Source organism: Capra hircus, chromosome 13, assembly GCF_001704415.2.
Source record: "Capra hircus breed San Clemente chromosome 13, ASM170441v1, whole genome shotgun sequence".
NCBI lineage: Eukaryota > Metazoa > Chordata > Mammalia > Artiodactyla > Bovidae > Capra > Capra hircus.
The window spans coordinates 41,464,602-41,606,885 of NC_030820.1; the positions used below are offsets into that span (position 1 = coordinate 41,464,602).

Below are 142,284 nucleotides of genomic sequence, written 5' to 3' on the forward strand. Positions count from 1 at the left end.
TAATGTGATTGAGAGCTGGGTGATGCCAGGTGTGCTGTGCATGTGCTGTCAATGCCAGGGCCCTTCGTCCTGGAACCAACCCCCACCCCACCCCCCCGCCCAGTGCCATGTGCTGGTGATGCAGCTCCTGGGTGCCAACCATCAGGAGGTGTGAGGCAGGGGAAATTCCAGGGCTGTGGCATCTTTTTGTAATAAAGTGGAGATTTAGGATGAAAAAGAAAAATAATACACAGACTGATGATAAAAAAATAAGAAAATGCACCTAGGTTTGTCCCAGTTGATACATATGTGCGCATTCACACCGTTTGCCCATTTTCTGTCTGAATCTCTGTGCTTTTCTCATTACTGCAAAGTATGTACTCACAGAAGTTTCTACAATCTCGCTTTGACAGAAGTACTCTTTGACATATTTAATGGACCTGGACCTGGGCCGCACAATCTGTAAAAAACACGACGAAGACATCGACAACTGCCCCTTGCAAGAAGGCCCTGAAGGGAAAAAGGTTTGAGAGTAAAATCAACCCAAAGCATCACAAATCTTCAGAGAATGAAAAAGAATGTCCAGGAGGGTGTGTGAGGAGGCTTAGAAGGCATCAGTGTTGACCCTTGGACAGAATGCAGGGTCCAGGCCCTTCCCCGCCAGGTCCCAGGGCTCCCCCTGCACAGAGATGCTCCCAGCTCAGCAGCAAGCTGGGCCCTGTGCTCACAGCCTGGCTGGCCCACCAGAGACCCCCACAGACCGCCTTGGGCCCTCACCTCCAGGATGGAGGCGCCCCAGCCTCCAGCTTCCTATGAACTTGGGTCCAGGCAGATGCAGTTCTCCCTGTGGGCCTCTCCTTCCTCTGCTCCGATCCTTCTGGATGGGAGGATTGATTCGTTTGCTGGTCGCTTCCACCCTCCTCCTGGTCTCCTGGGCGGCAAAGACAAGACTCAGTCAACCAGTCCTTGTGTCCTCACCCCGTGGGCTGGCGTCTGGTCGGTTGGACTGAGACCTTGGATATGGGCCTCCGTGGGGCTGCGGTCTCTCTGGACCCAGCCTTGGAGCTGCCTCCCCTGGGTGGGTTTGCAGCCACTGCTGGATGAGTGGGTGGCACCTGAACCATCTCCTGGGCAGGCTGCGGGCTCCCCAGGAGCTCACTGGGCAGAGCCCTTCAGGCATCGCATGCCCTGGGGGAGAGGACCCTGAGGGGCAGGTTGTGGTACCGCCAGGCACCCTCTCAGGAGCTCCCAGCCTTGACCATGCAGAGCTGAGCTCCAGAGCCCAGCCCCAGGCTACTGTTTGATTCTGCTTTTCTTTTCTCTTTAGTTTTTAATGTACCTTGAGCTCCTGTTAAGTCCTTCCTGCACCCTCATTATTATATTGTTCTTATTTTATGTCTTACATAGAATTTTTTTTTTCAGGTGAACTGCACTTTCATTGTGGACTCACGGCCCTCTTTTACCCAGTTCACCCTCCTGAGCAGCACCTGCCAGCAGATATAGGGGAATGAGCTCCGGACTCCCACGGCAGGTCCTCTTCCCCTGAAGAGTGAGAGTCTAGAGTCCTAGGTCTGCATGGCACCAGGGCAATTAAAGGCATCTCAGAGCACGTTCTGGGTCCCTGTCAGTTTTTCCTTCTCTCTGATGATATATTTCCATGGATGCTGTTGTCAATGTTGAGTGATGGAGAATTTATCACTGGTCTCACCTTGGTTGCAGGAGCAGGTACTGAGTTAATCAAACTCCTCTACTCACGGAAGGCTGCCCTTATTGGTGCTACAGGGCCCTGGGGATTGGTGTTGCATATTCATTCATTCATATATGCTTCACTTGCCTATCGCCTGTCCCTTCATGCACGCTTCCATCCACCCATTTATTCATCCTTCCATTCACCTACCCACTCATCTGTTCACTAATCCAGCCATCCTTCCGTGCATCTATCCAGTCATGCACTCATCCATCCTTGCATCATCCATGTTTTCATCCATCCATCCATCCTTCCTTCCTTCCATTATCCATTCTTCCATTCTTTTTTCTATTCATGTTCCAATCTCTCCACCCTCCATCCATTCCACTCGAAAAGAATCCAGGCAGTTCTGCAGGTGACAGCCAGTTGTGTCCTTTCCATGTCCATCTCTGAGGCCAGACTCACAGTGGATGGTCCTTCTGGGTTGGGGTGGGGGGAGGATGCCCAGGCACAGGGGTGGGAAGTGGGTGACTAAAATGATGGAAGGCTCTGTCCTCTGTGGAGCCCCATAGGGCACCTGCCCCGGAGCTCAGTGATGGATGAGAATGTCTTCTCAGGGTCTCTGGGAACGGCTCAGAAGACGGCAGCTCCAGTCCCCCCGTCCCCTCCCACTCCCTGACCCTTGTGTTTCCCCTTTGGAGCTCAGCCTGTCTTCCAAGGCTGTCAACATGGATCACTAGCCCTGGGACGGCCCTGGGGTGACAGAACTCCTCACAAGCACGTCTCTCGCCCTGGGTCCTGGTGGGGGCTGCCCTGGAGGGTCCGAGGGTATGGGGGCCCAACTGGGACAGAGAGGTCATGGGATGCTGTCTGGAGGACAACTTTAGGAGGGGCTGAGGGGTCTTCCCTCTGCCTTTTGTGTTTGGGGATCTGATTTTCTTGTCTGTGGTCATTAGCTTGTCTCTTTCCTGGCCAATTGGTTCCCCTGAAGGGTCATCAGCCCTGGTGAGACTGCTTTTCCCAAGACTACCAAGGACAACTCTACCAGCCACATCACAAAGACAGTGGCCGGCTCCGCTTTGGCTCCTTGTCCAGCCTGTGTGTAGGTCCTTAGCCTCCTCACGGGCTGGCAGGGGCATGCACACATTGACAGGGTAAGTCTGTGGTCAGCTAAGCCAGCCTGTTGCCCACCCTTGGCTCAGAGCCCTTGGGATGGGCCCAAAACTGTGGCCCATCCGCTGAGCTGAAGCTCATGGTCACAGGCTCTGAGAGGGCCTGCGGAGGGGACTGGTAAATTTCATGCCCACCACTGTTGTCATCAGTGAAACCACATTAGCAGGGTTTGGGTGATGACTTACTTCCTTGGGTCAGTCACAACCATGGCCTGTCCCATGTCACTGTGTCCTGGAGGGACCTCTCCAGATTCAGCCTAGTCTGAAATCAATAGGGAGGGAAAATATACAGAGTACAAGCACACAGTAGAAAAATGGATGCGTTAAAAATCCTTGATTTCCATGAAACCCAGAATGTTCTCTCGGATTATCTGGTTTGGAGAAGCAGGGCCCTTTGGGTTATATGTGCTGAGCTCCTTGTTAATCCATTTCATCATGGGGAAAGGGATGCAGAGGCAGCAGGAAAGGATGAGAAGAGAAACTTGGATGCTTCAAGGACAGAGTACAAGTACCTGTAGAACTGCCAACCTACAAACCCTAGAAGAGAAAAGTAAAAAGAGAGAAATATTATAAGAAATAATGAAGATACATTTTCCAGAATTAAAGGAAGACACAATGAAAAGATTTTTTTATCAGTTAGCTCTAGCTGCAAAAGAAGCACCCTCAAACTATCACACATTGTAGGAAGCATTCATCCTTCCTGACAAGTATGCCAAACAGGGGGACCGTCTCTGATTACATTCAGGGCCACCCAGGATTAAACTTTTCTGTGTCCTATTCTTCGCAACCCCATGAATTGTAGCCCACCAGGCTCCCCTGTCCATGGGATTTCCCAGGTCAAAATACTGGCGTGAAAGGAAAGAATGCTAAAGTAGGCTGCCATTTCCTTCTCCAGGGGATTCCCGACCCAGGGATCAAGCTTATGTCTCCTGCTTGCCAGGTGGATCCTTTATCACTGAGCCACCTGGGAAGCAAACTCTTCTAGGTAATATTAACATGCTGATGGTGCATGTGTGTATACGCACGTGCTTGTGAAATTCAAAGGATTATGAGAGTGTTAGGGGGCATAGGATTTGGTTCTTTTACAAAGTAGACAACAGTAACCACTTCTTTCTACAAAATATCCAAACCCCGGAAACGTTGCTTCAGTTGGGTGAATTTTAGTGCGCTAGTCAGCTCCTGGCACAGGAACACTGCCTGACAACCAGCCCCTTCCCCTCACCTTGACCTCACCTTGATCTCAGCAGTGAGCTGTAGCAGGAGTCCATAATTAGGTCAGGGTCTGAGACTGGCCGAGAGTCATGCCTGTGTGGCTTTCCTTTAGGTCAGCACAGCTGGGCTCACCCTGGGGTGGAGTCTACATATTCTGGGGTCCAGACCAGGTGCCTCACCCTAGAAGACTAGGGTCTCCCAGGGCCCCCTCACCTTGGGAGACCACCAGAGAGCAGGCGGAATCTTCACATCTCATCCTGATGCTGTCAACCCTGCCTCCACTGCATAAGCAGACAGCAGCCACATGCCAGCCCACCACTGCAGGAGGCTGAGTGGTCAGGGCAAAGGGTGCAAATGAGCTGGTCTTAATCTTGGTGAAGGGACAAGGACCATAGTGATGCTTCTCTGTGCAAGTCTTGGTACCATTACCTGGAGCAAACAACCCAGGTCCGAGGGTTGCATGTGTGGTGATGGACATCTGTCCTTCCCCAAAGTAGGAAATCCAGCAGAACTGGGCATGTCAGGGGCACAGACATCAGTGACTAAGTGCTGAGGAGAGGTAGGGATGAGAAACACAGCGTCCAGGGTGAGGTCACAGGACAGCTGAGGAGCACGTGTGAGAGACCTATGACACTCCGGCTCCCGGTCTGGGTGATGGATGCGTGGGTGTCCAGCGTGTTGTACCAATGTCAGGAGTGCCATGAACTGAGACAGATGACGTTTAAGCTGGCTCTGGGCAGCTAGGGTTCATAAGAAAGACAAGCCAAGAGAAACCTCAAATGCACCCTGGTGTCAGAGAAAAGTCCAGCATGTGCTTAGAACTTGGTAGTTGATTGGACAAGGGCTGAGGGTTTGGGTTACTCCATCAGCCCAGCCTCTGAGGACCTAGGGGTGGGGGGACTCCACCCCCATCCACTGAAGACCCTTGACATGGGCTCCAAATTTGCTGGGCTGGGTCTTGGATTTTGCCCTTTATGACCCCCGCCCAGCCTGAGGGGCTCAGTCGGGCCTTGGGTGCCTCCCAACCTGCTTGGGCTTCCCTCCTGAGGGCCCTTGCTCACCCGAGTCCCTGGGTTGTGGGAACCGTGACGCACAGGAGAAGACCTGTCTCCTTTATACTCTTGGCCATGACAGAACAGGGAGGGGGCCCAGGTGTCCCAGGAGGGAGGGACACGGAGGCCCAAGGAAGAGGCTTTGTGGTCTCTGGTGCTTAATCTGCCCCCAGAGTGGGGTCTTCCCAGGCTCAGACCTTGAGCTATGGTGCCTGAGGCCTCCTGAGCCCAGGGGCGGAGGGGCAGGTGTGGCTGACTCCCTCAGGGTGACAGATTGTCAGCCCTCAGGTCCTGCTCCTTCTTGGTCTTCTGCTGTGAGCACAGGAATTGCACTCTGGTCTAACCATCATACCCCTGCTAAGCTTATCTACTCTCTTTTTCTTCCTAATTATTGAAGAATACATAAAAATATATTCTTTGACCATTATAATTATTAAATTATAATTCAATATAATTTTGATTATATATAACATTATATAAATTATATGCATATTTATATAATTGTATTTATTATAATTATATTATATAATTATATTTCTATTTATATATTTATTATAATTATATTACTTATATAATATAATATATAAATATAATACAATTATATAATGTATAGTATACAATTAACTCATCTATAATATAGAACACTTGAAACATTGTAAAGAAAAACCAGAAATGAGTGTTTTTCCACCAAAGCAAAAGCATTGCTCATCGACTCCTCAAATATTCACACATTCTCCATGCCTAGCCTGGCTCTGGTGGAGACGTGTTGGGTGACAGGAAGGATTCCCTGCTCTTAGAAAGTCCATTTTATTTCTCATGGGGAGAGATGGGCCATCAAGATATTCACGGGTAACTAACTGTAGGTTATGATGGATGACATGGAAGAACAAAGAGGGTGGTGAAAATGAAAACAGGAGCCAGGAGAGGCACATGAGACTTGGGGGGAGTCTGTATGGAGACTGGCAGGGGGATAAGCCAGGATGAGGGGCTAGTGGAGGTGAGGGAGGGACGCCCGGACCCCGAGAGGGAGCTGTGCCCCGCGGGGCAGGCAAGGCACTGGCCTCAGACTTGGTGTAATGGGAGAGCCTCCCAGGGCCAAGGGTGAAGAGGCGGCACCCACAACTGAAGGGTGATCAAGACTCTCCTAGAAGGTTAATAACAAGATTCTCTGCTTTTTTTAAACAACATATTTTTTATTTAGGAAGAAGTGAATCATATTTAGTGTTCTGCATCTTGTGCACCACTTTTTCAATAAGCATTTTCCAGCACTGTTGACAATTCTTTAAATACAGTTTTTAAGTTACTGTAACAGAGGGTGAAAAAGTTGGCTTAAAACTCAGCATTCAGAAAACTAAGATCATGGCATCCAATCTCATTACTTCATGGCAAATAAATGGGGAAACAATGGAAACAGTGACAGACTTTATTTTGGGGGGGCTCCAAAATCACTGCAGATGGTGACTGCAGCCATGAAATTAAAAGACGCTTGCTCCTCAGAAGAAAAGCTATGACCAACCTAAACAGCGTATTAAAAAGCAGAGACATTACTTTGCCAACAAATGTCCATCTAGTCAAAGCTATGGTTTTTCCAGTAGTCGTGTATGGCTGTGAGAGTTGGTCTATGCTTTTGAACTGTGGAGCTGGAGAAGACGCTTGAGTCCCTTGGACTGCAAGGAGATCCAACCAGTCCATCCTAAAGGAAATCAGTGCTGAATATTCATTGGAAGGACTGATGCTGAAGCTGAAACTCCAATACTTTGGCCACCTAGTGCAAAGAACTGACTCATTTGAAAAGACCCTGATGCTGGGAAAGATTGAGGGCAGGAGGAAAAGGGGACAACTGAGGATGAGATGGTTGGATGGCATCACCTACTCGATGGCCATGAATTTGAGTAAGCTCTGGAAGTTGGTGAAGGACAGGGAAGCCTGGGATGCTGCAGTCCATGGGGTCACAAAGAGTTGGACATGACTGAGAGACTGAACTGAACTGAAGAGGCTCCTTTTATTCAAATCATAATGCATTTGTATCCCTAGTGGCTCAGATGGTAAAGAATCTGCCTGCAATGAAGGAGACCCAGGTTTGGTCCCTATGTTGGGAAGATCCCCTGGAGAAGGAAATGGCAACCCACTCCAGTATTCTTGCCTGGAGAATCCCACGGACAGAGGAGCCTCTTGGGCTACAGTTCATGGGCTCAAAATCTTGGACACGACTAAGCGACTAACACATATATTTACTAAAGGTGGGAAACTCTTAAAATACCCCTGGTACTTTTAATATGTAGCAAAATTTAAAAATCATGGATGCATTAGAGTTGACCTCAGAACAACACTGGCTTAAAGTAGGTAGGTACACTTATAAATGGAAATTTTTAAAAAAAATGCATATGTGGACTGTAAACAAATTTCAACCATAGGCTATTAGTAGCTAAGTTTTGGGCAATCAGATGGTCTATGTGGATTTTTGACTGTACTGGGGGTAGGTGCCCCTCACCCCTGCATTGCTCAAGAGTCAACTGTACCAATAAGTGACCAGCAATAGGCCTTTCCCTGGTGACTCAGCTGGTAAAGAATCTGCCTGCAATGCGGAAGACCTGGGTTCAATCCCTGGGTTAGGAAGACACCCTGGAGAAGAGAATCACTACCCATTCCAGTATTCTGGCCTGGAGAATTCCATGGACCTGTATAGTCCATGGGTTTGCAGAGTCAGACATGACTGAGTACCTTTCACTTTCTTTCACTAAATTTAAATTCATGTAATGCTTTGCATTGATTCTCTCTCTGGTCTTTTATTATGCAGAAATACTTGCATAATTTCACAAAGATGTTGGAAAGGTGCCCAGCAGAGGGGGTCAGAGGCCAGTCGCTTAGGAAGCCGAGGTCACAGCGTGCTCGGCCTTCCACTCTGAGGGCAAAAGCAGGAGGGGCTCACGGGCCATGTGAACCGCGGGACCAGGGACCAGGGGCCAGCAGGGGCGAGGCGCCCTCTGAGACAGGGTCACAGGTGTGGAATTACATCACAAAGTGGGACTGCCCCCTGGGGCATGGAGGTCGCAGGTGACCACAGACCAGAGAGCAGGAGCAAGGAGGCCCCAGACTAGGGCGCTGATACAGCTGAGAGTGCTGGGTTCATAGGAGAACTCTGGGCTGGAACTAGGTCAGAGTCCAACTCCCTAGGACGGGGATCCGGCCGGAAAGGGAGCCAGAGTAGGAAATCTCAGCGCTGCCACACCCTTTACTGCCACCTCTTACAAGCCAGAGATGCAGAAACAGGAGTGGGCCGTGAGGCACACAGGGTAGGTGCGGACCAGGGACTCTAAGTGAGCTCCCTGGAGGAGCCACCCAAGAGGAGCAGGGCAGCAGGCCGGTGGGGACTCTGACCTGGCTTCTCATGGGTGGGGCTCCTTGGAGGAGAGGGCTAGTCCCACCAGCTGACCCTGATGCTTCTGTCTTGATCCAAGCTGATTCTCTCTGGGTAAGATCTCTGGAAACTGTCGTGCCAGCAGCGGCCACGCCATACCACTCGCAGCTCCATCCCTGGGAGGACAGAGACATTCATCTGTGTCCCCAGAAGAAGGGACCATGACCAGACTCTGGGGGACCTACCAGCTCTGGCTTGCCCTCCTGGTGGCCCTGGTGGCCCTGGTGGCCCTGGGGGGCAGCACGCTTGTATACAAGGACACGGACAAGGTCTTGTGGGCATTAAGGAACGTCAGCAGCTCGAGTGGCAACATGAAGCAGTGCCTGTGGTTCGCCATGCAGGAGTACAACAAGGACAGCAGGGACAAATTCTTCTTCCAGGTGGTCAAGGTGTGGCAGGTGCAGATGCAGGTAAGGGCGCTTCCTCCCAGTTTGCATACTTGCTTCTGCTTGCCCCTGGCAGCACAGACCGAAACCAGAATGAGAGGGAGGGTGCGTGAGCAGCACTGGGACCCAGTGATGCTGAGCCCCACGGCCAGCTCCCTTTCTTAAGTGCATGACGGCTGTCCTAGGGGCCCCAACCTATGAACTCGGTTGGACCCCAAATGGCAAATCACACATCTGTGATCCGTGTTTGGTAAGGCTGGGAAACAACTGAGCACCATGAATATTTTTACAACAATGCTACCCTGAATGACATTCAGTCTCCCCATATCCCGTGGAATGTGGGTTGACATGGAATAGGAAGGCTCATCAAGTGCCTCCTCCCAGATGCCTTCATTCTCTCAGTCCTACATCTTTCTAGCAGCAGTGGTTCTGTCCATGGAATCCCTCCTGACAGGGCCTCAGGTGACCCAGTGCTGGGAGTCGTCGATCACCTGATATCCACGTGGGGGACGCTCCATCCCCACCTGCTGCCCAAGCAGGGGTCCTTGGTGTTGGAATTCGGCTGACTTCTAGCCTCAGTCGGGTGTTTGGGGTGTGGCTGGAGTCTAAGTGCACAGGAGATTTGCAAGGATGTGTTGCAGAGACATTCAGCAGACAGGCCGTTGTGACAGGCTTACCCCAGGTGTTGGACTCCAGGCTCTCTGGTGGCAGGAGCAGGGCCAGTCTACACGTGACCCTGTCTCCAGGAACACGTGTGCCATCAGCCCAGTGTCCCCAACACACGGTGCTGATGACTGCACGCTCCCTCAGGGGCACTGCCATCACCCTTCAAAGTAAAGTCTCCTGGGTCCTGTGACTTCCGCACAGGAAGAAAAGCCCTTCACGGTTTTCTCCTTTAGGACCCAAGTAGCTTGGGCAACAAGCAGTACCAGATGCTGTAGATGAGGCTGAAATGGAGACAAATGATCACAGCCTTTAGGAAGCCAGGGGACCAATTAGAAGACAAACTGCGAGACTTCCCTGGCCGTCCAGTGGTTAAGACTGAGTTTCCCTGCTTTAGGGGGCATAGGTTTGATCTCTGGTTGGGGAACTAGGACCCCACATGCTGCACAGTGTGAACAAAAATAAATTAATTAATTAAATAAAGAGCTGTCTTTCACTGGAAATCAGGTTCTACTCTCAGCCAAGACATGTTGATCAAAGAGAGTTAGTGGCTCATTCGTTTCTGACTCTCTGTGATCCCGCGGACTCTAGCCCTCCAGGCTCCTCTGACCATGGGATTCTCCAGGCAAGAATACTGGAGTGGGTTGCCATTTCCTCCTCGAGGGGATCTTCCCAACCCAGGGATTAAACCAAGGTTTCCTGCATTACAGGCAGACTCTTTACTATCTGAGCCACCAGGGAAGCCAAAGACGATGAAAAAAAATTAAAAAGAAAACAAAACCCTGAGCCTAGCTGGAGAGCTGGGATGCCGCCTTTCGCACGTTGCTTATGGGGCTTCCTTAGAGAGTTGGTGAGTCCCCTCCTGCACCAGCCACATCCTCACCAATTAAGTGAGGATCTCTGGGTGGGACCTGCATCCCCTGCATAGTCATGACTGAGCCTTGCCTCCCCAAGGAAAGATGAAGGTGACGCCCAAGGGCAGACGGGCTACAGGGAAAGGAGGCTGGTGGGCGGTGGGTTTTTTTGCGGGTTTCTCAGAAGCAGCTTCTAGCACTAGTGTTTCAGTGAAGTGGTTTATTTGAGAGGCCATCCAGGAAGCACCTGGTGGTCAGAGGGGATTGAGAGGGGGCAGGGAAGTGGCCAGTGCAGGGGAGTCGCTGAGCACATTGACTGTTGAGGGCGTCTGGACTCCGTGTCCCTTGGGCCCTAAGGAGATGGTGCAACACCTGAGCAGGGCTGGGCCACCTGCAGGAGGGCAGCTGGGCTCCTCTCCCACCAGCGCTCGCCCGTCACTGGCTGGGAGCTGTTCCCAGGGCCCTTGGCTCCGTCTGGCAGCAGGGAGCCCTGGGAAGCAGCAGAGTAGGTGGGTGCCTGGGCCCCCGCCAACGGTCTCTGCTACAGGAGGTGAGCAGGGAGAGTTTAGGGGTGCGGGGACGGGGAGAGAAGAAGTTTTACTCCTAGCCCTAAGGAACCGTGTGAGCGGCCAGATGGGTGGGCTGTGACCAGGCCAGGCTGGGCCTCCCAGACTGTGGGCGAGATGTTCAGGCTGTCTTAGGAAGACTGAAAGCCAGAGGGGCATCAGGTCAGGGAGTTCTTGGGATCCCCGTGACCAGATGTGGTCTTTCAATCTGCCATTCTGGTTTCCTCACTTCCGGAAAGGGGCGTGTGCATTCAGGTCCCCACTTCCTTGGAATCAGGTCGTCCTCTGCCTTCCTGTGGCCGGAGGAGCTGAGGCCAGGACTGCAGGGGGAGAGCGTGTTCCACGTCCGAAGCCTCTGTCTCAGTCCTGGGTCGGCCGTCAGCTGGCCAACCAGCTTCTCCCATGACAGCCCAGTCTCCCCGTTAGCTCTCTGGAACAAAACTAAGACATCACTTGTTTTCGTTGTTGTTCAGTCGCTAAGTCACGTCTGATTCTTTGCAACCCCATGGACTGCAGCATGCCAGGCTTCCCTGTCCTTCACTATCTCCCAGAGTCTGCTCAAATGCATGTCCATTGAGTCAGTGGTGCCATCCAACCATCTCATCTTCTGTCATCCCTTTCTCCTCCCGTCTTCAATCTTTCCCAGCCTCAGGGTATTTTCCAATGAGTCTGCTCTTTGCATTAGGTGGCCAAAATATTGGAGTTTCAGCTTCAGCATCAGTCCTCCAGTGAATATTCAGGGTTGATTTCCTTTAGGATGGACTGGTAGGATCTCCTTGCTTAAGGCTGGAGAGGCAGTGTGGGAAAGCCTGGTAGCGAAAGTTGAATCCAGGGGAACCTGGACCCAAGCTGCAGACACACTCCTGTCTCTTGCTGTCTTCTTCCTCTTTGCTTAATTTTGCTTCTCCTGGTCATCAGAATCACCTGGAGGCTTGTTCAGACACTGAATGTGCATACCCCACCCCCTCAGCAGTTTCTGATTCAGTGGTTCAAAACCTGCATTTCCATCCACTTCCCTCGTGATGCTAATGCTGTTGATCCGGGGACCCCACCTACAAAGGTCTGGGGCACCTCTGTTGAAGGACAGCCCTTATCTACTCCTGCTCTCACTCTAAGAGCTGATGGGAGAAGTATTTTCTGCATGGCGGGCTTGGCCGTCTCTAAACCCTGCTGTAATCTTTTAAAACCAGATGGGAGCAGATTTATTAATAAATTGACATAGAGCAGCCTTCACCTCACCCATTCATGAATTCTGTCAACCGCTCCTGTTCTGCTTCCTAAGTACTCAGAGAATAGGAAGACAAACCTCGCTACACGAGGCCCTGGGGTGGGCTTATGGGTCTTGGGTAGGGGAACCTCAATGGGCAGGGGATCTCAGGTGACAAAACCTGAAGGGTGTGGGCGTGTGTTTGTGTGTGTAATGGGAAGGGGCTCAAGGAGGGGATCCCATGTGGCTGAGGGTCCTGTTCCCATGGGGCCCAGGTGAACTGGTAACACCCCGGGCGCAGGAGCCGGTTGTTCTGAAGTAGAAGGTCTTGCCTTCAGGAAGGCCCCACGCTGGATGGAGCCTCCGCCCCAGGGAATCTGGCTCCAGGTAGGGGTATCTTTGTGTGGTGGCTCCACAGGCCACCTCCTAAAGATATGTTTGGAGCGGGGAGGAGGAGATAAGGAGAGGGAATGAAAGGAAGAGCAGTTTTTTCAGGCTTTGGTAAAAACATTAAAAAGGAGAAGAAGGCTTTTTTGAACAAAATTGCATGACTGTTAATCAACAGGTCACGGATCGTCTGGAATACTTTATTGATGCTGAAATCTCCCGCACCAACTGCAGAAAGCTTCCAAACGGTAACAAGAATTGTGTGGTTAAGAACACCTCCAAACTGGAAAAGGTAGGGGACACACCAACTGTCTGCGGTGGTCTTGGCTACTCTGAGCCCCAGGCAGAACTTGTGGTACCCAGACCTTGTCTTTGAGTGGTCGGCACCACTCCCAGGGCAGAGCCCCAAAGTGGTCAGTCCTGCGGCCCTCGTAGCAGACGGTGCAGGACAGCAGACTGTGGAGGAAACCTCATCCTCGGGACAGGGTGCTGTCAAGATCACTCTCAGTGTAAGGACTCCATCCCTCTGGGTTCCTGGTGCAGGGAAACTTGTTCACAGACATTCACTGGGAATTCACCCTCTTGGACCTGGAGGTACCACTCTGCTGTGGCCTGACCCGAGGTTGCCCATCCTTGTGAAAGCACAAAGGGAAGTCCATTCGTTCACTCAGCTGCTCATCAAAGCTTACCTGGCCCCAGGTGCTATGCTGAGTGCTGGAAATTAAGCAATGACCAGGTCAGGCATGTCCCCAGCCTCCCAGGCTCAGCCATGGGAAGAGCCCCAGGCTCGAAGCAGAGGGCTGATGTGGCCCAGGGGCTTTTGGCCTCAAGCCTGTATTTCTGACTGGGGTGGGAGTATCCAGGGTTAACCTGAGGGCTTCCTCTGATGTTGGTGAAGCCCCCCGGGCTCTTTCCCCCTCTCACCTCTCTGAAGAGGTGAGCCCCTTCCTTCACACCCATGGTCCTTCACATGAGGTATGTCAGAATCACCTGGCAGCCTTGACACACCTGGATGGCAGGGTTCCCCCTGCAGAATCAGACAGTAGGTCTGGAGAGGAATCTAAGAACTGGCGTTGCTAATGAGCTCCTGCAGTGGGGGGTCCTTGGGACCGTGCTCAGAACTGCTGTGGCATGCAGTCACAGCGGGAAACACAAAAGTCCGTTGACCAGAACCTAAAACTTCCTCTGTGGGCTTACTGTGAACAAATCCATCACTTCCAGTAGAGCAGAGGCTCCTCAGGACAAATATTCAAGCAGGGAGCATGTGGGATACCATCTGATCTTTTATTTTAGTTTTGTGTATCTTTTCCTGGTAGTAGAAATATCATGGGCTAAAGTTTATATTTTCTACTGTGTGCATTGAGCATAAAGGAGAGCTGTTACTTTTTACCTGTTTGTAGAAAATATTAAAGAATTAATAAAAATTAATTAGGAAACTTGTCTCCAGGAAGCTCTTTTATTCTTTGTAAAGTTTCCATGGCCCATCTCCATTTTAGAACAAAGAAACCTTTGTTCCTTTTTTTCCAAGTGTTTGGAATAATGCTGAAGAGGAGTCATGCTGGGTGGTGTCTCATTCCTGGAGGATTTAATGGGATTCTTTTCAGTATTTATGCCTTATTAGTAAATACTATATCAGGTGCTGATTTCCAAAGTTCTTCCAACTCCCTCTTTACCAAGAGTAATTTTTTTTAATTAAGGATGTTTTCTTCTATTAATTATTCTTTCAACATCTACCAAGTATATCGAATAATTTTTCTTCTTTGACCCATTACTAAAATAAATTCAAATAATAGATCCCCTAATATTGAGTCATCCTTACGTGTCTGGAATAGGAAGTACGTGTCTTTCTCGGTTGTTCTATAACTGAGTGTTGTGGTTGGCTCATCTGCACTGAGAGTGGTGGCAGGCACACAGGTCAGGGTGTGCAGACTTTCTGGGCAAAGCCACATCTTTGGCAGGGTTTCTGGACAACTGGACCTGGACACGGCAGGGGACCGTCCTTGTGGATGGTCAGCTGACCCGATCAGCTTTGTGGAGCCTGCTGTGGACACACACATCTGGCATCATCCTCTCCTTTATGGCAAATTTCTAGTTCTGTCTGACTGCAAGGGTGCAATTCCTGAAGGTCACCCCGTGGAGGTGCTTGTGCATGTGGGTGGCTAGTCTCCGGTCACTGCTTTGTTGTTGACAGGATGGCCTCTTTTTCTTATCACTCCCTTTGTGGGAGCCATCCTGCCGGGTCCACGCTGGAAAGGAGCAGTAGCGTGGGTGGGGTCTGCCCTCGTCTCCTAGAATATAGAGGGCTTAGTGAAGTGAAGTCACTCAGTCGTGTCCGATTTTGTGACCCCGTGGACTGTGGTCTACCGTTGCTCCTCTTCCATGGGATTTTCCAGGCAAGAGTACTGGAGTGGGGTGCCGTTCCCTTCTCCTGGGGATCTTCCCGACCCAGGGATCAAACCCAGGTCTCCCTAATTGCAGGCAGACACTTTACCGTCTGAGCCACCAAGGAAGCCTGGTGGCTTAGTGTGCCACTTTTTGCTTATGAATTTTGCTTTTCTATATATCAATATTAAGTACATTCAAACTCCCCAAAGAATGACTTGGAGTGTGGGGTACACACACACACATGCGCACGTGCGCACACCCACACACACACACACACAGATTCCATTCCCAAACCTACTGAATCAGAATGTCCAGGTACAGACACTGTATACACTTCATGTCAAGGGAACTCTGAAAAGCACTGCACAAGGGCCAGCAATTGTTCTATATGCTGCCTTTAATTTGCTATCCTTTTTAAAGGATATTATATTCTATTTTACTAGGTAAGTCTGAGTTAGTTTATTTCTTCGTTGTGTTTTGGCTTCAGGGTTTCTCCGGTCTGGTGTAACAAGAACAGGGGCTTTTCAACTTTTTTCTGCAATTGCTACTGCTAAGTCGCTTCAGTCGTGTCCGACTCTGTGTGACCCCATAGATGGCAGCCCACCAGGCTCCCCCGTCCCTGGGATTCTCTAGGCAAGAACACTGGGGTGTGTTGCCATTTCCTTCTCCAGTGCATGAAAGTGAAAAGTGAAAGTGAAGTCTCTCAGTCGTGCCCGACCCTTAGCGACCCCATGGACTGCAGCCCACCAGGCTACTCCGTCCATGGGATTTTCCAGGCAAGAGTACTGGAGCAGGGTGCCATGCAATTAGATCAGTTTAAAAACCAAAAGAACTTTGGATTCCCAAGGTTTGATGTAATTTGCCCATAAATCATCTTGACTTGGTATCTTGTGGGTTTGAGGGAATGGAGACCCCATAATCCTCCTTTGTGTGTGTCAGAATTCAGCCAAAACCTAACGTCCTTCTCTCTGACACTGTTTGTTCCTCACTCCTGAAATGCCCCTGTGTTTCCAGTCAGTTATTGAAGATGGCCATTGCTGTTTTTCTAGGATGTCTACCTGCCCGTCCATCTGCCTAAGCCTCTTTCCACCCATTTGTCCATCTATTACCCACATATAGAAGTTTTCATTTGTCATTTCAATGACATTTTGAAAGGGAGAATAAGGAGCTTTGGAATAAAATTTGTTAGGTCCTAGAATCCTCTACATTGCTCTTACCTGATGTATTTGTTGTCAGAGCAAAAGGCATTATTTGATTATTAAGATGACACATATTAGTTTATACCTGGCGCAGAACTACCATATTTACATTATAGAAAATATTAATATTTTATTTTATAAAAATAAAATCAAATTTATGTCTGATCTCCCACCAAAAATACGATGATTAGTATTTGCTCTCTATCCATGGATGGGATGGAGACAAACACTCCTCCATGTAACTTCTGGTGGCTACAAGGGTCTGCAGCCTCCAGCTGGCAAATTCTGTGGGGTGTTCCTTGACAGGTGACGGCCCGTCTTCTGGCCTGTTCCTACGCTGGCACCTAGCTGCAAAGCTGGCACCTAGCTCCTGAACTGGCACCCAGTAATGGAACCGCTTTTTGTCTTGCTCTTGGCACACTACTGACTTTTGCTGTGGTGGTGGTCTTTTCCAGAGACAAATGTGCACCTTCTGGGTGGGCGCACTCCCATGGCACGGCTATTTCACGGTGATGAAGAAGCAGTGTGTGGACGTCTAGAGGCTCTGGAGCCCCGCCACCACCCCTCCCTTTGCAAAGAAGTGATGGCCCGTGAGCCGGTACCAACACGCTCCCCTCACACGTGCGTCCCTGCTTGCCGTTCTACTTTCTAGTTTCTTACTATGTGGTATTAAAAGGTGGGCAAGACCCATGCCTCCTTCCTGGCCTCACAGGAGGCCACTTGCCTTTGGCTGACGTGATGGCATGCCACTAGGAATAAGGAACGTTTGTCCCTGAGCACAAAGGGTGGAGTGAGGGCTGATTCCATTTTCCACTGCACACTTGGGAAGGAATCACTTGTTGATTGGATAACACCCCTCACACACACACATGCAGACATACACACACAGAGGGCTGAATACAGTGGGTGCTAACTCACAGGTTCCTTCTGGGAGCCTCATCTGGCTTCAGACTCCTCCCTCCCTGGGTCCTGAGTGGGTGGGTCACCAGGGGGCTGGGAAACCCCCTGGCAGAAGCATCAGTCCTCTCCTGCAGGGTCTCTGAGAATTGGGAGAATTTGTTCTTCTGTTTATGTAAGTGTCAACAGTGGTCACAGATCGAGACAGGTAATAAAGAGGGCAATAAAGATTCAGGGGAAGCTGAAGTTCTCGTGTGTCTGGGGTGCATGTGTGCACACATGTGTGCACGAGTGTGCATATGTGTGCAGGTTATACAATGTGTGCAGGTATGTATTGGTGTGGGTGTGCAGCTGTGTATGTGCAAAGAGACAGAGAGGACGTGGGGGTCTGTGAAAGAAGTATAGGGATGATAGTAGGAGATAAAACTCCCTCAAAGAAAGCAGTCATTAAAAAGGTGCGGCTGGGCTTCGCTGGTGGCTCAGTGATACAGAGTCCACCTGCCAATGCAGGAGGCACAGGTTTGATCCCTGACCTGGGAAGATCCCACCTGCCATGGAGCAACTAAGCTTATGCACCACAGCTACTGAGCCTGCGCTCCTGAGCCCGGGAGCTACAACTACCGAGTCCACGTGACTCAACTACTGAGGCCTGCACGCCCCAGAGCCCGTGCTCCGCCAGAAGAGAAGTCACCACCATGCGAAGGCCATGCACAGCAGCTAGAAAGTAGCCCTGGCTTGCCTCAGCTAGAGAAAAGCCTGCGCAGCAATGAAGACCCAGTTCAGTTCAGTTCATTTCAGTCACTCAGTCGTGTCCAACTCTTTGTGACCCCATGAATCGCAGCACACCAGGCCTCCCTGTCCATCACCATCTCCCGGAGTTCACTCAGCCTCACGTCCATCAAGTCCGTGATGCCCTCCAGCCATCTCATCCTCGGTTGTCCCCTTCTCCTCCTGCCCCCAATCCCTCCCAGCATCAGAGTCTTTTCCAGTGAGTCAACTCTTTGCATGAGGTGGCCAAAGTACTGGAGCTTCAGCTTTAGCATCATTCCTTCCAAAGAAATCCCAGGGTTGATCTCCTTCAGAATGGACTGGTTGGATCTCCTTGCAGTCCAAGGGACTCTCAAGAGTTTTCTCCAACACCACAGTTCAAAAGCATCAATTCTTCAGCACTCAGCCTTCTTCACAGTCCAACTCTCACATCCATACATGACCACTGGAAAAACCATAGCCTTGACTAGACGGACCTTAGTCGGCAAAGTAATGTCTCTGCTTTTGAATATGCTATCTAGGTTGGTCATAACTTTTCTTCCAAGGAGTAAGTGTCTTTTAATTTCATGGCTGCAGTCACCATCTGCAGTGATTTTGGAGCCCCCCAAAAATAAAGTCTGACACTGTTTCCACTGTTTCCCCATCTATTTCCCATGGAGTGATGGGACCGGATGCCATGATCTTCGTTTTCTGAATGTTGAGCTTTAAGCCAACATTTTCACTCTCCTCTTTCACTTTCATCAAGAGGCTTTTTAATTCCTCTTCACTTTCTGCCATAAGGGTGGTGTCATCTGCATATCTGAGGTTATTGATATTTTTCCCGGCAGTCTTGATTCCAGCTTATGCTTCTTCCAGTCCAGCGTTTCTCATGATGTACTCTGCATATAAGATAAATAACCAGGGTGACAATATACAGCCTTGATGTAATCCTTTTCTTATTCGGAACCTGTCTGTAGTTCCATGTTCAGTTCTAACTGTTGCTTCCTGACCTGCATATAGGTTTCTCAAGAGGCAGGTGAGGTGGTTTGTTATTCCCATCTCTTTCAGAATTTTCCACAGTTTATTGTGATCCACACAGTCAAAGGCTTTGGCATAGTCAATAAAGCAGAAATAGATGTTTTTCTGGAAATCTCTTGCTTTTTCCATGATCCAGCGGATGTTGGCAATTTGATCTCTGGGTGCTCTGCCTTTTCTAAAACCAGCTTGAACATCAGGGAGTTCACGGTTCACGTATTACTGAAGCCTGGCTTGGAGAATTTTGAGCCTTACTTTACTAGCATGTGAGATGAGTGCAATTGTGCAGTAGTTTGAGCATTCTTTGTCATTGCCTTTCTTTGGAATTGGAATGAAACCTGACCTTTTCCAGTCCTGTGGCCACTGCTGAGTTTTCCAAATTTGCTGGCATATTGAGTGCAGCACTTTCACAGCATCATCTTTCAGGATTTGAAACAGCTCAACTGGAATTCCATCACCTCCACTCGCTTTGCTCGTAGTGATGCTTTCTAAGGCCCACTTGACTTCACATTCCAAGATGTCTGGCTCTAGATTAGTGATCACATCATCATGATTATCTGGGTCATGAAGGTCTTTTTTGTACAGTTCTTCCGTGTATTCTTGCCACGTCTTCTTAATATCTTCTGCTTCCGTTAGGTCCATACCATTTCTGTCCTTTATCGAACCCATCTTTGCATGAAATGTTCCCTTGGGATCTCTAATTTTCTTGAAGAGATCTCTAGTCTTCCCATTCTTTTCTTTTCCTCTGTTTCTTTGCATTGATTGCTGAAGGCTTTCTTATCTCTTCTTGCTGTTCTTTGGAACTCTGCATTCAGATGCTTATATCTTTCCTTTTCTCCTTGGCTTTTAGCCTCTCTTCTTTTCACAGCTATTTGTAAGGCCTCCCCAGACAGCCGTTTTGCTTTTTTGCATTTCTTTTCCATGGGGATGATCTTGATCCCTGTCTCCTGTACAATGTCACGAACCTCATTCCATAGTTCATCAGGCACTCTATCTATCAGATCTAGGCCCTTAAATCTATTTCTCACTTCCACTGTATAATCATAAGGGATTTGATTTAGGTCATACCTGAATGGTCTAGCGGTTTTCCCTACTTTCTTCAATTTGAGTCCGAATTTGGTAATAAAGAGTTCATGATCTGAGCCACAGTCAGCTCCTGGTCTTGTTTTTGTTGACTGTATAGAGCTTCTTCATCTTTGGCTGCAGAGAATATAATCAATCTGATTTCGGTGTTGACCATCTGGTGATGTCCACGTGTAGAGTCTTCTCTTGCGTTGTTCGAAGAAGGTGTTTTCTATGACCAGTGCATTTTCTTGGCAAAACTCTATTAGTCTGTGCCCTGCTTAATTCCGCATTCCAAGGCCAAATTTGCCTGTTACTCCAGGCATTTCTTGACTTCCTACTTTTGCATTCCAGTCCCCTATAATGAAAAGAACATCTTTTTTGGGTGTTAGTTCTAAAAGTTCTGACAGAATGTGGTCCACTGAAGAAGGGAATGACAAGCCACTTCAGTATTCTTGCCTTGAGAACCCCATGAACAGTATGAAAAGGCAAAATGGTAGGATATCAAAAAAGGAACTCCCCAGGTCATTAGGTGCCCAATATGCTGCTGGAGATCAGTGGAGAAATAACTCCAGAAAGAATGAAGGGATGGAGCCAAAGCAAAAACAATACCCAGTTGTGGATGTGACTGGTGATAGAAGCAAGATCCGATGCTGTAAAGAGCAATATTGCATAGGATCCTGGAATGTCAGGTCCATAAATCAAGCAAATTAGAAGTGGTCAAACAAGAGATGGCAAGGGTGAACGTCGACATTCTAGGAATCAGCGAACTAAAATGGACTGGAATGGGTGAATTTAACTCAGATGACCATTATATCTACTACTGTGGGCAGGAATCCCTTAGAAGAAATGGAGTAGCCATCATGGTCAACAAAAGAGTCGGAAATGCAGTACTTGGATGCAATCTCAAAAACGACAGAATGATCTCTGTTCATCTCCAAGGCAAACCATTCAGTATCACAGTAATCCAAGTCTATGCCCCAACCAGTAACTCTGAAGAAGCTGAAATTGAACGGTTTTATGAAGACCTACAAGACCTTTTAGAACTAACACCCAGTGAAGACCCAGCCCAGTGATAAATAACTCGGTGTGTCTGCGGGAGGATTCTCTGATGGATAGAGTTTTAGCAGCAGCAGCAGCGGGAGGATTCTCTGAGGGATACAGTTTTTAGTTTCGCAGGGTGAAAACCTTGTGGAGATCAGGGGCACAACAGCGTGGATATACTCAGTGCTACCGAATGTCCGTTTGAAAATGGTTAAGACGGGAGATTGTATATAGATATATTTACCACAATTAAAATGTTTTTAAGTAACTAGCCTGTTTAAAGGTGGCGTTGGGTACAAATCGGGATGACAACTGTGTTCCCAAAGGTCAGGGTTTCTCCTCAGGGTCTGGCGGGTGATGGGGAAGCAGCGTTGCTGCCCTGATAGAAGGAGGCCACGAGACCCCCAGGCCATTGCTTTCCTCTCGGTTCCTCTGAACTGAGGCCTCAAGCGGGAACATGGAGGTCTTGGTTGGGACCATCACGCTACCCGAGGTGACACCAGGCACTTACCAGGCAGAGCCCTTGCCTGTCCTTCCGCTGTCCCTTCCCCCGACCCCCATCAGTCCCCACGGTCTCTCTTCCAGGCCCAGCCTTGCGCCCCCCCCTTTCCTCAGACAGCCCCTGCTCTGCCCCCCTCCCCACCAGGAGCCTCCCCCAACCAAGGGCCCAGGATTTAGACCTGAAACAGGCTCTACATCAACCTAATACTCATACCCTGATTGAAAACTACTCTTTCTCACCAGCCAGGGGGCTCCATCTAAAAGTGCCCCCTGACACCCCAGTGGGACGTCCCCCAGAGGAGCAGCAGAGCCCCCACCCAGCCCGGGTGCCCAGGTCAGCCCACAGCCACCTGCCTGTTCCCCCGGATCCAGAGGAACACGTGGGTGCCCTAGGAAGGGCCTTTTGGGACCAGCCCCTTGGGATGGCCCTGCCTTCAGGCCTGTTGGGTGGGAACCACGGGAATCCAGTGTTCACTGCAGGCCTGGGGACAGTGTGGGGCCAGCCAGACATTCCAGGGCAGGGCAACCACCACTGGGGTGCTACAGGTGTGCCTTGCTGAGAGATGCCTCATACAGGCCTATTTCTAAGTGTGTGTTAACTAACAAGAAAATTTAATCTAACCTCATCTCTTTCCAACCTGCCCCTCCAAGGCTCTTCGTTTTCTCTCTCTTCACATGAAAAATGATGCCAAGCAGGCCTCGCTTTTCCTTGCTGGGTTTCATGTCATTTCTGTAAGATGTTCCTGGAGTTTCTTTCTCTCTCTCTCTCTCTCTCACACACACACACACACACGTACTTACTTCCACTGAGGGGGAGAGGAGGGAAAGAGCCCCCAAGATCTGATCTGCAGCCTCTACTTCATCCTGCTGAAGCCCCCCTGCATCCTGAACTTTGTTCTGGGACCCCGGAGCATGGGGTCCCAGGAAGTCATGGAGATGAGGGCCCAACCAGGCAGCCCAGGTGGACTCGGAGGCTGCCCATTCTCAAGACCTGTCCAGAGCTCAAAGGGGGTTGAGGTCTTTCCACCCAGTGACCAGTCATGGCCATTCTAACTGCGAACAAGGAATCCATTCAGCCCAGGCCTGTGTGGAGCTGGGAAGGAGCCAGAGCTCTCAGGACATGTAGGCACCCCAGGGACCACTTGGGCTGCAGTGGCAGGGGATGCCGGGCTTGCAGCCTGGGAAATGGCCCGGGGGGGCTGTGGGGAGAATGCGGCCCAGTGTTGGTCTCAGGGACATGAGCGCTGCACCAGCTCTGCCGAGTCCCCTGTGGCACCTTTATCCCTGAGGCACTGCAGGTCTGTTTGCCTTGAGCCGGGCTGCCTGGGGACTGCCTGGCTCTGGGGTCCTGCTTGACTGGGAAGCCATGTGGGTACACAGACTCAGCTTCCATATGCCTCTTGGGAGAGTCCCCCTTTCTACTTGGTTGGTACGTGTAGACTTGGTGGGTGCATTTCTAGGGTCTCCAATGGAGTCAGAGACAAAGGGTGAAGACCCAGACACTGGAAGCGTGTGGAACAGCCACCACTGTCCACCCTGTGCAGGGGGCTGGGTGGGAGGGCCACATGCAAGCTCTGGGATGGACCCATACAAGGGCGCCTCACTCCAACCCCGGGATCAAAATACAAGGCCATTTTGTTTTACGGGATAAAGATTTGGGTCCTCTCTCGAGATGGATGGACATGGCCAGGGCAGAGGAGGGGCAAGCAGGAGGAGGGTGCTGCAGCCAGAGGGGAGGCCCAGAGAGTGAGATGGCCCTTCTGTGGCTGAGGGTCCCTGGCCAGCCTGGCTGCTTTCCTTGGTGAAGCCCACCCCCCTCAGGTCCACCATGGGGGTGCCCAGATTCCCTGGAGACCTTGGACAGAAGCAGGCCACCATCTGCCTTCAGGCATCCGCGGTCTCAGCCAGGGCCACCCCACGAGAGTCATCACGAAATAGACCGGACGGGACACTCACTTCCTCCCACAGTCTCTGTCCCCATCACCAGGTTTCTCCTGGACGTGTGGCACCAGGTCAATGCAGCCGTCGATGTCACCCAGGGCCAGCCAGAGGCTCCTCAACTCCTCCCCGAGGAGCCATCTTCTGTGGACTGACCAGAGTGGAAGGACAGGTGACTTGAAGGGCCTGGATGGCCACTCTCCAGCCCAGTGATGATGCCAGTGGGCACCAGACATGCCCTTGTGTGCCCACTTTGTCTACAGTGCCCAGGGCATTTTTAAAACTTCCTTCCTGCTATTCCCCACCCATGGTTTGGCCGCACAGGTGGCATGCCCACACTGGGGTGCTCCCCACCCCCAGCTTTCAGCACTCACACACCATGTCCCCACCCTCGGTGGGACCGACCCCTATGATGGACAGCCTCCCCACTCCTGGCTGCACACAGGTTCAGCCTTTGACAGGAAAGGATGGAAGCTCAGGAAGCCACGGCAAACAGAGGTGGGGGTGCCCAGGGCAAGTGGGCACCTGGAGCTCACGATCAGGCGTGGCCAGGGGAGGCCCTCTCACCACAGTGTTTTACTGACCCTACGAGCAGAGCCTGGCTACCTGGGGACCAGTCCCAGCTAATGGCCTCCATTCTCAGACATAAATGTGTCTGAGCACAAGTAAATGAGTCCCGAGTCCTGGCTGGCCCACAGAGCCCCCCAGTCAGGGGAGTGAAGCCAGGAGCAGGGTTGGCTGTGTGACCACCTCCCAGACACCAGCACCCCTGAGCTAGGGTCTCTGTGGGGGCTGGGGTGTAGCCACAGGCCAGCTCGGAAGATGAAGTTCTTATCTCAACACTGTTGCCGTCTAGATCAGTCCTTCCTGTATAACTGGGTCCTGGGGCTGCTTGCCTTCACCTTGGAGGACCGCATGCCCACCTCTGTGAGCGGGTCCATGGAGACAAGGGATGGGCTGGGTCAGCTGCTCTGCACATCCCGGCCGGAGAGCCTGACCGTTCCAGCTCAGCTTTCAGGGCTGGGACACTTGGATCTGCGGGTCTCTGCTGAGGCTGGGTTGGACGGTGGCCTTGGGGACAGTGGGCAGTAGAGGCCTGAGCCTTATCTCTGCAGGTTCCTCCCACTTCTTACTGTCAATCGCATCCCATCCACAGTTGAAAAGCATTATTTCAAAGGTCACCTTTGTCCTTGAGCTGACACAGATTGACTGTTTCCACTTCTAAGTAGGTCAGGGATAAGACAGACTGCAAGGCACTTCCCCAGAGAACAGAGAGCCCTGGGAATAGAGGGTGGGAGGGCTTGGGTTGAGGAGCCCCCAGCTCTTATCTGAACACCAGGAGCCTGCAGGGTACAGCCTTCCACCCCCGCAAAAAGGAATGTGACTCTGGGGACTGACTTAGGAAAAGAATTATCAGTGGCAATGACCTGCTCTCCGGCCCCACGTGGTGCCCCACCATGGATACTGCAGGGACGGGCCCCTGAGCTGTCTGACTTGGTGGGCTCAGCCTGAGGTGTACACATGCCCAGGGCCCTGCTTCCAGAACTCTGTCTCAGAACAGCACCCAGCCCCCCACAGAGAAAGCCCTTCTGCAATCACTGTCTCCCCTTCAGCTTGTCTGTGCAAAAAACAAGAAGGTGGGACTGTGCCCATTGCCAAGATGGAGAGCTTGCTGTGTAAAGGACTTAGCCTCACCCTCTCAGTGTCACAGCAAACTTCACCCACGAGAGAGGCCCAGGGCCAGGGCAAGGCTACAGAGCAGAGGATTGCTCCAAAGTGCTGGGGGCTGGACCCCATCCTCCCTTCAGACAAAAGGAGATTTGTGATAAAGTGAGGGTGATTTTTGTAGGATCTCGCCCAATTAGGCCACCCTTGGGGCAAGACTAAACAAAAGGCATTGCTGAAAAGAAGAGTCACCAGATGAGACGAACCAAGCTGGAATTATGTATGACAGCCTGGTGAAGGGCAATGGGCAACCTTCCCAAACTAGGACTGGAGCCCGATGTCCGACCTAGCAGATGTCAAGAAGAGGTGGCAAGAATACACAGAAGAACTGCATAAAAAAGAGCTTCACGACCCAGATCACGTTGGTGTGATCACTCACCTAGAGTCAGACATCCTGGAATGTGAAGTCAAGTGGGCCTTAGGAAGCATCACTATGAACAAAGCTAGTGGAGGTGATGGGATGGCAGTTGAGCTATTTGAAATCCTAAAAGATGATGCTGTGAAAGTGCTGCACTCAATATGTCAGTAAATTTGGAAATCTCAGCAGTGGCCACAGGACTGGAAAAGGTCAGTTTTCATTCCAATCCCTAAGAAAGGCAATGACAAAGAATGCTCAAATTACCGCACAATTGCACTCATCTCACACGCTAGTAAAGTAACGCTCAAAATTCTCCAAGCCAGGCTTCAGCAATACATGAACCATGAGCTTCCAGATCTTCAAGCTGGATTTAGAAAAGGCAGAGGAACCAGAGATCAAATTGCCAACATCTGTCGGATCATCAAAAAAGCAAGAGATTTCCAGAAAAACATCTATTTCTGCTTTATTGACTATGCCAAAGACTTTGACTGTGTGGATCACAATAAACTGCGAAAAATTCTGAAAGAGATGGGAATACCAGACCACCTAACCTGCCTCTTGAGAAACCTATATGCAGGTCAGGAAGCAACAGTTAAAACTGGACATGAAACAACAGACCAGTTCCAAATAGGAAAAGGAGTACGTCAAGGCTGTATATTGTCACCCTGCTTATTTAAATTATATGCAGAGTACATCAAGAGAAACGCTGGGCTGGATGAAGCACAAGCTAGAATCAAGATTACTGGGAGAAATATCAATAACTTCAGCTATGCAGATGACACCACCCTTATGGCAGAAAGTAAAGAACTAAAGAGCCTCTTGATGAAAGTGAAAGAGGAGAGTGAAAAAGTTGGCTTAAAGCTCAACATTCAGAAAACTAAATCATGGCATCTGGTCCCATCACTTCATGGCAAATAAATGGGGAAACAGTGGAAACAGTGGCTGACTTTATTTTGGGGGGGCTCCAAAATCACTGCAGATGGTGATTGCAGCCATGAAATTAAAAGACACTTACTGCTTGGAAGGAAAGTTATGACCAACCTAGAGAGATATTAAAAATATCTATCTAGATATTAAATATCTAGATATTAAATATTAAATATTTAATATCTAGATATTAAAAAGCAGAGACATTACTTTTTCAGCAAAGGTCCATCTAGTCAAGGCTATGGTTTTTCCAGTAGTCATGTATGGATGTGAGAGTTGGACTAAAAGAAAGCTGAGTGCCAAAGAATTGATGCTTTTGAACTGTGGTGTTGGAGAATACTCTTGAGAGTCTCTTGGACTGCAAGGAAATCCAACCAGTCCATCCTAAAGATCAGTCCTGGGTGTTCATTGGAAGGACTGATGTTGAAGCGGAAACTCCAATACTTTGGCCACCTGATGTGAAGAGCTGACTCACTGGAGAAGAGTCAGCTGGGAAAGATTGAGGGCAGAAGGAGAAGGGGACGACAGAGGATGAGATGGTTGGATGGCATCACCGGCTCAATGGACATGAGTTTGGGTGAACTCCAGGAGTTGGTGATGGATAGGGAGGCCTGGCGTGCTGCAGCTCATGGGGTCGCAAAGAGTTGGACACGACTGAGCGACTGAACTGAACTGAACTGTCCAGCCCTGGGCAGTGTCTCCTGTGTGTCTCGCTCAGCCTCTGCCTTGGCAAGCAGCCAGCAAATGTGATTAGGGAGGAAGGTTATTTGGCCTTTTTCCTCCCAGGCTCTTTGCTTTTGAGGCTGAGTTGGAGTTTGGGCCTCAACAGCACAGCCTTTCATGGTGGCCTCTGTCTGGCTGAGAGCTCACCCTCCCCACCTCCAAGCAGACCCTCAGTCCTGCAGGTGGCCAATGGCTTTAGGTGGGTGGTGGAGAACTTTCTGGGGAGTGGTTCAGAGTGGAGGGACAGAGGCCTAGAGAAAGAAAGACTAAATCTCCAAATAACTTATTTCAGTAACGTTCTCTGGCCCTATAGCCCAAGTGAGTCCAGAGATCCTGCTTAAGAGGGCTCACCCACATTGATCCAGGTGGGAGAGGATCTCCCAGGTTTATACAAGAGCTGGAAAGACTCAGTCATCCATAGGAAGAAGTGGAGAAGGTCCTGATGTTTGGAAACATGGAGTGAGATGGGCTGAGGCCCTCAGCGAAACCCTCCAGCCTCCCCCGGCCCGCAGGCCTCAGACTGGGACCAGTGTCAGTATGAGCCCCAGAAACACAGCCTCTGATGCAGGTTGTAAAGCTCCCTCCTCACCAAGGACCCACCAGGCATCCCTCCCCTCCACCCGAGCCCAGCCTGTACTGTGCTGTGCTAAGTCGCTTCAGTCGTGTCCAACTCGTTTCTATCCTATGGACTATAGCCCACGAGATTCTCCACACAGGCAAGAATACTAGAAGGGGTTGCCATGCCCTCCTCCAGGGAATATTCCCAACCCAGGGATTGAACCTGCGCCTCATGTCTCCTGCTTTGGCAGGTGAGCTCTTTACCACTAGCACCACCTGGGAAGCCCCAAGCCCAGCCTAGGACCTCGAAAATGGTCTGTGCTGACAACGCTGGTGAAGATGCTGTTTTGTAAACAGTTGTGTTTTTTCTCATTTCAATGCAAGCCTGCTCTTTGGAGCCAAAAGTCCAGGATAGGGGCAGTCTATCAAAGCAGAAGAATTAGGTAATAACTGTTCTATTCCAGACAAGAAAAACCAGGGTGCCCATGCTCTATTGTGCACATAGACAAAAATGTCTGTAGGACAAATTCCTGGATTCAGATGTGTTGGGGACTGTGTAACTTTTAAATGTTTGGCAGAGATTGCTAAATCACTGTGAACAAGGACTGTTGGATCCCCATGTACCAACGCTGATGAAGGTGGCTTATCAACTAGACACTATCATTGCATTCAACCTTTTTCCAAAGAGTAAGGGAATGGTGATACTTCATTGATCTGGGTTAATCTGAATTTCTGTTAAAGATGCTAAGCATGTTTTCAAGTGTGTTTTAGAGATATTTATACTTCTTTTTCTGTGTTTTCTCCAAGTTTCCTATTAGATTCTTGTATTTTTAAAGATTACTTCCCAAAACTCCTTGATATGATGAAAATTGAGATGTTCTGCATCATACTTGTCAAGTTCTTACCACTTGTTTCCCTTCATGCCCATTAAAATTTCAGTTCAGTTCAGTCGCTCAGTCGTGTCCAACTCTTTGAGGCCCCTGTGAACTGCAGCACACCAGGCCTCCCTGTCTATCACCAACTCCCGGAGTCTACCCAAACCCATGTCCATTGAGCCGGTGATGCCATCCAACCATTTCATCCTCTGTCGTCCCCTTCTCCTGCCATCAATCTTTCCCAGCATCAGAGTCTTTCCAAGGAGTCAGATCTTCACATCATGTGGCCAAAGTATTGGAGTTTCAGCTTTAACATCAGTCCTTCCAATGAACAGCCAGGACTGATCTCCTTTAGGATGGACTGGTTGGATCTCCTTGCAGTCCAAGGGGCTCTCAAATGGTGATCATCAAAAACAGAGGTCATAACCAGTGCTGGCATATATGTAGTAAAATTGGAACCCCCAGACACTGCCCGTGGGAGTGCAAAATGCTGTAGCCATTTTGGGAAATCATCTAGTAGGTTCTCAGAAAGTAAATATAGCGTTCAGGTAACTCAGTAACTCAGTGTATATCCAAGAGAAATAATAGCATCAGTTCAGTTCAGTTCAGTCACTCAGTCGTGTCCGACTCTTTGCGACCCCATGAACCGCAGCACGCCAGGCCTCCCTGTCTATCACCAACTCCCAGAGTTCACTCAGACTCACGTCCATCGAGTCAGTGATGCCATCCAGCCATCTCATCCTCTGTCGTCTCCTTTTCCTCCTGCCCCCAATCCCTCCCAGCATCAGAGTCTTTTCCAATGAGTCAATAAAAGCATATGTCCACACAAAAGCCTGAATAAGGATGTTTGGAGCAATACTAGTCATAATAGCCAAGAAGCAGACACAACCCTCATGTCCACTCATTGGGGAGTGGATAGATATAACACAGTACGCACATATGCAGGGAAATGTTATTCAGTGATAAAAAGGAATGAAGCAGCAATTCTTGCTATAACAAGGATGAAACTTGAAAATATGCTAAGACAAAGCCATGCACTACAAGACTATACAGAATATGAATCCATTTATAGGAAATGCCAGAAGAGACAAATCTGAAAAGTAGATGAGAGATTGCCTAGGGTTGAAGGAGGCAGGGAACCTGGCTGGTACTGGTTTAGGCTTTCTGGGAAAGCTGATTATGGTTTTGGATGTAAAACTCTTGAAGACACAAAAAGCCATTGAATCACACACTTAAATGGTTGGATTGTATGCTGTGAGAATTATATTTTAGTAAAGTTGTTTAAGGTAGTCCCTGATGGCTCAGTGGTAAAGAATCTGCCTGGTAATGCAAGAGACATGGGTTCCATCCTTGGGTTGGGATGATCACCTGGAGAAGGGAAATGCTACCCACTCTAGTATTCTTGCCTAGAGAATCCCATGGTGGCTGCAGTCCATGGGGTCACAAAGAGTCAGTCATGACCAAGCAACTGAACAGCAACCACGAAAGGTGCTTAAAAAACCACATTGCCCCCGAGCGGCGAGCCTGCCTCTTAGCTGCCCACTGGCTGCACCCCCTGAGGCAAGCAGGGTGAGGAGCACCAGTGGGTGGTCCATGAATCCTGATTCCCATAGTCAGGGCAGAATGAGATGCTTCATACTTGGCAATAGCTTCTGGAACAATCAGTATCTGCCATGGCCTATGACCCCAAAGCAAATGAGTGAGTCCTGTGCAGGGGTGCGGGGGAGGGGGAGTGGGGCCATGCTGAGAGGATACAAACCCCTCCCCTCTCTGTCGCTGGAAGCCCAAGGACCAGCCAAGAACTCAGTCCTGCGGGTCCACATCCATCACAGTGTCAACACCTCAAACCCTTGCCCTTTGACTTTCACAAGGCCACCTGGGTAGGCTCCAGCAGGTTCCCAGGGATTATGGGCTCCCCCTGCCCCTTGCTGAGCAAGGTGCCAGGGGAAGATGGATCAACCAGGGCGTCTGGAGAGAGACTTCAGCCCAGATCACTGTTTTCAAACAATTCATGTGGTCAAGTTGGGGAAATGGACTCCTTTTGGACCATACCATCTGCTCAAATCATCTTAGCCCCACCGAACTAAGACAACTGAGGAAATTGTCTTTGTGCTTTGCATTTTGAAAGAGCTTTTCCCATAAAAGAGAACTTAGCCCTTTGCCAATTATCTTCCAAATAATTTATTGTGTTCCCATTCACCTGGTGACTTTGTGCCAAGGAATCTGTGTGAGCAGGTGATGTGTGAGCCTGCATGTGTGAGTGTGTATTGTACAAAATGTGTGGGTCAATTGATTGTTCTCCATCTGGCTTCTGTGTTTCCTACAACCTTAGAAGTTCAGTTCAGTTCAGCCGTTCAGTCGTGTCTGACTGTTTGTGGCCCCATGGATTGCAGCATCCCAGGCTTCCCTGTCCTTCACCAACTTCCAGAGCTTACTCAAATTCATGTCCATTGAGTCGGTAATGTCATCCAACCATCTCATCCTCTGTTGTCCCCTTCTCTTCCTGCCCTCAATCTTTCCCAGCATCAAGGTCTTTTCAAAGAGTCAGTTCTTCAGATCAGGTGGCCAAAGTATTGGAGTTTCAGCTTCAGCATCAGTACTTCCAGTGAATATTCAGCACTGATTTCCTTTAGGATGGACTGGTTGGATCTCCTTGCAGTCCAAGGGATTCTCAAGAGTCTTCTCCAACTCCACCGTTCAAAAGCATCAGTTCTTCAGTGCTCAGCTTTCTTTTTAGTCCAACTCTCACATGACTACTGGAAAAACCATAGCTTTGACTAAACGGACGTTTTTTGGCAAAGCAACCTCTCTGCTTTTTAATATGCTGTCTAGGTTGATCATAGCTTTTCTTCCAAGGAACAAGCGTCTTTTAATTTCATGGCTGCAGTCACTATCTGCAGTGATTTGGGAGCCCCCCCAAATTAAGTCTGTCACTGTTTCTGCATATAAGTTATATGTACTCTGCATATAAATTAAATAAGCAAGGTGACAATATACAGCCTTGATGTACTCTTTCCCGATTTGGAACCAGTCTGTTGTTCCATGTCCAGTTCTAACTTTTGCTTCTTGACCTGCATACAGATTTCTCAGGAGGCAGGTCAGGTGATCTGGTATTCCCATCTCTTTCAGAATTTTCTACAGTTGTGATCCAGACAGTCAAAGGCTTTGGCATAATCAGTAAAACAGAAGTAGATGTTTTTCTGGAACTCTCTTGCTTTTTCGATGATCCAGTGGATGTTGGCAATTTGATCTCTGGTTCCTCTGCCGTTTTTAAATCCAGCTTGAACACCCAGGAGTGCACTGTTCACTTACTGTTGAAGCCTGGCTTGGAGAACTTGGGGCATTACTTTGCTAACACGTGAGATGAGCTTAGTAAGGGCTCCTGAATTCCAGCCCAGGATTCCATCTCAGACATCTGACCCTTCAGCAGGTAACTTTCAGGTCTCACAGGCCCTGTCTGGATCTCATCTTACAGGTCTCAGGTGTGATCCTCGTTGGGCTGTATGTTATCCTGGAAAGAGAAAGAGTGATTTCCCAGTGTCTGAGTTCGTGAAAGTCCCTCACCACGGCTGAACCAGGCCCCTGTGCTGAGCGAGACGGAGTCGTGACCGTCAGGGGAGCCTGACTCGGGAGAAGAAGCACGCACAGGGGAGGAACCTGGACCAAGGGAGCCCTTCTGGGACAGGCCTGGAGATGCGGAGAGAAGGCTGCCATCTGTCCCTCCCACAGAGGGTCACACACCCGTGGCCATCGCCAGCCTTCGGCTTCGTGTCCTCGTCACTAGCCCTGGGCTCCCCTCCTGAGCGAGGAGGCCCAGGGCCCCTGAGCCCAGCTGTTTGGTGCCTCCTCCTGCCTCTAAGACCAAGGGGTCCCACAATGGGACTCTGACAGAGACTCGCTGGAGGTGGCTTCACTTCCAGCTGCCCATCCAAAGCACAGAGATTTAGAAAGTCCAGAGGCATGGGACAGGATGGGAACTCAGTGCTGGCAGCAGATGCTGTGGGCTCCCCAGTGAGTCTATAGGCTTGAAGGCAGAGGGTCCCTCATCAGAGGGGCTGGTCACTTGGGCCGCATCAGTGGGGCAGGGCTTAGGTCACAAAGGGGCCACAGAGGTGATCACTGGCAGGGAGGGCAGCTGGGGGGCAGAAGCACCCAACCTTGGCCCCAACAAACACCTCGAGTGGGCACATGGCTGGGAACTGAGTGGGCTGGAAACGAGCTGGCCACAGGCGAGAGCCACCGTGCTCAGGTCTTGAGGAGGGAGAGAGGCTGCCTGCGGCCGGCGGCCAGCTCAGGGCTTGGCCACAGCATTGTGGAAAGGGCCTTGGTGCTCAGGTGGGTCTGGGGGTAGCCCTGGTGGGCAGGAGATGGCCCTGGGCGGCTAGCCCATGTGCCCAGGCACATGGAGCAGGAGAGTCACTCCTCCCCATCGTGTGTCACGTCAAAGCTGCCGTGGAGCAGAGGCAGGGCGGGAAGGGATAGGTTACTGCCAGCCGGGAGGGTGGGCAGGAGAACCCGGTGTCCATGTGTGTCAGCCTCCCCACAGGTCAGTCTCTGGGAGGCACAGGTTTGGCTGGTGATTCCTGGCAGAGGGCACGTGGCAATCCCAGATGGGATTAGCAGCTGAACTAAGACCCTGGGAGTATTTGATGCTGGGTGTCTATATCTAAACCCCAGGAGTCTCTTGGTTTAGACACTACATCCTCTGTTCAGCCCAGACACTCTGTCCTTACTTCTCTGGGCAAACGCACCCCATGGATCCAGCTTTGGCTCAGGCTGCTAGCTCCTGGTCTGCCCCCTACACCTGAACTGCTGCATCAGCCTTGAGAGCTACGTCCTGTGGGTCCTTGTCGGCTGGAGGGCTTCCTCTAAAGCAAAGGTGCTTCACAAGTGGCATGCCATCCCTTGTACATGTAGGCGAGACTGAGCCGGACAGCCCTGGGCTAAAGCAGACTCTCAGTCCTGGGACTCTTGCCTCCTGAGTGTAAAGGGCATCTCCACGGGGCTCGGAAAGATGGGGACACAGCAAGTGCAGGGCCTTCCACGGGCTGGAGAGACTCACCCCCACTTAGCAGCCAGGTCCCGGCACAGACAGGTCCTAGGCAGCTATCAGGAAGATCAAGGGTGTGTGTGTGTGTGTGTGTGTGTGTGTGTGTGTGTGTGTGTGTGTGTGTGTGTGTGTGTACACACAGAGGTGTGTGTGTCCTTCCAAAAAGGAAGCATCCGTGGTGGGCAAATGGACTGAATTAGACCTCTCGCAGGTGGCTTCTTTTTGGGCAGATGATGTTAACAGCTGTTCACTTTCCACCTGCAGCAGCGCTGGGAGGGGCCGGTGTGGAGGCAGCAGGGTCCGCTAAGCCTCGGCAGGACGGGAGGGACTCGGCCTGAACCTCTGGTTGAGGAGCCATGGCCAGGATCTGCCCCGGCCTGCTGCTTTGGATGACCATGGCGGCCCTCGCGTCCAGAGGTATCCAAGCCTGGGGTTCGAAGAAGGTGACGAGGGAATTCCAAGACATCTCAGCATCCTACGTGTATGTGCAGCAGGCACTGTGGTTTGCCATGAAGGAGTACAACGAGGCCAGCAAGGACACATATGTCTACAAGGTGATGAACATTCTGAGGTCCCAGGAGCAGGTTAGTGGCTCTCGCTCCCCATCCTTTGTCCCCATGCCCACCTTGGTGGGAGGGCCATTGTCAGCTGAGAGCAGCTGAGAGATACCTGGAGCCAAAATTTATAAACTTTAATTTAGGGGTTTGGGGAAGAAAGTTAATTAAGTTTTCTCTTTTATAATTCTGGGGGTAAAACATAATATATCCATTCAAATAACTTAAAAGTAGTTATAGTCGCATCAGAAAACATAGGTAAGAGCACAGAGGGGCTCTTAAAGGGGCCACGTTTGGGACAGTGTGAGCAGATATCATCCACCCGAGTGTTGACGAGGATGCGTTGTAACACAGTGAACAAGCAAACAAACTCCACACCCAGCTTTCATTGTAAGTAGGAACCAAGGCAGAAGGGAAGATTCCTCTTTACAAAAAAATGGCTACTTAGAAATGCGAAAGAATAGGAAACTAGAAAGTCACCTTTTGCAACCACCATGGTGATAACAAACTCAGGCAAAGATCAGTGATGAATCTGCCATCCAAGATGGAGAGAAGTAAGGGGAAGGGGCCATAGCTACAGGGACTGCTTGTTAATTAATTACAACCAGAACACACGGGACAAACTGACACCACGTGCCTCTGATGGGACATCACTGCAAGGACATGGCACCACTTGTATACCGTGTTCCCACCCCAAATGTGTGAAGTGTTCATGAGGGACAATTAGACAAGTCCATGTTACGGGGTGCTGCTTCCCAGGTGATGTTCGTGGTAAAGAACCCCTCTGCCAATGCAGGAGACATAAAAGACGCGAGTTCAATCCCTGGGTCAGGAAGATCCCCTGGAGGAGGGCATGGCAACCCATTCCAGTATTCTTGCCTGGAGAACCCGCATGGACAGAGGAGCCTGGCGGGCTACAGTCCATGGGGTCACAAAGAATCGGACACAACTGAACTGGCTGAGCACACACACAAGCATATTACGGGGCATTCTCTAAGACCGCTTCAAAATATCAGTGCTGTAGATTTCAAGGAAAATAATACTGATGAACCTATTTGCAGGGCAGGAATAAAGACACAGACGTCGAGAATGCACTTGTGGACAGAGAGAGGGAAGGAGAGGGTGGGACAGATTGAGAGAGTGGCGCTGATGTATACACACTGCCATGTGTAACGTAGATAGCTAGTGGGAAGGCGCTATATGGCACAGGGAGCTCAGCGTGGAGCTCTGTGACAACAGAGGGGTGGGATGGGGCGTCAGAGGGAGGTCCAAGAGGGAGGGGATATATGTACACATATAGCCAGTTCACGCTGCTGTGCATCTTGTTGTACAGCAGAACCTAACGCAACATTGCAAAGCAATTATACTCCAATTTAAAAATTGATAAAAATTTAAATATCAGTGCTGTGAAAAATGGGGGTAGAGCAGGAAATGGTTCTCATGAAAGGAAATTTAGGAAGCATGATGATAAAGGCAAGATGTGTTTCTGTGTTGTCTCTTGGATTTAAAATAATACCAGGGACTTCCCTGGTGGTTCAGTGGCTAAGACTCCATACTCCCACTGCAGGGAACCTGGGTTCATATCCTGGTCAGGGTACTAGATTTCACATGCCACAACCAAGACCTGGTACAGCTAAATAAACAAACAAACAATAAAATAAGGCCATAAAGGATGCTCTTAGGGCAGCTGGAGGTTGGAATATGGACTGTGTCTTGGAGGAACCAGCACTGTGTTTCCTGAGAAAGAGTGTTGTCCTGCTGTCTATGCAGGAGCCCAAGGTGGGGTTGTTGGGGTGCAGGAAGCAGTAGTCACAGGCGCAGAAGGTGATGTGCCATGGATGACGCTGGCCTGACCCACACCTCTCCTCCACTCACCCCATCTTCCCTCCAACCTGTACTACCCACCTTCCAGCCACCACCAACCTGCCTCCTTTTCCAGCTTCCTTACATGGGCAGAAGTTTCACTCAGTGTCCTGACCCCCTAAGAGGTTGGGACACCTGACACCTCATCCATCTGCACAGGCTGTGGGTCCTGGGCTCCCTCTGGTTCTCTCTGTGGCCCCAGTTGTGTGCTTTGTGTTTTTAGGAAGCAACACCTGGGCCAGGATGTGCATTCACCAATGGGTGGCTGAATTAAAACCCCACATCCCTAGGGGCTCAGATTTAATAGCTGCTCTTAATGAAGTTCCTGCCTTTCCTGGGACTAGTCCATTTTTCTTAATCTGTGCTCTGTGTTTATATAAATAGAAATAGATGGCTCTGATTTATAGGCTGATATTTAATCTCCTGGGCTTCTCTGGTAGCTCAGTCAGTAAGAATCCTCCTGCAATGCAAGAGGCCAGGGTTGGATCCCTAGGTTGGGGATCCCTGGAGGAGGGCACGCAACCCATTCCAGTATACTTGTCTGGAGAATCCCCATGAACAGTGGAGCCTGGTGGGCTACAGTCCATAGGGTCGCAAAGAGTCAGACACAACTTAGTGACTAAACCACCATTTAATAATAAAATAAACCAAAGACCCACATATCTCAAGACTTACATATCATTTCATACTGTTCACTGGTTCTTTTCATGAATGTCCATTTTATTTCTTAGTTCACTGTCAGCTCTAGAATTCAGGTAAGGATACAAAAATATCAAGTGGAAACAGGTTAAAAAAGAGGCTAGGAGAGAGGTGTTTTAAATTCACTTGAAAACATATTGAAGAGAGGAGTAAGGAAGAATATACTTTCCCCAAACAAAAGCGAACAGAAAAATACTGGGTGACAATTCAGATGAAACTTAACAAAATACCCACAGGCCCTGTAGATGGAAAATTGGTCTTTTCCACTGAATGACTTAACTTAAAACTATGAAGATATTTATCAGCAGTTGTCACTCACAGCCTGCAGCCAAATCTGGCCCATGGCCCTTCTTAGTACATCCCATGAGATATGAATGAATATAAGAAACAAAAGGAGACTATTTTGTGACATATGAAAATTATACTGAAACTTATGTCCATAAATACAATTTTATTAGGACACTGCCAGGCACACTTTTTGAATGCCGTCTGGGCTGTATCTGTGCTGCAAAGCCTGGAATATTTCCTCTCTGGCCCTTAAAGAAAAAGCGTGTAGCTACATGCTCCAGTTCACAGAGGAGGAAACAGGCAGAGAGAAATTTAGAAACCTGCCCAGGGTCACACAGCTACTAAGAGAAGAGCCAAGATTTAAACCCAGGCTGTCTTCTCTTAATCCACTGATGCTACTGCCTCTGAATGATGCCAGCTGGGCCAAAGATACGACAGTGCAGCCAGCCAGGAGGGCACAGTGTCACAGGAGGCCAACGGAGTCAGAGAGGCCTGGCCATGGCGGGAGTGAGGGGCTGAATCCACAGCTGGACTCTCATTTGCCTCCCTTTCCTGGGCAATCAGGGGCAAAGGTGGGGCCGGGGGTCTGTCAGTGGTTGTTGAGGATGATTTAGGGAAGTCTGTTTTTTTGGTAATTTTCACTTGGAAATTTACTCAAATACAAAGCACTCATTCTTAACTGAGCATAGATTTTGCTCTTCAGGGCATTTTTGGCCATAGCCTGAGATGTTTCTGATCATCACAACTGAAGAGGCTGCTACTGAGATTTGAGGAATGGAGTCCAGTAATGTGGGTCATCATGCCTCAGGCATAGCAGGGCCCCCACAGCCAAGAAATTCAAATGCCAACAGCCCCAAAGTGCCAACAGCCCCAAATGCCAACAGCACTGGAAAACTTGATATCCAGTCCTGAAAAATGTGCTTGGGGTACATTTGGAAGTAGTTTTGAAAGTGACCACTGATTTCTTTACATACCCCGCAGACATCAATCCTGGTGGGCACCCCTGCAGGTGTCCTTTCACACACTTAGTGCATAGCTGAAAATTTTAAAGTATGTTTTATACTCGTGAAACCGTACTTAGATTTCTGCCTACACCCATTTTGTTCAATGCCCAGGTGACTTTTCCAGAATTTCCAAAATGGTTACTCTGTTTTCTGAATTATCTCTTATTCTTGTGCACTCAGGTACAGAATCTAACTAACCTGGTCATTCTCTTTAAATATTCTTTCCTTAACGTCTTATAAACTTTGTTTTCCTTTTCAGATTGTTTCTATGTTCTGGCTATCGTACATAGTGCTGCAATGGAACACTGGGGTACATGTGTCTTTCTGAATGATGGTTTTCTCAGGGTATATGCCCAGGAGTAGGATTTCTGGATCATATGGGAACTCTATGCTTAGTTTTTTAAAGGCATCTCCATACTAATCTCCATAGTGGTTGTATCAACTTACATTCTCACCAATAGTGTAGAGCGGTCCCCTTTTCTCCACACCCTTTCTAGGACTTTTGTTTGTAGATTTTTTGATGATGGCTGTTCTGACCTGTGTGAGATGATACTTCATTGTAGTTTTGATTTGCATTTCTCTAATGAATAGTAAGGTCGAGCATATTTTCATTCTTCAATCATGAGAGTGGACATTTACCGTTGCTCATCTGGGTTTCTCTGTTAGGCCTCCTTGAGTACAGGGCTATGGTGGGCTCTGGACAGGGTGGGGGCGGTGAGGGGAGATGCCTGGAAAGTCAGGGATTTGGGAGGGTGTATGACATGGAATAAGGTGTAGATAACTAAAACTGCCAAAGGGAAGCAATATATTCTAAGTGGATTTCACTGAAAATGTTGATTCTTTCCCAAGCTCCAGTGAACAAACCATTAGTTTTCCCAGGAAAATGGTCTTTACGAAATAGATTCCTTGATTTATCTCAATGAGAGCTGTCATTGCTTTAAGATTAAAAATCATAATGAAAAAAATTGAGAAACAGAGAGACAGAGAGAACAAGGTAAGGACCACTTCTGCGTTACCCCAAAACTCTGTTAAAAGAAACTATAGGAGGGAGGGATGTGGGGAGACATCCTTTGCCCCAAGCAGTCAATGACATGTTTGTTTGTCAGAAATGACAACTGATACCACATATTCTTTGATGATCTCTAACTTGAAATGATTCACGGACAGGTCACAGATAGTTTGGATTACCTTCTTGAAGTCGAAATTGAACGGACAAAGTGCAAGAAAACTTCAGGGAGAACTGAAAACTGTTTAGCACAAGAGGATCCCCAAATGCAGAAGGTAGGTGCTGAGACAGCCTTCAGCAATCTTGAATTATCTTGCTTGAAATCACTCATTAGCCTCCAGATTCTTCTTATCTCTTATCTTCTTCTTATCTTTGCCCTTACAGGGCTCATGCAGCTCTTAGAGATTCTCCATTTCAGATCTCCTATAGGTTTTGAACTTATCTGTTTTCTTTATTGAGTCTTAAAAAGGAAGAAAGGGTAACTATCTGATCTCCTTGGGGAAAAGTTTTAAAACCTGATATTATCTTAAATAGTTATAGGCCTGGTTCACGGGAGGTAGGAAATTTAAAAATTTTCCAAAGTATTAAGTAGCTGAAAATCAACTACAGAAGAAAGAAACAAAATCAGCTATAACTACCCTTATGGAAAATTAACTGCTGTCAACTTATTGTTATATTTCCTAGTTTTTTCTATATTTTATATTTGTGTTTTTGTGTAGTAGGGAATTGCACTGCATACTGTTCCATAATTTAAATTTTTACTAAATAATAAAGTCTAAGAATTTCTGAAACTGTATAGTTATTTGAGGGCAGTATCACAGCAGACAGAGACTGCAGCCTTGAAATTAAAAGATGCTTTCTTCTTGGGAGAAAAGCGATGACAAACTTAGCGTATTAAAAAGCAGATCACTCTGCTGACAAAGGTCCGTCTAGTCAAAGCTATGGTTTTTCCAGTAGTCATGTACAGATTTGAGAGCTGGATCATAAAGAAGGCCGAAAAAAATGATGCTTTCAAACTGTGGTACTGCAGAAGACTCTTGAGAGTCCCTTGAACTGCAAGGAGATCCAACCAGTCCATCCTAAAGGAAATCAATTCTGACTATTCATTGGAAGGACTGATGCTGAAGCTGAAGATCCAATACTTTGACTGCCTGAAGTGAAGAGCTGACTTATTGGAAAAGACCTTGACACTGGGAAAGATTGAAGGGGGGAGGAGAAGGGGATGACAGAGGATGATGATTGGATGGCATCACCGACTCAATGGACATGAGTCTGAGCAAGCTCTGGGAGATAGTGAAGGACAGAGAAGCCTAGGACGCTGCAGTCTATGGGGTCACAAAGAGTCGGGCACAAATTAGAGACTGAACAACTGGAACAACTAATGTGTTCCCCAACACTGCCAGAAACCAGCTCAATTCATCCTGATCCCCCGCAACCTGGATGCCCTGCCAGTCTGGACTCAGTTCCTCCATGGCCAGTTTGGGTTCCTGGTTGCTTGGTCCTTTGTCCCCCTCAACCTGACCCCTTAGTCTTTGTTTCTTACACAACTTCAGTTCTACTGAGTGCCACGTTGATGTAATGGAGGTTTTCTCACTTTACATTTTTATTCTGATTGAATAAAGATTTTAGGCAAGAAGAGGGACAGAGTGATCTCACCTAGGTCAGAAGCTGGGAGCACCGCTCTTTCTGCAGGCCCTGTGTCTCCTCCCAGCTCCCCAGCTGCAAGCTTTTCCTGGTGGGACCTGGCCAGATTCTGATCCCCTTTCCAAAGCCAGTAGGACCTCGAGTATTGGTTCTGCCTCCCATGGGAAGGACCTGCTGGGTCTCCAGGGGCTGCAGGAAGTCTGCGTGGGTGGTGGTGGTGGGGGGGAGTCTAGAGCTGGACTGGAGGATTTCTCCAGGCTACTTCATCCTGGGCTCCAATACTTGCTCTCTTGGAGCAAATGGAGCCCTGACTGTGATGCCCTCATATCGCAGGAACATGAACCAAAGTGGCACTCATCTCAGTTGCAAACCTGTCTCCTCAGCCATCAGGTCAACTGTTCAGGGGCCTGTAGGGACATGACTGGCCCCTCCTTAAGCCAAATCTTGACACCCGGAAATAGGAGGTTGTGGTTTTCTTTTTTTAAATTTTTCTTGCTTATGAGTTATTATGCTTTTTATCTCTCCCAGGCATTTTATTGCACCTTTATTGTGGCATCCAAGCCCTGGAAATTTGAACTCAAGATGCTAAAGAAAGAATGCAGTCCTATCTAATGGTCAGCTAGCCACTCTGCCGCTCTCGTGTGCATTTCAAGAAGTGAAGATACTTGTAAAACACTTAAATAAGACATCTGACCTCTCGACTTCCCTTTTGTAGCCTGCTTTCTTTTTGTGCATTCTCCAGGCACGAAGGCTATGGATGCGGTGCTGGTAGGGTAGTATCTTCCGCTTAGTCAGTGCATTCACCTGCGGGGACAGTCTGCTCCCAGTGAATGGAAGAGAATGTGAACCTGTTACCATATTTCACCAAGCTCTGGGCACAAATTACTTTCCACTGACAGCTCTTTGTGTGGAACTAACAGGAAGCCCCACTCCTCCATTGCTTCAGGTGGGGAGTTTCTGCAAGGCCCTGAGGATGCATTGAGAATGTCTGTCCACGGATTTCCACGGAAAGCTCCCTCCCAGGGCTGCAGAAGGCACAGCGTCTTGCTTCAGACGCAGTTTTAACCCCTCCCGATCCAGCCTGGGAGGTAGTTGGGTGACTGGGAGACTTGTGTTTTGCTTTCGGTTCTGAATCGAGGCAGGGAAATGCGAGTGATGGTGCAGGAAGAGAAAGCTGCGTTTGGGCATGTGCCTGCACATGTGTGTGCGTACTCGTGTGTGTGCTCTCAGAGTGGGGCTATGATCTAATGCCTTATGACTGATCACCTACCCTCGGTGCTTCAAGCAGCTTATCTGTTTCACTGTGGCGTCTGTGGGTCAGGGGTCTGGGGTGGTTTGGTTGGTGTCACCGCTCCTGAGGTCACTCTCAGGCTCTCACGGCACTGCCCTGGTCTGAAGGTGAGCCTGGCTCTGGGGAGCCCGCTCCCCAGGCGGCTTGCCCTTGTGGCTACTGGCTGGTGTTGGCTGTGGGCACGTGGTCTCTGCTGTCCTCTGTGGGGGTCTGTCTGCACAGCTGCTGTGTGCTGGGTGAGGCGGACATCTTCCCCCAGACAGAGTGTCCAAAAGTCCAGGTTGGAAGCTATGGCACTCTTGGTGGCCCAGCGTCGGAGGAAATATACGTCACCTCTCTGGGTTGTTGGCCACTTTGATTAACTTCAGTTCAGTGCGGGAGAGAGGGCTGCAAGGTGTGGCGACCGGGAGATGCCAATCAGGGGAGGCTCCCGCCGTGTGTGCGTGTGTGTGTGTGTGTGTGTGTGTGTGTGTGTGTGTCTGTTTGTCTGTCTCTCTGTCTGTGTATCTGTGCATAGGGCTGGGCTGAGATGGTGAAGTGAATTAACAAACGAAAAAGAAGCACTTTCCAGAACATAGTGGTGGACACGACAGCCCTGGAGGGCAGGTCAGGGCCAGCCAGGTAAGTGTGAGCAAGCACACAGGAGCAAGCGGGTACCTACCTGACTGCTGGATGAATCTCCTGGGACTTCTCCTGCAGAACCCGCGGTGGGCGCTTGTGTGGGGCAGACTGGCTGGTGGGGGATCTGAAGCTCCTGAGAGGAGCCTGCAGCCATTGCAGGGCTTGGGAGAGAAACACCTCAGTTCTTTTTTTTAGTAAAGTACAGTGTAACTGACATACAACACTGTTAGTTCCAAGTGTAGAACTTACAGTGATGTAATACTTCTCTACGTTACAAAGTGATAGCCACCATAACTCTAGTTACCATCTGTTATCCTCCAAAGGTGTTAACAACATTATTGACTGTGTTGCCATGCTGGACGGTTCAGCTTCGTGACTCATTCATACCTAGAAGGTTGTCCCTCTTCATCTGTCATACCCATTTCACTGCTCGTCAGCATATGTCATTAGGATTTGGGGGCGGAAAAAGAAAGACTCACAAACGCATTTCCCAGCAGAACATGTTGCTTTCAGGGCTGACTACAGCAAGAGGAACCCAGAGTCCAAATCCCAGGGTGACTCTAGGCCCCTGGGGGTCTGGGGACCGGAAGGGGAGATGCAGCCTGGAGAGCAGACTGAGGCCAAGGAGGCCCCACAGCTGGTCCTGCCCATCACTTGACAGCCCCACCCCCACCTCTGTTTCCATGGGTGAGGTCCAGGGAATCTGCAGAGGTAAGGTCTCCACTTGCTTGTTCCTTTGTGTTCAATACTTATTTATTCTACCCTGAATATTCATTGGAAGGACTGGTGCTGAGCCTGATGCTCCAATATTTTGGCCACCTGATGCAGAGAGCTGACTCATTGGAAAAGACCCTAATGCTGGGGAAGATTGAGGGCAGGAAGAGAAGGGAGGCAACAGAGGATGAGATGGTTGGATGGCATCACCGATTCAGTGGAGATGAGTTTGAGCAAACTCCGGGAGACAGGTCAGGGAAGCGTGGCATGCTGCAGTCCATGGGGTGACAAAGATTCGGACACGACACTGAGCTACTGAACTACAGCAAGGGCTCTGCCTGGACCCTGACACCTGGGAAAGCTGAGGAAAGTGTTGAAATGTTTCCTGGCAGATGAGAAAGTGGCCACAGAGCAAAGCACAGGATCCGGAGGTAGCGCGTTGGCCACTGACGCTGTATTTCCCTCCATGGCCCTCTCAGGGCCCGGCCGTCAGCCTTGGTGATGGCGCCTCGGGCCAGCAGGTTAGCAGCTGGGAAGGCAGAGACCACGCTATAGTCTTGTTTCTGAGCTGTGGGTGAGGCTTGGGGCCCAGCGACCTCGCCTCTACTGGGGGGATGGGGTTGTTGCCCAGGGAGGGACAGCTGGGCCAGAAACCCACTCCCATGATTCCTCAGCACACAGATTCCAGAAAGAGGAAGGGGCCAGGTCGTGCCATCCCAGGCGAGGTGCACAGGGCCAGGGAGGTAGCTCCTCCCTCCACGACGGGTCCCTCCATCTAGGGCTCACGAAGCCAAGCACCCCCAGAGGTCCTCCCTTCTGGACAAGTGGGCCCAGTGGGGCCAGGCAAAGCCAGGCCTTGCAGCCACCTGTGGAGGCAGGACCACTTACACAGCCCCACTCCCATGGCTGACAGCAGCAGCGTCATCCAGGCGGAAACACCAAAGCCCTCAGTACTTATAGTGGGAATTTCTAATAATGTACTTTCACAGCCTTGAGAAATTTCATAGAAATAGCATCTGGAAAAATAGCATATATCAAGAAACTGTGTTGATGATTATTTTCCATGTTTTTCTTAAAATAATAGCCTGTTACAGGCCCCAAGGCCAGACGCAGAAGGGAGTATGACTGGGATCATGAAAGCATGGACCTTGGAATACTGGGTCAGCGTCAGGCATGAACACTGCCTATGCACTTGCTAATTGTTTCCAAAAATTTCCCAGAAGGGAACGGCCCAGGGTAAAAACAAGATCTGGACTATGTCAATGTAGTGTCTTAGGAAAGAGAGATCAAAGAAAGTCTGTAGTCAGCAATCAGGAATAAAAGCTGGATTCCGAGTGGACTCTGCACCTCAGTCCCATAGAGGCAGCAGGCCCCCTGACACTGCAACAGACTTCATGTTCTGTTTTCTATCTCGTTGCTCGCTCCCAGACCTTTAGGGCAACAAGCACCCCCTGCCACTGCCCCAAGGGGTGAGCTCATGAAGGGCCGGCAGCTTCCCCACTTTGGAGCAACCCCAGGGAGACCCTTCCCAGGAGCTGCTTGAGGGGAACAGTGAGGTCGATTCCTTGGAAACATGATGGGGTCACAGTGCCTAAAGGACCCTGAAAGCTTTCTTTGATGGAAGAGCCAGGAGTCAGGAAAGGCCTTGGAAGGAGCAGAAGGAGCGGTCGGGGCGGGAAGGGTCACAGACAGCGGGGTCTGTGACCAGGTAGCAGGGGGACAAGCACACAGCTGTGCCTACGCTGAGCGGTGCCCGCCAACAGTGAGGATGCCTGCAGCCGGGCTCCCCTAGGCCCTGCCTGAGTCCCGGGCTGGAAAGCCAGCCAGACCTGGGTGGAGGACCCTTACATGCTGAAGAGTTCTCACACTGCAAGACTGGCCCCTTCCCCAAGAAAGTCTGCCACACACATGGGAGCAGGTAACACGGGGCTTTCCCTGGGGCTCAGCGGGAAAGATTTTGTCTGCCGTGCCAGGAGCCACGGGTGACACGGGTTTGATCCCTGGGTCAGGAAGATCCCCTGAAGGAGGGCGTGGCAACCCACTCTAGGATTCCTGCCTGGTGAATCCCAAGGACAGAGGAGCCTGGTGGGCTACAGTCCATGGGGTCACAAAGAGTTAGACACAATTGAAATGACTGAGCACGCATGTTCACTCAGGCCACATAGGGAGGAAGGGAGGGAGGGAGAAGGACCACACAACTGCTACCTAGAGTCCCAAGGCAACCACAGGCTTCTCCAGCAAACCTACCTCTGAAGGGCTGCCTGGAGCAGGGATGCTGAAGCCAGAGGCACAGCCCAGATGCACCTGTGCAGACTGTTCCACCTGTGGTGGCTCGGGTGTGTGAAGGGGAGAGACCCATCCTCAGGCCCAGCCGGCTGCCCTGCTAGAAGGACAGCCCCAGCTGCCCAGCCCTCATCCTCTGGAACCAGGCTGCACAAGGCTGCTTGCAGTGCTGATGTTTAATGACTAGTTCTACGGGATGACATGGACAAGAGGTGTGTCCACATGGCCTGGGTGTGACACCCAGACAGGTGCTCAACCAGAGAACAGAACCAGAGCTGCTCGGACACCGAAGGGACACGGCAGGGTGGCAGGGATGCCCCCCAGGTGGGGGTGTGGTCTCACTCAGCGGAGCCCTCCAAGCAGGTGTCGTTCAGGACTTTAGACTTTGTTCTCCATGGGTCAGCGGCGATCATAAAGTGTCCGTCTGTGGGAACAAGCACAGGGACAGAGTGTGGGGAGGCAGCCTCGGGAAGCTGGTATCTCCAGCTCTAAAGCTGCATCCACCCTACCTGCCTGCCCCAGGTGGCCCCCGGGAGCAGCCCCAAGCTCATCCTAGATGTTCCCGACCTGGGACCCTCTGCTGACCCTAGAGGCACCTGGGTCACTCTGCCCTGCCAGGCCTGTGATCTCCAGGGCCTCCTCCCCCCGACACTAGGATGTCCCACATGATCCATGCCCCCAGTGTCCCACCGGGTCCTCTGACCTGACCCAGGCTTGTTCAGGGGCGAGGCTCACCCACCTGGTCACCTGGAGCAGGAGCAGCAGGGTAGGGCCTAGGAGGGAGAGCAGGGGACTCAGCCTCCATCCATCCAGCTCTGGGCAGGAGGACCACTCAGCCACAGAGATGCTGCCCCTCCCTCACATACTCCTTCTCCTGAAGGCGGGGCGGGGCGGGGGTGACAACCAGGGAGGGGACATCTCACCTTCCACCCAGGGACCCGGACCATGTGGTCAGGAACAGTCTAACCCCAGGGGGACCTGGGATGCAGCAGCAGATATGGGACCAGTGAGCAGACAGGCCAGGGGCATATGAGTGACCAGTGACCCCTGGGCTGGCCTGCCTGGCTGGCCTCCATCCTGCAGACGACCCCTCAGTGTCCTTTGGAATGCCGTCACCATCACTGCCCACACCGCCTGCCCTGATGCAGTGTCCATGGCCCTGTAACCTGAGGGTGGCTGGTGTGTCTTACATTGTTCACGTCTGGAGTTGCTTGAAAAGGACAGTTGTCGATGTCTTCGTCAAATTTCCCACACCTGGTTCAGGTGAACTCCAGCTCCATGGAGAACACCAGGCCGACGTCCACCTGGATTTGGACAGACACTGAAGTGGACATAGCCCTCCTGCCCCCCTTACGTGCCTGGCAGGTAGATCCACACAGTGGAGGCAGGACAGGGGTCTTTGCAGGAGGGGCTTGACTGCCAGTTTACTGGATAAATCTGGGCTGAGAAATGGATATCCCCTTTTGCACCCTGTTGTGACTACTTTCACCTGTCCTACAGCGAGCAAGGAGCCCCATGGAGCTGCAGTATGCTCTCACACACACATGCACACTCAGGCACACACAAGCACACACAGGACTGGGAGTGCTCCTTCTGAAGAATGTTCTTGGCGTTTTCGTCTGCAGGCCACGTGAAAACCACACACCCCTGGTTACATTCTGCACAGATTCCATTGCTAGGAGAACGTTTTAGGATGAAGAAGGCCATCTGGGATGAGTATAAATCACACTGGATCACTGAAACACGGACATCACCGTATGTAAATTAGATGACCAGGGCATGTTCGCTGTATGCAGCAGGGCGCCCAAAGCTGGGGCTCTGGGACTACCCAGAGGGAGGGGGTGGGGAGCGAGGTGGCGGGGGTCACGAAGAGGGAGATACATGTATACCTGTGGCTGATTCATGTTGATGTAAGATAAGGACCATCACAATATTATAAAGTAACTATCCTCCAATTAAAATAAATACATTAACTTTAAAAAATCACACTGGATCCATATAGACGGAGGCCCAGAAGGAGCCCACAGCACATGGACTCTGAGGAGAGGCTGTGAGCTCCCAGAGGCCCCTCAGAACCAGGGGGCCATGGCTCCTGACGCTCCAGGCGCTTTCCCCCTCCTGCTATTCCTACATCTCTGTCTCTCTCTGTGTGTTTTGTAAATTAACCTTTTTTAATGTTATTTCCTTGAAATCTTTTCTGAATCTCTTTAGTATTTTCTGTCTGCCTCTTTAAAAAAAAAAAAAAAAAAGGTAAGTAGCCTTATCCCCTTACAGTCTATATTTTGGTCATTCTTCTTTAAACAAGCTCAAATATAATGAAAACTGAAAATACATTTTACATGTGGATAGACTGATGGAGATTTAAAACACTCCCAAGTTATTTCTTTTCTAAAAACTGAAACTAACACAACAGGTTGTATTTCCCTCTATTTTATGGGCTTCAGATGATGATCGAGACCCCTTGTTAAGCACCCCCCCACCCCTGCCAGACCCTCATTAACAGCAGGTGTGTACCAGCAGCAGGGGAGGGTACCTACAGGATCCTTCCACGATCGCAGTACACGCACCACTTTGTAGGCGTTCCTGCCCTGGTTCGTCAGGTTGTACATGTGCAAGGCATACTCCATGGTGGCAGGGAGGTAGTTCTTCAAGAGTCTCTCTTCATCATCTCCCTCTTTCTCTGCAGGACCCCAGATGTGACTCCCCAGGGGCTGGGGACCTAAGAGAAGCAGGAGCAGGGTCCAGGGCCGAGCCCACTTGCACCTCCACTGCCAGCCCAAAATGGCTGCTGCCCCCAGCCACCCAGGCTTCACCCTTCCCCGTCTCCGGCTCCCACCCGGCCTCCCTGGGCATTGGTCCAGTCTACCTGCTCCAGGACATACTCCTCCCCTGGTCCGCCCCTCTGGTCTGACACTCTGTCCCTTCCCTCTCATGACCCTGCCTCCTCCATCCCAAGCTGATAACATTGCCTCCTGTCCAGGAGAGAGAGCGAGACCCAGGCAGGGTGGATTGGGAAGGACCAACCGTGGAGAAAGGTCTGCTGCTGCTGAACTCCAGCCTCACGCCCATCTTGGCATCTCATGAGGGTCAGAGGCTTATGGGGTACCCCAGACTTGGATGCTGAATCAAGGGCACAGTTGCAAGGAGTGTGAGTAGAAGGCGGTCCTGGGACGCAGCAGCAGGTGAGGGTTGGAGAGACCAAGACGGACAGAGCCAAAGAGGATGAGTGGCCAGGAGTCAGCTCTGTGGGTGACAGAAGGTGGTCTGCAATGGCTGGGAAGGACTCTAAAAGGCCTGCCTGAGAATCACTGGCCTGGAACGTGGGGGCTTTGGCTCTGTGGGAACAGGCTTCCCTGGGCTTCTACTTTCTTGGTGCTCCTCCCCGCTGCAGGCAGACTGGCCTCGTGACAGAGACACGAGGAAGAAAGGAGGTGATGACAGCGGCCATCGGCCACAGGCCAGGGAAGGGCACCCGTGGTAGCAGCCTCCAAGAGGAGTGGGGGTTGGCAAAACTGGGCATTGGACTGGGAATCAAATGCCAGGGGAGTCAGTGACAGAGGAGGGAGCTAGGGGATCCGAAAGACATCACATCATCAGTGCCTGGTCATTTTATCATGAACACAGCCAGGTACGAGTGCTACCAGTGACGGAGCTCTGACAAAGGGGTGAGGAGGGGTGTGAAGAAGCCACGTCCAGGTCCGTGACACCCCCATGGGCTCATCAGGACAGCCACGTGCAGACCCCAGCAGTGATTTCAGCCCCATAATTATCAAGGATCCCCGAGTGTCGTCCAGGGAGAAGGCCAGCAAGAGAGGGTGGGGCACAAGACTCGCGCAGGGGGTTGCTGGGAGCCCTGGATGGAAATGAAGGACAGATCCCTCCTCCAGCCTGTCCACCTGGGTCACCCCAACGCCCTCCCCTCACTCCCTGGGGACCAGATGGATCCCCCTCCCCACCCCACACGGAGTGGGCTCCCCCCATGCGGGAGCTGCTGCCACTGTCTCTTCTGGACCTCAGAACCATGGGGGTAGCCAAGCCAGGTTCCTGCTCACGTTAGGACACGCATGCAGACCTGTCCCCGCTAAGTGTAGAAATCCACAAAAGCCTCTTCCTGCGGAACAATTTCCCCACTTCCATCACTAGTCAAATGGCATCTTGAAGAAAGTCCACGGCACTGGTCCAGCTCACAACAGGATGGAGTGCTGTGGCCGCCATAGCGACTGAGCCTTGGGATGGGCAAAAGAAACCTCGTCTATCACGAGCTCTAATGCTCCAAAGGATAAAGATAATGTGGTATGAATACACATGGAATACTACTCAGCCGTGAAAAAGGACCCGGTTCTTCTAACGCAGCAATGTCGACAGACATAGAGAATATTATGCTGAGAGACATAAGTGAGAGAAAAAGAGACATGCTCTGTGCCAACCTACATGTGGAACCCCCAATATTAATTCAAACAAATCTGTATGAAAAACAGAAACAGATTCACTGATACGGGAAGAAACTAGTGGTTACCAGTGCAGAGAAGAAGGAGGAGGGGCAAATTAGAGGTAAGGGATTAAGACAGACGAAGCACACACAGTATACAACAGATAAGCTACAAAGACTATGGAATAACACAGGGAAATACATTCGTTTTCTTGTAATAACTTTGAGTGGAGTACTCTTGATGAGGGTGAAAGAGGAGAGTGAAAAAGCTGGCTTAAAATTCAACATTCAAAAAAACTAAGATCATGGCATCTAGTCCCATCACTTTCTGGCAAATAGATGGGTAAAAAGTGGAAATAGTATCCGATTTTATTTTCGTGGGCTCCAAAATCATTGCAGACAATGACTACAACCATGAAATTAAAAGATGCTTGCTTCTTGGAAGGAGAGCTTTGACAAATCCAGACAGCATACTAAAAAGCAGAGACATCGCTTTGCTGACAAATGTTCCATATGAACAAAGCTATGGTTTTTTCAGTAGTCATGTACAGATGTGAGAGTTGGATCATAAAGAAGGCTGAGCACCAGAGAACTGATGCTTTCAAACTGTAGTGCTGGAGAAGAATCTTGAGAGTCCCTTGGACAGTAAGGAGATCAAACCAGTCCAACCTAAGGGAAATCAACCCTGAATATTCATTGGAAGGACTGATGCTGAAGCTGAAGCTCCAATACTTTGGCCACCATTGGAAAAGACCCTGATGCTAGGAAAGACTGAGGGCAGGACGAGAAAGGGGAGACAGAGGATGAGATGATTGGATGGCATCACCAATTCATTGGACATGAGTTTGAATAAATGTGAAGAACAGGTAAGCCTGGCTGGTTGCACTCCATAGGGTTGCAAAGAGCTGGACATGACTTAGTGACTGAACAACAACAATAGCAACAATGTACATACACCTCTGTGTGTGTGTGTTAGTTGCTCAGTCCTGTCCCACTGCTAATATTAAATCAACTATAATTCAATAAAAAATGTATAGAAAAACTGTCACCCTAAAATTCCTTGTAATAGCTGTAATTAGAAACTTTTCAATTCTTAGGCATTGACTAAATAAGAGAATGAGTTTTGAGTGTTAGGAAGACACCAGCTCTGAGACTGTCTGTGCCAGGGGCAGGAAGGGGACAGGCTGGCAGGATCAAAGCCTCTCCTCTCCTCACACAGGTACCACCTACTCATGGAGGCTGGACTTGTGGAAACCCACTTTTTTCTCTGTCCCTAGGCAAGGTAGTTTGACCCTTCCCTGATCAGTGTGGCCCCCAGAAGCCAGTCTCAAGCCCGCAGCCCCCAGCCCACAAGTGCCTGACTGCTCGATGTGACTCTGCTCCAACCACTCCTGGGGGACTTTGAACGGGGCTACCTAGTCAGGTCAGCACCATCCCCTGGGAGCCAGCTAAGATCCTCAAGGGTCAGGATCCCAGGGATGGACAAGGCCCAGGGTCTGGGGCGTCCACAGGCCTCCACGGGTGCTGGGCCCCTCTGGAATTCTCAAGTAGCTGTGGACGGAGCCTAAATGTCTGTTGCAGAGGCACAGGGCCGAAGTCTTGTCTGGAAAGAGTGTGCTGTGTTGTGGTCCCAGGGCTGCTTTGTGCCCCAGCTGGAGGCAGTGAGGGTCTCTTCTGTGAAATGGCCCCTCCCTGCTCACAGGGAGTTGTGTGTCCCTGAGCTGTGACCGTGAGGCCTCCAGAGGGCGCCAGCATTCCCTGAGGACACAGCTCAGCTCCTGAGCACATGAGCTTCCCTGCTCTCTGCTTCCCCCTCATCCCTCCCCCTCCTCTGGGGACAGCCCCCAACAAAGGGGACAGTGACAAAGGGGACAGCGAGGGCCCGCTGAGTGTCGTGGCCACCCCGCCTGGGACACCTCTGACGGAAGGTGTCTCCATCAGCTGGCCAGGCGCCAGGCTGAGAACCCAGGAGCTGAGGGGTCCTGTCAAGGGAGACTCAGGGATTCTGCGGGAAGCTCCTGGGTCCAGGACCTGCAAACCCTGCCCCCACCCCACCCCGGCACCCGCCCAGGGGCCTGGGAGCCTGTGTTCCAGAACCCGAGGGCACTGGGGGCCACAGGGATGGGGACACATCTGCACCTGAAAGACCCCAGCCCTCTGCTGCTTTCTTGGTGGGAAGACACTTCACCTCCGGGCAGGCCGCCTGCCGTCACCCACAGCCTGACTCCGGGACACTCATCCTCTTTGGTTCCATCCCTCCTTGTGTCTCTGACCCTCACCAACTGCTGTGTCCCGGGACCTCCTTCCACTCACTCTCCTTGCAACTGTGCCCTTGATTCAGCATCCAAGTCTGGGGCACTCCGTAAGTCCCTGATCCCCCTGAGATGCCAAGGGGGGTGTGGGCTTCCTCCACGGTTGGTCCTTCCCAACCCACCCTGCCTGGGTCTCACTCTCTCTCCTGGACAGGAGGCAATGTTATCAGCTCGGGATGGAGGAGGCAGGGTCATGAGAGGGAAGGAACAGGGTGTCAGACCGAGGGGCGGACCAGGGGAGGAGTATGTCCTGGAGCAGATAGATGGGACCTGTGCCCAGGGAGGCCGGGTGGGAGCCGGAGACGGGAAGGGTGAAGCCTGGGTGCAGCAGTCATGATGGGCCGACAGCGGAGGTACAGGTGGGCTCAGCCCTGGACCCTGCTCCTGCTTCTCTTAGGTCTACAGCTCCTGGTGACTCATGGCTGGCGTCCCCAAGGGAACGAGAATAGTAAAAACAGAGATATCTTGAGGCTTTACTTTCCTGCCGTCGTGGAGTATGCCTTACATATGTACAACCTGAAGAGCCAGGATAGGAATGCCTACAAAGTGGTGCGTGTACTGCGGTCGTGGCCGGAGTGGGTAGGTACCATATTTTCCCCACTGCTGGCCTCATCCGCTGTTACTCGGGTCGGGAGAGGGTGTCATCAGAGGATTTCAATCATCATTTGACAACCATAAAATAGAGGGAAATACAGCCTATTGGGTTAGTTTCAGTTTTTATTGAAAAAAGATAATAATAATGGGAATTTTTCAAACTCTGGGAGGTGTGTTTTCAGTTTTGTCATTTTTCACCTTGTTTTATGAAGAATAAGCAAAATATGAAGTATGAGGGGATGAAACTATTTATTTTTTTAAAAAAAAAGAGCCAGACAGAAAACCCTGGATTAGAGATTTAGAATCGACTTCATGGAAATAACATTAAACTAGGCTCATTTAGGAAAATCAGAGAGAGAGAGAGAAGGGAAAGCAGCTGGAGGCCCCTCGTCCTGAGGAGCCTCTGGGCATTCAGGGCCTCTCCTCTGACCCCATGTGCTCCGGGCTCCTCCTCCGTGGATTGAGCATGATTTACACTCTTCCCAGACCAAGTTCTAAATCCTAAAATGTTCTCATGGCAATGGAATCTGCAGAACACGACCAGGGGTGCAATTTTCACATGCACTGCAGACAGAAAGGCCAAGAGCATTCTGCAGAAGGAGCAATTCCAGTCCTGTGTGTGGCCACGTGCGGATGCGTACCTGTGCTTTGTGTGAGCGCCTGGGTGGGGGGAACACGCTGGGGCAACACCCCCTCTGCACCTCTGGACTGAGTGACAGAAGGAAGGCAGAGGGCTCTCCACACGGCCCCAGCTTCCCTCCAGGGACAGGAGCGGCTCCCGCCTGGCCCTGCTGCCCCGCTGCCCCCAGCTGGGTCTCTGCCTGCAGTCTCTGGCCTGGAGTGCAAGACTGACTCAGTGTTGAGAATAAAGGCCAGGCTAGAGTCGGGGGGCACTGCGAGGCCTAAAGTCCAGGCAGTGGAGAAGACAGATCACTTTGTGAGAGGGAGGATGCTTCTTGGAGTCATTGTCCCAGTCCTGTGAATGTGCCTGCGTGCTTGTGTCCTTGTGTCTGTGTGTGTTGATATGTGCGTGTGTTTGTCTGTGTGCATGTGTGTGGATGTGTGTTTGCGTGTGTGTGTGTGTGAGTGTGTGGATGTGTGTCTGTGTGTGTGGATGTGGATGTGTGTGTGAGTGTGTGTCTGTGTGTATGTATGCATGGATATGTGTGGCTGTGTGTATGGATATGCATGTGTCTGTGTGTGGATGTGTGAGTATGGATGTGTGTGGATACGTGTGTATGAGAGGAGAAAGCATCCACTTCACATTCTGAACAGAGAGAAGAAAAAGGCCTGGTGTTCTCCATGGAGCTGCAGTTTGCCCGAACCAGGTGTGGGAAATTTGACGAAGACATCGACAACTGTCCTTTTCAAGCAACTCCAGACGTGAACAATGTAAGACACACCAGCCACCCTCAGGTTACAGGGCCATGGACACTGCATCAGGGCAGGCGGTGTGGGCAGTGATGACGACGGCATTCCAAAGGACACTGAGGGGTTGTCTACAGGATGGAGGCCAGCCAGGCAGGCCAGCCCAGGGGTCACTGGTCACTCGTATGCCCCTGGCCTGTCTGCTCACTGGTCCCATATCTGCTGCTGCATCCCAGGTCCCCCTGGGGTTAGACTGTTCCTGACCATGTGGTCCATGTGGTCCAGGCCCCTGGGTGGAAGGTGAGATGTCCCCTCCCTGGTCGTCACCCCCACCCCACCCCGCCTTCGGGAGGAGTGTGTGAGGGAGGAGCAGCATCTCCGTGGCCGAGTGGTCCTCCTGCCCAGAGCTGGATGGATAGAAGCTGAGCCCCCCTGCCCTCCCTCTCAGGCCCTACCCTGCTGCTCCTGCCCCAGGTGACAAGCGGGTGGATAAGACTGATACACCCCTGGATAAGACTGATACAGGTCAGAGGCCCTGCTGGGACACTGGGGGCATGGGTCGTGTGGGACATCCTGGTGTCATGGGGAGGAGTCCCTGGAGATCACAGGTCTCGCAGGGCAGAGTGACCTGCCCACCCAAGAAGGTAGGGTTTGCTGGATGCCAGATTTATGGCTGGAGACGCCAGCGTCACAAGTCCCTCCCCCCTACTCTGTCCCTGTGCTTGTTCCCACAGACCATCACCTGCTTCTTCACTGTCGACGCTGAACCCTGGAAGACAGAGTTCCAACTCCTGAACGACACCTGCTTGGAGGGCTCCGCTGTGTGAGACCACACCCCAGCCTGGGGGGCACCCCTGCCGCCCTGTCGTGTCCCTTCAGTGTCCAAGCGGCTCTGGTTCTGTTCTCTGGATGAGCACCTGTCTGGGTGTCGCACCCGGGCCATACGGACACGCCTCCCTGTTCATGTCACCCCATAGAACTGCTCATTAAACGTCAGTATTGCAAGCAGCCTTGTGCAGCCTGGTTCCAGAGTGTGGGGGCTGGGCAACTGGGGCCGTCCTCCCCGCAGGGCAACTGGCTGAGCCCTGGGGATGCGTGTCTCCCCCTTAGACACGTGAGCCAGCTGCCGGTGGCACAACCTAGGAGCACAGGTGTGTCTGAGCTGTGTCTCAGTCTCATGGGATGAGCATGATCCTTAGAGGGATGTTGGCATGGCCAGACAGGCAACCCTCAGTGCAGGGTGGACCAGACAGGGTCTTGGGCCCCTCAGCACATGCCCAGGGGCTTGCTCATACACATCCACTGATCTGGGAAGCTACAGGAGGGGGGAATGTAGGAGGGGCTCCAGCCTCCACTCAGATGGGCCCACCTACCACAAGCTGCAGTGTCTCCTGGAGCCTCTTAAAAATATGCAGCTTCCCAGGGTCTCTGGACCTTTGGAGCAGCAGGTGCGTTTCCTCTATGCCCAGGGCCCCTGGGACACTCAGAGCTGAGAATGGCTGCTGATGCTGTGGAGACTCTGGAAGGGTCTCCCAGAACAGGACTAAGCAGGCCCGTCTGTCAGGGGAGAAGCAGGAGCAGGGTCCAGGGCTGAGCCCACCTGTACCTCCGCTGTCGGCCCATCATGGCTGCTGCACCCAGGCGCCCAGGCTTCACCCTTCCCGTCTCCGGCTCCCACCCGGCCTCCCTGGGCACGGGTCCTGTCTATCTGCTCCAGGACATACTCCTCCCCTGGTCTGCCCCTCTAGTCTGACACCCTGTTCCTTCCCTCTCATGACCCTGCCTCCTCCATCCCGAGCTGATATCATTGCCTCCTGTCCAGGAGAGAGAGCGAGACCCAGGCAGGGTGGGTTGGGAAGGACCAGCCATGGAGGAAGCCCAGCCACATGCCCCCCTTGGCATCTCAGGGGGATCAGAGACTTATGGAGTGCCCCAGACTTGGATGCTGAATCAAGGGCACAGTTGCAAGGAGAGTGAGTGGAAGGAGGTCTCGGGACACAGCAGTTGGTGAGGGTCAGAGACACAAGGAGGGACGGAACCAAAGAGGATGAGTGGCCCGGAGTCAGGCTGTGGGTGACGGCAGGCAGCCTGCCCGGAGGTGAAGTGTCTTCCCACCGAGAAAGCAGCAGAGGGCTGGGGTCTTTCAGGTGCAGATGTGCCCCCATCCCCGTGGCCCCCAGCGCCCTCGGGTTCTGGAACACAGGCTCCCAGGCCCCTGGGCGGGTGCCGGGGTGGGATGGGGGCAGGGTTTGCAGGTCCTGGACCCAGGAGCTTCCCGCAGAATCCCTGAGTCTCCCTTGACAGGACCCCTCAGCTCCTGGGTTCTCAGCCTGGCGCCTGGCCAGCTGATGGAGACACCCTCCGTCAGAGGTGTCCCAGGTGGGGTGGCCACGACACTCAGCGGGCCCTCGCTGTCCCCTTTGTCACTGTCCCCTTTGTTGGGGGCTGTCCCCAGAGGAGGGGGAGGGGTGAAGGGGAAGCAGAGAGCAGGGAAGCCCATGTGCTCAGGAGCTGAGCTGTGTCCTCAGGGAACTGGCTCCCTCTGGGGGCCTCGCGGTCACAGCTCAGTTTAGTTCAGTCCTATCGACTGACTCTTTGCAACCCCATGGACTGCAGTATGCCAGGCCTCCCTGTCCATCACCAACTCTGGGAGCGAACTCAAATTCATGTCCATCAAGTCGATGATGCCATCCAGCCATCTCATCCTCTGTCTTCCCCTTCTCCTCCTACCTTCAATCTTTCCCAGCATCAGGATTTTTTTCCAATGAGGCAGTTCTTTGCATCAGGTAGCCAAAGTATTGGGGTATCAGCTTCAGCATCAGTCCTTCCGACACATATTCAGGACTGATTTCCTTTAGGATGGACTGGTTGGATCTCCTTGCAGTCCAAGAGACTCTCAAGAGTCCTCTCCAACTCCTCAGTTCAAAAGCGTCAATTCTTTGGTGCTCAGCTCTCTTTTTAGTCCAACTCTCACATCCACACATGACTACTGGAAAAACATAGCTTTGACTAGATGGACCTTTCTTGGCAAAGTAATGTCTCTGCTTTTTAATATGGTGTCTAGGTTGGTCACAGCTTTTCTTCTAAGGAGTAAGCATCTTTTAGTTTCATGGCTGCAGTGATTTTGGAACCCCTAAAATAAAGTCTGTCACTGTTTCCACTGTTTCCCCCTCTATTTGCCATGGAGTTATGGGACCAGATGCCATGATCTTCATTTTTTGAATGTTGAGTTTTAAGTCATCTTTTTCACTCTCCTCTCACTTTCATCAAGAGGCTCTGTAGTTCTTCACTTTCTGCCATAAGGGTGGTGTCATCTGCATATCTGAGGTTAATGATATTTCTCATGGCAATCTTGATTCCAGTTTGTGCTTCATCCAGCGAATGATATACTCTGAAGAGAAGTTAAATAAGAAGGGTGACAATATACAGCCTTGACATACTTCTTTCCCAATTTGGAACTACTCCATTGTTCCATATCCAGTCTAACTGTTGTTTCTTGACCTGCCTATAAGATTTCTCAGGAGACAGGTAAGGTGGTCTGGTATTCCCATCTCTTGAAGAATTTTCCACAGTTTGTTGTGACCCACACAGTCCAAGGCTTTGGGGTAGTCAGTGAGGCAGAAGTAGATGTTTTCCTGGAACTTTCTTGCTTTTTCTATGATCCAATGGATGTTGGAAATTTGATCTCTGGTTCCTCTGCCTTTTCTAAAACCAGCTTGAACATCTGGAAGTTCTCATTTCATGTGCTGTTGAAGCCTAGCTTGGAGAATTTTGAGCATTACTTTGCTAGTGTGTGAGATGAGTGCAATTGTGTGGTAGTTTAAGCATTCTTTGGCATAGCATTTCTTTGAGATTAGAGTAAAAACTGACCTTTTCCAGTCCTGTGGCCTCTGCTGAGTTCTCCAAATTTGCTGGCATATTGAATGTAGCACTTTAACAGCATCACCTCTTAGGACTTGAAATAGCTCAACTGGAATTTCATCATCTCCAAGCTTTGTTCATAGTGATGCTTCCTAAAGCCCACTTGACTTCTCATTCCAGGATGTCTGGCTTTAGGTGAGTGATCACACCATCGTGGTTTTCTGGGCCATGAGTATCTTTTTTGTATAGTTCTGTGTATTGTTGCCACCTCTTCTTAATATCTTCTGCTTCTGTTAGGTCCATAACATTTCTGTCCTTTATTGTGCCCATCTTTGCATGAAATTTTCCCTTGGTGTCTCTAATTTTCTTGAAGAACTCTCTAGTCTTACCCATTCTGATGTTTTCCTCTGTTTCTTTGCACTGATCTCTTAGAAGGCTTTCTTATCTCTCTTTACTGTTCTTTGGAACTCTGCATTCAGATGGGCATATCTTTCCTTTTCTCCTTTGCCTTTCACTTCTCTTCTTTTCTCAGCTATTTGTAAGGCCTTCTCAGACAACCATTTTGCCTTTTTGCATTTCTTCTTGGAGATAGTTTTGATCACTGCCTCCTGTACAATGCTACGAACCTCTGTCCATAGCTCTTCAGGCATGCTATCTGTCAGATCTAATCCCTTGAATCTCTGCAGGTGGATTCTTTAGTAGCTGAGACACCAGGGAAGCCAGACCTTAGCTCAGTGGCGCACAACTCCCTGTGAGCAAGGAGGGGCCGTTTCACAGAAGAGATCCTCACTGACTCCAGCTGGGGCACAAAGTAGCCCTGGGACCATGACACAGTGCACTCTTTCCAGACAAGACTTTGGCCCTGTGCTCCCACAACAGACATTTAGGCTCCGTCCACAGCTACTTGAGAACTTCAGAGGGGCCCAGCACCCATGGAGGCCTGTGGTCGCCCTGGACCCTGGGCCTTGCCCATCCCTGGGATCCTGACCCTGTAGGTCTGGGCAAGCCCAGAGAAGGTGCATCTTAGCCGGCTCCCAGTGGAAGGTGCCGACTTTGTCTCTGGACCACACTCTGGGTGGCCCAGTTCAGAGTCCCCTGGGAGTAGATGGAGCAAAGTCACATTGAGCAGTCAGGCACTTGTGTAGGCTGGAGCTGCGGGCTTGAGACTGGTTTCTGGGGGCCACACTGATCAAGGAAGAGTCAGAATATACCACGCCTGGGGACAGAGAAAAAAGTGGGTTTTCAGAAGCCTGGCCTCCGTGAGCAGATGGCGCCTGAGTGGAGAGAGGAAGAGGTGGGGTCTTTGCAGGGGGTGGGAGCTCTGAACTCCACCCAGGGCCTCTCTCTCCTCAGGGTGTGCACATTCACAAGACTGCTTACAGCTCATCCCCTCACCCCAAGATGTCGTTGCCTAGTTTCTGTACAGGTGAGCACCTCAGCCTCTTCAAAGAAAGAGAGTCCTTGTGATCATTCTTTTTGCTTTTTGCCAGCTGCATGGCTTTCAGGATGCTAGCTCCCTGACCAATGATAGAATCTGAGCCCTTGGCAATGAAAGCACAGAGTCCTAACCAGTGAGCCAGCAGGAAATTCCCTCTGACTTTGCTTTTCAAGCAGATTCCATAGTCACTGTTCCCTGATCTCCAAGCACAGCACTCAGTCCTACCCGGAAGATGTCCTTTTGCCATTTAGTATTTGCAACAGTGAAGTAAGGCCATGTAATCAAGTATGAGAAGCAACCAGATCTACGGGGAAAACTCCCAAGAGGTCGTGTCGCTGGGCCGTCTTTCAACCTCAAAACAGAGGGAAGTTGCACCAAGATGGATGAACCAAGAGGAAATTATGGTGACAGAAGGCAGACAGAGGGCAACACGAGGTGTGCTTCTACTTTCGTGAGGAAACCAAAGTAGACAGACTCACAGAGGTGCAAAGTGGAGCAGAGCCTCCCAGGGCTGGAAGGAGGGGAGCGGAGGAGGCTGTCAGAGGACACACGTTTCAGTTACAAGATGGATCATTTCTGGACATGTGCTGTTCACCTCAGGGCCTGGAGACACTGCCACAGATGTGCATCTGGGCTGAGAGGGTAGAGGTGGAGTGCTTTCCATACCAGAAATGAGCAGCATTTAAAAATGAAGGTACAGGAGGGCGCTTTGGGAGCCGGTCTTCTGTTCGTGTCCTGGAATGTGCAAGCTTTCTCACACGGATCCCAAACTCCAAACTCTTAAGTGTAGACATTGGATGTGTGTGGCTTCTGTCTCTCAATCAAATTTTCACAAAGTCATGAAATCAAAAACTCCACAACAGGCTGTCCCTTTTCTCGGATGGCTGTAAGTTCACTGAAACTGCGAAGAGAACATCAGTGTGCTTTTTCGCCCAAGAATGAGTGTTCAGGAATGGAGTTGGGATGGATTTGGCAGCAATTTTAGCAACATCTCAGTGGATTTGAGGGGGAAGAGCCTGTGGAGACATGTATGAATAGAGTCCTGATATACCTAGATAGGTAAAGAGTCCAGGAATGCCCACAGCTGCCACTCAGAGTTTGTCATCGGAGAAGCCTGAAAAACAGGGGCCTGTCTTGTCACGTCCTGAAGGCAAGCAGCCACGTGCATTTGGAGCGGGTGTCCACAGACACCCTTACCTTCACACGGGTTGGAACCCCATGCCCAGCGTGCGTCCTCACCATGCAGTCCAGGGGAGAACGGGTTGAGTTGGCCACAGCTGGCTCAGGTCACGGCATGTGGACACAACTGGACCTGACAAGTGGTGCAGAGCCCCTGGATCCGTAGTGGTCTGGGGGAGGCCCCCTTCATAGACTGAGAGCAACAGGCACCATTGAGACCAGAACCCAGAAAAAGAGGGTGAATGTGGACCTTAGGCTGAGAGGACCCGAGATGTAGGCGCAGACAGGGCCGGGGCCTGGGAAACCCAGACGGTGTGCCATCCTGGCGGGGTCCCTCGGTCTCCGATCATAGCTCTGTGCCCAGCCCCGCCTGCACCCGGACTGGACTGACTGCCTTTTCTCTCAAGACGCTATGCATCCTTCTTGTCTGGACGAGATGTCCCTCTTTTACAAAGCTGCCCTGATGCCCTGTGGAAGAACTCTGTCTCCCCAGGTGGGATCGTAGGTGCCAGGTGGCCCCGTTTCCCGGGAGACACAGGGCTTCTGTCATGCCCATGTTCATGCTGCTGGCACCCAGCTCCCCCAGGGGTCTCACAGGGAGCCCCCTGCAAGTGCTCCCTGCAGTGAGACTGAACCCATGAAGCCTACCCTCCTATCTCAGAGGCATTGATTTTAATGGTCAGATAGTGAGAACAAGGGCCAGGACCAACCCCCAGCCCTTCTCTGGAGAGCTGGGGTGAGCAGTCGGTCATCTCTACACAGGATGGAGGACATTCCTCCCCAGCACCTCCCCCACTATTCCCTGCCACCCACCTCACAACTCCACGCCTTCCTTCCAGGAAGGCCTGGTGCCCTGTCCTCGCGGCCTAGCCTGACTGGCCGCTCCCTCCCCGATCTCGAGTCTCCTTGCTGGGATCGCACACTGGGCTTCCAGAACACCTCCTGCTTGACACTCCCCTCGGGGCCCCATCCAAATAGCCAGAGATTTCCCAGACTTACCAGGAGGTGGGAAACAAGGATGTGCTTGGAGTCCCCGATGGCAGAAAAAGGAACAGGCAGAGAACGCCTCAGGATGGAGCTGTGTGACCTTTGTTGGCCGTGGGAATCAGCTGGGGCAGAGCTGGGTCTGCGCCCCTGCAGGCCTCCACTGCAGCCGCCCCACCTCTCCTCCTACCGGAGGCCCCTCACTTTTGTCTCCAGTGACTTCAGGAAGCCCCTTTAGGTTTCCAGCAAATTTAAACTGAAAAAGAAGCCCTACAATAGAATCTGCAAGTGACACAAATGTTACCACCAAATAGGTGAGGCCTCAATCCTTCTAAAGACGCAGGTGCACCTTCTCATCGTCCACGGGTCCACCGATGGGCCACGCCCAGGGCCACCGGGGAGGCCCTCAGGGCGGACGCCTCTGAGCTGGGGTCTGGTTTCCAGTTCTTCTTACTTGCAGTTCCAGGGACACATTTCTACTTTCCGTCAGCTTCTGTCTCCACAACCACAGGAAGAGAGTCACAGGCATCTGCCTGGAGGGTGGTGATAGGACGAACGAGGCAGTGTATGGACAGCATCATGGAGACCTCGGCCCAGCTGGGCACTGACAAGCGATTCTCCACCATCCATGCCCCTCCCTCATCATGGGGCATAGTCCCTGAGGAGCAAGGCCTGGTCCGGACACCCTGGGCACCAGCAGTGAGACTCAGGTTCTGTAGCATGGCAAGTGGGGACAGCAAAGGAGGGCCTCGTGGGCTCCATTGGTGCCTGGCAGGTCCCAGAGGTGGGGGCAGATGCAGACACGGGCTGGGCCTTGCTACCTGGCCTTGGTCTGATTCATGCCAGGACCAGAGCTACAGAAAGCTCTTCCTGAAGAATCAAGTGGGGTGAAAAGCTCTGACAGCCAAACTTGCCTGCCCACTTCCAATTCCACATGCTGGGGAGCCTGGGGGTCAGTCCCTATGTTCTGACCCCACAGCAGCTGTGACCCCAGCAGGTACTCAGCCTTCCCAGCCTCTTCCTTCTTCCTGGACATGGCCTGGGGTCCAGTTTGTGGAGCCCTACCCCAAGGCCACAGGTGCAAGGCCTTGCACCAGGGCACAGACATGGAGTCCAGAAACAAGGTCTTGTCGGGAACTAACTGAGACCCTTGGTGACCATTGCCAAAAGCCCCGCCCCTCCCCCATCATCATCAGCCTGACCCCAAACTAGGCAAAAATGCCCACCCTCTGCTCATGCTATAGCGCCCTACCCCGTCACCTAATGCCAGGCTGCCAGCAGGAATTTTCTGTGTTGAAAGTGAAAGTGCAGGTTGCTCAGTCGTGTCCAACTCTTTGTGACCCCATGGACTATACAGTCCATGGAATTCTCCAGGCCAGAATACTGAAGTGGGTAGCTTTTCCCTGCTCCAGGTATCTCCCCAACCCAGGGATCGAACCCAGGTCTCCAGCATGGCAGGCTGATTCTTTACTGGCTGAGCCACCAGGGAACCCCAAGAAAACTGGAGCAGGGAGCCTATCCCTTCTCCAGGGGATCTTCCCAACCCAGGAACTGAACTGGGGTCTCCTGCATGGCAGGCAGATTCTTTACCAACTGAGCTTCTTTGTCTTGAGACTATAAAAATTGGCTGGAAAATTGCCGGCTCTCCCCGGCCTGTCAGGAGGTTGGCCCGCTGCATTTGCAGTGCCTTTATTATCTCTACTGTTTGCTTTTAATAAACTCACTCCCTTCTGAAATGCTCTGTCTGGAAATTCTTCTCCAACCCGAGCTCGGATTGCCATGACAAAGTTCACGACGGGCATGGGCAGCTACGCTGGGATCTCAGTCTGGCTGAACCCTGCCGTCCCTGCCCCCAATGCTGCTGGCCAAAATCTTGGCCTTCTTTGCCCACCGAAGCCGAATTTTCAGAGACGGAGTTTGGAGGAAATAGAAAGGTGGGGGAGAGGGGGACAGAGTAGGCTCAGACCTCAAGAACTGTGCCCCCTTCCTTGAGGAGTCTGGGGGTTTATATAAGACGAGGGGCTCGCAGTCATCGGTGATGAGGAACAGAGGTGACAGGATCTTGATTTCTCCCTCTTGCATCGTTTTGAAGACAGTCGTTGACTTGAGTCAGTAATCGGTAATTGAGTCTGGTAGGTGGGTGGCGCTGCGGCCTTCTTTCTGATATGTAACTACAAGGGGAAGGGTGTTGTAAGGGTGAACACCAGACAGGGGATGTATTTAGCATGCAGTCAAAGGGAAAAATGTGAACTCTGGCTCCTGCAGAGTTAGGTGGCAGAAAACCAAGCTTAGTTACAGACATGCAGAGTTAAAGTAAAAAAAACTAGGAATGTTCAGGCCTGCTCACTATTCTTTTTATCGTCTTTATTCCCAGGAAAGGGAAAAATAAAAACCCATTCCTCTCTTTTTCCTCCTTTTCCCTGCAACACCACCCCCAAATCAGCAGTGTAGGACTCTTGTTCTCTCCCGGGATGAAATCAGGCCGGGGATCGCACGACCTACCCCCAGTCAAGTGCCTCCCTCCACCCATCCTGGCCAGAGCTCCTCCCATGGTGCCTTTGGGGCTGTCCTGGCAGAGCCACTTTCTCACGCCATGTGTAGCCCTCCAGACATTTCATTCTGACAGCTCTGGGCAGCGTTTACCAATGCTCTTTTCAAAACTGTTCTTTAGATCCTGCCAATCTGACAAGCTTGTCCCTGTCGCCTTCACAGCTACTCCTACGCAGATGCTGGCTGCTTTCCCTTGAAACGACTTCATTCAGAGTTGGTTTGGGGTCTCCTGCCACAGTCTCCGTCAATTCGGCCAAATTTCCACTTCTTCAATTCACATTGTCTGGGAGTCAGGCCCTACACGGGTGCTTATTTTAGAAACATCACACATCAGACTTGGTGTGGAAATGACACTCCCTTTCAGGGATCCAAAGACTGATCCATCCATGTTCTCCCTTCTTTATTTTTTCAGGCACCTCAGCTGTTCTCCCCCAAGCCAAACTTTCTGAAGCCTCCCACCACCCACATGAACTCAGGCCAGTCAGACTTGAATCTACCTCCACAGTGCTCACACACAGAGGCTCCCGTCAAAGGTGACCCTTAGCAGTACCGATACGTGGCCACCAGACACTGGAGGGGGGCCATCCTGTGTGGGTCCACCACCCCTTCCATATCAGCGATCACACAGGTAGTCTGACACCAGCCAGCTCAGGGCCAGACCAGCCACAGGGAGGCCCTGGGAGACCTGGGACGTAGCAACTTGCTCCTGGGGCCTGGTCGGCAGCTTGGAGCCATGAAGGGGCTGCTCTTCTGTACTTTTGGCATGTGTTGATTCGAATTTGAGAACAAAGGAAATAATGGTTTCCAGCTTTTTGCTTCCCTGTGAATGCGAAGAGAAGCTGTGAGCCCCCCTCAGAGTGATGTGGGGGAAGGGGCATGGGCAGGAGGACTGGATGGGGGAGGCCTTCCTCTTTGGGGGTGTCCTCCACAGGGTGTCCAGGTGAGAAGCGGGACAGGAAGAAAGGATGGTGCTGGTGATAGCCAGGGCTCACTCGAGGAGTGGTCTGTGGCGCTTGTTCTATAGACTTTCTATCTAAAAGTTTAAGATACCCAAGGGGGCAGGGCTCTACTCACTACCACCTGCCCCAGAGCTCAAATCCTAAGGAGGCTGCTCTGCCCTCAGGGTCCCCACCTCCCCGGGTCTCTGTGCTTCTCCCTCCTCTGAGCTTGCATTTCAAGAGATAGCAAGGTTTGCTTCAGAAAAAAACTGAATTCACAGCAATGTTGACTTATTCTGGCACTAGCAAACCCAAACAACTGAATAAAAAACCAGAAGACACCAAAGGACTCCTTAATGAAAGGGCAGGAGACCATCAAAACCTTACCTGATCCTGCTGCAGGGCAGTGGGAGGAATGAGAAACCTGATTCGGTTGGAGACTGACCGTTCCAGCAGTGAAGCCACGGTTCTCAACATTAACGTGCAGTACAAGCCCCTAAGGGGAGGGGAATCCCTTTCCCATTGTGCCGGACATAGTAACTCAGTCATATCCGACCCTTTTGCCCCTCCATCGACTGTAGTCCACCAAACTCCTCTGTCCATGGAATTCTCCAGGCAGGAATACTGGAGTGTGTTGCCATTTCCTACCCCAGAGAACCTTCCCAACCTAGGGATCGAACCCTCATCTGCTGTACTGCAGGCAGATTTTCTATCACTGAGCCACCAGGGAAGCCCAGTTACCCATTGCTGTGAAACAAATTAGGCTTCCCAGGAGGCTCAGTGGTAAAGAATCCACTTGCAATGCAGGAGACACAAGTTCTATCCCTGGGTTGGGAAGATCCCCTGGAGGAGGGCATTGCAACCCAGTCCAGTATTCTTGCCTGGAGAATCCCATGGACAGAGGAGCCTGGTGGGCTGAAGTCCATAGGGTTGCAAAGAGATGGACTTGACTGAGCTTGCAGGCACGTGAAATAAACTAACAACTTCAAACAGCGAGCATTGATTATCTCACAGTTTCTGTGCCCCAGGAATTCAGGTACAGCCAAACTGAGTGCGCTGACCAAACTTGACAGTGCTGGCTGGTGGGAGACTGACTGCTTCCAAATGCCCCATGTACCTGCTGGCCTGCCTTGGTTCCTCATCTGTGCATCTCTCCAGAGGCTACCTAAGTGTCCTTGTGGTCACACTGAGCCAGCTAGTGTCTGAGGTTGGAAGCCGCAGTCCACAAACATTTTGGGTAGATTGGGCAGTGATGGTCATCACTTCTGCTGTCGTCATTTCATTCAAAACTAGTCACCAACTGTACAGATTCTGAATTGAAACTTACAAAAAAAAATATTTCTTTCACACAAACAAGAGACAGGTCAGGAATATTGGGATCAAGATTTAAGTTTTTAAATTTAAAAGGTTGTTATGTGGGGTGTTTTCACTGGAGTAGCAGATGACCTAAACATAAGAGAAAAATACTTTCTGTTCTGAAAACCAAATGGCTTTTTAAAAAGACATCTTTATTCTCCAAGAAATCAGATGCAGTTGTAATGATGATCTGTTTTCTCTAAAATTTGACACTGCCATCCTGTATATTGTTGTTATTGTTGATTAGTACTAAGTTGTGCCTGACTCTTTTGCAACTCCATGGACAGAGGAGCCTGGAGGGCTGCAGTATTTCCCAGGTCAGAATACTGCAGTGCCTTGCCATTTCCTCTCCAGCAGATCTTCCCGACCCAGGGATAGAATCTGAGTCTCCTGCATTAGCAGGCGGATTCTTTACCACTGAGCCACCGAGGTACATTGCTGTAAGTGTTCTGATGGAAATCAGGGATTTGCCCTAACTTTGCAGACTGCTCTTCCTGTTTTCTGAAGCTTAGACCTTCTTTGTCTATTTCTCCATTTGTTTATAAAGGCGGGCTCTGGTTCCACTGAATGCATTATCCTGTGTAATGTGATTTTATGTCTTTTTAAAACTAACTGGATGAAAAAAATTATTTTTTAAACCGAAAAAACAAAAATTAGTCACCAAGTCCAGCCCATACTCAGAGGAAAGGAATTACATGAAGGCAAGAATCTCAGGAGATGGAGGTCAGGGAGACCAGCCAGGGTGCTGCCTGCCAGTTAATTAGCATGGATTATAGAGCTCCACCCAGACTTTATCATTCAGCAGGCAAGGGCCGGAGCCAGAGAATGTTCACTCCTAAATAATTCCTGGCCGGTGTTGCTGCTGCTGGTCTGAAGACCACATTTTGGGAGTTGCTGTTTTAAACCCCCTTCGTCCAATCACAGTGGGAAATAAAACCTGTTCGTCCAATCACAGTGGGAAACAGCCTCCAGCTGCTGCAGGAGATTGGACTTCACCCAGGCAGCAGTCAGACCCAGGCATCCAGTGCTGAGATTCTGGCTGAGCCTGAGCTGAATAAGAATTTAGGGAGTATTGTGAACTTTAAGACTTTGGATTTTTAACTCACAGGAGAACAAGAGCACTCTATTTGGGGTTTAATTCCTTTGGACTTCAGTTTCTTAGGACTTCATTTTGTAAGAGGAGTTAACCTTGAAATCTTAAATTTGATTTTTTCCTGGGAATGAGATAATAGAGGCCCAGTTAGGGTGGAAATTTCTAGGCTGACTTGTCATATTAGAGTACAATTGTTTGACTGTGCTTGTTTAATTTTGTTGAGGCTTGGAAATGTGGCCGGAAGTTATTTGGGATGGGAAAGAGAATACACAGTAAACATTTGGTTTGGGTAAATTGTAACTTTAGGGTGAATTTTTACAAAAACCACTTTATTCAGATATAATTCACAAACATCATGATTCAACCATTTCATGCGTACAATTCACTGGTTCTTAGTATATTCATAGAATTGTGCAACTATTCCCGCTATCTACTTTTAGAACATTTTCTTTATCCTCCAAGACAATCCCCTACCCATTACAGTCACTTCCTGCCTCTCTGCCACCCCCAGCCCTGGGCAACCACTAGTCTCCATTGTGTCTCCATGAATTTGTCTCTTTTGGCCATTTAACATAAACAGAATTATACAATATGTGGTGGTTTTGTTGCTGACTTTTTTGAAAGCATAATGTTTTCAGGGTTCACCCACGTGGTAGCATGAATCAATACTTCATTCTTTTTATTGTCTGATTATATGTCATTGTATAGATATACTACATTTTGTTTACTTGTTCATCAATTGACAGACATTGGGGTTTTTTTTTTTCCTATTTTTTGATGCTATGAATAATACTGCTATAAGAATTTATGTATTTTTTTTATGGTCACATTTTCATTTATATCACCATTTACACAGGAGTAGAGTTGCTGGATGATGAAACTCTACCTTTAACCTTTTGCAGCTGTACCTTTTTATATCCCCACAAGCAATATAAGAAGATTCTAATTTATTGTCTGTCTTTCTTATTATAATCATGTGGTGGGTGTGCAGTGGTACCTCAGTTTGATTTTGATTTGTGTTTCCCTAGTGGCTAATGATGAGCTCTCTTCATGTGCCTATTGGTCATTTGCATGTCATTCTTGGAGACATGTCTGTTCATATTCTTTGATATCTTTAAATTGAATTATTTTTCTTTTTAAAAATTTAATTGGGTTATTTTAAAATTTTTAAAATTGGAGCCTATTTATTTATTTAAATGGATTAGTTGTCTTCTTACTGGTTGTAAGAGTTCTTTATAAATTCTGGCTACATGTTCCATATCAGATAGATGATTTCCAGATGTTTTCTTCCATTCTGTGGGTTGTCTTCCCTCTATCTTGACAGGATTGTCAAATGACAAAATTAAAACAATTTAGGAGTTTATACCCTTTATTCAAGGGGAAGCTATCCTTGGGTTGGGGGTTACAGTGGTACACCCTCTCAAGGGATTTTGGTCAAGAGCAAGTTTCTGGAGCATTAGAAGCAGCAATGTAGAGACAGGGCATAACTGATTGGGCTTGCATATCTAACTTTATTTAGAAAGATCAAGGAACAAGGAAATAAGCATGGAGCCAGAGGTGGTTTGGTGCTTAGAGCTGGACTGATTGGATATTGCATTTCTGGTCCAAGGAAGCATTTATGAGAATGTGAAAGGTCAGTTTGCTGACATGGCACCTTCAGCAGAGCAGCCCCGTCTCGGGCCTAGACATTTATTTCCACAGTCCACCCTTTTGGTCAGCCTCTTGGCCACTCTAGCGGTTTGATGAAAACCATTGGCCTTAGTATGAGTCAGTTATCATTACATCTTTGGGTCCCAGTGTGGTGTTCACAGGAGAACACATCAAGTTCAGATTCTAGGAGTTGACTATGTCCTCTGGTCTCTTCCATCATCCTAGGCCACGAGAGACTAACCATTGCCTAGGCAACGGCTGCCCACATGCATTTAAAGCTTTTGAGAGAATGCATGTGTTATGAAGACAATTTTTAACAACGAGACAATGTCCGTGGTTTGAACACTCCTGAGTGGGCATCCCCATGAACCAGCTAAAGTCAAATAAATCAAGAAATGATCCACAAGAAGGAGATACTGATCTTCTCGACTTACAATGTGCTTACAGCCTGGCAAACCCATTATAAGCTGAAAATATCACAAGTCAAACATGCATCTAATACACCTAACCTACCAAACATAGAAACTCAGCCTGAAAAGAAAGTGAAAGTTGCTCAGTTGTGTCCGACTCTTTGTCACCCCGTGGACTACAGCCTACCAGGCTACTCCGTTTGTGGAATTCTCCAAGCAAGAATACTGGAGCAGATTACCATTCTGTTCTCCAGGGGATCTTTCCCACCCAGGGATCGAACCAGGGTCTCCCGCACTGCAGGCGGTTTCTTTACCATCTGAGCCACCAGGGAAACCACCTCAAGTGTGTTCAGAACACTTACATTATCCTGCAGCTGGGCAAAACCATCTAACGCAAACCCCATTTTATAATAAGATGTTGACTTTCTCATGTAATTTATTCAATACTGTACCAAAAGTGAAACAGAGTGGTTGTGTGGGTCTAGAACAGTTGGAGTGTGTCAGTGTTCACCCTTGTGTTGAGTGCTGATGGGGAGTGTCAGTTGCTGCCTGGAGCCACGAGAGAGAATATCTGTTTGGACATGAAAAGGAATTTCATCCATAAGAATAAATATAACATATTAAGAATAAAATTTAGGAAAGAATAGAGAGGATGACTCTTACCTAACAGGTATGAAAACATGATATTTCAAATGCAGTAGTTGGCACAGAAAAATGAACCCAGCTAGAGTCACCACTGACATGCAGAAAGCAACCCCTGATGCTGTAGGAACGATGATAAGCTTTGTCTTTTGAAGAAGTTCTTGGAAAATCCACAGGGTGGAAAAAAAAAGCCTAATCATCTCATTTGAAAAAGTTATGTTAGACTCTTCGAAGACACCATCTAAAACTAAAACCTGTTGACGTTCTGACTGGAGACGTGAGATACATTTATGTGACAAACTTCAGTGGCTTCATATGTTGTGTGCCATTCTAAGTGTTTACAGACATGAACACACAGGATTCCCGTGACCCCACAAGGAAGGAGCTCCCTGGTCCCTCCCCACCACCCCGAACACCTGCAGCTCAGCACAGCAGGGAGCTGGGAGGTCACATGGCCAGTGGAACATTCACCCAGCTTCCCTGGGCATCACCCCTTCTGTGCCAGTGCCCACAGGCACAAGCCCCAGACCCACCGCACGTGACAAATCCCTCAAACACTGGGAGGTGTAGTCCAGCCATTTTCTCTTGCTTGGGGCTCTCATGGGACTGCAGTCAGGTGACAAGCAGGGCTGCAGCCCCCGGTCAGTCCAGACAGGCTGGACATCCATGGTGGCCCAGGCACCTGGCAGCAGGTGATGTCAGCTTTGGCTGTGAGCTCCTCTGAGCATCTCCTCATGGCTTCCCCCAGGGCAAGTGTCCAAGGAAACTCAGGGAAGGAAGCTTTCTCTGCAGCCCAGAGGTCACGGGGCCACTTCCTTTGCAGTTTTTGGTGGAAGGAAGCCCACAAGCCCACCCAGAGTCAAGAGATGGCTTCTAGACGCACCTGTCAATGCAAAGAGTGTCAGCCTGTCAAACGACTGCAAAATATAGACAGATCAATGAGCATTTGTCCAGAGCCAGGCACTGGGCTAAATCTATTTATATGATGACTTAAATTACATACAAAGAGAAAACCCACAGTCCCCAGATGGTGTCACGTGTGCTAAACCCCAGGATACAAAATTTAGATTTAACGCCTCACGTAATTGTAGTCTCACCTTCCTCAGAAATGTCACCTTAATCAACCACATGGGGTTTTCTGCTCAGCACCATGAAGTCACCTGTCGTGTGGGAGGTCCAGAGGAAGAAGAGGCAACCCACATGGTAAAACATATGTCCTCCCTGCTCCCTTTCCTGGCATCTGGGCCCAAAATATGCCCCCCCACACACTATTTTTTGCTGACTTCCTCGCCCATCCTCCTCTCTATAGAAGCTTCCATGTTCTAGGACTCCTCTGCATGCCCTCGTGTCCTGCTATGAAATGCTACCAGATTCATGAGCCCTTGGGTGGAATCAAGACTTTCAAATTTACTCAGTTGAATCCTGCTTTTTAGCCACACTTTTATTTCTGTTTAAAATAAATAAGCCTAAAAGTACTACCATGAAGACGAATGTGGCAGGAGCTACGTTTCCTCCCTAGACACACTGGTCTGGGTGGCCTCCTGATCAGCGAGCCTTCTGGGTCACCCCACCATACCCCCAGTCCCACCTACTCCCTAGGGACTTGGGGTGGTGCTAACCTGAACCCTGAGGTGTGGGCTGAGCAACAGGGGGCTGGGTGAAGACAGGTGAGCCAAGCGAAGCACACCCCGACCCGACCGCCCTGACTTCCACAGGAACAGGGCACTGGAGGCATCACAAAGGGATGACTTTATGGGAAGTCAGCCTGGACGCTGGCTGACTTGTGGAAAGTCAAGATTTTCCACCCAGGAGAGCCTCTGCAGGGAGGCTGCCCCAGCCTTCACTTCTGTGTCCACAAGTCCCGCAACTCCCTGTAGGGGCCAGCCCCAGGTCCAGATCCAGCCAGTGCAAGGCCTGTGGGCAACCTTTCACTCCTCGAATTCCAAAGCCCTTTTGTTAAGTCCCATCTGGGGTGAGAAAGCTCTGCTATGCACTACATGAAGATAGAGACAGGGGAGGCCCTCGGGGCCCTGTGAGTCAGGGAGCAGCAGGTGGGAGGACACAGTTCCCACCCTCTTCCTGGCATCCCAGTTCAAGTTCTGCAGGTGCACCATGGCATCTAGGGTGCTGGCCTCAGAGCCACCTGTGTGAGTCCTGTTTGTCACTTTGCCTTCTGTGGGCACCACGGCACAACAGGAGGGCTGGTCAATGCTGCCCTGAGTGCGGCGAGTGTCTGGAAACAGCCTCTGGGAGAGCAGCCTGTGAAGCGTCACCCTTGGGGTGAGTGGTCAACATGAGGGCAGTGCCGGGGGCGGGGAGCAGGACTAGACCATTCCCAGCTGGGGGCACTAAATATCCACTCTGCTGCCCAGTGATGATGACACTGACGGGTACCATCTCCTACTGACTAAACACTCCTTAGGAAAAGAAAGTCCACTGTGTGTCTTAAGTTCTATACGCCTTCCGTGGCAAGCTGTGCTAAGACTCGTTTTACCTGGAAGCCCAGAGAAGGGCGGGAGGGGTGTGAATGAGTAAAATCCCTATAGATGCCACAGCTCCTGAAATGTATCCTGGAAGCTCTCCTAGTTCACTCTCAATTCCGACCTTGACTGACCTGGGTTCTGATGGGTACTCCCCCTACCCCGTTTCCATCAGTTACACATATTTTTAGTTTTTGTCTTTCGGTAGGTGCCCAGAGTTGTTTGTGGAAAGAGGATGACATAAGCCATTCCTTATTTTGCTTCTAGGGAACATGACCAGTGAGTCATCCCAGCCGTCTGATCAGCTCAGCACATGTGCAGCTCCTCTGAGGGCGTACCATGCCTCGGACTCCATCACACTCCCTGTCCTCCTGTCCAGCCCTGGTGGATGGTCCAACATTTTGCAAACACAGCAGCCAAGTTTCTGGGGTCAACAGCTCAGGTCCCCTGCGCTCCCGTCTGACCATCAGAAGTCACCAAAGCTGAAGGTCCAGCTCCCAGCCGTGTCTGCTCCCCGCCCCGTGCCTGCCCTCAGAGCCAGTGAGAGGAGTAAAGTAACAGCATCGACCCTTCCTTCTCAACCTTCTGAGACAGTGAGCAACTCAATAAGTAGCTGCTGTTAACTTTTTTATTGAGTAAAATAGCAGAGCACCGTGCACTTGGAAAGCAATTAGAAGAAAGACACAAGTTAGAGCCCCCTGGCAGATCAGAAAATGCCCAAGGAGCCTGTGTCTGCGGGGGCAGCATGGGGAGGGCACGGCCAGTAGGCAGTCACCCACCGCAGGTGTGGGCGCTCTGCAGGGGCGTGAGTGAGAGGCGGTCAGTGGCCTGCCTGACACCCAGTCCCCTATTAATCCTGGCAGCTAAACTTCACCAGGTTGATGGTGTTCATCCACGGGACGACGTAAACCTGGAAGGAGCACAGCTTTTCCTGTGAAAGGAAAGAGGAGAACAGTGGGTCAGGGTTACAGTTAAAGACTGAGGTGCACGCCCCTCCAGCCCCCCTCCCCAGAGCGCTGGCACTGAGACAGGTCCAGAGGGAGGACCCAGGGGCCGGGATACAGGTCCAGGAAACCCCCGCAGAGGTGGGGCCTGGGAAGGGTGACCAAGGAGTGCAGCCCTCCCTGAGACCCCCGAGAACCAGCCAAGCCCCCGGGAGAGCCTGGGCTTTGGTGAGTGGGCAGCATCTTAAGGTTTCAGCACGGTTCAGGCCTCTGTGTGCATACGTGTTAAGCTGCTTCAGTTGTGTCCAACTCCTTGCGACCCTATGGATTATAGCCTGCCAGGCTCTCCTGTCCCAGGCAAGAATACTGGCGGCCATGTTCTCCTCCAGGGAATCTTCCTGACCCATGGACCAAACCCCCATCTTTTATGTCTCCTGCATTGGCAGGTGGATTCTTTTCCACTGGTGCCACCTGGGAGGCCCTTACAAGCCTCTAAAGCCTACTAATCTGGGGTAGGGGTGGGGGACAAGGATGGGATTAAAGGGCCCTTTCTTGCTCCCCAGCAAATACCCTCAGCTGTGTCCTCCATCTGGCAGGCAACAACCCCTAAAGCACGTGGTGCCCCAATTCCCCGGTGGAAACCCCCTATAGACACACAGCAGTCATGTGCACACATGCACCCTTCCCCATCACATCCCCAGCCACAGCTGTGACGTGTCCCCAAGGGCACCCCCATCCCTGCTCCCAGCAGGCACATACCCTCTTCAGGTGCGGCTGGTCATGGAAGGGACAGCTGTCTAAGTTGGTCTGGGACTTGGTACATGTAGTCCGGCCAAGCTTCACGTCCAAGAAGTAGTTCATCCCCGACACAACCTGGACATGCAGAGAGCAGACACAGTTAGCACACCCTGTGACCGTGAACATGTGCACGCATGCGTACACACACACACACACGTGGTTACCTTCCTCCCACCACACCCCAAGTCCACGGTGACAAGTTGCCAGGGCCGCACCCTGGAAGCACAGTGGCTTCTTGGCAGCCCCTGTATCCCAGGCCCTCCCTGGATCTTCTTTACCAGCTGCTCCAACCAGGCGTCTCCCACAGGGACCCAGAAAGGGGAATCCACAGGCCAATATGCTGACCAGGTCCAGGAACAGAAGGCACAGCTTTGAGGAGCCAGCCAGGGTGCGGACAAGCAACCGACCAGCGCCCCGGGCCAGGGCGGGGCCTGAGCACAAGGTGCAGCCATAGCCCATACCGCACCCACAGGAAGGCTGCTGCCAGTGACTCCACTTTAGTGGAACTTCAGTCCCCACTGTGGAGCCCATGGCATCCCATTCCCTGTATGTAGTCCAGGTTTATTCACTCCCTCTCGGAGAGGGGAAACCAAGAGCTTCACATTCACAGATGTTCAGGCCAACAGAAGACTTCCTGGCATGCCTTCCTCTTAAGTGTGACTTCTGACAGTGTGGCACATCCTCTGGGTCTTTTACACTTGAGGTTACAGGAGAGATGTGAACTCTAGCCTCACAAGGGCACTCGAGACGTGCCTGGTTAGAACTTGCAGAAGCATGAGGGGCAGGGACCCGGCTCCAAGTCCCACCTGGTGGAACCACAATCCCTTTCTGCTGTCACTTTCCCATATGGCCAAGGAGCTAGTGTCACCCTGGAGAGGAGCAGGCTGGGGGGTACCTGGCAAGTGGGGAGAGCAGTCCCATTCAAAGGGAACGGCACCAGCCCACTGCCACGGGAGGAGAGATGGCTGTGGCCCTGACTCATCTCCTGTGGTTTCAGAAGAAGGGAGTAGGAAGCCCTGAGGCTGGCAGGCAGGACCACACTGCCGCTGCTTGTGTGGCTGCATCCCATTCTCCAAGGGGACATAGGCCAGATGGTCTCAACTCTAGCCTTCTTTCAAGGACCACTGCAAAGTCCTGTAGCCCTTCCTGATTCTCCCTCCTGCCCTCTTCCCAACTCTGACAACAGGCTCCTCTCTGGCCAGAACCCCAGGCAGAGGTCAGGTTGTCAGCAACGGTGTGCCCATCTCAGGGTGGGGGTGTGACGTCACAGCCCAGAGGCTGCTCCTATGGACATGACATGTGGATGAACCACAGTCCACGAGCCTGTTTCCTTAGGCCAGGCTCCCTGCCGTGGGACACACCTGAGACCACAGGGCCCACTCATGAACTCGTCTGTTTGCTGATAACCTCCAGGTTCTCTGGAGAGCAGCCAGGCCCCCTGCAAGGAGGGTGTTTGGTGTGTCTGACCCCCAGGTCACTGCGTGATGATGAGAGGACCACGGGAGGCCAGGTGTGTTCAGTGGCACCTGCGGAGAGGAAGCTCAGAGGAACTCGCCTCTTCTGTGTGACTCAAGGCTCAGTTCGAGGAAACATCAAGCCAAACACAGACCTGGTGACCGTCTGAGCAGTGACTGGCCAGAAGCAACGCCAAGGTCATGAGACAGACCAGCAGCTGCCCCAGAGTAAAGGAGATCACAGGACAGAGGCTGAGGTGGGGGGCCCGGGAATATCCTTGGCTGTAACAGACATAATGGGATGTCAGTGACATCTGAATAAGACCTGTGTATCAAAGCGTCAGGGTTGATATCTGATTTTCAAAATTGTATTGTGGTTACGGAAGAAAAGGCTTGCTTTTACGAAATATACACAGAAGTGTTCACCTTCAAAAACTTCAGAAAATAAATGCATATACGTACATCCCTACACACAGGTACGTGGGGAAGAGATGGATCACGCAAATATGGCAACTTTCAACAGTTAGGGCATCTGGGTGAAGAATCTACAGTGATTCTATGCTAGGTACTGTTTCTGAAACTGCTCTGTAAGTCTGAAACTGCGTCAAAATAAACAGCTTAAACAGCTAAAAGGAAAAGGTGCTTTAAGAATCACTCAGTGGGCAGTCAGGTGTGAGTTTCCTTCGTCTGTGGTCATTTAGTTGACAGCTCACGATGAGCCTCAGGACCCAGTGACCCCAGAGCTTACCTAGCAAGCTGGCCAGTCCCGCGAAGGGCTGCAGGCGCCGGGAAAGGCCGGGGGCCACGCCCGGGTGAGAAGCGCAATTGCATCCTTGCCGATTCCCGGGGCCTCTAGGGGTTGGGGGCTGCCCTCCCGAGCGAGCTCTGGGGGCCCTCGGGCGGGGCTGGGGACTGCGCGCAGGCCTCGCCCTCCGGGGGCCGGGCTTGGGCAGTCCCCGCGCCCCTACCCTGAGGCCTGACCTGGGGCCCCTGATCTCGGCACCCTGCCCCGCCGGACGCACCTGCTTGCGGGCGCGCACCACGCGCATCGCGCGGCTCTGGTAAGCGTCGTTGCTTCGCTTGTTGAACTCGCTGACCGCAAAGGACAGCGCCTCCTGCACGCCCTCCTCGTTGACGTCCGCCTCCATCAGGCCGCCCAGCAGGCGACCCTTTCTAGGGCCCTGCGCGGCCGCAGGGCTCAAGGCCAGGCCAGGGAGACGATCAGGGCGGCCAGCAGGAGCAGCGGGGCGCGCGGGGAGCCCACCATGGTCCCTCAGATGCAAACAGACTGCAGTCGAGGGGCGATCCGCGGATGCTAGCATCGCCCGGCGGGCCCGGGCGCCTTTATGACCCGGCCGTGGTGGACCGCCCCGCCCCCTTCCACTTGGCCTCGCCTCTTCCGCCCCGTTGCCCGGCCCATGTCCTCCGCCCTAGCCCCGCCCCTCCAGGAGTCACCATCCTCCTGACCCCGCCCACTCTCTCCCAGTCCCGCTCTCCTCCCTTGGTCCCCAGCCTCCCCGCCGGCCGCAGCGCCTTTACGCCTGGGCTGTGGGGGACCGCCTCGCCTGCTCCCGCTTGGCCCCGCCTCTTCCGCCCCGTTGCCCCTCCCGGGATGCTCGGTCCGTCCGACCCCGCCCACTCCCCCAGTGCCGTCCTCCTCCCGTGGTCCCCACCCGCGCTGCCCCCTCCCACTTGGCCCACCTCTTCCGCCCAGTTGCCCCGCCCACGGCCTCCACCCTAGCCCTACCCGCCCGGGTCTCGGTCCGCCCGACCGAGCCCGCTCCTCCCCAGCCCCGCCCTCCTCCCGTGGCTCCCCATCCTCCCCCAGTCTGTCCCCGAGTCCTGATCTTGTTCCCCGGCGCTCCTCGAGCCGGCTCACCGCGGTCTTTCAGAGGGTGTCCCCTCTCCGGGCCGGCGAAGCTTGTGCACCCGAACTCTGTCTCCTGGCCTGAGAGGGCGTCTCGGCCTCCTGGCCGTCCGGGCGCCTGCTCCGCGTCTGGGAGTCCACAGAGAGCACGACGGAGGTTTCCGAGGCAGCGGGAGGAAGACCTTGGTTGCGCCCTGTACCGGGAAGTTCTTCCCCACAGAAGCTCATCGGGTTCTCTTTCTCACGACTCGTTTACTTATTCAACCGCACACCTTTCTGGGGCTTCTCCCTGGCCAGGGTGTCTGGGGCCTGTAGCTGGGGGCGGGGGACTCTTGAGGCGGTAGAGCCCCCGCTTGACAGAGGGGTAGTGCGAACCCGTGCATAACTACATTTTCTAGGAGACACATTAAAAAGTGTAAGATGGTAACGGACGACCCTATATGCGAGACAGCAAAAGAGACACAGATGTAAAGAACAGACTTTTGGACTCTGTAGCAGAAGGAGAGGGTGGGATGATTTGAGAGAATAGCATTGAAACAGATATATTACCATATGTGAAATAGATCGCCAGTCCAAGTTTGATGCATGAAACAGGGCCCTCAGAGCCGGTGCACTGGGACAACTGTGAGGGATGGGATGGGGAGGGAGGTGGGAGGGGGGTTCAGGATGGGGAACACATGTACGTCCATGGCTGATTCATGTCAATGTATGGCAAAAATCACTACAACATTGTAATTAGCCTCCAATTATAAATGAACACATTTTTTAAATGTAAAAAGAAAAAAATGTATAATATTGCTTTTTATTTAACTCAGTATATCCAAAATGTTATTTCAACATATACAAGCAATTGTGAATGACAATTTTACACTCTTCTGTGTGTGTACCTTTTACCCTTGGAGCAGATGTCAAGGCCAGTAGGGCCCAGCTTTAGAGGGGTGGGGTGGGGATGGGGTCAGTGATCAGTGATTAAGATCAAGGGGTGATGGGGGCTTGTGTTGGAAGTGAAGGGTGAAATAGACATGGGTGCCTCTGGATGCTGGTCAGGAGGCCTCTGAGAGGACAGACATTTGGGCTGAAACCTACCTAAAGGGCAAGAAGTCCTGCCGACACAGAGGAAGAGCACTTCAGGCAAAGGAAGAGCCAGTGCAAAGGCCCTGGGGTGAGGCTGGGCCACCCTGCTCTAGGGACAAGAGAATGCTGGTGTTTAAGCAGGGAAGGGGTATGACCCGGAATTTCATCCTGACAGCTGGGTGCACCCTAAACTGTGGGTGGGGGAACCCCTACCTTGTGGGCGTGGGAGGGATAGTCCCTGAGGGAACGGATGGAAGCCTGGGGCTGATCTTGCTCCTCTCCTCAGAGAGGCACATCACTGGCTCTGGTCCTCTGTCCACTGCTTAGAAAACTTGCTTGATTCTTAAAAATCAACTTTAATGAGGTATGATACGCACACAATAAATGCCTTGTTTTATGTGTCCAGACAGGAATTTTAGCAAATACATACATTGGTATTACCTCCCCTCCAAGCTCTAGAACACTTCCATTAGCCTGAAAGTTTCCTCCTTCCTCTCTGTGGTCAATCTCTTGCTCTTCCCTGGGCTTGGATGATGCACACCCCTGTCTCTGTGGACTGAGGCCTTGCTTGTTCTTGAACTTTCCACAAATGGCCTCATGCAGTGTGTTCCTCTGGGTTTTGAGCATACAGACTTATAAAACAATACTTTTTATTTAACCCAATATGTCTAAAATATTATCTCAACATATACAAGCAATTTTTGAGCCTCCTCTACTGTGTTAACCTGGTTGTTGGTTCTTTTTCTTCCCAGACTGAGAGGATGTGGTCAGTTGGGTATTGATTGAGCTGCCAGATCCTTTAGTCCAGGACTGTGGAGATCCAGGCTGGAGAATGGCGCTGGGAGTGGAGGGAAAGGCTGTTCTCTAACCTCTACCCTGTGTGCCCGAAGGTGACCCAGTGACCAATGACCTAAAGAGATGCTGGCAGAAATACCAGGTGGCCTCTGGGCCTGTGGTGCGCATCCAGAGGAGGACTCTCCCGGGAGCGGTCAAGGCAATGGTCAGTGAGCGTCAGCCCACAGCCACTGTGGCCTTAGGGCTGGACCAGCAGGAGTCTGGCATGAAATCCAGAACGATATTAACAATGAATACTTATGTTCAGTATTTCTGAGACCCTGTTGCCTTGAGGCCCAGTTATAACTGTAGGGGCGGGAAATTTTTCCTTATACCTTTCTAGGTTCTTTGGCTGGTCTAATAATTAAATTGCCAAAAGACAGATTAAAATATATTTAACTGAGAAAAATATATTTAACTGTATACATTTAGAAACCCCATAAAGGAAAGACACAAAGGCAGTCAGGTAGTTGAAGCTTACAAGCCACCCTGACCTAAGGAAAGGAATAGGGGGCTGGGACTTCAAGCAGAGCAGGGGTGACTCATGGGAAGATGAGATGAGCAGGTGCTTGGGGATCAGATGACAGCCCTACGGCACAGATTGCTCTTTCAGATAAATATGTCTCTCTGGTAGTGTCTCTCTGGTATCTAAATTCCTTTTGGCAATTCAGAGGAGGTAAAAGCTTTTCCTGAGGCTGCTGGATCTTGATTCCTTCAGTTCAAAATCCCCCGCCTGACATGGTGGCACGTTTAGGGGTGGCGTCTTCTGCCCCCTCCCCATCTCTCCCTGCTCTGACTCAGGGGTGTGTGTGTGTGTGTGTGCTCAGTTGTGTCTGACTCTTTGCAACTCCATGGACTGTAGTCCACCAGGCTCCTCTGTCCATGGAATTTTCCAGGCAAGAATACCAAAGCTGCTTGCCGTTCCCTTCTCCAGGGGATCTTCCTGACTCAGGGATCAAACCCAGTCTCCTGCATTGCAGGCAGATTCTTTATCCCTGCACCACCTGGGAAGCCCAGGAGGCTCTGGAAAAGTTATGGCGCCCACTAAGTGAAGCAGGGTTGCCTCTGCAGTACAGTAAGACAGAGGAAGTGCTTTCTCAGTGAGCTAGAAGAGAGGGGAATTCCACCAAGGGAAGAGTGGGCCGCTGTGGCCCACGCTTCTGAGTGGTGTGACTGTCTTTGAAGGGCAGGAACTGGTCCTCACCAGGGTTTCCCACCTCGCAGGCAGTGGGGCTGCAGCCTCAGGAGGTGTGCTGGGTAGAGATGGGCAGGGTCCTCCCATCTGTGTCGTAGTCAGGGAGGAGGTGCAGGGCAGCAGAGAATATGGGAGCACGGTGGTGGGTGTGGATGTGTTGGGGCAGCCTGAATGCTGACCTGTGTGGCTGGAGGTCAGTTACACTGGTGATAGGCATTTTGATACAGAGACATCTCTTATCCCAGGAATGGATGCCCACAGAACTGCCAGAGTGGCCTACAGGACAGTCTGATGAGGCAGAGAAGGCTGGGCTTCTCCTCTACCTGTAAGGGTGACCTTGGAAAATGTCAGAAGTCTTTGTTAACCACTTTGTCAGCCACTTTGTTAACCGTAGGGACTGGGGTCAGGAACACAGACATGGGCAGGCTTGGGTGGGATGTGTAAGCATGGGTAAAGATGACAGAGCACCCGTCGCTCTTACACTGTTGCTGGGAATGTAAATTGAAATGATGACTGTGGAAAACAGAATGAAGTTTCCATAAAAAACTAAAATTAGAACTGCAGTATGACCTAACAATCCCATTACTGGGCATCTATCCTGAGAAAACTATAATTAAAAGGACACATGGATCCCAATCCCAGTGTTCCTTGCAGCACTATTTACCATAGCCGGGACACAGAAACAACCTAAGCATCCAACAGCTGAGTGGATAAAGTAGATGTGGTACATATATACGGTGGAATACTACTCAGCCATAAAAAGGAAGGAAATTGGGTCATTTGTAGAGTCTTAGATGGACCTAGGGTCTGTCACATAGAATGAAGTAAGTCAGAAAGAGAAAACAAGTATACTAACTCATGCATATAGAACCTAGGTCTTCCCTGGTGGCTCAGTGGTAAAGAATCTGCCTGCAATGCAGGAGACCTGGGTTTGATCCCTGGGTCAGGAAGATCCTCTTGAGAAGGGACGGGTTACCTACTCCAATATTCTTGCCTGGAGAATTCCATGGACAGAAGAGCCTGGCAGGCCACAGTCCATAGGGCCACAAAGAGTCAGACATGATTGAGCAACCAACATACTTACAGAATCTAGAAAAATGGTACAGATGAACCTAGTTCCAGGGCGGGAATAGAGACCCAGATGTAGAAAACGGACTTGTGGGCACAGAGGCCAAAGGGGAGGGTGGGATGAACTGAGAGAGTAGCATTGAGATATATACACTACCAAGTGTAGATTAGATAGCTACTGGGAAGCTGCTGTATAGCAGCCACCTGGGCTTGCCAGGTGGCTCAGTGGTAAAGAATCTGCCTTCCAAGTAGAAAACCTGGATTAGATTCCTAGGTTGGTAAGATCCCCTGGAGGAGGGAACAGCAGTGCTCTGGATGACCTAGAGGGGTGGGATAGGAGGAATGGAGGGAAGTCCAAGAGAGAGGGGACATATGTATGCATATAGAAGATTCATCTTGTACAGCAGAAACTAACACAACATTGTAAAGCAATAATCCTCCAAAAAAATTTAAAAAAAAAAATGAGCAACCTATGCCTTGGGGTCTGTAACCTGTGGCTCCTAGGATAAAGCAGGAACCCAGAGAGAAAGAGAAAACTGAAGTTGAGGTAGGGGATTCTGGCACCCAACCATCAAGTGCAGCGTGGAGGGGCGCACGTCTGCACAGGAGATGAGTGTGTGTCCTTCTGCCGGGTGAACAAACCAGTCGTGTTTCCACAAAGCTGTGTGTGTGACAGCTGATCTCATGATCTGAGTTAGCAGAGTGAGGAATTAAGGCAAGGGAGTGGCAGAAGTTCTCTGAAATCAGTAAGCAATCATAAATGGATACAAAGTAATATTTTAATAAATAAATGACCAAGTGCATAAAACTTTCCTCCAAAGTGTAAGTGACCACATCAAGTAGCTAAGAGTTGAGATTCTCAGTACTGGGGCTTTGGTGTCCAAAGAGTGGGCTTGCCTGGGCTTGCCAGGTGGCTCAGTGGTAAAGAATCTGCCTTCCAAGTAGAAAACCTGGGTTAGATTCCTGGGTTGGTAAGATCCCCTGGAGGAGGAAATGGCAACCTCCTGAAAAATTGCCTGAAAAATTCCATGGACAGAGAAGCCTGGCAGGCTACAGTTCATGAGGTCACAAAGAGTCAGACATGATTTAGCAACTAAAACCACCACCACCACAGAGGTAGCTTGGACTGAGCAAGGCCTCGGTTTTGTGGCATCTTATCATGGAAAGATTGGGAACCTCTCTTATGGGAGGCACAGGGTTCTCTGGGGTGGAGCTCTGGCATCCCTTACACACACCTCCCCACAGTGCCCCCTTCCACCCTCACGCTCTGGGAGACTCAGGGATGCTTCTAAACATGCGCCAATGTGGGCAAAGTATTTAGGGCTCTGCTAGGGGTTGATGCCACAGCAATAGGGCACCAGGATGCTCAGGATGAAGGCTGCCAACAGCCCCCATAGAAGAGGCCAGAGCAAGCCCAGCAGCCTGAGGCTGACCTGTCCTTAATGTGGGAGAAGAAGTCCTCTCAAAACTTGTGCTCAGGTCCACGTGTAAATGGCCCTCCTTGCCTTGTGTTGTCAGTTACCATTTATCCTTTCAAGCTACACATTTACCAGGGCTGCTCCTGAGCGCGCGCGCACGCACGCGTGTGTGTGTGTGTGTGTGTGAAGCAGCACAGCTAGGGTGTTAGGGGCAGGGAGAGGAGGTCCAAGGATGGGGGAGCGGCAGCTTGTGCATATCGTCTGCCCCCCTCCCTCCTACTCCTCCATCTCTCTGGGCCTCAGTCCAGCTCCGAGGAAAACAGCATGGCTCCGAGCCGGATTGAGCAATCCCCTTGGCACCTCTGGGTGGTAAGCATTTCCTTTCCAGATTCACAATGTAATCACTGCTTGACTTCCTCTGGGTGTTTGTGCTGCCTTGAAATCTCATTCCTTCAGCCATCTGCAGTGGGGTGGCGCTGTTAAAGCTGGATCCCTGGATGCTGGGCCTGGCACTCCCTGCCCCAGAGGACAAGTGTTACAATAATTTCTTTCACACTAGAAGCCAGGCAGGCCGGTGCTCGGTCCAACCACAGGTTTTGCCTGGAACATGGTGAAAATACTCTTGCCAAGTTGGGGCTTGTGAGATGAGGGAGAACCAGAGAAGGGAGATGATGAAAGAGAGAGGCAGAGAAGGGTGGGTGCAGGAAGGAGGAGGGGAATACATTTCCCCTGACATTTCACTGTGGAAATTTTCAAACAGGCAACCAAGTTAGAAGGATCTTATCGAAGCACCTGTACTCTCACCACCTAGATTGCGCCACTCGTCCAGCACTTTAGTTATTTTATCACATGTCTCTCTACCTGTCCCTCTTTCTCTTCACCCATCAGCCCATCCTTTTAAATGTATTTCAAAAAGAGCTGTCGACATCAGTGCATTTCACAGCCAAATACTTACACATGCAGAGCACTAACTAGACCTTGATGTTTGCTCATAGCTTCTTCATTTGTTGTAAAATTTACTGATTGTGAAATGTACAAATCCAAAGTGAACATTCACTTGATTTTGAAAGGTGTGTGTAACCCTCACCCCTAGCAGCTAAGAAAGATGACCATCACCCCAGAAAGTCACTTCACCCCACTTACCAGTCACTTTGGGCCCCCACCCTCAGAGACAATGCTTCACTGACTGGTTTTTTTTAAGTATATAGATTAATTTTATATAGAAACTAAGTATATAAAAATTAAGGCTTCCCTGGTGGCTCAGATGGCAAAGAATCCGCCTGCAATGCAAGAGGTCCAGGTTCAATCCCTGGGCCGGAAAGATCCCTTGGAGAAGTGAATGGCTACCCACTCCACTATTCTTGCTACTGGAGAATCCCATGGACAGAGAAGCCTGGTGGGCTACAGTCCATAAGATCGCAAAGAGTCAGACATGACTGAGCAACTAACACTTAACTATAGATTAATTTTGTCTATTCTGGCAGTTTATTGACTGGACTTCTACAATATGTGGACTTATCAATGTGGCTTTTTTTCACTCAGTTTCTGAGATCATGACTTGCTGTTTCAGTTGTATATTTATAAGTCACCTCTTGACTACCACCAGAACCCTCCAGAAGAGTCTCAGGAGGGTCTCAGGCCCCCGATTGCAGGCACAGCCACAATGACCAGGACACCAGCTTTTGGTTACCCAGAATGTTTGCTGCAGCTTCTCTTTGCAACCTGAGACAACCTCTTTCCCTTTTCCTCCCTGCTCGCTCCCTGCTTCCCTTCCTTGCCCTATCCCCAAAATTGGCTTTAATTCTGGAAAAGAAAAAAAGATGCCACCATCACTAGAGGAAACCTGATTTTAAAAGACCAAGAGTTGATGTTCCTAATGCTTCCCTGTATCTGAAAATAAAATTTCTTGTTCTTTTTTTTTTTAATCAAATTAGTAAAATACGTTTGTTATAAAAACAAAGAAAAGTGTAGAGGGGATAAGTTACCCGTGGTTGTACCTGTGTGGACATGTGTACAGGTGGTGGCTGTTTGCCTCACTGAGGTCATGTGATGACTTATTCCTGGCGCGTTTCTCCCTGTCATTACGTCATGATTATTTTTCATGAAGTTAATCATCTTTAGAAGCTCTGCTATGCTCCGTATTCAACTTGCCATTCCATACTTTAATTATTTTTCTCTAATGCGAGATGTTTAGGTTCCCCCCCTTTTTTTTTTCTGTAATGAAAAATACTGTGATACAGATTGTGATAGGAAAAAGTCTTAGTGTGTATTTTGATTTTTTGCTTGTTTGTTTAAAGTCTTGATTGACTTTCTTACAATACTGCTTCTGTTTCATGTTTTGCTTTTGGGGCCACGAGACATGTGGAATCTTAGCTCCCTGATCAGGGATTGAACCTGCACCCGATGCATTGGAAGGCGAAGTCTTAACCACTGGACTGCCAGGGAAGTCCCTTCCTTGGTGTGGATTGTTTTCTTCCTGGAATTTGAATTATTAAGTCAGAGGCTACAAAGATTTTTTTTCCGGCGGAGGGGTGGGGGTGGGGGGTTGGCTACAGATTGCCAAGGAGTTCTCCGGAAAGCTGTGCCTGACTCAGTCGGGTCCAAGGAGCAAAGAGAAAGTAATGGTATTCAAGTCAGATCAGAAGCAGCGTTCTGTGTTTTACTTGGTCTGGGGCTATTTACAAGCCCAGGTGGCCTTGATGCCACTTCCCTGAGCTGAGACTCTCGGTGGTGCCACCTGTCCAGCAATTCTGTTCCCAGACTATAGCCTTTCTATCTGGATCACATTGTGGTGGTCCCATCTTGGACTAGTTATCTTCCAAGAAAAATGTGACCAGTTCCGTATTTATGCTGTTTCATCGACTTAGAGAACCTTTGTAGAACACAAGATGTCAGAGACTGACTTAAAGATGGAAAAGCTCGGCTCCGGCCCTGCAGAAGTCCTGGCCTAAGGAGAAAGGCTTGTAAACAGGCATTTCAACCCTGAATGAGGCAAACCATCACGGTTTCGGGAAGGCCCAGAGGCTGTGCTCTGGGTTCTGCCTGGGCCTCTCACCAGGCACGTGGCCACGGCTGCAGAAGGAGCAGTGTGGTCTTGATTCGCTTGTGAACCCCAAGAAAGCTGGAGGGTGGCCTATTTTTCCTGGTCTAAGTCTGGAGAATTCCCTGGTCCAGGCTCCTTGCCAGCCTCAGCCAGGGCCCTATACTTGCAGCCCCCTTGAGCGCACCTCCCCTCGAGGCCTGGTCGTTCGCAGCTGTAATATCCTCCATGCCCACAACTCCCACACCATGTCTCCTGCACAGACCTGCCACCTCACCCCCTGATGGTGTGATTTGCATGGCGAGCCCCACCTTCCAAAGTTTCCTTAAGGCCATCTCGCTTTTATGAAAGACCTGCTTTCACTAATGGAAGGGAATCTGAAAGGATTTTCATTTCTACAAAATAAAGGGGCAAGAAGTGAAAATTGCATTCAGCCTCTGTTCCCATCAAGCCTTTATGGGGTCAGTGCACCCCAGGAGCAGGAATGGCCCCACCAGCTCCTTCCCTGGAACCACGATCATTGTCTCAGCCTCAGCTGTCAGAGTCGTGAGCTGTGTCTGTGAGCATGTGGGCCTGATCTCCAAGTGTTGTGTGCATCTGTTAGCAAGATGTGTCTTAAGGTAGCTGCTTCTTCCCCCTAGGCCGATTCTTCCATGAAAGTTTTCCCAGGACACTCTACTTTTGGATATTGGGGGGAACCTCTAATAAGAAACATATATTTGGTCTCCATCCTGTTCTTGGCACAGAACTTCTGAAACTCTTACAGTTTCCTAAGGAAAGAAACATAAAGGTATCTTTCGTTATGCAACTGAGGGGACGTTTGGACCCCCACCCAAGGCTGGGGGATATTTTCCAGAGGATCCAACCATCTGGTTAGAGGGTGGGAACTTTCAGATCCACCACTCACCCTCGACCCTGGGGGTGGGCAGGAAGAAGGGCTGGAGGCTGAATCAGTCTTGGAACTGGCTCCTGAAGTGGGTGGGGGAGTCAGCTGGTAGGAGTTTACATTTCATGGAGACAGTGTCAGGACTGAGTAGAATTAAAGGACACCCAGCTGGTGTCAGGACGCTGATAACTGTGGGAAAGGTTCGCACCTCTGAGCTGGTGACCAGCATCAGTCACTGGTACCAGAAGCCTACCTCCAAATCCATCTGATTGCCTTTCCTCTTGGTGGCCCGAGGCCCCTCGACACTGCCCATCACCAGACTGCGAGCAGCTTTGCCCCTTTCCTTTCTGCCTCACAGAGTTCCCCACTGTGGTCGGGGCTGTGACTTCAGAATCAGCCCCTCGGGAGCACCTTCCATGACCACACAGTTTAAAATTGTGGCCCCCTCCCCCTTCTCCACCCTCCTAGCTTCCTTCCCTACTTTATTTTTCCCATCGTGCCTTCTGAATGTGTGGGTATATAGTCTCCTTCTTTTCTGTCTCTACCCACAGAAGGCAAGCTTGGTTTTCCTGTTTGGTTCACTGCTTTTCCCCTTGCCTGGCCCATTACCATAATAATGTGAGTGCTACCTAAAATAATGAATGAACTGCATTAGTTGTCTTAAAAAAAACCTGATTTTTGTTGTTTTTGTGAAAATGATGTCACCGTTTCCTCCCACTATAGCTTGTCTTTTATTCCAGTGTTTATTTTTATTTATTTATTTGGCTGCGCCTGGTCTTAGTTGTGCCATTCGGGATCTTCAGTCTTTGCTTTGGCATGCCAACTCTCAGCTGTGGCATGTGGGATCTAGTTCCCTGACCAGGGGTGAACTCCATCAGCATGGAGTCTTAATCACTGGATCACCAGGGAAGTCCCTATAGCTTAAGTCTTATAGAATTGAAGTTAATTCTTTTCAATAAGACAGTGAAAGGAAAACCCTTCAGGGACTTGGGAAAAAGAAGTAAAACTGAAAACAGTCCCTGGGATCACTTGTTTTTCATGTCTCAGGAATTTGGGGAAATGAAACCTACAGTGAGGTCAGGTTCTGTGGTTGAGGCACAAGGAAGGCTGCCAAGGAGGTCAGGTCTAGACACACTCATCTGAACACAGCTGCTGGTTAAAGCATAATCCCATCCCCCTCTGCTTCTTATTGGCCCTCCAGAAGCACGCTTTCTGCACCCGAGGACCTTCACAGAATAAAGCTGCTTCTCCCTGAGCTGTTCTTGGTCAGTGCAAGAGGGAGGCTGGGAGGCTGCCAACGGATGGAAGCTGGCAGAGACAGTGACACAAAGCGGGGCCAGGGGGTACCCTCCCCGCCTCCCCACACAGCCTTCAAGGCGAGGGGCGCTGATTGAGCACACCCAACTTGTCCAAGGAGGGGGAGTCTTTGCAAAGACGGACAAGTGTTAGCCAGCCCCCTGCCAGACGAGACTCTGCCTGCCTGTGAGGGTCATGGGGCGGAGGCGGGGAGGCAGGGGTTCCAAGCACCCTGGGCCAGTACAGTGGGGCACCAGCTCGTTCACCATGACCACAAAGACTGGAAAAATGGCCACTGTGGCCTTGTACCTGTGTGTGAAAGACTCAGGTCAGCTTGCAAGATGCAGAAGAAATGCAGAGAAAACAGGGCTATTTGGGAAGTTTGGGATACAGGCCCCAAACACGACAAAACAGCAGTCTAAAAGTAAAGCACCGACTTTTACTTTGGGAGGAGACTGACTGTATCATAATTTGTCCAGCATGTTCCTCTGGTTCAGGTTAGTGTGTGGAAGATGAGAGGGAAATAAAATAAAAAGAAAAACGGGAAAAGAATTTTTCCCTCGGTGACTCCTCCGCTTCCCTTCTTTATGTGGACCTGAGTTTCTGCCTGCACTGTTTTCCCTCTTCCCAAAGAAAGAGTGATTCATTTTTCAGTGGTTAGAAGCTCCATGGCTGAGGCCTGGCGCCCCGTCGGAGAGACTGCACACTGATTTGCTCAGGGGTTGGCAGGTCGGGTCCTCCAGGGGCCTCGAGGGACTCGGGAACACGTGGGAATGAAATTGTGCAGCCAGGCCAGCAGCCTGGGTGCTTGGACCCTTAGGTCTGGGTGAGGAACTCACAGCTCAGTGCGTGAGATTTTTTATTCAGAAAGATTTCAGAATTAGGAGAAAGTTTGTAAAGATAGATGGTGGGTCTTCTGTGAGACCTTCTGTGCATCCCCAGTTAATCAAGTTCTAATTTGAAGCTGTTGTGAAGGTTCTTTGTGGATGTGATAACAGTCCAGGTAGGTTTGCTTGAAGGAGGGGCAGGTATTCCGGGTGACCTGGGTGAGCTTCCTGCAACAGGTCCAAAGACCTGAGAGCAATACTGAGCTTCCCTTGAGTTGAAAGGAACTGCCTGGGGGTGGGTGGGGGGTCCTGGGGCCACAGCTCCAGCCCAGCCATCCCAATAGGCCTTTCTCCCCCAGTCTTGTAGCCGCCAGAGTCTCACCCCAAACCTTGTGGCCATCTCCTGGCTCTGCTTCTCTGCCTGAGCCCTGCCAATGCACACACCTGTATCACTTGTGAGCTTTTGCCTGATTCGTACCCACACATAAACACACACCTATAAAATTAAAAGTTCAAGTTTGTCCAAGTTGGCAAATGCCCTTAGTCCCAAAACACCTCTAAGGGCACCACTTAACTTTCAGAGATTTCATCTCCTCTTCGATTTTGGACTTTTGTTTCTTGTTGTCTTACCAAATAATTTGGTGCTTTAAGAAATTAAGATTTTGAGTCAGTAGTTTTTGTTGTTTCTAGTGGTAGGTTTGTCCCACCCCATCCTGCCTTCTTCCTGGAAATGGAGTCCTTCTCCGACCTTCCCAGACTTGGCTGAACTGCACACTTAGAAACTAAAATCCAACATGATTGTCTAAGCAAGTTAACGTGGAAAAGCAGGTGTAAGCTTTTCAAGTCTTCTGTTCTTTAGGCAAAGAATCACTGCAAGTTTCCTTCAAATAGGCTGTAAAAATGGAATTGCATAAAACTACCAAAATTGAATTGATTAAAAAAAATCCTGAAATTTTCTAAGAAATGTTTCGAAACATTTAATTTTTTAGTCACTACTAAATCATTTTAAAATTGCAATGTTTTATCCAGAAAGTACTGCTCCAGCAAACCCGACCCCTAAGAATACAAGAGTAAGGTAGAATGGCTCTGTGTAGGCCTATTATTATTATTAGTTTAAAAATTTTTAGTGGAGTATAGTTGATTTACAATGCTGTGTTACTTTCAGCAAAGTGAGTCAGTTATACATATACATATATCCACTCTTTTTTAGATTCTTTTCCCATATAGGTCGCTACAAATTAATCACTAAAGGGAGGTTGCCTATAGCTTAAAGTATACACAACAGTCCATCTCCTGGAACCCTGCATCACTGGTCTGAACATTAAGCTAAAACACCCATTTTTTTTTAGCTGTCAGGAAACCTCCTGACCAGACCAACAACTAGACCAGGAAACATTTGCAACAACTTATGGCCTTTTTCTCAGAGAAGGAAATGGCAACCCACTCCAGTAGTCTTGCCTGGGAGCCTAGCAGATTACAGTCCATGGCGTCACAAAGAGTCAGACATGACTGAGCAACAAACACACATGGCCTTTTTTAGGGGCTTCCCCAGTGACTCGGCAGTAAAAGAATCTGCCTGCAACACAGGAGCTGCAGGGAATGAAGATTTGCTCCCAGGTTGGGGAAGATCCCCCTGGAGGAGGAGATGGCAACCCACTCCAGTGTTTCTTGCCTGGAGATTTCCGTGGATAGAGGAGCCTGGCAGGCTTTAGTCCACAGGAACTGAGCCACAAACACGTGGTCTTTTTTATTCACCTCCTCACCTGCCCCTTTCTTTGTTCTATAGAAGAAACCAGCGTACAGACCCAAAGTAGTTCTTAGGAACCTTCGTCCACCCGCGTCTCAGTCTGCGGGCTTTCCTATTCCTTTCCGTTCACTATTCCGTCCCCAGCCACTCGGATCTCAATTGATCGTCCTGTTGTACGGTAAGCAGTAGAGTCTGGACTCGGTATGTTACTAGTTGGAGTCCACATTCTGGTCCTTGGGCATGCTGACTCCAATCCCCTTGGCTGAGTAGGGGTCCGGGCGGTGTATGGTGATGCTAGGCCGAGGATCCGTGGCAGAAAGGGCCAAACTATGCATGTGTGGGTTTCTTCCTCAAATCCCCATCACAGTGCTTAGGAAATGTCACTCCCTCTCTCCCTGAGGCTGTTGAAGATGGTGATGAGAAATGGGGATGACCTGGAGGGGGCAAGCGTGGGAAAGGGGGAAGCGGCAGGAAAATGAAGGTGCTGCCATGTCCTTTTCTACGTGCTTCCTCACTTTCCGCCAATCCGAGAGGCCCTTCCCATGATTTGTAGATATTGAAATCCACCAAGAATTGGTGATTAGCACATCCTCACACTCACACGGTCAGAAAGGGGACAGGAACCAAGTGTGCTTCTTCCCCATGGACGTGGAAGCAGGCTGGTGTGCAACGACAGGGTGTGGAAAGTGATGGATCAGCCCAGCAGGGACCAGAAGGGAGTGAGAGGGTGAGGCTGGCGCCCCACAGGCATAGCCCCAGGGCCGGAGCTGGGGAGAGCAAGGCAGGCAGGTTGCTCTGCCAACCTGGGCGCAGATTCCCTGAACACCATGGGGCTGTGTTATTGGTTAGCACCCAAAGGGTCTCCTGGTGCTTATGTTACCAAGGCTTTTACCCTTGCTTCTTAGTGAGATTCAGCCAAGCCCCAAAGGTCTGCAGACCTAAATACATGACCAGCCACATGCAGAGGGGTCTCGGTGGTGATGGTTTAAGAAGGGAGAAGTGAGTGCCAAGAATATGTCTATTAAGGATAAAATCACTGGTGGGCATGCATAGCTGAAGGGGTTTGTAAAAACCAAGAAGTGATTGATGGGGTAAAAAAGCTCTTTCCGGGCTCAATTGTGGATCTTCTGGGTTCAAGGCTGACTTCCTAAGCTGTGTGAATTCTCAGCATTTGGTCCGGCATTCCTTCATTAGCTGGTCTGGATAAATGTGAGCTTTGTCCTTTCTGGAATTTGAATTTCCCCTGGTGAGAACAGAATGGATAGAATAAAGGACTCTACTGTCAGCCAATGCTCTGCACTCAGACTGAGAGGCCGCCGTCTTAGGCTGGCCCGACTCGCCTGGATGGGGTGGGAGCAGCGTCTGGACTGCGTGGGAAAGAGCGTTTCTGTGTTGGGGAGCTGGGACCCGGCTAAACCCACAGCCTTTGGCCCAGCTGTGTCAGGACATGGGCCGTTGTGTCTCTGCTGCTTTGAGCAGGCTCCCTGTGTTGTCAGCTTTTAACAAATGCACAATGTGAGAGTCATGATCAGGTTTTATTTGAGGCAAAATGAGGAATACAGCCCAGGAGACAGCAACTCAGCTCCAAGAAACTGCTCCAAAGAGGCAGGGGTCAGTATAAATGTGATTTTGGTGAAGGGGGAGAACTTGCAATCAAGCACATATTTTTTGCAAAATGTTTCTGTAATCATGAGGAGCAGTCATCAGCATGCAGGATTTTAATGCTTTTCTAGATATGAGGAGATACAAGAATTGGGCTCATGAAATCAGCTCCTGAATATATCTAACTATTTGGAGACCTGTTATGCCATTTTTCCCCCCAGAGCATAGAGTGCCTCATTTCTGCTCTCCACCCTGATTTCCTTGCAGTGAATGTGTGTTAAGTCACTTCAGTCATGTCTGACTCTGCAACCCCACAGACTGTAGCCCATCAGGCTCATCTGTCCATGGTATTCTCCAGGCAAGAATACTGGAGTGGGTTGCCATGCCCTTCTCCAGGGGATCTTCCCAACCCAGAGAATGAACCCAGGTCTCTTAAGTCTTCTGAATTGGCAGATTCTTTACCACTAGTGCCACCTGGGACACTGACCTCCTTTCAGGCTGTTGTTGAAATTCAGCAGCTACAGCAACACATAATTTAATCCTTGTAGAGGAAGACAGCATGGCAAGTGCCAATTTGTAGTTGACAGAGTGCACTCGTTTGCCTGCTGGCTCTGCCCTCTCTCTGCCGGTGATCCAGAGGAGTGGGGCAGGGGCTCCTGCTCAAGAGGGGGTTTCCTTAGTTCCCTCACTTTGGGCCACAGCGACCTGCTTCCCACTTCCTCTTTCACTTCCTCCCCAAAGGTCTGGAATAAAGAGTGGAATCTCTCCCCAGCATAGGAGGAACTCCGTCCTTCTCCATCCCCCTTTCACTTCCGCTGAGCTGAGCTCCCTGCAAAGGACTGACCTGAGGCCCCACCCGACCCCCCTACCCTCCTCCTACTGTTGTTTACCAAGTGGGTGGGTGGAGGGGGTGGGCGGCTGTGTGGGGTCTGCAACTCACCAGAAAGTCTCCTACAAGGGGCCGGGAAGTGGGGCTGGCACTGCTCTGACCTCATTGCTGTTTCCTCCGCACCTCTGGGGACAGAAGAGGAGGGATGGTGTGAGTCCCTAATACTCACCATCTGACGAGTGGACACAGGCTTGAGTCACAAGGTGATAGACGACCTAGGTCAGAGGCTATCTGCCATGCGGGGCATGGGTCTGAGACAGGGAGCCCGGTGGGAAAGCATTCCTGGACTGGGTCCACCTGCAGGACGACAGGACAGTGATTCTGGAAACAAACTGGGCAGAACAGGTGGTCTGGAGGCCAGGCAGATCAGCCCTGTCTGGGGGCTGCAGAGCAGGGCTTCCCAAACTTGAACGCACACCGGAAACGCCAGTTCTGACTCGTCTGTTCTGGGATGGACCTGAGACCTTGCATTTCTGTCCTGCTCCTGGGTGACACAGCGAACCTTGGAGCAGGGGGTACAGACCTGGGGCTGAGCTGCAAGCACAGTCCTGGGGGTGTCCGGTCAGCTCTTGCCCTCTATCCTTGCTTCCTGTCAGGTGATTCGCTGGCTCGTTTGTTTGGATAACCTCCTGCTGGGAGTAGACATGAGCAGGACCACGTGGCTGCAGGTCAACACACGTGTCCAGCATCGAGCCCATGTCCTCAAGAGCAGTCACCCAGCATGAAGCACATGGACATACGTTTCATATCACACGGTAAAAGCCATGGCTTTAATTACTTATGACTCTGAAGGCTCCCGTCACTGTAACTCCAGCCACCCTGGTTCTCTCTCAGAAGCGCTCTTAGGATAAAACCTTTGCAGAGCAGCCTGTGAAATTCGGGCTGACGGATGCTGCTGAAGCCGTCTTAATGGTTTAGCTGCTTAGTCAAATCTAAGATTTTAGGTTTCTGTGCTAGACGCTTGCAGCTTTAATGTTTTATTTTGGGGGGTGCTGCTGAGTGTCTGAACTGGCTTTGTCTCTGGGGTGACCACTTTTGTGGCTCCTGGGGGAAGTCAGAGTTCCAATCTCAGTACATGACCCTCCTCCCACCCCCTGGACCGGGGAGCATGGTGCCCATCAGATGCTGCCATTCTGGATTTTAATTTGAGGATTTCAATTTGAGCTCAGTGGTGAAGACTCCAATGCAGGAGACACAGGTTCAATCCCCAGGTTGGGAAAACTGGAGGAGGAAATGGCAGCTCACTCCAGTATCTTGCCTGGAGAATCCCATGGACAGAGGAGCCTGGCGGGCTACAGTCCATAGGGTCACACAGAGTGGGACACAACTGAGCAACTTAGCACACACATGTACAAAGAGACTGGAACCTTTGATGAGGAAGTGTCCCTGTCCTCTGTGGCAGTGCTGGCGGGCTGCACACTGCCCTTCAGGCCACGATGCTGAAGGCCACATCCATTGCTGAGCAAAAGCAGGAGCTGCAGCCGTGACCAGTGTGTCCATGACGGTGACCAGGCCACCCAGCACCCCTCAGTCTGTGCTGGTTTCCAAGCCGGGCTCTCCAGCCACCCCCGGCCCCACCCCCACCTTTGTGAACCATCTCATTTCCTCTCAAATGAGCTTTTCTCTCTGAAGTCATCGGACTTGGTTTCAGTTCCTTGCACTGCACTGTGCTCCTTTTCTTCAGAGGATTGATATAAAAGACTCACTAATTTCCTCACTTTTTCCACCGCTAGCTGCTGATTCTGGATCTTCTGGGATTTCCCACACTTTTCATTTAAAAGGCAGTGTAGCCATGTTAAGCTAAATTAGAACACAGCTAACGTGTCACTGGTTGTAGTTTCTGGAGCACGATTTGTAAGCGTGTGTTAAGTAATTTAATAAGTATCTTCTCTGGAACTGCCCAGGAGGTCCAGGGGTTAAGACCTCATCTTCCAACGTAGGAGGTGTGGGTTCAATCCCTGGTTGGGGAACTAAGATCCCACATGCCTCGAGGCCAAAAAAAAAAGGTAAAACAAAAGCAATACAGGGCTTCCCTGGTGGCTCAGATGGTAAAGAACCTGCCCACAAGGCCGGAGATCTGGGTTCAATTCCTGGGTCAGGAAGATCCCTTGGAGAAAGAAATGGCAACCCACTCCAGTATTCTTGCCTGGAGAATCCCATGGACAGAGGAGGAGCCTGACGGGCTACAGTCCATGGGGTTGCAGAGAGTCGGACACGACTGAGCGACTAACACTTTGCTTGTAACAAATTCAATAAAGACTTTATAAATAGTCCGCATCAAAACAATCTTTTAAAAATTAAGTATCTCCTCCAGCTACTAAGTGTTGATGTGCTGGCAGTGTGTGATGGGCAGGGCATTGCTCCGTCTGGCTGAGATCCAGGTGCACTGAGTCCAAGACGGTGTCATGGAAGGACTGCACCAACGTCCTTGAGGTGTGGTCCCAGTGTCCTTTCACTCCTTGGGCTGCTATCTAACACTGACTAAGAGAAGATAAAGCTCCCCAGGCTAGCCGCTGGATGTTCAGAAGTCCACCGGTCAACAGTGGTGAGCACATGACTTCGAACTGCTATAATATTCTCTGAGGTGTGATTAGCCACCCTCCAGTGAAGCTTAATTAGCAATGACATCCTCAAAGAGCTGCCATGAAAATGTCCAGGGATATCAGCGCTAGCAAATGAAAGGGGGTGTAGGAAATCATCGTGTATCTTCCATTTCCAGCCGCTCACCTTGGTACAAGGGTGGAAGTGACAGTATGAGCAGCCTGGCTGCAATGCCAAGGTCAGGTGCAAGGCCCCCCTCCTCCTTGCTCTCCCTGGTCCCTCTGAGAAAGGGGAAATGTAACCTGTTCTCTTGAGCTTTCAGGCGTGGAATCCAAGACAAACTACCTTGAATCAGAACTGTTGAATCACAAATGTCAGGTTATTCTTCCAACCATGAAGGTGAACAGCTAACCTCCACTAATGAGACTTACTTGAGTGAAAGTAAAGATTAAGAGGCTAACGTGTTGAAAGCCAGAATCCATCACTGAATTCCTCCGTTCCTGGATGAGGGTACTGAAGGAAATGCCAGTTAGGCACCAAGTGAAAGTTACATGAACACACACTCACACTCACACACACAGATGGCAGCTGGGACTTCTTGGCACAGGGTGAGCACCCATCCAGGAGGCGTGCCACCTACATGGCCTTTTCCATGTGGCCTGTCCACTTTACTTCCCTGGCATCTGGCTTCCCACCTGGTAGCTACCTTCCCGTCTGACTACATGGTGAATTTGAGGCTTGGGCAATCCTGGCACTTTCTGTTAGCTCTAGCAGAAACTTAACAAGATAGAGGCTTAGAAAAATTACAGAAGCCTTGAGATTTGTCCCTGACGAAAGCTGGGTTTCACACAGTGTCTGTACTTTGGGGCTTGCTATAGCCGGCTGCCTCTAATTTCTAACCCACACCTTGAACTTGACACGTCCTGCTCCCTAGTTGGACCCCAGGGGTGGCTCAGCCCCTTCTAACTCAGGTGAGTGAGGAAAACAGCTCCAGGGGTAGAAGCAGAGACAGAAGGTAGAAAACTCAGACCTTCAGATTCGCTGGGACATGGGAGTGTGTCAGATATTGATACCATGGAAAGGTGAGCCCAGCAGTCAGACTCCTGGCCCACCCGCTTCTTCCTTCATTCCAGCAAGCTGCTGTTGCCAGGGGGACCACTCCAGAAACCATGGCAACAGGGGGTCTAGAGGAAGGAGTGCAGGTGAGGCCTGGGACCTGGGACCTGGCCCCCTACCCTTGGTCAGTGACCACCTGGATCCTGGATGCCATGAGGTTTGAAACGGTGACTTTACACTCATCACAGCCCTGCTGTCGTCTCACTCTTTGGTCTCGAGGCAAAAGTAACCTTGTGTTCTGGGTTTCATTTCTCTGAACTCACCTTGCCTCCCTTTTACTTCTCTTCCCTGGATGCTCAGCTCATCCAAGGAGGAGAGATAGCAGGGCTGTTTTGGGGGGCAGGGCAGCAAAGCTGGGGGTTACACAGATGACGAGGACCAGAGGAGTCGGAAATCAGTCCCAGGAGGCGAGTGGAACCTGGGCTTCTTCTCCTGAAATGAGCAAGCCATGAGATGCTTAGGGAATAAGGTACTATCTCCAGGTGGGCTGAGTCTCTGAACTCAAGGAGAAGGTCACAGGCAGGGGAAGCTGTCAGGGTTTTCTAAGCCCCTGCCCACGTGGTCAGTAACGCAGCTGCAGGTTAAGGGGACAGGGGACCTGTGGCGTCAACATCAGTCCAGGAGGTCATTCTCCTTGCCTTTGGGATGCTGTCCAGCCTCATAGCCACACTCCCTCCCCAGGCCTCACCTGGAACCTTGTGTCAATGTTCAGGATACTGGGTCCCCAGCCCCACATGTGACATTTCTGAGTGGAGCCCAGGACACCCCTGTGGCAGGGCAGCGCCCCCAGCACCCCACCAGGCTGATTCGTCCCTATCCCTTACAAATTCATCTCCGGACAGATGTCCTTGGCTGAAGGCCTGGGCAACTGGCCCCCTGCTCTTGGTCAGTGACCATCTGGATCCTGTATGCCATGCCTCCAGAGGGACAACGCTGTGGTGCCACTTAAGCTCCAGGGACCCTGGGGTCCCCTCAAGGCTGGAGCTCACCTGAAACCTACTCTGTTCATGGCTTTCTCTGCCCTCCAGGCTCTGTGAATTTCCCCCGGGAATCCCCTTTTAGGAAACCAGCATCCTGGGATCCCATCTCAGCTTCACCTCTAGAGACCCAGATCCAAGACCACCGTAAACCAGGCAGGGGAGGGCACAGCGCCCCGCAATTCCTCCCTAGGACGGCAGATAGCGCGGGCCTCAGTGAAGACAGGGTACAGCCAGATTCCACAATTAACAGGTTTACCAAGGGCACATGGAGCTAAGAGTTGTGTCCCAGCTGCTGTTTGTCAAATGCCAGGAATAAATGAAGAAAGTATGTGTTGGAACTCTACTTACATTGAGAAAGAGGCAACCGTGCTGAACCCACGCGTTCTTGTTTAGCCTTTAGTCATGGCACACCTGCTGACATTGCATCGTGTAAAGCAAGCGGCAGGGCCCAGCCCACAGTGAGGTGCTGGAGAGTGACAGGCCGCCATGGAGTGGCCGGGGTGGAGGAGTGGGGTAGCTGTGGTGGTGAATACTCTCGAACAATTGTCACAGTAGTGTTGCTTCCTCCCTCCTGGGGTGCTGGCAGAATTAGATGGGACAGGATTTGTAAAGTGCTTAGACCTGTACCTGGCCTTTCTCTTTTGCTCTCTCCCCTCTCTTTCTTCTTTCCTTCCTACCTTCTGTTTCTCCTCTCCTTCTTCCTATTGCCTATCTATCTAACTATCTCTAACATTTCCATTTTTTTCTTCATCTATCTACAACCAGTAAAGAAAAAAAAGGAAGACCTGCAAAATCCTCTTAAATATCTTTAACGCGTCTCCCTCACCTCACTGCTATAGCTATAAGGAAACCTCTGGGTTTCTCATGCCTGAATTACCTTTGTTTTTTTTTTTTTTTAATTTTATTTATTTATTTATTTTTTTTAAATTTTAAAATCTTTAATTCTTACATGCCAATTACTGTTCTGCTCTGACCAGACTCCATGCTTCCTGTCCTTTTCCCTCCAACCCACTGCAGCAAAGCAGATGGTGATCCTCCACGTAGAGCTCTCGCTGGTCCCTAACTGGCCTCCAGTTAGTAGATGACATGACACGTAACTCTGTGGCCTTTCCCCTGATGCTCCCTGCAGGCCATGGGCTCCGGCCTGGCCTCTGGGGAGAGAGTCTGGGCTGCACTCCACCTGGAGTCGTGTTGCCATTCTGCGTGTACCTGTCCTGGGTCTCTTTTTGGTCCTTTGGGAGGCAGACTTCCTGTGGCTTCTCTTGATAGGTTCTGAATATAGTAGTGCTTTGGAAAGAGATTGGAAGCTAGAGGGAGGAAACTGCTGGGCCATGACAGAGACTGGACTCAGCAGGGAAGAACTGGAGCCAGGTGCAGCGGGACCATCACAGGCACCAGAAGGAAGCTCACAGCCTGCAGGCTGAGGGGCTCACCTTCTTTGGATCCAGTGTGGGTTGGGGGGAGTGGGCCTTTGCTCCAGGGGATGTTCAGGACAGCCTAAGTGTCCGGCCAGTTCCCTGTTGCTGCATACAGAGCCACCCCACAGCTTAGGGGCCTAAAACAACACAAGACCTTTTTTCTGCATCTGCGGTTGTGGAGCAGTCCCTCTGCCACCCCCCTGGGTCCACTGGTGTGACTGCTGAGCTGGGGGGTAGAGTGGAGGGTGGGCCTGGCAGCAATAGCTGGGCCTGTCTTTCCACGAATTCTCTCATCCTCAAGGAGGATGGACCATTCGTCTCCACATCAGGAAGCATCCTCAGAGCACAAGCTCCAGTGGGCAAGCCTGGCTCCAGCCCCGGAGCACATGTTCCCTGATGTCTCATTGGCTGAAGCAGGTCATGTGGCCCAGCCTAGGGTCAGGGTGGGTGGGGCTCTAAGGGTGTGTGCACCCCCAGGCCTGATGCCTTGGGGACCATTCAGGTGGCAGGTGACAACAACCTGCCACCCTACATGGAATCCAGAGTCCTGAACCCTGAGCCTCTGGTTGCCGTTTTAAATGCTGTTATTTGGGTGAAATTAATGGCACCCCACTCCAATACTCTTGCCTGGAAAATCCCATGGACAGAGAAGCCTGATAGGCTGCAGTCCATGGGGGAACTAAGAGTTGGACATGACTGAGGGACTTCACTTTGACTTTTCACTTTCATGCATTGGAGAAGGAAATGGCAACCCACTCCACTGTTCTTGCCTGGAGAATCCCAGGGATGGGGGAGCCTGGCAGGCTGCCATCTATGGGGTCGCACAGAGTCGGACACAACTGAAGCAACTTAGCAGCAGCAGCAGCAGCAGGATTCCCCTGATAGGTACGGTGTCCTTGACCACAGAGTCAGGGTGCAGAGGAAAAAGTGGAACCCAAGAGTCAGGGGGTCTAAGTGCAGCCTGTGTCTACCCTTCCTCATCACACGATCTGGTCAAACCGCTCCAGCCCCAGTGGATTGGAAAGGAGACAGACAAGCAGAGTTGGAGTGAGCCAGCAGGAAACCTCACCAGCCCTGTGTCTCCCCTGCACCAGGCTACACACCTTCTTCAAGTCTTCTGTGTTTTCTTACCTAAAAAAATATTCGTTTGGACTTCCCTGGTGGTCCAGTGGCTAAGACTCTGCCCTCCCAATGCAGGGGGCCCAGGTTCGATCTCTGGTCAGGGGACTAGATCCCACATGCCATGACTAAAGATCCCACATGCTGCAGCTAAGACTTGGTGCAGCCAAATAAATAAATAAATATTGAAAAGAAACATTCAGTGACTGCCTGCCCTTGGCCTTTATTTCTCGGTATTTGGTTTTAGGTTCAAGGCGTTTCAGCGTGAGAGCTGGGGTTCCCCTCTTTACCTGGCCGATGTGCTGTCACAAAGCAATGTTGGGGCTTGCCTTGTTTCGGAGGGAGTAGTCCCTGGCAGTCACTTGCTGTGCTTTGCACACACCATTAGGATCACTTTCTCCAGGATCCAAGAAGATAAGGACATCAGTCAGGAAGCATTTAAAGCTCTGTTTCCAGCCTTTAATGTAACCATCCTGATTACTTATTGTGGAATGTGAGTTGTTATGGGGGCCAGGAAAAGAAAGGCTCATAGATGAGGCAATGTAGAATGTGGGCTGAATCACGTATTAGTGTTTTGCACAGCAAAGGCCTCACATCTCAGGGTTTCCGTCATGGCTCAGTGGTAAAGAATCCACCTACAATGCAGGAGACATCGGTTTGATCCCTGGGTTGGTAAGATCCCCTGGAGGAGGGCACGGCAACCCACTCTGGTATTCTTGCCTAGAGAATCCCATGGACAGAGAAGCCTGGTGGGCTACAGTTCACGGGGTCACAAAAAACTGGACAGGACTGAAGCGACTTAGCATGTACACAACCTCACAGCTCAGGGGTTTACAGCCACACGCTTCCTTGCAGGCTCTTGCGTTCGCAGCCTGAGGGGCTCGTGTTTTCATGGTGTGGCTGAGCACAGGGGGCAGGAGCTGTTGGGTTCAGCCTCTTCTTATTGGGGCTTTGAGTCAGGCAGGAGGACCAGTCACATCACACATGCACCTGTCTCAGCCGCTCACATTCAGTTGGCCCAAAGGCAATGGCGTGGGGCTTATGTCTGCATTGTCTAGAGGGAGGGGCTTACTCTGGGCAGAGGGCGTGGATGTGTATTTCAGCCAGGGAGGCAACTGTCCATTAATCCTACTCACCCCCACTGCATCCTGGAGAAAGCCTTTCCCTAGAATGGGTGTGTCAGTGCACGCATGTTCCCAAGAAGCTATGACCTCACAGAAGCTGAAAGTCTATTAATATTAACAGGCTGTTTTCCTCCCCACCCCCCTCTCTGCCTGACCCCAGCGGGTCTGGGAAGTCACAGCTCCTAAATGGGCCTCTCCAAGGTGGCAACTTCTCTACCCAGGGCCCCAGCTTCCTTCTCTCAAAAATGGAGAGACTAAAGGGCATGGTCTAGGAAAGTCCCTGCAACCCTCAATTTTGTGATTCATTAATTACCAAGTTCTTCACCTAGCTTCCTGCTCTGCCCCCAGTCGACCCTGGGCCATGAAGCCCTGTGCTCTCGAAGTCAGCCACATCCCGGGAGAGTGTGGGTGTGAGTCTTGTGGCAAAAACCCAGGAGGACACAGAAGAACAGAGATGGGAAACAGCAAGCCCATCTCCATCCCCTGGCAGAGGGAGGTGCAGGATGGGGTAAGGCAGAAGCTGAGGACCCTCCCCTTCTCAGTCCCCTGCCCTGAACCTTCTCTGCTGTCACAGCCTTGCCCCCACCAGCCCAACCCCCAGCTCCACGGAGACCAGCATGGGTTTGGAAGCTGGCAGGACTTATCCCTCATCCCTAGCTGGTCCCAACCTTCTTCAGGCGGTGGCTTAGAAGCTGTGTATTTACCAAGGCGTTGGTTACAGGAACCGTGGCATGGAGGGAGTCTGGGGGCACTCAGGGCTTCATAGAGGGCGGCCAGGGAGGGTGGCCCTTCAGGGCTCAGAGAGAGGGAAGGTGCCTGGGGGGCACGCGGGAGGGGTGAGGCAACCCCACCCACAGTGACGAGGATGATCTGCCGAGACGCCAGAAAGAGGACCCTCCTTCTCCGGGAGCACCTCAGCGCAGGCTCAGGGCCTCGGCCACCTACCCCGTGAGTCCCGCGGACCCCTGAGCTGGCCGAGTCTGAGGTTCAGATCGCATCCGCTCCTGGACCACAGTGACCACTAGAGGGGGCCCTTCACCCGCCGATAGTCATCCTTCCCCTTCTGCTTCTTATTCCAGCGTCACCGCATGCAGAACACTCTGAGGGTGTCTCCAGGGTGACTGAGGGTCCGACCTGGGGGAGAGCTTTGCAAGCTGATTCCCCCCCTGCCGCCCCGACCCCCCAAGATTGCTGCCTTGGCTTCTGGAGACCCGCCTCCTGGGTTCTGCGCTCGCTGAGCCACCAGGATCTGGAAAGGTTGGTGGATTGTACTGAGCAGAGCAATTGCCAGTAGGGGGCAGCAGGCCCCCATCGTCCTGCTCTGCGGCCCGTGCAGACGTCTGCAGGGCAACCACCCAGGACAGACCAGGGGTCCAGGGACCTCACGGGAGCAGGCCATGGTGAGTAAGTTGTCCTTCAAGTTTGGGTCCACATGGTCCACCAGCCAGAGTTGTGTGTCCTCTCTGTAGCCCTCCAGCCCTTCTGAGTCACTAGGGCGTTCCCCATCCTCCTCGTGGGTCATTTCTACTTGTACATGTATTTCTGCCTCATCTGGCCATGGGCTCCTGGAGAGCAGGCATTGAGTCTCCTTCCCTATGCAATTTGAATCTCAGAGGCCACTGAAATCATCACAAACAGAAAATAGCTGCTACTCTTACCACCACCACCCACCAACAGGGATCATGACGCTCAGCAATTCCCTTTAGCCTCACAAAAGCCATTCAGTAGGTAGTGGGACTCTCTCCACCTTACGGATGAGGAAACCGAGGCACAGAGAGGTCAGAAGAGTATCTCAGGGTCACGCAGCTTGTGAATGGCAGAACCGGTATTTTTAGCCCATGGGTTCTGGATCCAAGGGGCTTCCCTTGTGGCTCAGTTGGTAAAGAATCCACCTGCAATGTGGGAGACCTGGGTTAGATCCCTGGGTTGGGAAGATGCCCTGGAGAAGGGAAAGGCTACCCACTCCAGTGTTCTGACCTGGAGAGGTCCATAGACTATATAGTCCATGGGGTTGCAAAGAGTCAGACGCAACTGGGTAACTGTCACTTTTATGAATCCAAGTCCATGCTCGTGCTCTGAAGGGAGCTGTCTGCAGTCTCGAAGTCCTTTGGGTGTTTGACAGATTCTGGGCTTCCCACAGCGCACTAGTGGTAAAGAACCCTCCTGCCACTGCAGAAGACATAAGAGACATGGGTTCAATCCCTGGGTCAGGAAGATCCCCTGGAGGAGGGCATGGCAACCCACTCCAGTATTCTTGCTTGGAGAATCCCATGGACAGAGGAGCCTGGCGGGCTACAGTTCACAGGGTCGCAAAGAGTCAGACAGGGCTGAAGCCACTGAGCTCACATGCACACATGGGCCATAGCTAAGCTGCTTCCGAGCTGCAGCTCAGTGGGTGCTTCCCTTTGCAACTCCAGGGTGATAGACCCTCCCATGAATGTGTCTGGGCCCAGACCCTCCTTCTGCTGGGAGCTCCCTTCCCCTTAAGCTGCCTCACTGATGTCTCCCCACCTTTGGTGATTCAGCAGTTTTCCTTTTTTCGTAAAGGCGACCATCCAGGTTGGGCTGCCAAGAAGCAGATGAGTAACAGTAGGTGGTTTCTGGTGGGGGGCAACCTCAGGAAAGATTGAAGTCAGGAGGAGAAGGGGGTGACAGAGGATGAGATGGTTGGATGGCATCACAGACTCTATGAACATGAATTTGAGTAAACCCCAGAAGATAGTAAAGGACAGGGAGGCCTGGTGTGCTGCAGTCCATGGGGTCATGGAGAGTCAGATATGATTTAGCAACTGAACAACAACCCCAGGAAACATTTTTTGGGAGGGTGGGGAAGCGTCAGGGAAGAGGAGAGTGTGGACTGTCAGGAATTTCTGGGAGATGGTGCTGAGGGGGTCCCTCTGGGGTGTTAGTCTCCTGGTTAATCTCCTGGACACCAGCAGAGGCGAAGTATAGAGGAGGCTGGCAGCTGGGAGGTACGCAGGAGGCGCTAAGGCAGGAAGACCAAGGGTGAGTGGGCAGCGTCTGCCACCGCTGCATGGCACCCGTCCTTCCCCTACCTTCTGCGTGGGTTTAGTGCCCCCTGCCTGCTTGCCAGCACCCATCTTATCTCTGATTTCCATTTGCTCACTCAGCACCCATCTTCCATCAAGGCCAAAGGCTCGCGGAGGGCTGAAGACTCTTCTCCTTGATTAATATCTCCACCACTCGATCGTGTATCTAGTACAGACCTGTTATGACAGGCATGAAACATCCAGAAACTCAGAAACTGTAATTTATGGAGGAATGTGCTTGAATAATTAAAAGAGAGAAATGCTTTATAGAAGCTGCAGGAACAAAAAGCAAAATTGCTTTGTGCAATTTAAAAAATCACCCAGAAAAATTAAAATGCGTAACAGGGAAGTGGAGGCGAAAGAAAAGGTAATGAGCAGACTGAAGGCCCAGAAGGAAAATAAGGTAAAAAATGAAAATGAATCACAGGTGGTGGGACACTTGTTCTCTTTCTGGATAAACAAGGATTCAGGCCAGAGCTCAATGCAGCAAAAGGCTGGCCCCCCAGCTCATCGCCGGGTGGTGCTTGGACAGGCGGCCCTGTGGTCCTCCCGGTGAGCTTGGCTGAGCTGGAAGGAAAATGTGAGTTGTCATCTGGATGCTCTGTCCACCCTCGATCATCACACAAATGGGGTAGCATGCTTTTCTTTCTATTTAAGGAATTTTTAGAATCCTGAATAGCATCAGACCCCAAGCATGAGGTTTTGATGTCAATATTGACGGGATGGGGGATCGATGATCAGGGCAAAGTGGCTTTGAGGCCCTGCCCTGCCTTGTGCTGCCTGTGAGGCTGGGGATACCACCAGGGACATTTAGGTGGGCATCCCACTGGCCATTAGGGCTGCCCTCTGGATGCTCCTGCGTCTTCCCACGAGAACCAGAGGGAGTCATGCTGCCCCTTCTTGTGCACCAGGCATAGTCATGAGACTGGCTTTGGCCAACAGAGCAGAAGAGATGACATGTGCCATCTGTCGACACGTCAGGGGGTGGTGTCTGAGGCCTCTCTGTCTGCGACCCGGGGTGAGCACAGCCCGGGGCAGAGCCCCCCTCGGGCTCTCGGTGCCTCTTGGAACAAGCAGGACATATAGCTGTGAGTCATGTTCCTATCTTGTAGATGAGGTTCTTTTTTTTTTTTTTTTTTCAGCAGCAGACTATCCTGACCACTGCAGCACTCAAGGGAGCAAGAAACTCCCGACTGGCCCTGGGCAAGGTGCACACAGGCTCCAGGGGCTGTTCGCTCTGTTTTGAAAATTGTATTAACCGAGACACGGGGAGGAAGAAGAAAGCGAAGAAGAAGAAACAAAGGCATGGGATCCTTGCAACCCCTTCCCTGAAATGTCCTCCTGTTTTGTTCATTATAAGGAGAGGATGGGGCTCTCCCTTTCATTAGGAAAGGACTGCTCATGCTAAATTACATGATGTAAAGTGCCAGGTCAGTTTAGCTGTAGAGTAAAAAGCATTTCGAGAGCCTGCCTGTTTTGTTGTATTTGGATGACATGGCCACTGAAAACCTGCAGGAGCCCCTTTCTAAAGGATCCTTTAGGCTACAAAAGAAATAAAAATTTCTTATAGTACCTTGAAATGTCAACCGTCTGCCTGTAATGGTTGCAATGGCCATGTGCGTCTGGTTTAGGGAGGTTCCATACCATGTGCAAGAACTGTCTGCCCCGTGATGGTGAGTCAGGGAAGGAAGTCCATAGCGAAGATAGAGGGTCTCACGGAGGACCACCCCAACTCTGCCCACACTCATCAGCAAGACTGCCAGGAAGAGATATCTGCTTCAGCTCTAAGGGTTTGTTGCACACAAGCCCAGGTGATGACACCTCTGTAAAACTCAGCAGTATGTTTCACAGGCGGAGTCTCCTGTAAGGAGAGGGGACTTTGGCCCCACACACTGGCCCCAGCAGCCTGGCTACACTCACACGGTTCCATGGTGGCTGGTGCTCTTCTGAGGACGAACCCCACCCCCTCCTGTTACATGAGAAATTTTGATGAATTTTGATGTTCCCATGGTGATGACACTCAGGGAAGTGGCTGGTGGCACTGAGCAGGAAGGGAGGTCTTTGAGTCTGATAATCCGTCACTGCCCCTCCTCTTGCCCACCGCTCTCAACTCATCTTTAAACTGTCTGCTTCTCTGCTTAAACTTTGTGGGCCGCCACCGCCTATGACCTCAATTATGTGGCTCTTGGGCCCGCTGTCACCACGCACTGCCCACCTGCCCAGCTCCAGCCTGCCACTTCCCCCAAAGGAAGGTTCCAAGATGCAGTTCTCCCCGCCTTCTTTCTGGTCCTGCTCCCCTTCCCCATCACCTCCCCTGGCCTGTCATCACAACACAGGTAGAATCACGTGCAAGCAGGTGGCCCCCCAGGGCTGGCATGGGGCCTTGTGATGGTTCCTGTGTCTTCAGCCTTCCCACAGCCAAGCCTGGAACACTGCATGTTGGATTTCTCCGAACAGGGTATGAACTGACTGCCAAGACCCTGGACAAAAACAGGACTGTGTTCAGAGTTTATTTTGTATCAATACTACATTGCTTTAATCCTGTAGTATACTTTAATATAATGCATAACAGGCAAGTACTAAATGTTCTTAGGCATTTCTGTTTATTCTTTCAAATGACTCTTAGCAGCTTAAAAATGACTGAAAATATATTCATCAAATGAAATCCAAATCTATAGATTAATTTGAAACAAATTGGTGGGAGGGGAGAATTCATGTTTTAGACTCAAACCCCATTCCCACCAGAGATGCTCAGAGGGCTCAAACAAACCTCATGTGCAACAGGGCCCAGGGACCCCACAGATACTGAGACAGAACTGTGTTTGAGCATCTTCTGTGGAGGTACGGGTCAGCAGTGGACTGCCACAGGGGCAGGGGCTCTGGGTGCAGCAGACCTGGGTGTAGCATTAACCCTCTTGGAGGAGGTCGCCATTAACTCCACCATAGAGCTGCCAGACCTTACCCAGCACTGGGAAACAGACTCTTGGAGGGCACAAACAGAACCTTGTGTGCACCAGGACCCAGGAGAAAGGAGCGGTGACCCCGCAAAAGACTGACCCTGACTTGCCTATGAGTGTCCAGGAGTCTCCAGCGGAGGCGTGGGTCAGTGGTGGCCTGCTGCAGGGCTGGGGGCACTGAGTGTAGCAGTACGTGATGGGATCTTTCGAAGGAGGCTGCCATTATCTTCATTACCTCCACCATAGTTTGAAAGTGAAGTCGCTTAGTTGTGTCCGACTCTTTGTGACCCCATGGACTGTATAGCCTACCAGGCTTCTCAGTCCATGGGATTTTCCAGGAAAGAGTACTAGAGTGGGTTGCCATTTCCTTCTCCAAGGGATCTTTCCAACCCAGGGACTGAACCCAGGTCTCCCCCATTGTAGGCAGACCCTTTACTCTCTGAGCCACCATAGTGTGGCCCCAGGTAAATAGCAGGGAGGGAACACAGCTCCACTCATCAACAGAAAATTGGATTAAATATTTATAGAGCACAGCCCTGCCTATCAGAACAAGACCCAGTTTCCCCCTCAGTCAGTCTCTCCCATCAGGAAGCTTCCATAAGCCTCTCATCCTTCTCCATCAGAGGGCAGACAGACTGAAAACCACAATCACAAACAACTAACCAATCTAATCACATGGACCACAGCCTTGTCTAACTCAATGAAACTATGAGCCATGCTGTGTAGGGCCACCCAAGACAGACGGGTCAGGGTGGAGCATTCTGATAAAATGTGGTCCACTGGAGAAGGGAATGGGAAACCACTTCAATATTCCTGCCTTGAAAAGAATAAACCCCAAGAACAGTATGAAAAGGCAAAGAGATAGGACACTGAAAGATGAACTCCCCAGGTCGGTAGGTGCCCAATATGCTACTGGAGATCAGTGGAGAAATAACTCCAGAAAGAATGAAGAGATGGAGTCAAAGCAAAAACAACACCCAGTTGTGGATGTGGCTGGTGATAGAAGCAAGCTCTGATCCTGTGAAGAGCAATATTGCATAGGAACCTAGAATGTTACATCCATGAATCAAGGCAAATTGGAAGTGGTCAAACAGGAGATGGTAAGAGTGAACATCGACATTTTAGGAATCAGCGAACTAAAATGGACTGGAATGGGTGAATTTAATTCAAATGACAATTATATCTACTACTGTGGGCAAGAATCCCTTAGAAGAAATGGAGTAGCCATCATGGTCAACAAAAGAGTCTGAAATGCAGTACTTGAATGCAGTCTCAAAAACGACAGAATGATCTCTTTTCATTTCCAAGGCAAACCATTCAATATCACAGTAATCCAAGTCTACACTCCGGCCAGTAATGCTGAGGAAGCTGAAGTTGAACGGTTCTGTGAAGACCTACAAGACCTTCTAGAACTAACACCCAAAAAAGATGTCCTTTTCATAATAGCGGACTGGAATGCAAAAGTATGAAGTCAAGAAATACCTGGAGAAACAGGCAAATTTATCCTTGGAGTATAGAATGAAGCAGGGTAAAGGCTAATAGAGTTTTGCCAAGAGAACACACTAGTCATAGCAAACACCCTCTTCCAACAACAGAAGAGAAGACTCTACACATGGACATCACCAGATGGTCAACACCAAAATCAGATTGATTATATTCTTTGCAGCCAAAGATGGAGAAGCTCTATACAGTCAGCAAAAACAAGACCAGGAGCTGACTGTGGCTCAGACCATGAACTCCTTATTGCCAAATTCAGACTGAAATTGAAATCTGAAATAAATTGAAGAAAGTAGGGAAAACCACTAGACCATTCACGTATGACCTAAATCAAATCCCTTACAATTATACAGTGAAAGTGAGAAATAGATTTAAGGGCCTAGATCTGATAGACAAAGTGCCTGATGAGCTATGGACAGAGGTTCATGACACTGTACAGGAGACAGGGAACAAGACCATCCCCAAGAAAAAGAAACGCAAAAAAGCAAAATGGCTGTCTGGGGAGGCTTTACAAATAGCTGTGAAAAGAATAGGACTGAAAAGCAAAGGAGAAAAGGAAAGGTATACCCATTTGAATGCAGAGTTCCAAAGAATAGCAAGGAGAGATAAGAAAGCCTTCCTCAGCAATCAATAAAAGAAATAGAGGAAAACAACAGAATGGGAAAGACTAGAGCTCTCTTCAAGAAAATTAGAGATCCCAAGGGAAAATTTCATGCAAAGATGGGCAAAATAAAGGACAGAAATGGTATGGATCTAACAGAGGCAGAAGATATTAAGAAGAGGTGGCAAGAATACACAGAAGAACTGTACAAAAAGATCTTCATGACCAAGATAATCACGATGGTGTGATCACTCACCTAGAGCCAGACATTCTGGAATGTGAAGTCAAGTGGGCTTTAGGAAGCATCACTACGAACAAAACTAGTGGAAGTGATGGAATTCCAGTTGAGCTATTTCAAATCCTAAAGGATGATGCTGTGAAAGTGCTGCACTCAATATGCCAGCAAATTTGGAAAACACAGCAGTGTTTTCCAGGCCACAGGACTGGAAAACGTCAGTTTTCATTCCAATTCCAAAGAAAGGCAATGCCAAAGAATGCTCAGACTACCCCACAATTGCACTCATCTCACACACTAGTGAAGTATGCTCAAAATTCTCCAAGCCAGGCTTCAACAATACGTGAACAGAGAACTTCCAGATCTTCAAGCTGGATTTAGAAAAGGCAGAGGAATCAGAGATCAAATTGCCAACATCTGTTGGATCATTGAAAAAGTAAAAGAGTTCCAGAAAAACATCTACTTCTTCTTTATTGATATGCCAAAGCCTTTGACTTGTGGATCACCACAAACTGTGGAAAATTCTGAAAGAGATGGGAATACCAGACCACCTGACCTGCCTCTTGAGAAATCTGTGTACACGTCAGGAAGCAACAGTCAGAACTGGACAAGGAAAAACAGACTGCCTCCAAATCGGGAAAGGAGTATGTCAAGGCTGTATATTGTCACCCTGCTTATTTAACTTATATGCAGAGTACATCATGAGAAACACTGGGCTGGATGAAGCACAAGCTGGAATCAAGATAGCTGAGAGAGATATCAATAACCTCAGATATGCAGATGACGCCATCCTTATGGCAGAAAGTGAAGAGGAATTAAAAAGCCTCTTGATGAAAGTGAAAGAGGAGAGTGAAAAAGTTGGCTTAAAGCTCAACATTCAGAAAAGTAAGATCATGGCATCTGGTCCCACCACTCAGTGGCAAATAGGTGGAGAAACAGTGGAAACAGTGTCAGACTTTATTTTGGGGGGCTCCAAAATCACTGCAGATGGTGATTGCAGCCATGAAATTAAAAGACACCTACTCCTTGGAAGAAAATCTATGGACCAACCTAGACAACATATTAAAAACAGAGACATTACTTTGCCAACAAATGTCCGTCTAGTCAAGGCTATGGTTTTTCTAGTAGTCATGTATGAATGTGAGAGTTGTACTATAAAGAAAACTGAGTGCTGAAGAACTGATACTTTTGAACTGTGGTGCTGGAAAAGACACTTGAGAGTTCCTTGGACTGCAAGGAGAGATCCAACCAGTCCATCCTAAAGGAAATCAGTCCTGAATATTCATTGGAAGAACTGATGCTGAAGCTGAAACTCCAATACTTTGGCCATCTGATGTGAAGAACTGACTCACTGGAAAAGACCTTGATGCTGGGAAAGATCGAAGGTGGGAGGAGAAAGGGATGACAGAGGATGAGGTGGTTGGATGGCATCACTGACTCAATGGACATGAATCTGAGTAAGCTCCGGGAGTTGGTGATGGACAGGGAGGCCTGGTGTGCTGCAGTTCATTGGGTTGCAAAGAGTTGAACACAACTGAGTGACTGAACTGAACTGAATGTCTTTATTATATTTATCGTCTCATACATAAAATAATAAAGCTTGAGATCATTTTATCTTGTCTTATTCTTCATAAGGAATATAATAAATTCTTTTTATTCTTCATAAAGAACTTGTTTCCTTAAACATTTTTGTATTATTATAAAATATGCATGACATAAAATTTGCCATTTAAGTGTACAGTTTAATGGTATTAAGTACATTCATATTGTTGTACAACAATCTCCATCATCCATTTCCAGATATTTTCATCTCCCCAAACTGAAACTCTACACCCATGAAACGCTAACCAGCCCCACCCTTCTACTTTCCTTAACATTACTCCTCCAGTAACCTCATGTAAGTGGAACTGTGCAGTATTTCTCCTTTTGTGCCTGACTTATTTCCAGTTAGCACAATGTATTCAAGGATCATCCATGTTGTAGCCTGTGTCAGAATTTCCATCCTTTTTTATTTTTTTATATGTTGCTGTTCAGTCACTAAGTCATGTTTGACTCTATGTGACCCCATGGACTGCAGCACGCCCTGTCTCCCGGAGTTTGCTCAAATTCATGTTCATGGAGTTGATGATGCCATCCAACCATCTCATCCTCTGTCGTCTCCTTCTTCTTTTGCCCTCAGTCTTTCCCAGCATCAAGGTCTTTTCCAATGAGACGGCTCTTCTCATCACATGGCCAAAGTATTGGAGCTTCAGCTTCAGCCCTTCCAATGAATATTCAGGGTTGATTTCCTTAAGGATTGGCTGACTGGATCTCCTTGCTGTCTTAGGGACACTCAAGAGTCTTCTCCAAATGGCATTGTAACATGTATACTATCATGTAAGAATCGAATCGCCAGTCTATGTCCAACGCAGGATACAGCATGCTTGGGGCTGGTGCACGGTGATGACCCAGAGAGATGTTATGGGGAGGGAGGTGGGAGGGGGGTTCATATTTGGGAACACATGTACACCCGTGGTGGATTCATGTCAATGTATGGCAAAACCAATACAGTATTGTAAAGTAAAATAAAGTAAAAATAAAAATTAAAAAAAAAGTCTTCTCCAGCACCACATTTCGAAAGCATCAATTCTTTGACACTCTCATACATTTGAATACCTTCAAAAGTAGGTTAATTGGGTCATTCACCTTGATGGCTTTTCCAATGTGTGGGATCCAGGTGAAGTCCAGCAGTTCCAGACAAGCTAGAAGTAAAATTATGACCTGGGCCACAAGATGTCATGAGGAAATTATTGTTTCAGTAAGAAATTCATATGCGGATTCATCACACTAATCAATGTAGCTTGCAATTGTAAGGCAACACAATTTTGAAACTCAAGACAACATAGTGACAATTTAAAAATGCTGTAGTGGGTGAGCATTGTGAATACAGAGTCTTTCAGATTTACCAATGTCAGATCAAGGAAACTTAGGAATTGCTAAAATCTTAGAGCTCATCTTTGAAAGAAAACTGACAAAGCTTGCCCAAACTTGGTAATAATTAGAAAAATTTGCATGCTATTACCAACTCTGAATTTTGAATCAGAAAGAAAATGTTATATGCCATCAACTTAAAAGTGATTAGCACTGTTAGTAGAAAGACTGGTTTATCTTTCCTTTATAGAAAATGGTGTTACAAAATCAATATCCTAAAATAAGGCAAGGCAATCATCATTCTTTGGCTGAGGATGAAAATACAAGCAGATATCATGACAAAGTTGTGTCAAGAAGTTCATTAGTGAAAATAGTATGTGACAAAGTAAAAATAACATGGATCATGGAAGAAAAAAACTGGCCATCTGTTCCATCCACAGGAAGAATAGGGGGAAGATGACAGAGCCTAAGGCAACAAAACCAGGAAACAGAGATTCTCCTATCTTCCGCTTTGGAAGATCAAAACCCATCTTCTTTGACAAACCTTGGCCTTCTCACTCAATGAGAGACTTTGTTGTCTACATTCAAGGGCTGTCAGAGACTTTGCTCATCAAGAGAGGAAACATTCCACTGCCCCAAGGACCAAGGTCACCTTGACCCAGAAAAACACTGTGCACTCAGAGGTGCAGAGACTTTGGAGAAGGGGTTCTGGATAGGACACCGCCCCGTCCCCCCAATCTGGCTGCATGTCATGGTTTCCAAGCATATGGACTGGGTTCACTTTGCAGCGACTCTTGGCCCCGTGGCCCCACTTCATTCTGAGTCTATTTAAATACGGTTTTCAAACCCCTTCCCCAAAGCCTATCATAACCCTCTTTCTCCATTTGGTGACTCGCCCATCTCCCTGGCTGCAGGGAGCCAGTAATGGTGACTGGTGGCTCCAGATCTGTTCTTAGAGCACTGACTGCACCATGACATATGTTATTTTTCTCAATTTTGTAAATGCCTGGATATTTATCAGCATTTTAGAATTTGTAGTAAGCTCTGACTTATTTTCTCTTTCTAAATAAGACACCTTTTGTGCTTAGTTTGGTATTGGTAATACCAATGTGGTATTTTTCATAAAGACTGTTCCCTGGACTGTCCAGGCTTAGACTCAGATTCAGCTGTTTGACTTTTAAATTTCCAGCCAGTGGTGGTGGTGGTGGTGGTTTAGTCGCTAAGTCATATGTCTGATTCTTGGGACCCCATGGACTGGACCCTGCCAGGCTCCTCTGTCCATGAGATTTTCCAGGCAAGAGTACTGGAGTCAGTTGCCATTTCCTTCTCCAAGGAATCTTCCTGACCCAGGGATCAAATCTATGTCTCCTGCATTGAGAGGCAAATGCTTTAACTCTGAGTCACCTGGGAAGCCCCACAAGGAAGATACATCCCCATAAATCTGCCTTAAGTTGAAAATATTAGCAGTTGCATATGCATTTAATATACCTAACATAAACATTGATGCAATGAACATGAACTTGGGCAAATGCCAGGAGATGGTGAGGGACGGGAAGGCCTGCCGTGCTGCAGTCCATGAAGTTGCAAAGAGTCGGACACGATGGAGTTACTGAACAACAAGAACAACAAACATCATAGCTTACCCCATCCCACCTTAAACGGACGTCCCTCTGTCAGTGGTGGAGGCCCTACATCACAGACGCCTGTCTGCCACACTGTAGAAGGCCACCTGCACAGTTTACTATGTTCTTTTTAATAAGATATTTCTCTTTTTTCCCCCAAATCAACTTATATTTACTGCGTGCCTGTAATACGTCAAGTTCCGCACCAGGCTTTCATGTAGTTCATTTTCCACTTGAACAATTTAAAATACATATTTGCATAGAGTAGACAGCAGCATGGTGTTTACTCAGAAAAATAGAACATTTCCCCATCCAGTCAATTATACACGGGCCATGAAACATGGAACCAAAAACTATAGCCTCAGTAAAATGGATGCTTTTCTGGAACTGTGGGAATTAAAACAAAATTGCATCAAGAAGTATATGCTGGCCCCCCCGGCAGGCGAGCAGCCTCTGCAGGAAAGACATCAGCTCTGTCCTCAGTAAGTTTCGAGGATGTTCTAGGTATGGAGCATGGATGGACAGAGCAGACCCGGAACAGAGGCAGGTTGTGGCATTGTTCAGCGACAGCCGGACAACGGTGATGGCATGGCTGGCTTCCCGGGGTGCCTCCTCTGGGCCCATTCTCAGCACTAAACATGCGCCCTCCTGACAGCATCCCATAGTCACTCTCCTCACTTTGGAGCCCAGCAAACTGGCTCACAAGGGAAGTATCCCAAGGCAGGGAGAAAGAATGGGAACCAAGGACCCATGCCAGCAAGGGACAGAGTAAGGACTTGACTGGTGAGGGGAGGGCTCTGCCGTGTGTGCTGGGCCTGCCACCAAGGTCAACTCAGGAAGGAAGACACCGTGTTCTCAAGCCTGTGTCAACAACAGAAAAGTAACAGGAAGGCAACGCTTCCCACAGCAGAGTTTAAGCCAGCACGTGGCCAGTAATGACCTCAAGGACGGCACTGATGCGTGACTCCCATCAAAGCAGCCCATTCGTATCTCATGACCTCACTGAACTTAGAGTGCATGGTCCCACCTCGGACGCTGACCCTGGTACTGCCAGGATGCAGGGCATTTGCACCATCACACAGATCCCTCTTGTCGGCTTTTTACAACAGCACTGACTTCCCTCTGGCCCCACATCCTCCTTGCTGCTGCTGTTGCTCAGTTGCTCAGTCATGTCCGACTCTCTGTGACCCATAACTATAGCCCACGAGGCTCCTCTGTCCATGGGGATTCTCCAGGAAAGAATACTAGAGTGGGTTGCCATGCCCTCCTCCAGGGGATCTTCCCAACCCCGGGATCTAACCCCTGTCTCTTATCTATCCTACACTGGCAGGTGGGTTCTTTACCACTAGCACCATCTGGGAAGCCCCCGACCTCCTCCTTCATCCCTGATCAATGTGAAACTCTTCTATTTCTATAATTTTATCATTTCAAGAAGGTGACAGCAATGGAATCATGACACTACATGTAGTATGTAATCTTCTGGGATTAGATATTTTTGTGCTGTATAATTCCCCTGAGAATTCATCCAAACTGTATCAATAGCTGCTCCTTTTCACTACTGAGCAGGTAGCAGCAGAGTGGAGGTTCCACACTCTGCGTAAACATTCAGAAGTTGAATGACTCACAGCTGGTTGTTTCTAGTTGGAGGGACTGTGAATGAAGGAAGGCTGCTATCAATACTCCTGCACAGATTTTTCTGTGAACATAAATTTTCATCTTTCTGGGATAAAAGCCCAAGAGTGCATTTGTTGGATCCCATGTAAGTTGTATGTTTGGTCTTAGGACGTGCCACACTGCTTGCTGGAGTGGCTGAATTATCATACATTTCCAATAGCAATGCCCCAGGGACCCAGTTTTTATGCATCCTTGTCAGCACTTGATACTGTCATTATCTTTTATTTTAATTGCTCTGATAGGTGTGTCATAATGTCTCACTGTGGTTTTAACTGGCATTTTCCTATGGTTAAGAATGCTGAAATTTTTTTAATGAGGTTTTTGCCGTCTATATATCCTCTCTTGAAAATCTCTTTCCTCCATCGAGTTGCTTTTGCACCTTTGTCAGAAATCGGTTGGATGTATGGAGTGGGTCTCTTTCTGGGTTCTCTACCATGTTCCAATCCAAGTCAGTCGATCAGCTAATACTTGCCTTTAATACCTTAGATATAAACTAGACCTTCATACTGGGTAGAGTGACTTTGCTCACTTTAATATTTTTTTCAAAATTGTCTTATTCCCGGGACTGTGATATTGCATACAGATTTTAAAATAAGTTTGTCTGAGCCTATAAAAATCCTTACTAGAACTAGAATGTCCAAAACAAATCTATGAAAAAGATGGGGAAAATTGGAGGACTAACACTTCCCAGTTTTGGAACTTACTACAAATCTACAGAATTAAGACAAGATGGTCCTGATAGAAGTGTAGCAATTTAGATCAATTGTCTAGAACTGAGCTCATTTATTCACCCAGTCATGGATCCATCCACCCATCCACCCATCCATCCACCCATCCACCCATCCATCCACCCCCCCATCCATCCATCCATCCACCCATCCATCCACTCACCCATCCATCCATCCAATGACCATAGTTGTGTACCTACAGCAGCCGTGAGCTCTGCTGGGCTGCTCCTCTGGGTGGGATGGGTAGGGACCCAGCATGATATCTGCTGGGCTGCTCCTCTGGGTGGGGATGGGTAGGGACCCAGCATGATATCTGCTGGGCTGCTCCTCTGGGTGGGGATGGGTAGGGACCCAGCATGATATCTGCTGGGCTGCTCCTCTGGGTGGGGATGGGTAGGGACCCAGCATGATATCTGCTGGGCTGCTCCTCTGGGTGGGGATGGGTAGGGACCCAGTATGATACAGCACTGCAGGTAGAGGGCACACAGGTGGGGAGCAAAGAGAAAGCCTTTCAAGCTCAGGTGATCTGCGTCCTAGGATATTTGGCAATACCTGGAGGCATATTATCTGTCATGACTCGAGAGGTGCCGTTAGCTAGTGTGGCAGCCTTATCCTACAATGCCCATGACAGCCCGTGACAAAAATGATCTGGCCTCACTTATCCATAGCGCCGAGGCTGAGACCCCTGCCTGAGTGACAGATGGCAGCTAGTCAGACAAGAAGAGGCTGAGAGGGTGTGGGAAGCAGTGTGCCCAGAGCATGTGTCCACACGCAGGGGCCTTGGGGAGCTGAGACGGAGAGGTGAGGCCCCTGAGGGCCAAGATTCTCAACTGTCTTTTTTTTTTTTTTAATTTTCAGTGGAGTATGCTGCTGCTGCTGCTAAGTCGCTTCAGTCGTGTCCTACTCTGCGCACCCCATAGACGGCAGCCCACCACGCTCCCCCGTCCCTGGGATTCTCCAGGCAAGAACACTGGAGTGCTTTGCCATTTCCTTCTCCAATGCATGAAAGTGAAGCGTGAAAGTGAAGTCGCTCAGTTGTGTCCAACTCTTAGCGATCCCATGGACCGCAGCCTACCAGGTTTCTCCATCCGTTGGGATTTTCCAGGCAAGAGTACCAGAGTGGGGTGCCCATTGCCTTCTCCGTCAGTGGAGTATAATTGGTTTAAAACACTGTATAAGTTTCAGCAGTACAGCAAAGTCAATCAGTTATACATATACATATATTGACTCTTTTTTTCTCTTTTAGAATTCTAAGGAAAAATATCAATAACCTCAGATATGCAGATGACACCACCCTTATGGCAGAAAGTGAAGAGGAACTAAAGACCCTCTTAATGAAAGGGAAACAGGAGTGAAAAAGCTGGCTTAAAACTCAGCATTCAAAAAGTGAAGATCATGGCATCCGGTCCCATCACTTCATGACAAATAGATGGGAAAACAGTGGTAACAGTGACAGACTTCATTTTCTTGAGCTCCAAAATCATTGCAGATGGAGACTGCAGCCATGAAATTAAAAGATGCTTGTTCCTTGGAATAAAAGCTATGACAAACCTAAAAGAAGGTGAAGTCTCTCAGTTGTGTCTGACTCTTTGCAACACCGTGGACTGTAGCCTGCCATGCTCCTCTGTTCATGGGATTTTCCAGGCAAGAATATTGGAGTGGCTTGCCATTTCCTTCTCCAGTGGTTCTTCCCAACCCAGGGATCGAACCCAGGTCTCCCACATTGCAGGCAGACTCCTTACCGTCTGAGCCACCAGGGAAGTCATGACCAACCTAGACAGCACATTAAAAGCAGAGACATGACTTTGCCATCTAGTCAAAGCTATGGTTTTGCCAGTGGTCATGTATGGATGTGAGAACTGGATCATAAAGAAAGCTGACCACTGAAGAATTGATGCGTTTGTACTATGGTGTCGGTGAAGACTCTTGAGAGTCCCTTGGACTGCAAGGAGATCCAACCAGTCCATCCTAAAGGAGATCAGTCCTGAATATTCATTGGAAGGACTGATGCTGAAGCTGAAGCTCCAATACTTTGGACACCTGATGTAAAGAACTGACTTATTGGAAAAGACCCTGATGCTAGGAAAGATTGAAGGCAGGAGGAGAAGGGGACGCCAGAGGATAAGATGGTTGGAGGGCGTCACTGACTTGATGGACATGAGTCTGAGCAAGCTCTGGGAGTTGGTAACGGACAGGGAAGCCTGATGTGCTGCAGTCCATGGGGTCAAAAAAAGTTGGACAAGACTGAGCCACTGAACTGACTGACTTTTTTCTTAGACTCTTTTCTCATGTAGGTCACAGCAGAGTACTGAGTAGAGTTCCCTGTGCCATACAGTAGGGCCTTATTAGTTATCTATTGTGTATGTGTCCATTCCAATTTCTCAACTGTCTTGAAGGCAAATGGGAGGTGAGAACAATTCTAAGTCGGGGAGGGGTATGATGAGACTACTTTCCCAAAACAGGAGCTGCTTGACAGGGGCAGTGAATGGTTGGGGCAGCAGGTGGAGGGACCAGAGCTAGGGGTCCTGTAGGGGCAGGGGCCTACACTGCAAGCCAGGAAGCCCGGCACACACGGTTACTGTCTGATCTCCACACATTGTGCTACTGTACAAGCTGTCTCTTTTGAGATATTTTATTAATTCCTTTTCATTATCATATTTTTCAGAAAATAGACCAGATAAAATGACAAAGACCTTAGTGGAGAAACCGTGTCTGGTGTTATTCGTCAGGTTGAAGCTGGACTCTTCCTGATGTGAGAAACATTTCTAGAATCACAGTGTAGCCAGAGATCAAGACCCAGAACCCAGGAATAGCTGGAAGCCAGTTCCAACCCTCCCTTGGTCAACAGAATTCTATAGGAGCCCAGTTTCTGCCCTCGGCTCTGACTAACCAAAGAAAATATCTAACTGAACCCAAAGCAAAATCAATTTCCCCTTTTAATTTTAATTGAAACTTTCAGCTGGCACGAGTGTTGAAAAATGAACTTCATTCCCTGTTTGTAATATTAAAGGGAAAATTAATGTAATTAAAAAGTGATCACTGCACATTGTTCTCAAATTTCCCTCCTGAATTATTAACAAGAGCAATCCCACCCCTTGGTGGCCATGTTGGAGCATTGGTATTTCCAGTTTCTGCCTCTCCTTTGCAGCCCTTCTTCTTTAGGATACTTACCCAGATTGACCTTTGTGTATCTATAGCAGGGGCTATAATTCGTGTGGTTGCTGCCAACCCTGGGATTAAATGAGACACTTTCCTGCCTCAACAAAGAGTCAGCTCATTTCTCCCTATAAGAATTAATGAGCAAAGGTAATGTCTTCATCACAGGATTGAGTCTGAACCCCTGCATGGAAGATACATTTTTATCCAAGCTAATACTCTCTGCCCAGATGATTTTTCATGCTGTTGTAAAATTGAGCAAGGTTTCATAAAGGAACATGGATCCAGCTTGTAAATGAGGTTGCTAGGGAGTGAAATTATAAATGATAGAAAAAGTTAATCTTTCTTAGGTTAAAAAAAATAATAAATCTCTGTAATTAAGGTGTTTCAATTTTTCCTTCCCAAGTTCAAATTGGATTTTGTATATAGAAAGATCTCACTTGGGCATACATAAAAATGTATCAGAACTGGCTTGTGAGAATCATTTAAGGAGATGTTAAGAGTCACAGCAGACTTATATACAGGCGGAAATGCACAGCGAGGTTCTCTTGGGAAATTCCAGAGAATGTGGCTTGTCTTTCAGAGTGTACATCTTACTTTATTTGGCTTGTAACAGAGAGAACCCTCCTTTACCAAGAGGAAGCCATTCCAGGTGGCATGGCATCTTTGTCTCTCCAGCAACAAACCATATAAAGCAAGATATAAGAATTCTGTTTCATGACTTGAGTTGGTATTATTGAGTCCTAGAGCCCATTTATAGCTGATAAATGCGGTCAAGAAAAAAAAGTCTTTTTGAAGAGATCAGAATCAGTGGAATCATCACTGACCTCCTGGGTCTGGAAAGACCAGGAATATTGCTGTTATCCCATGAGAGTAGTGACCATCTGCTTCCTGAGCAAGAATCAGAGGAAAGCCCCTTCATTTTGGCATTGGAGATTTGTTTACAAGTCTGCAGTAAACAGAATCGTAAACAAATCTGGGCCAGCTGGCCAGTTCTCCTGATCCTGCTGCTGATCAAGCCGACAGACCTGCTGAGGAGATACTGGGATGCTGAGACACTGGGATGACCTCTGTCATTTTCTGCTAGTGTCAAGGTCATGTCCATGTGGTCTCTCCAGTCAGGTACCCAAGCGTCTTATATGATAACTCAGGCCTCCCCAAAGTACAAGCCATCTTCTGGAAGTGTAAGCCTAGAACTGGTACCACATCGCTGCCTCTGATTTTATTGCTCATAACGCTTCACAGGGCCAGCCCTGACCCACACATGAGGGTGTGTGCCTCAAGGCATGGTTCTGCGAAAGACACTCATCCAGTCTACAACTGCGGCCCTGCCAGGGGATGGGAGGTCTCTCCTCATTTCCCAAAGGAAGGCAGCTTGTCAATCTCTCCAGAAAGGAGCCACAGGAGTTCCCTGGGGCCCTTCTGACCAAGGAAGACCAAGGTCATCCCAGAGGGAGAACCCTCTGCCAGCTTATTTCTCACGCATCCTGGAGGACAGAGAGTGGTGTGCTTTCCCTTACAGTGGGGCTTATCCCTGCTCCAGAGGCTGCAAAAGCCTGGCGGGTCTGGGTGATGAGGGGGCCCTCTAGAATGAGTGGAAAAAATATTTCAACTCAGGACATTCAAGGCTGTGAGAGAGGAGGCCCAAAGTGAATAACAAAACGCTCGGCTGCTGTTGAACTCAAGGAAGAACGACAAGAAAATTTAATAGGAAACAGTAATGAGAAGCTTTAGGAGATGTCGTCAGGGCACCAAATTACTCTCAGGAACTAAAAGTAGGCGAAACAATTGAGTTTTCAATTAAAACGTGTAACAGATGAAGTGAGAGAGAGAGGGAGACGATTACAGCAGACAATTGAATTACAGAGCTGGAGAACAAGCAGAGGAGACAGTCTGTAGCACGGGGAACACACACACACACACACACACACACACACACACTCTCTCTCTCTCTCTCTCTCTCTCTCTCTCTCTCTCTCAGAGGTATGGAAGCCTCAGGGGGAAAGAGCAAAGGCCTGGGGGCCAAATTCCAGATACCCAATATATGAGCGATAGTCTACAGCAAACTAACAGCCAACCAACCAAAAGCAATGGGTGCAAGGAAAGTAATACTGAAAGATTCAGAGCAAGCTGTGAGCATGTCTACAAAACAGAAGCAGACTCCAGACCCAGAAAACAAACTTGTGGTTGCCAAGGGGGGCAGGGGGGAAAGGATGGAGCGGGAGCTTGGGATTAACAAACTAATATATAACATGTAGGATGGATAAGCAAGTCCTCATATATGCTTTAGTATACAATAGTTGTTCTGTTTCTGACTTACTTCACTCTGTATGACAGACTGTAGGTTTAGCTTGGTGCTCTGAGATGACTTAGAGGGGTGGATTAGGGGACAGGGAGGCACAAGAGTGAGGGGGTATATGTATATATGTAGTATATATGGAGTTGATTCACCTTGTTGTACAGCAAAAACTAACACAACATTATAAGGCAATTATACTCCTATCTAAAAATATTTATAATAAAATTAAAAGCAAAACAACAACAACAAAGAAACCAAAACAAAACAGCAAGGTCCTACTGTATGACACAGGGATCCATATTCAATATCCTGGGATAAACCATAATGGAAAAGAATATGAAAAAGTATACACATATGCATGACTGAATCACTTTGCTATACAACAGAAATTAACACGTTGTAAACTAGCAATAGTTGAATAAAATTTTAAAAAGTAGAGTGAGCCATGAGTGTTTAAAAGCACTCTGCTAGCGCATGGGTGGTCGCTGTGGAGCTGGTGTCTCTTATGCACGTGGAGGAGTCCTCTCTGTGTGGGTATTTCTGGGCTGATGATCACTGTTCAGTTCCCAACAGGCAACATGCTCGGGCTCAGGGCTTCCCTGGCAGCTCAGCTGGTAAAGAATCTGCCTGCAATGCAGGAGACTCTGGTTTGATTTCTGGATTGGGAAGATCCCCTGGAGAATGGATAAGCTACACACTCCAGTATTCTTGGACTTCCCTGGTGGCTCAGCTGGTAAAGAATCTGTCTGCAATGCGGGAGACCTGCGTTCGATCCCTGGGTTAGGAAGATCCCCTGGAGGAGGGCATGGCACCCCACTCCAGTATTCTTGCCTGGAGAATCCCCATGGACAGAGGAGCCTGGCGGGCTGCAGTCCATGGTGTTGCAAGGAGCCGGGCACGACTGAGTGACTAAGCACAACAACGGGGCACTGACTGGTAGAGCTGGTGTTGCTGGGACACCCTTCCACCCGCCCTTCCCACACTGAACACTGACCACACTGAACATGCTCCCTACCCACACTCAAGGAAGTTCAGATCTTACTTCAAGAGTACTGAGGTATTTATGACATCAAAATAGTTTTTTGCTGAACTAGAACGATCCAGAATCTTCATGAGGTCCTTAGGATAGATTGAACTAATGACCATGAGTCCATGGCTACATGTATCCTCACTGTTGAATAGTGACGTTAAACAGTCTCCCATTCAGAGATGGAGTCTATCTCTCTAATAGCTGATATCTGAGTTGGCTGTGTGAATTGCTTTGGCCAATGAGATCTTAACAAATGCGATGTTCACCAAGGCTTAAAAAGTACCTGGGCATCACTGCTCTGGCCCCCCAGGGTTCATGGGTTACCAAGCCCAGACCAACCTCTTGAACAGTAGAAGACACAAGCCAGCCCCCCAGCCCACAGTCAGGCAGCTTGCAAACATGTTGGAAGCCATCCCAGACCACTGAGCAACCTCAAAATCCTCCTGCCGAGATGAACAGAGTGACCCAGGTAGGTTCAGACAAAATTGCAGACCTACAGAGTCATGTGTTAGATAAATTCCTGTTTTTAAGTGACCAAGCTTTGTGCTGCTAGTCATGCAGCAGTGGACAACGGATACATGGTGGCCTGTAGGTACACACAGCAGATGTCACCCCGGCAGCCCCCACCCTCGGCATCTATACTGGACACAGAGGAGTGGTGCCCACACAACCCTGGTCTCTACGCAGGAGAGGTGACAAGTCGTACTGGAAGGAAAGCACCGGGGAACACAAGCCATTGACAGGGCCCTGCTGGACAGTCCAGTTGGCTGAAGACTGTTCTAGAAGTGGTGTCAGAGCATAGACAGCCTAACAGGCCAATAGCATCTGGGCTTTTCCACCTTGCAGAGCACCTGCAAACCTGCCTTAGAACTATCTCTGCGGAGGTGGCCTAAAATCCTCTCCTGCTCTGGGTGGGGACTGTGTGGGAGCCCCACCTACAGGACGGGGGCAGCAGTCAGGGGGCTCAGCTCGGATGCTGCAGGGCTGGGTTCTTCTGGGCAAGGGTACCAGCAGAGCAGGCATGTGATCGGAACCCTGCTCCCTCAATCGGGTGGAAACTAGAGCATCCAGTTTCTCTCCACTCAAGCAGGAAGTGTTCATCCCCTCATCTGTTGTGACAACACATCTCTTGGCTGGGGTGGGGTCCTCAGGCTCAGCCATGGTCTGAGCCGCTACTCCAGTGCCAACACGCAGGAGTGGGTCCCGTGCCTCACCTTAGCACCTTTCTCAGGTGGGATCACCAGCTGCGGAATAACTACAAGCTGCAGATCCCATCCCAGGGCTGCTGAAGGGCCATGCTGGGGAGCACTGGGCTGTGGGCTAGAGGTACGACCTGCGACCTCTCACCACGATACTGACAGCCCAGCCCCAGCTATGAGCCTCACGTCTTGTCAAGATCAACAGAGGTTGTTCCGAATTGCTTCCTTTAATTCAAAATAGTTTGGAGAAGTCATCCATTTTCAAATTGTGAGCTGTTTGAAGTAGATAAACCACATTCCCCTCCAGCCAAAAAGTTCTAGAGTTTCTATCTTTTTAAAACCTATACATGCACAGAATTTAAAATAAATCTAGCAATGAATGTCGTCTTCATTACCATTGCCTTTGGGTCCCATCAAACAAAATTTCCTTAACGGAATTTTATTAAGGTCACCGTTGATTCCTCAGTCACTTCTCTGGGTAGAGGAGAAACCAATTCAGTCTCTTCTCACTAGGGGAATGGAAAGCCAGGCTTTCCAGGTTTGATAGGGGGCTTCTTCTCTGAACCTTCTTCCTTGGGCTTTGCCGTGGGCTTGAGAGAAAAAATGTGCTAAGTTCCCAGCAGGCTGCAAACTCTGAGGGTCAAGGGCAAGCGAAACAAAGAGATCTTTTCATGCTTTCTATGTGCTCCATTTTGGAAACTCCTTTAAATATACAAGGATGCTGGCTAATGAGACAGGAAAGACCCCAAGGAACCCTTGTTTACTAAAGGCCCCTTAGCTGTTATCAGAAACACTCCAAAATCCTTCCCCTCCTGGTTATCATGCTTCCTGCTTCTCCCACAGAGGCACCACCAGCCATGGCTACTTGCCTTGCCTGGGCACATCACTGAGTATCATGATGATGCTCAAATGCAGGGCAGAGGGACTTCCCTGGTAGTCCAGGGATTAAGATTTTACCTTCCAATGCAAGGGGTGCCAGTTCAATTCCTGGTCAGGGAGCTAAGATCCCACATGCATTGTGGTCAAAAAGCCAAGCTGCAAAACAGAAGCAATATTGCTAAAAATTTAATAAAGACTTTTTAAAAAATGGTCCACACACACACCACAAAAAAATTGCAGACCAGCTGTCCTGTTAATACGTTTAGAGTATGAGATCTCGGAATGCCATTTCATGACGGGCTCATATATTTCCTGTGGGTTATTGCTTTTTAACCTAGATCATCTTGGAGACAAATAGGTTTCATTTATATTCTAAACTCATGCAAAGGGCGGCCAAGCTTGCTATTTCAGGAGTCTGATTTATTTTACAGAAATTAGCATAACCACTAAAATCAAATCCATTCCCTGCCCCAGTGGGGCAGCTGAAGCGGCCCATTTACATGGCGAGAGTCCAGGAAAGCACCTCATTTTCCCGATGGCTGGTGTCTGTTATTTTGGGTGGCCTTTTGTTATGTGCATGAAACCATCTCCCCAGCTGGTCCTCTCCCTTCACTCCTGAACTAGCAGTCATTGTTTCTTATTTAACAGGACATCTCCTTCTGATTTAGATGGTGATTCCTTTTTTTTTGGTTTGTTTATTGTAGTAAAATATCGTTGTACAATGATCATTGTAACAACTTTTAAGTGCAAAGTACAGAGGCATTGTCCATTTCTAATGTAGTGTAACCACTCATTTCCATTTCAAGAATGTTTTTATCTTCCCAAACTGTGCTCTGAATCCATGAAGCGGTAACTCCTTTATTCCCTCAGAAGTGGCATTACCCTAGGCTCTACCGCCTTCTTGTTTTTCCACTCTGACACGGAGCAGAGCATGAGTGACCAAAGGGTGAAACTTTGTAGATGTTCTCAAAAGCCTGCCCACGTACCTGGATGCCCACTTGCTGTCCTCAAACTCTCCCACGAGTCCTTCTCTGCACACCTGTGGCTCCTCAGAGAGCTTGCTCCCCAAGCTGCCTGATGGTCAGGAGCCCCTCCTGACCTGTGCACACCCTGGCGCATCCTCACACCCCGGAGCACCCTTCAGCCAGGAGGGACGGTAGGCTGCTGGATGCTGGTGCAGAGTAAAACCTTTCCCTTCAGCCTTTCAGGCAGGTCTGGGACACATGCCACACTATCCCTGGGACCTCTAGGATCTTACATGAGCTGCCCATGATGGTGACCTTCTCTGTCAGTTTCCCGCACATGATCAGGGTCCCCCAGGTAGCAGACACTGGGAGCAAGGTAGCACTTCCTGCAGTTTCTTGGGGGCGATGCCTGTAAAGAGCAATGAGGGGAAGAAGCAGGTTGGGCAGAGCAAGGACTCTGCCGTGCAGACCCCACACCTCTGACGAGAAAGGGTCAGCCGGGCTGCGATGTCATGCTTCTTGTGAGAGAGGACCTGAGATTTGCATCCATCTCTGATGCTCTTTTCCACAGTGGTTTGTGCTACCATGAGCTAACTCCATTTCCACCCAAGTTGAGGTTATTTGCAGGGAGGGTCGTGGTAACATGTCGGTCGAATAGACAAAGGGGCAGGGCTGATGGAGAACTGTCATTGGCCACAGGACCATGGCAGGAGTTGTCTTCCCAGACACTCTGTCACTCTCTGGGGATGCATGGAGCCCTGGGCATCAGTCAGGAGCGGGTGTCACAGTGAACCAGGCCAAGTTGTGCCCGGAGCTCTCAGGCCCCCTCATTAGATGTCACAGTCTTGCAAGGTGAGTTTCAGAAGACCCTCCAGAGGAGCAGGCCCACTTGGAAATCATGAGAGACTGAATCACTGCAGAGGAATTCCCATGCTTGCTGGGTGCTGAGCACCCGACATCGAGAGCTGCCTGGGGACCAGGGCAGTCAGAGCTGCGTGCTTGAGGGGCATGGGGTTTCCATCTCGTAAGACTGCCCCACAGGGTGCCTTTTCTACTGCATTTTCACTTTATGGTCCCTGAATAAAAATGCCAGTCAGATGCAGATCAAACAAAAGGCATTTGAACACTGCAGGATTTGAGACAGGCATCCAGCAATTAGGAGGTGATTGCCTAAAAACATCAGTTAAGAGCAAGGTTTCCAATTTCCATACATGCTCAGCTTTGTCCCACAGGTTATTAGAACAAGCCCAACACTGCAAAGCTGTTCACCTGCACACACCCTGAGTGCTTGGAAATGGAGACCAGCTTCTTTAATCACAGCGGCATGGAGCAAATGTCTGTTTCTCAGAGGAGCTGATTTTAAAGGTAGCTTGAAATTAAGTGACTCCAAGGCCCACGTGGGTGTCCCGGCAGCAGCCATGTACCAGGGTGACTTCCCGCATCATGGACCGCAGTGCAGGGAAGGTTGAAATAATGAGGGGATTGGCTCTCCCTTCACTCGCTTCCTTAGTCTTTAGAATTCATCGAGGCAATTAAGTCCTGATTGTTCCTCCATGCTGGATGCTCTGAGACACGAATTATAAGCAGTGAGCCTGCAAACTGAGTGATAACCCCTGGCCACTCGGAATGACCCCAACAGAAGCCTCCTCAGAGCCAGGTTCCTCCCAGTCCTCTCTGCTCACCCATCTCAGCTCAGGTCATGTCCCAGCACAGGTCCTCGGCTCACTTCCTCGTCCCCGCGGGAGACAAAGGGAATGAGGAAATGGGGCGTGAAGATGGGTTGTCTGTGGGAGAAGCAGAGCTGAGTGAGAAGAGAAAAGAGGACCATCCCAGACACAGGAACAAAAAAGGAGGAAGGGGAGGAGAAAGAGGAGGCGGGGGAGGGGGAGGAGGGAGAGAGAGGGAAGAAGGAGGGGGAGAGAGGGTGGAGGGGGAGGAGGACAGGGAGGAGGAGGGGGAGGGACACAGCCTGTGCTCATCACGCTGCCCAGGACGAGCACACTTCCCCTCTCTCTCTACCAGCTTTACTGTTACCTTGACGTCAAACAAAGCATACTTTTCTAAGTTTGCTCTTTGAAAAATCCTATAATTATGGTAACAGTGACAGCTTGACTCAGTGCAGTGCTTCATTCACTACGACATACTTGCGATGGTATCTTACTGTTTTCGGGTACAGAATGAGCCACACTGTGGGCCCCCAGGAAGCTGGGTTATATGAAAACTGCAGGGTGGAGTCCACCCTCATCCGAACAAGAGAATGCCTCCGGGTGACGCTCTTAGGGGCTAAGAGGTATCCGATGAGGAGCCCCAAACTCAGCAGCTTAGAACATCACTAATGCTGCTCCCAGGGCTGGGGGGTGGGTGCTCAGGGAAGGCTGGGCTGTGTGATTCTCTCCCCGGCTGGAGCTGCAGTCCTCTGCAGACTCACAGCAGACAGCCCTCCCGGCCTCTCCAGCGACCCCTGGGGCAGTTGGATGTGTTGCAGGGCATCGGGAACCCCCCTTCCCCAGAGCACGTATCCCAGGAGAGCAGGTGAGAGGTGCGTGCCCTTCTTCCACCCCCGCTGAGTCCCTTTTCCCAGTGTCCAGTGCGTTCTGTTCATGACAGATTCAAGGAAGAGCTCCACAGACCCCACTTCCCAATAGCAGGAGCAACAATCACATGGGACTCTATTTTATAATCACCAAGAGATGGCCCCAGGCCAGTTCTGTCCGAGGACTAGGCTCCCAGGCACTTCTCTGCTCTACAAAAGTCTCCTGAATCTTGAGGAGTAAAGCACACAGGATGGGGGCTCTTCCCTGGTGGTCCAGTGGCTAAGACTCTGCTCCCAACGCTGGGGGCCCAAGATTGATTCCTGGTCAGGGAAATAGATCCCACACATCACGACTAAGACCAAGCACAGCCAAATATATAAATAAATACGTTAAAACACACACACACACACACACACACACACACACACACACACACACACGATGTCCCACCATGGGGCTGAAGCTCTGTGTTTTTAAGTAGGTTAACATTTAGGTACCTTCCTCGCATGGACTATCAATTAATGTATCTTCTGTTGAGTGGCGGGAAGAAACCAGGGATGGTGAATGGGGGAGGGGAAGGGGAAGGGATTCTGTGTCTGCATGCATGGAAGTGAGGGCTAGACATGGAGCGAGTCAGGACTGCCTCTCCTCTGTCTTACACGCCTCAAGAAGGAAACGCTCATCTCAGACAGAAGTTGCATGGCTGGCATCTGGTCCTGGCCAAGAAGCCAGCACAGACAGTGGCCCAGGCGCAGCCCTTCACACCAGCCCTAGCCCCACTGATGAGCACGGGGCAGCCACAAGTGCACATCCTTGTAGAACCAGCTGTACACTTCTCACATTCTTCTTCATTAAGGAAAGTGCTGCATGTGGGCATGTATGTGGCTGGTGTGATGTAGCAGTGGGAATACGTAGATCCTGCCTTCAAGGGGCCCACAGCCCAGCAAATGAAGCCCAAACTGCAAACCTGCGAGCCCACTGAGAATTGCCGATTTTTCCTGGAACAGTGTTTCAGGAAAGCCTTCTTCGAGAAGGTGAAATCTGAGCTTAATCCTGTAAAGTTCGCCTGCATCTCAGTATGCCTGCCTAGTGTGCTGAGATGGGGGTGAGGAGGGGACTCGAAAAAAAGACAGCTACTGGCTGGGGGTTTTGTCTGAGCAGCCAAAGAGGGAGGAAAGGGCAAGGTTCTTCCGAGTTCTGCCACCTCTGGTGTTCCAGGCAGGTCCTCCCCTACAACACAAGCAGGCCGTAGCCCTGGTTAGCTCCCAAGAAGTGAAAAAGGGTGGCAGATGGAGCTGCCCAGGGTCCCAAAGCATCTTTCTCTGACTCTGCTTCACCCCAGTTCTCTCCTTCAAAGCCATCAGGACTTGGGAAGCTCCAAGATTGTCATAAGTTCTCTAACTATTGGCAAATGTAGTTTCCTATTGACTCCCAGGTTGTTTTCCCTTTGGTCCAGTTCTGCCCTTGGGGGCACAGAGGGAAGCCTAATTAACTGTCCCCTAAGTCAGCCCTCTCACACTCACCAGTCATCACCGTGTTCACCCCAGTCTGGACCTGTGTTGTGTTGTGTTATGCTTAGTTGCTCAGTCGTGTCCGACTCTTTGCGACCCCATGGCTGTAGCCCTCCAGGCTCCTCTGTCTGTGGGATTCTCCAGGCAAGTATCCTGGAGTGGGTTGCCATGCCCTTCTCCAGGGGATCTTCCCAACCCAGGGATCAAACGCAGGTCCCCCACATTGCAGGCAGATTCTTTACCGTCTGAGCCATCAGGGGAACCCAATCTGGACCTCTTTGGCTCAAATTACTTCTACTTTCAGATATAGGACATAAGGCTGCCTCTAAACATATCTCGATTCATACCTATCTCTTCATCCAGAGGACCAGGCTTTTATAATGGTGCTAATTAACTCCAGTCAATGAACTGTGTTTTGTCTCCCTTGTGTCTATTTAAATAATTGGAGGTGGCAAGTTCTGATTTTGAATTTGACTTAGCTTACAGGAGCTCTGACCATCTTGACAGCTGCTTGGAAATTGCTCTGACTCAGGCTGAGTTGTGGCAGATAAACACCCAGCCACAACCTTGGCGATGCTGCTGTAATTGATCATCGCTGGTGAAAGAGTGGTCTGTGTAAATGGCTTGAATGAGCCTGAGACACTTAGGATATATCGTTCAGCCACAGGGACTCTGATCCGCACCAAAGTAAAGCAAAATAACCTCATTATTAACCCAACAGTGGAGCTGGCTCTTGCCTCCCAATGAGTGGTAGTGCCGTTCTTGCTGTCACTGATAATTTTGGAAACCATTAGCCGAGCAGAGATTATTATTTCAAAAAAGGACAGACAGGTGGTGGCTCTCGCCTTCTTTCCAGGAGCTGAGAGGTCAGCATGCTTGTTTTCAGCTAGAAAGGGGTTAAAGGTCAAGAGAAATTGGAATTATTGCCATGCAAGGAGCCCACTTGGTGCAGCAACGTGATGGTGTCATGTGTGGGATCGGCAAGCTAAGGCATTGAGAATTGAGAGTACAGTAGAAACACGAGCGTTTTTAGATATAATTTAAATTTTTTTTTTTTAGTTTGCGGTACATGTTTTTCATAATGTGTTAATAGCTATCAAAGTAATACACAGCAAAAAAATTAAAATAGGAAAGTCCATGGATACACAGTAAGAGACATAGTCCCTGCGCACCTCAATTCTGTCCCCTACTCTTCAACTCCTTCTGTTATGCATTCTGGTGGTCACTACCGAAATGCTCACAGCCTATTCTGCTATTTCATGCATCTTAAAATAATTTTCAGGCTTCCCAGGTGGTGGTAAAGCACCCCCTGCTGATGCAGGAGACACAAGAGATGTGGGTTCAATCTCTGGGTTGGGAAGATCCCTTGGAGGAGGGCATGGCAACCCACTCCAGTATTCTTTCCTGGAGAATCCCATGGACAGAGGAGCCTGGCGGGCTACGGTCTATAGGATTGCAAAGAGTTGGACCCAACTGAAGCAGCTGAGCACGCACACGCACACCCAGCTCCATAAAAGCAGAACACAGGGAGAGAAGGGGGCAGGGAGAGGACAGGACCCTGGGTCCCTGCCCTGTGCCATCTGATGTCCAGTTGGCTGTGATGCGTGTGGCACCTTGGTCTATTCCTGCTAAACGCCTTTTGAGTATGTGATAGGTTTTCCGTGAAAGCAGCGGAGAGACATGCTTAGCAAACTCTCAGAGCTCACACGGGAACAAAGCGACAGAGCAGGAGCTGGACTGCAAGGCCGCTCTGACTGCAAGCCAGAACTCGTCCAACAAATTACCATGAGCCAGTTGAATTCGGAAGCGTTGCCTGACTTCTTTCAGCTTTTGTTGCTCAGTCGCTCAGTCGTGTCTGACTCTTGGCTACCCCTGGTCCTCAACCATCCCTGTCCTTCACCATGTCCTGGAGTTTGCTCAAACTCATGTCCATTGAGTCAGTGATGCCATCTAACCATCTCATCCTCTGTCATCCCCCTCTCTTCCTGCCTTCAATCTTTCCAAGAATCAGGGTCTTTTCCAACAAGCCAGCCCTTATAGTCAGGTGGCCAGAGTATCGGAGCATTAGCATCAGTTCTTCCAACGGATATTCAGAGGATTATAAAGGAATAAATAAAAGGAATAAATGAATCCAATTTCTTTAGGATTGACTGGCTTGATCTCCTTGCAGATTTATGAACTGACATTTTCTGGGATGAAATTTTCTTTCACATCTATGATCATTACAAATAAAATCTAGAATAAGGTCCTGCTTAAAGTGAAGTCACTCAGTCGTGTCTGACTCTTTGTGACTCCATGGACTGTAGCCCACCAGGCCCCTCCGTCCGTGGGATTTTCCAGGCAATAGTACTGGAGTGGGTTGCCATTTCCTTCTCCAGGGGATCTTCCTGACCCAGGGATCGAACCCAGGTCTCCTGCATTGCAGACAGACGCTTTACCCTCTGAGCTACTTAAGGTCCTGCTTAGGCTGATACAAAGTTAATAACTTTGCAGAAACGTATGTCCAAGGGCCAGTTTGGCAGCTGGTCCTTACATCAGCAGAGGCTGGAGATCTTCCCTCCTGGAGAAATGAGGACGGGGCAGCGCTGTCAGTTCTCAGAACCTCCGAGGAGGGTGCAGCTGCCACAGTGTCAAGAGAAGGGACTTCACTCTTGGTTGGTCTCTGTCATCAGATCGTTTCCCCATAACTGAAGGGGAGATTTATCAGTGGCAGAAATAAATTGCATTATATGCCAGCCCTGTCTTTGCAGTCCTGCACATTCTGTCTGTGTAATAACCTGCTATGATTATGTATGAACTTCTAAGTGGGAACAGAGGAGACTTAATTCCATTAAATTTCCCTGGAGATGGGGAGTCTGACTCAGTTCCAACACAAAGCTTCTGTTTGTTATTAAGCTTTAGTGTTTGGAGCACTATTTTGCAGAGTTGTTGACGGTGCCTTGATGAGATTTTTCAGTTTATGTAACCAGTCCAGGCTCCCCACACTCACAAATGTGAGATGTGGCAACACAAAGAACTTTCTTCCTTCTGAATGAGTAAAAGGCCCTGCTTTTCCTGCTCCCCAGTCTAGGGGATGTGATCTCATGTAATTTCATTTTCCCTCTTTTCTACAGACCAGATTCTTTCTACTGATGCAGAAGTTCTACTAACCACAGGCACAGTTTGCCAATGATCTTGAATCACACGGTTTTGCAAAGGATGTGAAAAGTGGCAAACGCCATATAGAATCAAGAGACAAGACGAAGGCTCTGGTTTAATCACACAGACTTGTTCTTGGCAATGTCGTCATGGCTGTGTGACCCTTGGGGTGCATAACAGAAACCCAGTGAAGGATCTACACCTTACAAAAATTCGGGCGTGCACCATTCGTAAAGACTTTATTGTATTCGTTACAATATTGCTTCTGTTTTATGCTTTGTGCTTTGTCGTTTTTTTCTTTAAGTGATGTGGGATCTTAGCCCCCTGACCAGGGATCAAACTTGCACCCACTTTATTTACTGGAAGGTGAAGTCTTATCTATTGGACTGCCAGGGAAGTCCCAAGGATCTGAAGATTAAGAGGATTGGTTCTATTGACCTGAGACATGGTGGGTGAGAAATTGACAGGGCTGGGAGCAACAGGAGGTCACCCATCCCCTCTGCCTGGCATTCTTGGCCATGCCCTCCTGTCTCAACACACCTGCTTTACCTTTCTCTGCAGACTGCCTCTGCCATGCGCTGACCGGTGCTTTCCTGTGACCCCAGAGTCCACAGCCTGAGTCAAGCAAGTGTTGAGCTCAGGTCTGCACAAATGATAGTACCTCTGTCCCTACTCACACCTCAGAGGGAGGCTTACCTGGATGAGCCAGAGACACATCCGCCTTGGATCGCCTCAGCCGTGGTCGAGGAGTGGGTGTCCCAAGGAGTAGGTTGGTTTCTTCCCCACCGCAGCCTTCCACGATGGAGGAGGGGAGTTAGCAATGAGTGCTAGGGGAAGAATAATGTCTCCCGGGCCTTCCCTGCTGGTCCAGTTGTTAAAACACCACACTTGTACTGCAAGGGGCATGTGTTCCAGCCCTGGTCGGGGAACTGAGATCCCTACATGCCATGCGAGGCAGCCGAAAAAGGGAAAAGATTGCAAAAAGCAGAGGAATGTCTCCGCAGGTGCCCGTGTCCTAATCCTGCATCCGTGAATGTCAGCTTCCATGACAGGGGGACCTAGCAGGCGTGCTTAAGTCTTGATTTGGGAGATGATCCTGGACTTAGGCAGGTGACCTGACATCAACATGAACGCCTCATAGGAGCGAGGCAGGAGGGTCGGAGGCAGAGAGGCCGATGTGACCATATAATCAAAGGTTGGGGTCTTGTGATGAAGAGCCACGGACATCTCTGGAAGCTGGAAAGGCAAGGACCAGGTTTGCCTATGGAGGAGGGAACCAGCCCTTCCAGCTCCTTCATGCGGCCCAGGGAGGCCCGTGACAGACTTCTGATCCCCAGAACTGTAATTTACTTTTGAGGTGGACATTATTGGAATCTGCAGGTGTAATCAAGCTGGAATATATGAAATGCATCCTTTGAATTGTATCCTTCATTTAGGTTTTTCTACTGTAATTTATCCAAAGGGTTTATGTGTGAGAGAAAAGGAGAAGAAGGGAGAAACATAAGGGTCAAACTGTCTTTATTTTTACTTAGAAGTGATTGTGGGTCTGGTGATAGCAGGGTTCTCCCCTGTTTTGAAGAGTGTGTGTAAAAAGCTCTATGGATATTGGCTAGAAGTGACCGGAATCCCCGCAGGCTGACCCATGTTCCAAGCCCTCATCTTCTCATGGTGTGAGTCACCATGAGGCTGAGTGGCCTGAATGACTTCACAAGGGAAACTCTTCTTCCAGTTCATGTTCTCTATTGTGAAAACATCTGAGTCCCTCAAGTCAATCTCTGGCACCAATTCTATGCCCTCCAGGCTGAGGACACCGAGGACCCAAGAAGACGTTGGGAGCACCCCATTCGGATGCTCGAAGCGGGCACTGACCGCGGCAGGTATGTGCTTTAGAGGCAGGAAACACATCTGACCCCTGAGATGTGACCAAGGAGATCCAGTAAGGGGTTCCGGCTCCTGGGGGCAGGATGAGGCTCATGGACTCGGTCTGTGATAGCTGTCTCGGACCAGGCTGCCAGGAGATGCCTGGAAGGGGAGCTCAGACCCGTCCCGATCCAGGGCTCACACAGCACCTGCATGAACCAGGGGAGTGAGATGGGCTTTCTGAACACTTCCACTTTCATCCTCTTGCTGCAAAGAACCCCGCCGGCTCCTGAGGGATTAGATTTGGGCTTTCTTAAAGTCTGTCCAATCTTACTGTAGACAAAGTCTGTTTTGCTGAATTATTTAGAATCAGGCAAGATCTTCTGAAAATTTTAATTTGTGGCGTATACACCCGTTCTTCACCTTTGCCTGAGAAAAAATCAGGTTCGACCAGAAGAAAAAGTTGAACTGTTAGGGATCTTTCAGGGATCATGAGCTAACTGTTCAGGAGAAGGTGGGGGGCCCGGGTGTAGATCGAGTCTGAAGGCAAGGCTGGCCAGCACTGCACTCTTGGGGCTTCAAAGAAAAAGCCTGACTCACCAGGAGAAGACAGTCAAACAATATCCCTCCCACCAGGCACAGCAGGGCAGGGCAGGCTGTGATGGGAGTGCTCCTATGACATCCGGCCAGGTGCATGGAAACCTGAGGCTAAGAGCCAGCAAGGGGAAGAAGCATTTCACACGTGTTTGGATAACAAGCTTGACTCAGGGCAGAGAAGCAGAGTATGGGGAGCTTAACAAGAAAAACATCAGGAAAGCCATCCCTGTGGTCCTTCTCTGTGGTCTGAAATGTTTAGTTCATCATGAATCTAAGGATGTGGTTCTTCTGGGCACTCTGAGAACGCATGAAGGCATCTCTGATTCTCCAGTGATTTCTGGAGCCCTGTTACTGTTCAGTGGGTACAGCTCAGTGACACTGAATACCTTGTGATGCACAGGACAGGTGTGCATTCAGCAGAATAACAAACATCAGCTGTCACATCAGAAAACCCCAAATTCTCAGGGGCTTCAGCCAATACACGGTTGTTTCCTGCTTTCAGGAATCCCATGAGAGTCTGGGGGCTCCTTCATCCTGGCTCCCAGGCCCCTCTGGATCACATGCCCAGGATACATGCCCACAGATCACTTCTGCCTCCAGTCCCGGGGCCAGAAGCAGTCACATGCCCATAGCGTGCCTGCCAGGGAAGAGGGAGACTCAGGGGGCACAGGAAGTTTCAGGGAGCCCACTTATGCTGATGTCTCCACAGAAGGGTTGTTCACATCCCTCCAGATATCCACTCTCTTGCCTGAGACCCAAAGCCTGGAAAAGCCTTCCAATCACCCGTAGGCTAAAACTGTACCATACTTCATGTGGAAACACAAGTTAGTTCTAGCCCAGTTTTAACAAACACCGAAGCAGGAATTGGAAAACCAGGTAACTTGAGGAGAGGTGACACTGTGTTTTGAAACTTTCTCAGAAGCTGGTCACCAGCTTGGAAAACTATGGCACCGGTAAGAAACCTGCTAATATTTGCTTTGTGAATAAACACTCAGCTTTTGTCTTTTTCTGTGTGTCCATGGGTAATGCTGTACATGGGTGCAAGAAACTGATTCCTTAGGCCTAAACAGTTCTGGTTTTAAATACAGACAACTGTTATTTATCTTTGTAGTATCGTTACAGGCATAGCTTTTGAAAAACTGCACATATGGGTAGATATATCATCTATTGATTTCATTTCAGGATAGAGATATGGGCACTGTGCTGTATTCACACTAAAGGGGTGCACAGGTCTCATGAGCTTGAGAACCACTGTTTCAGAAGGATTAACTCGGTGCTCCGTGATGATCTAGATGGGTGCGCTGGGGGATGGTGGGGGAAGGTCCAAGAGGGAGGGGATGTGTGTATACATATAGCTGATTCACTTCCTTGTACAGCAGAAACTAACACAACATCGCGAAGCAATTACACTCTAGAGAACAGCTTTTTTATTTTAAATTTAAAGATGCTTTGGGCCTAATTTAATGCCAGTATGAGGGAGGAACCTGACAGGATAAATATGAAATCAGGGGAAAATGCACATTTAAAGAAGTCTGCAAAGGTAGAGACAGGAAAGCCCCTCAGAGAAGAAACTCTGTAGTCAGCCCAGTCCAGGAGTGACTGAAGGGCTTACTTGGTGGCTTAGGTGGTAAAGAATCTGCCTGCAATGCAGGAGACCCAGGTTCAATCCCTGGGTCGGGAAGATTCTCTGAGAAGGGAACAGCAACCCGCTCCAGGATTCTTGCCTGCAGAATTCCTTGGACAGAAGATCCTGAAGGGCTGCAGTCCACAGGGTCTCAAAGAGTCAGACGTGACTAAATGACCTAGAATTCAAAATATGAAGAAGTGGCCAGAACAAGGACATCAAGGGTCTGGGCAGAGGTAAAAAGTAACCTGGATCCCGTGACTGATGCTGCTGTACTTAAAGCTCAGAAATGTTCCTCAGGGCCTAACCCAGGGCAGGGTCACTTCTGGTCCAGAGATGGAGCTAAGGGGCCCATTTATCCCTTATCTTAGAGCCCACGCCAGAAGCTGCAGGCAAAGGGGTGCTGAAAGAGCACAGAATGTGTAGACAGAAGCTCCAGAAACTGTCCCCAGGACCCTAAAGGGCCTCTGAGCCCAAGATGCAGTGTCCCTCACGCCAGTTATCCATGCAATGTGACCCTCCTGAATAATATCCGATACCCAGCATGTTAGGAAAACACTGATTGTACTCAGACAACTCAGTTAAGTAGGCAGGAAATAGAATTACATATTTTAGAAAGATTTCCATGCAAATGTTTAAATGCAGCTTTGGCTTTAAAGTAAGTTTATATCATCTAGAACATTTAGTTCCTGGCTGATGCTGGATGCACATTTTCATCTTTGGTTTCACTATTAAAATAACAAAAGCTGGGCTGAGGACACCGGGTCTCCATGCTTCAGTCCGACTGTGACCGGAGCAAGCTCCTAAGAAGGTGGACCAGAGATGCTGAACCTGCCCCGACCCTCGGAATGTAGGTCTGGGGGTGGCTGTGATGCAGCGGAGGAATGATTCTCCAGTCGAGCATGGTGGCTCCTTGGCCATGTATCCCTGGATCTCCTCATCCAACAGCTGCCCCTGCAGCTTCTTTCAGGGCAGCCAGCAGGTGATGGCATCCCCAGGGTGCAGGGCACAAGTGCCCTGAGTTTCACTCCCCGTGTCCCAGTGGAGCTGCCTGGCTGTGCAGAAATATGACAGCCCAGCCCCTTTCCCCAGGAGAGGATCCATCCCTTCGGGGTCAGACTGAGCCTGAGACTCCGCCCAGAATTGCAAGCATTCTGCCTTCATCCTGCTTCCCCCCAACCCCCTCGATCCTCAGGGACGCTTCCCTAATGCATAGTGTCTGACACTAACCAATCACTGCCTAGTGTCTGCTCTGGGGGAACCCTGACTTCAGACAGGAGGCGAGCAGATGATTACCTGCAGGAGTAGAATCCCCGCTTTCATTCAAAGCACAGGATCATCTGTTTTGCTTCATTTTATCTAAGCAACCCCCAAAGAACAGTCTTAATCCCAGTGTCCTGTCTTTTTTACCATGAAACCTGGGATGCGGCAGCTGGTGGAGGATGCAGAGGTCTGGAGCCTGGAGGCCCTACTGTGTCTGAGACCATCTGCCAGTCTGGACCAGATGCAGATTCACACGGCAGGTGTCCTGACTCCAAAGTGAGTAAAGTGAAGTCGCTCAGTCATGTCTGACTCTTTTTGACCCCTTGGACTGTAGCCTACCAGGCTCCTCCGTCCATGGGATTTTCCAGGCAAGAGTACTGGAGTGGGTTACCATTTCCTTCTCCAGAGGATCTTCCTGACCCGGGGATTGAACCCAGGTCTCCCGCATTGTAGGCAGACACTGCACTGCCTGGATCTGATGGGTGTGCAAGTCTGACTTTCAGTTTGAAAATTCTAGGGTCTCTCAACTTGTCTGATCAGGTAACCCTACAGATAACAGTGATAAATATGTGTATGTGTCTAGATATGTATTTACACATCACGTACATATGTGTATAGGTACACTTTACTAATGTTAACATTTTACCTATGTTTAAAACATGCTGGAATAGGTGATGACTATAACATGAAGAACACTTCAAACATTTAATTTATTTACCAGCAGTACAACATCTTTTAGCAATGATGATAATATTTTAATGAGAGCAATAGAATCAAGTATGCTTCAGAAATTTTGAAAGAAAAATTTAACCTTCTGTAATATAGCAGTTTGAGAGTATATTTTATATTGATTTATTTTTATATTTAGTTTCAAAGGCTGTCAGAGCAGACAAAAATATCTCACATGTGTAAAACATTGCTTATATACTCTCAATCTTAAAATCCATTTTTGATCCTTCCTACTTTTAAGTTACCCTCCTTCGTATTGATTTTAATGAATAACATCATAACACATGAAGTCTTTTCATTTGGAAGTTTTTTTTTTTTTAATCTGAATAATGCGTAGGTAAGAGTGACATTGAGGTAACACACTTCCTTCATTCCTAACAACAAAATTATGTGGCAAAGCAGCTTTTCCAATATTCATCTCACAGTGCCTCTCTGTATGATGAGTGCTCTTCAAGAGACTTGTTTACAAACCGGGAATGGATTCACAAGCTTAGAGAACAAACTTACAGTTACCGAAGGGGAGGGATAAATTGGGAGCTTGGAATTGACATATACATACAGCTATATTTAAAATAGACAACCAACAAGGACCTGTTGGAGAGCACAGGGAACTTTGCTCAGTCTTCTGTAAGAACCTAAGTGGGAAGAGAAATTGAAAAGGAATAGATACATGTACATGTATAACCGAATCACTTTGCTGTACGCCTGAAACTAACACGACGTTGTTAGTCAACTACACTCCAATATAAAATAAATCTTTAAAAATGGAGTAAGTAGCTTCTTTGTGGAGAAGGCAATGGCAACCCACTCCAGTACTCTTGCTTGGAAAATCCCATGGACAGAGGAGACTGGTAGGCTGCAGTCCATGGGGTCACGAAGAGTGACTGAGCAACTTCACTTTCACTTTTCACTGAAGGAAATGGCAACCCACTCCAGTGTTCTTGCCTGGAGAATCCCAGCGACGGGGGAGCCTGGTGGGCTGCCGTCTATGGGGTCGCACAGAGTCGGACACGACTGAAGCGTCTTAGCAGCAGCAGCTTCTTTGTGACTCATCATCAGAAAACTGGCTCCACCTGAAGAGGTGGGTAGAGTATGTTGAATCTTCCTGGAGCACACGCTGACAGCCAGGTGACCGTCAGGCTGTTCCTTTTAGTGACAGAAGCCCGTCAGTGCCGGAAGCTGGTGGGACGGCCAGGCTTCATCTGCCGCAGAAGGCCCACAAGCCCTCTTGGCACGGGGTAGGCTGGGAGTGCCCCCTCCCATCTTGAGCTAGGGAGAGGAGCTTTGGTTGGATGAGAGACTGCAGGTGTGTTAGTTAGGGATGAATGTTCTTGTGGGCTTCCCAGCTGGCACGAGTGCTAAAGTACCCACCTGCCAATGCAGGAGATCCAGGTTCGATCCCTGGGTAGGGAAGATCCCCTGCAGGAGGGCATGGCAACCCACCCCAGTATTCTTGCCTGGAGAATCCCATGGACAGAAGAGCCTGGCGGGCCACATACAGCCCTTGGGGCTGCACAGTCAGACACGCCTGAAGCGCCTTAGCACACACACGCACGCATGAACTTTCTTGTACCTAAAAACGAGCCTGAGGCAGTAACTGAAAGTAACAGGAAACTCATGGAAAATTTCTCTGAATGTTAGTCCAGGAATAAGAAGGGAATCTGACCAAGTGTGCTCGGAGGTGGAAGTTAGAGGAAAGTGAAGCAGTTTCCTCCTGGGGCCCACAGCTTCCACCTGTCAGCTAAACCATCCACAATCTTCAGTTCTGCTGAATAATTATGCCAAGAGCTTTTTCTTCACAGTTAGGCTTCAGGACAAAACCCCAGTGGTGCAGATCCCATAGTTCGAACGCTAGACCCTTAGAAGCACTGTCTCTGAAGTCCTGGGAAAACCAAGAACCTTGTAAAACATTGGGCTTCCCTGGTGGCTCAGCTGGTAAAGAATCTGCCTGCAATGTGGGAGACCCGGGTTTGATCCCTGGGTTGGAAAGATCCCCTAGAGAAGATTCCCCATCAGAATCACAGCGGCCGCCTAGTCCTGCTGCCCCCTGACCTCACCATCAGCAGCCCCGTAGTGAGCTGTGCATGTTTCACAGGCTGTTTGGGGCTGTCTCTCCCATGACTCCACCCTG

At 49.9% G+C, this 142,284-nt stretch overlaps 6 protein-coding genes across 6 annotated transcripts in view; 4 read left to right on the forward strand and 2 right to left on the reverse strand.

Moving 5' to 3' along the window:
• Window positions 1-1,588, forward strand: part of LOC102173480 (probable cystatin-15) — a 4,278-nt gene extending 2,690 nt beyond the window's left edge. The window contains exons 2-3 of the mRNA XM_005688091.2: window positions 393-503; window positions 1,402-1,588. Coding sequence (XP_005688148.1) covers window positions 393-503; window positions 1,402-1,482 — 192 coding nt within the window. The 3' untranslated portion in view covers window positions 1,483-1,588. The remainder of the gene's footprint in view (window positions 1-392; window positions 504-1,401) is intronic.
• LOC102183702 (cystatin-8) lies at window positions 8,682-16,706 on the forward strand. The gene is made up of 3 exons (XM_005688122.2): window positions 8,682-8,930; window positions 12,762-12,875; window positions 16,623-16,706. The coding sequence occupies exons 1-3, from the start codon at window positions 8,682-8,684 to the stop codon at window positions 16,704-16,706; spliced, it is 447 nt and encodes a 148-aa protein (XP_005688179.2).
• LOC102183975 (cystatin-13-like) lies at window positions 34,003-41,277 on the forward strand. Its single transcript, XM_005688123.2, has 3 exons — window positions 34,003-34,191; window positions 39,183-39,296; window positions 41,194-41,277. The coding sequence occupies exons 1-3, from the start codon at window positions 34,003-34,005 to the stop codon at window positions 41,275-41,277; spliced, it is 387 nt and encodes a 128-aa protein (XP_005688180.1).
• LOC102184257 (cystatin-9) lies at window positions 45,913-55,900 on the reverse strand. The gene is given in 5 exon segments (XM_018056856.1): window positions 45,913-45,998; window positions 46,171-46,225; window positions 46,765-46,895; window positions 48,108-48,337; window positions 55,884-55,900. Coding segments are annotated over 5 exon segments (519 nt in total).
• Window positions 52,596-55,278, forward strand: LOC102173758 (cystatin-9-like). Its single transcript, XM_018056888.1, has 3 exons — window positions 52,596-52,894; window positions 54,158-54,301; window positions 55,012-55,278. Exons 1-3 carry the CDS (start codon window positions 52,649-52,651, stop codon window positions 55,102-55,104), a joined length of 483 nt encoding a protein of 160 aa, XP_017912377.1. The 5' UTR covers window positions 52,596-52,648; the 3' UTR covers window positions 55,105-55,278.
• Window positions 73,469-77,424, reverse strand: LOC102184534 (cystatin-C). The gene is given in 4 exon segments (XM_013968612.2): window positions 73,469-73,789; window positions 74,562-74,675; window positions 77,077-77,262; window positions 77,265-77,424. Coding segments are annotated over 4 exon segments (438 nt in total). The 5' UTR covers window positions 77,322-77,424; the 3' UTR covers window positions 73,469-73,708.

Coding starts and splice junctions, on each gene's coding strand:
- LOC102183702 (XM_005688122.2), top strand. CDS start 8,682: ATGACCAGACTCTGGGGGACCTACCAGCTCTGGCTTGCCCTCCTGGTG. Junction 8,931..12,761: donor TGTGGCAGGTGCAGATGCAG/GTAAGGGCGCTT, acceptor GTTAATCAACAG/GTCACGGATCGTCTGGAATA. Junction 12,876..16,622: donor ACACCTCCAAACTGGAAAAG/GTAGGGGACACA, acceptor GGTCTTTTCCAG/AGACAAATGTGCACCTTCTG.
- LOC102173758 (XM_018056888.1), top strand. CDS start 52,649: ATGATGGGCCGACAGCGGAGGTACAGGTGGGCTCAGCCCTGGACCCTG. Junction 52,895..54,157: donor TGCGGTCGTGGCCGGAGTGG/GTAGGTACCATA, acceptor GTATGAGAGGAG/AAAGCATCCACTTCACATTC. Junction 54,302..55,011: donor CAACTCCAGACGTGAACAAT/GTAAGACACACC, acceptor TTGTTCCCACAG/ACCATCACCTGCTTCTTCAC.
- LOC102183975 (XM_005688123.2), top strand. CDS start 34,003: ATGGCGGCCCTCGCGTCCAGAGGTATCCAAGCCTGGGGTTCGAAGAAG. Junction 34,192..39,182: donor TTCTGAGGTCCCAGGAGCAG/GTTAGTGGCTCT, acceptor ATTCACGGACAG/GTCACAGATAGTTTGGATTA. Junction 39,297..41,193: donor AGGATCCCCAAATGCAGAAG/GTAGGTGCTGAG, acceptor TATCTCTCCCAG/GCATTTTATTGCACCTTTAT.